At 51.8% G+C, this 102,071-nt stretch overlaps 2 protein-coding genes across 10 annotated transcripts; one reads left to right on the top strand and one right to left on the bottom strand.

The window, feature by feature from the left end:
- The first annotated feature begins 1,439 nt into the window (after window positions 1-1,439).
- PEX11G (peroxisomal biogenesis factor 11 gamma) lies at window positions 1,440-19,192 on the top strand. Of its 7 annotated transcripts, none has more exons than XM_002828545.6 (5): window positions 1,440-1,544; window positions 4,538-4,726; window positions 8,341-8,519; window positions 12,180-12,242; window positions 13,279-15,279. In XM_002828545.6, exons 1-5 carry the CDS (start codon window positions 1,485-1,487, stop codon window positions 13,511-13,513), a joined length of 726 nt encoding a protein of 241 aa, XP_002828591.2. In that variant the 5' UTR covers window positions 1,440-1,484; the 3' UTR covers window positions 13,514-15,279. The 7 variants fall into 7 exon arrangements, with proteins under 7 accessions (XP_002828591.2, XP_054395462.1, XP_054395461.1 ...); XM_054539486.2 differs by lacking the exon at window positions 13,279-15,279 and adding an exon at window positions 16,976-19,192 and having other exon boundaries at window positions 1,444-1,544; XM_054539490.2 differs by having other exon boundaries at window positions 1,444-1,544; window positions 13,462-15,279.
- On the bottom strand, window positions 17,729-92,346 carry LOC100454400 (rho guanine nucleotide exchange factor 18). Of its 3 annotated transcripts, none has more exons than XM_024237614.3 (21): window positions 92,216-92,346; window positions 49,152-49,290; window positions 47,868-47,980; window positions 47,581-47,721; window positions 45,207-45,457; window positions 42,503-42,628; window positions 39,025-39,142; window positions 36,521-36,769; window positions 33,799-33,875; window positions 31,510-31,688; window positions 30,236-30,327; window positions 27,891-28,073; window positions 26,278-26,415; window positions 25,543-25,673; window positions 23,263-23,319; window positions 23,125-23,172; window positions 22,559-23,029; window positions 21,150-21,456; window positions 20,229-20,354; window positions 19,924-20,113; window positions 17,729-19,698 (listed from the first exon to the last, which is right to left on the bottom strand). In XM_024237614.3, the coding sequence occupies exons 2-20, from the start codon at window positions 49,217-49,219 to the stop codon at window positions 19,941-19,943; spliced, it is 3,048 nt and encodes a 1,015-aa protein (XP_024093382.1). In that variant the 5' UTR covers window positions 49,220-49,290; window positions 92,216-92,346; the 3' UTR covers window positions 17,729-19,698; window positions 19,924-19,940. The 3 variants fall into 3 exon arrangements, with proteins under 3 accessions (XP_024093382.1, XP_024093383.1, XP_024093381.2); XM_024237615.3 differs by having other exon boundaries at window positions 49,152-49,445; window positions 92,216-92,338; XM_024237613.3 differs by lacking the exon at window positions 92,216-92,346 and having other exon boundaries at window positions 49,152-49,546.
- Window positions 92,347-102,071: the final 9,725 nt, after the last annotated feature.

Below are 102,071 nucleotides of genomic sequence, written 5' to 3'. Positions count from 1 at the left end.
AAGCTCAGGCACAAGAATCGCTTGAACCAGGGAAGCGGAGGCTGCAGTGAGCAGAGATGGCGCTACTGCACTCTAGCTTTGGGGACAGAGCAAGACTCCGTCTCAAAAAAAAAGAAAAAAAAAAAAAAGACGTCTCCAGACAAGAGTCTAAAGGTGTCCCTGGTGATCAATCTTTGTCCTTCCTGGTAGAGAGGGGAGGAGGGCACCTTTGTACATTTAGGTCCTGCTTTGAGGCAAATCAGGGAAGCACAGAGAGCTTTTCCGGTATCAGCTCCATTGATCTTAGCTCAAAATAATCCTACACTAAGGTCGCATATTTCAGAGTGGCATGTGCTGGTCTACGAGGGTCTCTTCGGGTTGATAAAAATACTCCGAAACTAGCAAGGGGTGATGGTTGTATAACATGTGCATGTACTAAATGTCACTGAATTGTGCATTTTTATTTTTTATTTATGTTATTTTATTTTATTTTTTGAGACAGAGTCTCGCTCTCTCTCCCAGGGTGGAGTGCAATGGCGTGATCTCGGCTCACTGCAGCCTCTGCCTCCCAGGTTCAAGCGATTCTCCCGCCTCAGCCTCCCGAGTAGCTGGGATTACAGGCGCCTGCCATCATGCCTGGCTATATTTTTTGTACATTCGTAGAGACGGGGTTTCACCATCTTGGCCAGGCTGGTCTCGAACTCCTGACCTCAGGTGATCCTCCCAAAGTGCTGGGATTACAGGAGTGAGCTATTGTGCTCGGCCAAGAATTATGCATTTTTAAATGGTTAATTTCATCTTGTGCCAATTTTACCTCAATAACAAAAACGGGTGAAAAATGGTATTTGACTTTTTTTTTTTCACGAGATGATACAAGAATATTGCACAAAATTTAACAGCTACAAAATGGCATAAAGGTGAAAATGTAATATCTTCCTCAATCACCCGGGTTACCCTTTCTGGAGCAAGTCCAGTTACAATTCTTGTGTATTCTAGAACAATTCTTAACGTCCAAAGATAACGTCTTTCCTTAACGTCGAAAGATGCCTTGTTGTGATATTACAGCAGTCATTCCTGCTCACTACAGGCAAGCACACAGTGCAGAAAAGGTGAAGCACAAAAACTAAAAAGGAAAATCTCTCCTTGAACCATTGCGAACAGGTTGGTGGTTTTGCTTGGAATATTTTTGGAGCGTGTGGGTAGTTGGTTAAACTTAGAAATATATTTTTTTGTACGTGGGTAGTTGGCCAAACGGCCGTGGGGCAGAATGCAGCAAACTCCGAGGATCATCCAGGGTCTGCAGGCCTGGAGAGCACACACATGTCGGCCCCATCTCTGCAAACTCTGTCCCTCCCCTACAGCGGACAAAAAGCCGGTCAAGGGACAAAGGCCTGTGGCCGCGCCTGCGCGCAAGCCTTTGGGGGGTGGGGGCGCTCCCGGGTCCCCGGCCTGGCCCCGCCCCCTGGCGCGGCGCGCCGACGTCGCGGTGACGTCACGGAGTTGCCATGGCGTCGCTGAGCGGCTTGGCGTCGGCGCTGGAGTCCTACAGGGGCCGGGACCGCCTGGTGAGGCAGGGGCGGACCAGGGGCGGACCAGGGCCGGAGGTCCTAGAGTTTGGCCCAAGCTCAGAGACGGGGAAACAGGCCAGAGAGGGGACGGGGTCGCCCAGGATACTCCGTCGCAGAGGCCCTGTCCGAGCTAGGCTCAAATGCGGTGCCCTAGCATTGGACATTTATGTATTTATTTATTTTGGCTGGAGTGCGGTGGTGCGATCTCTGCTCACTGCAGCCTCCGCTTCCCGGGTTCAAGCGATTCTCCTGCCTCAGCCCCCCCGAGTAGCTGGGACTACAGGCGCCCGCCACCACGCCCTGCTAATTTTTTGTATTTTTAGTAGAGACGGGGTTTCATCATGTTAGCCAGGATGGTCTCGATCTCCTGGCCTCAAGCGATCCACCTGCCTCGGCCTCCCAAAGTGCTGAGATTACAGGCGTGAGCCACCGCGTCTGGCCAGCGTTGGACATTTAGATCGTTTCTGCCAACCCAACCTGTCTGGACATTGACACACTGGCCAGATTCCCGTGTCTGGACGTTTTGGATCCGACCAGGCCACTGAAATCAGTCCCTGCGTTGTCCTGAACAATCTCGTGTTGGGATTTGGGATGTTGCAGGGCTCCCCTGTGGCTGGACATTCACTTCCAACCAGATTCCCTATAGTTGGGCATTTAGGTTGTTTTAGCCAACCTAGACCAAAGAAAACGCCATGGCCTGGGCCCTGCCATGCCTAAGCAGTGATGGGTTCCAACAAAACCCCAGTTGGTCATTTAGATTGTCTCTGCCAACCCAGCCTGGCTGGACGTTTACACACCAAACAGATTCCCATGTTTGGACATTTAGGATCTGACCAGGCCACTGTAGTTGGTCCCTGGGTTGTCCCAAACAATCTCATGTGGCGATTTAGGATATTGCAAGACTCTCCCTATGGCTGGACAGTTTTTAGTTCCAATCAAGTCCCATATGGTTGAGCATTTAGGTTATGCCATCCATGCCCCTGAGTCTGGACTCTTAGCTTGTCCCCACCAGTCTCTTATAGGTAGACATTTAGGTTGTACCAGGGGGTGTACTGGTGGCTAGGCATTTAGATTCCATTCAAATATCTTATGATTGGGGGGGTGGGTTAACAAATCCCCCCTGAGTTGAACATTCAGATTGCAGTGTTTTGCCATTATAATGGGGCTGGAAAGGAATTACAAGTAAAAATAAATAAAGCAACAGGAACAAGCAATTTCTGAAAAGCAGGTAAAATAAAGATATAAGGGAGGCCGGGTGTGGTGGTTCACGCCTGTAATTCTAGCACTTTGGGAGGTGGAGGTGGGTGGATTGTCTGAGCTCAGGAGTTTGAGACCAGCCTGGGCAACGTGATGAAACCCCATCTCTACTAAAATACAAAAATTAGCCGGGTGTGGTGGTGCGTGCCTGTAGTCCCAGCTACTTGGGAGGCTGAGGCGGGAGAATTGCTTGAACCTGGGAGGCAGAGGTTGCAGTGAGCTCACACCTTTGCACTCGAGCCTGGGGAGCAGAGCGAGACTCTGTCTCCAAAAAAAAAAAAGATATAAGAGTAGTGAAGACGACCTATTTCACAAGGCTCCACATCACCTACTGAGTAGGTTCTTTCTCTCTAAAGTAATTCTACCAAATTATCCTGTTGTTCACTGGGTTGAGGCCTGATCACCTGCACCCACCATTGAGCACAGCCAAAGGCTTTGGTCCAGGCAGGTAGATGTAAATATACACTTTAGCTGGGGCTTCCTGCCACCTGGGAAAAGAAGGACCCGGGAGGTGGGAAGTAAGGAGCTTTGTTTTCTTTGTTCCTGTCACATCTGTCCCCAAAGGCTGTGCCCTTCAGTTACATCAATGATGTCATGTTTCTTCATTTGTCCCACCTCCAAGTATGTTTTTAAACTTTCAGCTTTTTTTTTCTTTTTTCTTTTTTTTTTTTTTTAGACAGGGTCTCGCTCTGTTGCCCAGGCTGGAGTGCAGTAGCACGATTATAGCTCACTACAGTCTGGAACTCCTGGGCTCAAGTGATCCTCCAGCATCAGCCTCCCAAGTAGCCACCATGCCCTGTTAACTTAAAAAAATTTTTGGCAGCCAGGCACGGTGGCTTACGCCTGTAATCCCAGCACTTTGGGAGGCCAAGGCGGGTGGATCATGAGGTCAGGAGATCGAGACCATCCTGGCTAAAATGGTGAAACTCCGTCTCTACTAAAAATACAAAAAATTAGGTGGGCTTGGTGGCGGGTGCCTGTAGTCCCAGCTACTCGGGAGGCTGAGGCAGGAGAATGGCATGAACCCAGGAGGCGGAGCTTGCAGTGAGCCGAGATCGCGCCACTGCACTCCAGCCTGGGTGACAGAGCGAGACTCCGTCTCAAAAAAAAAAAAAAAAATTGGTAGAAACAGGGTCTTGCTATGTTGCCCAGGCTGGTCTCAAACTCCTGGTCTGAAGGCATCCTCTCAAAGTGCTGGGGTCTCTCAAAGTGCCTCGGTCTCTCAAAGTGCTGGGGTTACAGGCATGAGCCACTGTGCCGCACCTAAACTTTCAGCTTTTACTGTCACTTTGTAGATTTAGAATCTTCCAAACCCTTGGGTCAGGCACGGTGGCTCATGCCTGTAATCCCAGCACTTTGAGAGACCGAGGCAGGTGGGAGGCTAAGGCAGGTGGATCACTGAGGTTATGAGTTTGAGACCAGCCTAGCCAACCTGGTGAAACCCTGTCTCTACAAAAAATATAAAAATTAGCGGGGTATGGTGGTGGGCGCCTGTAATCCCAGCTACTGGGGAGGCTGAGGCACAAGAATCGCTTGAACATGGGAGATGGAGGCTGCAGTGAGCCGAGATCATGCCACTGCACTCCAGTCTGGATGACAGAGTGAGACTCTTTCAAAAAAAAAAAGAATCTTCCACACTCTCAATCCAGCGGGGCCCGGGGCCAGGTGTGGGGGGATGCAGCTCAGTTCTGCAGAACAGGAGGGCCACGCTGACTGCTTCTGCTTTCCCACAGATCCGAGTGCTGGGGTACTGCTGCCAGCTGGTTGGTGGGGTTCTGGTTGAACAGGGTCCCGCCAAGTCCGAAGTGGGAACACGTCTGTTGGTGGTGTCCACCCAACTCAGCCACTGCAGGACCATCTTGCGACTCTTTGATGACCTGGCCATGTTTGTCTACACTAAGCAATACGGCCTAGGGGCACAGGTAACAGAGTTTGTGGGGCTCTAGGGAGTAGGGCGCGGACCTGAGTGGACATTTTTAAAAAAAATTTTTTGGCCCCTCAGGGTGGCTCATGCCTGTAATCCCAGCAGTTTGTGAGGCCAAGGCAGGCGGATCATGAGGTCAAGAGTTCGAGACCAGCCAGGCCAACATGGTAAAACCCTGTCTCGGCTGGGCGCGGTGGCTCACGCCTGTAATCCCAGCACTTTGGGAGGCCGAGGCGGGCGGATCACGAGGTCAGGAGATTGAGACCGTCCTGGCTAACACAGTGAAACCCCGTCTCTACTAAAAATGCAAAAAAATTAGCCAGGTGTGGTTGTAGGCGCCTGTAGTCCCAGCTACTCGGGAGGCTGAGGCAGGAGAATGGCCTGAACCTGGGAGGCGGAGCTTGCAGTGAGCTGAGATCGCGCCACTGCACTCCAGCCTGGGCGACAGAGCCAGACTCCGTCTAAAAAAAAAAAAACCCCGTCTCTACTGATAATACAAAAATTAGCCGGGCATGGTGGCGCACGCCTGTAGTTCCAGCTACTTGGGAGGCTGAGGCAGGAGAATCGCTTGAACCTGGGAGGTGGAGGTTGCCGTGAGCCGAGATTGTGCCACTGCACTCCAGCCTGGGCAATGGAGCGAGACTCCATCTCAAACAATACAAAAAAAATAATTTTTTTTTAGAGACAGGGTCTTGCTCTGTCATCCAGGCTGGAGTGCAGTGGAGTGATCATAGCTCACTGCAGCCTTGAACTCCTAGGCTCAAGTGGTCCTCCCACCTTAGCCTCCCTGAGTGCTGGGATGACAGGCGTGAGCTACCATGAGCATTTTATAGTCTTGTCCCAAAGTGCTCCCTGCGTGGGTAGTTGATTACTTTTAAAAATTTCACTTTCTTCTTTGAGAGGATCAGATGTTCTCATTTTGATTTAAATTTTTAAAAATAGCAAACGTTCACACGTTCCAAAGGAGGATATAATTTTAAAAAACCTCCCTCTTTCCTGATCTTCCAGGCCTCCAATTTTTCCCCACAGAGGCAGCCACTGTGGTCAGCTTCTTTTTTTTTTTGAGACAAGGTCTCACTCTGTCACCCAGGCTGGAGTGCAGTGGCGTGATCTCGGCTCACTGCAACCTCTACCTCCGGGATTCAAATGATTTTTCTGCCTCAGCCCCTCACGTAGCTAGGATTACAGGCACCCCCCACCATGCCTGGCTAATTTTTGTATTTTTAGTAGAGATGGGGTTTTGTCATGTTGGCCAGGCTGGTCTCGAACTCCTGACCTCAAGTGATCCACCTGCCTCAGCCTCCCAAACTGCTGGGATTACAGGTGTGTGCCACCGTGCCCGGCCCTGTGGTCAGCTTCTTGTGTCTCCTTTGTGAGATTTCCTGTACTTGCATAGGCAAATACATATGGTTTACATAAACAGTGCTTTTTTCACTTAACAGTACAGCTTAGGCATCATTTCTTTATCTTTCTTTTTTTTGGAGACAGGGTCTCACTCTGTCACTCAGCCTAGAGTACAGTGGCGTGATCATGGCTCACTGCAGCCTTGACTTCCCGGGCTCAGGTGATCCTCCTACCTCAGCCTCCGGAATAGCTGGGACTACAGGTGCACCACCACACCTGGTTAATCTTTTGTATCTTTTGTAGAGACAGGGTTTTGCCATGTTGCCCAGGCTGGCCTTGAACTCCTGGGCTCAAGTGTTCCACCTGCCCCGCCTCCCAAAGTGCTAGGATGACAGGCGTGAGCCACCGCGCCCGGCCACAGATCATTTCTTATCAGTCTAGAAAGAGCTGCGTTCTCAGGACCACATAGTGCTCTGCTATGCAGCTTCGGATTTATTTAATCGGCCTCTGGTTGACGCACAGGGCAATGATTTCTAAGGTTTTGCTATTGCGACAGTGCTGCAGAGAGTAGCCTTGTCCCTGCGGCGTCCCACAGGCGTGCCAGCCTATCTAGAGGGCCATGCTGCCCCTCACGGGATGGCTGCGTGGGCCAGCCTCTCAGCGTCATGCCCCTCCCTGGGCTGCCCTGTCTGTTCTCTCTGTCCTCCCAGGGATCACCTCTCTGAGCCACTTGCTACTCAGATGCACCCCGCCCGGAAATCCCAACCCCACCGTGTTCAGCACCACGTGTCCTCTGCCTGATCATCCTACATCATGAGTGTTGCTCTGGGCTGCCTTCCTGTTTTGACACCTATAGCATCCTCCTCCTCCGTGTCTGATTAGGACAATGCTCTGGTGCATCCCTGAGACCCCTCCTTCCTCTATCCCCTCTGTGGAAGAGCCCTCAGGCAAGGGGTGGAGGCCCTTGCACCTCGAGTGTCCCTTGGCCAGAACAAGAGCCCCTTTTGTTGGGTTCCCAGTTTATATGTCTGCGTTCCTCCCTGCCCTGGTGAGCCTCTGCCCCTCCGCAGAGTCTAGCCTGGACCCTGCCCCTTCTCAGGAAATCCAGGCGGAATGAGCACATTGGGGCGGGGTCCGCCATCCTCAGGGAGGTGGGCAGTGTGCCAGGACGCGCTAGGCAGATGAGGGAAGCTGGAGTGAGGTTCAGAGCCCGGAGGTAGGATCATGACTAGCCAGAAAGGAGAGCAGCATCTGGAATCAGCGGTGGGGGCGGGGAGGAGCTGCCTGGGAAGTCAGAGAGGAGGGGAAGGGTGTGGCAGGTAACAAGGACGATGAAGGTAGGGGGGCGGGGCTCCGATGGGGCGGGATCCCGACGGGCGGGGTCCAAAGGAGGTGGGGTCCCAAGGGGGCGGGCCCCCCGCTTGGCTGCGGGTCTCCAGTCCCAGAAACCAGGCTTCAGCGCTGGTTTCTACAGCTTCAACTGGTCCTGCCTCGCTGGCTCTAGGCGGTGTAATTAAGAACTTGGGGCAGAGGGTATGGGCACCGTGCAGGACCGAGAGCCCGCGTGCGCATTGCAATTTGAGGGCCTGGAGGACCATCCCTGCCGGAACTGGGGGCCAGCGGCTTTCCCTGAGAGCCTCAGAGTGGCGGTCTGTAACTTGCTCGGGGTTGAGGGAGGCCACGAGCCTTGCCGTACTGTGCCTGGCGCGTGGTCAGCAGTGGGCGTGCGGTGGCCCAAGGGTTGGCACACCATCTCAGCCTGGTCAGGGTTCCCTGCGGGCCACCTCTCATGCTCCCTGCATAGAGTCTGGCATCGGAGGTCCTCGCCTGTGCAGGAACTGGAAGCCTTTGGGAAGGAAGGCTCTGACACAGGCCTCCCAACTTGGCCGTACCTGGGAATCCCCTGGGAATGTGAAAATTCCCTGTGAAAATTCTCGGTACTGGGGCCTGCCCCAGGCTGAGTGAGGCAGAATCCTCACGGCTGGCACTGGGCATGGGGTTTTTGAAGCTCCGCAGAGGATTGCACTGCACAGCTGCGTTAAGAGCCTCCCTCCAAGGGGCACTGAGCACCGTGCTGCCGAGACACGGAAATCAGGCCTGTGCGGGGACCCCAGCCCTAGAACCTTTCTCCTGCAGGGCCTGCCGGGCCTGGACATGGCCCAGGGACTGGGGTCAGGAAATAGCTGTCTGCCACCTGGCATGGCTACGGTGCTAAAATGGGCAGTGGGTAAGTCTGACTCTAGGCCCCCTCTGCTTCTGGTCCTGCAGGAGGAGGACGCCTTTGTCCGCTGGGTCTCCGTCCTAGGGAACCTGGCCGACCAGCTCTATTACCCCTGTGAGCACGTCGCCTGGGCGGCTGATGCCCGGGTCCTCCACGTGGACTCTTCCCGGTGGTGGACGCTGAGTACAACCTTGTGGGCCCTCTCTCTGCTCCTGGGGGTTGCCAGGTAAGTGGCATGGGCCAGAAGGGAGCACCCAAGGTCCCTGGGCGGGGCCTCCTTAGCAAAGCGGCAGCAGCCCCAGCAACAGCACAGGCTTCAGACTGAGATGGGGTCTTTGCCTTTTAGAGTTTTCCTTGGAGGTTTTGTTGTTTCTTCCTTTTGTGGGTATATTTGTTCAGAATAACTGTCGGAACAAATTACCACAACTCTGTAGTGCTGGGCAACAGAAACTTATTATCTTAGGATTCTGAAGGCTGGAAGTCGGAACACTCCCTGGGCTAGTGTCAGCAGGCGCTGATGCCTTCTGGAGGCCCCAGGGGGAGGTCCGTTTCCTTGGATTTTCCAGCTTCTAGAGGCCACCCACATTCCTTGGCTCATGGTCCCGTCCTTCATCTTCCAAGCATGACCTCTGCTTTCAGGGTCACACCTCCTTCCCTCACCCTCATTCTCCTTCCTCCTTCCTATAAGGACCCCTGTGATGACATGGGGACCACCTGGATGATCCAGGGTAATACCCCATCTCAAGATCCTTAGCTTAGGTTGGGCGTGGTGGCTTATGCCTGTAATCCCAGCACTTTGGGAGGCCAAGGCGGGTGGATCTCTTGAGTCCAGGAGTTCTAGACCAGCCTGGCCAACATGGTGAAACCCCGTCTCTACTAAAAATACAAAAAATTAGCTGGGCTTGGTGGTGCACACTTGTAATCCCAGCTACTAGGGAGGCTGAGGGGCAGGAGGATTGCTTGAATTTGGGGAGGTGGAGGTTGCAGTGAGCCGAGATCACACCCCTGCACTCCAGCCTTGCGACAGAGCAAGATTCCGTGTCAAGAAAAGAAAAAATCCTTAGCTTAATCCCATCGGCAAAGCCTCCTTTGCCTTGGAGGTGAACATGTTCACAGGTTCAGGACATGGACATTTTAGGACGGGCCGTGACTCTGCTGAGCACACTCAGAAAGAAGAAGTAACTCCAGGGCCTGTGACAAGCAGCCAGCGGAGTGGCCTTTACCCGGGTCCCTGAGTCTTGCTGGCGTTGCTGTCAGCTGACACCCCGGAGAAAACAGCAGTTTCCTGACTAGCTCTCTGCCTCCAAAAAACCATACAGTTTCTAGAACTTTCCAGTAATGGTTTCCTCCCAAACATTTTCCTCTTTGCAAATGTGCTGAGTCAGAATCCCCTGCCCCTGAAAACACCAGGAGGAGCTGGGCCCCCTGGTCTCCATGTTTCAGTGGCCGTGAAGGGCTCTTAGATCGCTGGGGTGAGGTGCAGCTGCCCCCAGCCTCGGGGCAGGCTGTGTCCTTTTTCTGGGGGAAGCTTTGCTTGTCCCTGGTCAAGGCTCTGACTCTCAGTAGTTCTTGTTTTCCCCCCAACACAGATGTCCTAATTACATGCTTACCGTAGACAATCTGGAAAATAGATAAACCTCAGAGTAGAAGATTCGAATTACCCACAATCCAACCCAGAGACTCCCACTGTTCAAGCTTCGGTGGTTCTTTTCCAGCTTTGACCTAATACGCTGCCTACGCGTTTTGACTGTCTCAAAAGGGTCATGTTTCATGGCCATTGCCCCTGGAGGCAGCGGTGTCTGTCTGTGGTGCTGGCCTTCCCTGTGTGCTGGGAGACCCGGGGGAGGGTGTCTGGGCCTGGCCTGGATGTTCCTGGGGCTCTGGTCAGAGGGGGGCCTTGGCTCACAGCCTCTCTTCCTCCACCTTCCTCTGGGTGCCTCGTGACCTCTGGTTTGTATTTCAGGGGCAGCCTTGGTTCCTTTGTTTTTTGCTTAAATAAACTTTTTTGTTGTTTGTTTTTTTGAGACAGGCTGAAGAGCAGTGGCTCAATCTTGACCCACTGCAACCTCCGCCCCTTGGGCTCAAACAGTGCTCCCACCTCAGCCTTCTGAGTGGCTGGGACCACAGGCTGTGCCACCACATCTGGCTAATTTTTGTAAATTTTTTTTTGTAGAGACGTGGTTTTGCCATGTTGCCCAGCCTGGTCTCCAACTCCTGGGCTCAGGTGATCCACTTGCCTTGGCCTCCCAAAGTGCTGGGATTATAGGCGTGAGCCACCACGCCCGGCCCAGACTTTATTTTTTTAGAGCAGTTTTAGGCTGACAGCAAAATTGAGCATAACGTTCAGAGAGCTCCCATATACCCCCACACACAGCCTCCCTGACTACTGGCGCCATCCCCATGGTGCATTTGTTACAACTGATGTCCCTCCATGGATCCATCATCACCCCAAGTGAATAGCTCACGTTAGGGTTCACGCTAGGTTTTGGGCATCCTATGGGTTTGGACACTGACACGTGTCCTCCCTTGCAGAATCAAATGGAATTGTTTCACGGCCATCAAAGTCCTCTGTGCCCCGCCTGCTGTGGCATTCTCATTTCGGGCACGTGGTTTTTCATCATTTCTCTGGGTTTGCAGCAAGCAGGGGGAGTGGGTGGAGAGCATTCCATGTGTGCTCATCACGACCAGACATCTGCCCTAAGGCCCAGGGCTGCCGGAGCATCAGCCAGGAGGTTGCTAAATGGAGATGCCTGGGTCCGGTGCCCAGGGCTTCTTTTTCTTGAGACACAGTCTTCCTCTGTCGCCCAGGCTGGAGTGCAGTGGTGCGATCTTGGCTCACTGCAACCTCCGCCTCCTGGGGTCAAGTGATTCTCCTGCCTCAGCCTCTCAAGTAGCTGGGATTACAGGCGCCTGCCACCACCCCCAGCTAATTTTTGTATTTTTAGTAGAGACAGGGTTTCACCATGTTGGCCAGGCTAGTCTCGAACTCCTGACCTCAGGTGATCTGCCCGTCTTGGCCTCCCAAAGTGCTGGGATTACAGGTGTGAGCCACCACGCCTGGCCTAGAGTTTCTGATTCTGTGGGTCTGGGGAGCCCAGGAATCAGTGTTTTGCCCTAGTCCCCCAGGAGGCTCCCACCTGCTGTGCCACTGGCGCTACCCTGCATCCTGCACCCTGGGTACCCAGTGGCCAGAGGAGATGTGACCAGGCCCTGCCCATTCTGTCACAGTCACAACCCGGCATGCCCCACGGCTGAGGCTGGAGAGTGCAGGTGCCTGATGGACCGGCCCAGGTGGGTGCCATGCATGGCTGCAGAGTCCGCTGGGAGCAGAGGCTGCCCACTGGGTAGCCCCTTCCTCAGCCTGCAGATGCCAGCCCTGGGGGCCCAAGGGATCATCCAGACAGGTCCAGCCAATGTCCAGGGTGTGTGTGCAGGGGGTACTGGCATGGCACTGATTTGGACCTTTCCACACAGAGCAGGCAAGGCAGCTGAGGCCCGGAGGGGAAACGGCGTCCCCACGCCTGTCCAACTGCGGGCCTCTTGGCATCCTCTTCTGTCTAGGACTCCTTGCCAGGCTGTGAACACCTCACGGGGCTTGATGTTCCTTTGAGCACTTGCCAGTGGTTTGCAGAGGCTGGCCCAGGCCCTGGATGGCCATGTCAGAAGTGCAGGACGACGTCCCGGGTGGGACAGGGCCGTGTTAGAGATGAGTCCCTGGGAGCTTGAGGCACAGCCGGGAGGGCGTGGGACTGTGGGGGCAGGGAGAGGGCAGGCCATTTATCTGAGATGCAGCACCCATCCCAGACTGTATGTCCGGGGCCAGCGTTGTGGAGCTAACCCTCCTGCTTCCCCCCATGGCATCCTCCCTCGGGCTCTGGTGCCGCAGGTCCCTGTGGATGCTGCTGAAACTGAGACAGAGGCTGCGGAGCCCCATGGCGCCCTTCACCAGGTAGGAGCTCGTGATCACCCAGCAGGGAGGCCCACTCTCTCCAGCAAGCGTGGGATCCCTCCAGCAGGCGTGGGATCCCTCCAGCAGGCATGGGATCCCTCCAGCAGGCGTGGGATCCCTTCAGCAGGCGTGGGATCCCTCCAGCAGGCGTGGGATCCCTCCAGCAGGCGTGGGATCCCTCCAGCAGGCGTGGGATCCTCCAGCAGGCGTGGGATCCCGGCTCGCAGCCACCCCTGTGCAGGCCTGTGCTGGGGTCTGTTGTGCTCAGGTCATGGGGGTCTCACCGCAGCCTCTGGTGGGTGGTGGTACCTTTTACAGATGGAGAAACTGAGGCTTGCTTGAGCGGGGACTCCAGGGCTGAGCCTTCATGGCTGCGCCCCCAGCAGGAGAGAATGATCAGTTTCCCGAAGGCCATAGCCATCGTTACCGTTGCTTTTTCTTTTTCTTTTTTGAGACAGGGTCTTGCTCTGTCGCCCAGGCTGGAGCACAGTGGTGCCATCTCGGCTCACTGCAACCTCTGCCTCCCAGGCTCAACTGATCCTCCTTCCTCAGCTTCCCGAGTAGCTGGGACTACAGGCATGTGCCACCACGCCTGGCTAATTTTGTTATTTATTTTTTGGTGGAGATGGGGTCTTGCCACATTGGCCAGGCTTATCATCACTGTGTCATCCTGATAAAGAAAGGCCGGGCAGGCACAGGCCACGCTCCTGGGGTTCCCCCTTCCCTCCACACCTCCCAAAGTGCATTTGTGCTTTCTGTTTTTCACAAGGAATCCCCATCTCTGGGTGTTCAGGACGAGGAGTGAGGCGTGGATTTGAGGACTTGGACCCGGGTCCCTGCCCTGTTCGTGCTTGGGTCGGTGGGGGGTGATGCGGACTCAGTCTCTATGGACGGTCAGGGAGGCCCCTCGGCCCTGCCAGCTCCTCCCACTCACAGGCAGGGGCTCAGGGCTGCCAGGCCACACAGGACATTCAGGGGCTTGGGAAGGGCAGGCAGGTGTGAGCGTGAGTGTGAGCGGCCCCTCTCTGCCCCACAGCCCGCTGCCCCGGGGCAAGCGGAGGGCCATGGAGGCGCAGATGCAGTCGGAGGCGCTGTCACTTCTCAGCAACCTGGCCGACCTGGCCAACGCCGTGCACTGGCTGCCCCGGGGCGTGCTGTGGGCCGGCCGCTTCCCGCCGTGGCTGGTGGGCCTCATGGGCACCATCTCCTCGATCCTCAGCATGTACCAGGCGGCCCAGGCTGGCGGCCAGGCCGAGGCCACTACCCCCTGACGCTACCAGAAGAGCACGGGGACACAGCCAGAGCCCACGGAGGGCCCTTCCCGCAAAGCAGAAGCCACCAGGGCAGGGGCCGGGGCTCTCATGGAGCTGCCTGTGGTGAAATCCGTGGGCAGGCTGGGTGGAGGGACTGATGCGAGGTCCCCCAGGCCTCAGCCTGGAGCTCCCGAGCCGTGACAGTTTTCAGGAGCCATGGAGGGCTTCAGCAGCACCTCCTGCCTGCCAGCTGGCGTCTTGTATCCAAATCAAGATGAGGAAGAGGGAGCCCATCGTGCCTTGAGAAAGCTGCAACGGGAATCAATTAAACATTGTGGTGCTGGCGCCTGGCTCAGGGGTGAAGGTTATTACACTGGTGGCTCCTGGCCCCTTACCCTCCACAGGACGGAACCAAAGTTGGAAACCACACTACCCCAGCCCACCTTCAGGAATGCCGTCAGCCCGGTGGGTCCTCTCCATCTTTGAGCAACCGTTGCCCACGGACCCCAAGTGGCCTCCAGCCATTGAGGGCTGTTCTCTACTCCCCAGAGTCCTGGGCACACGGGCCAGAGGTGCCACCTCTCATCAGGCCGCCTGAGGGCGTGGCCTCATGCCACCGTGCTGCAGATGCAGGGCCACTGTGAGCATTTGAAGGGCTCCAGGCTGAGACTGGGCAACACACACTGGCATCGCTGAAGACACTTGGGGCTTCCACCTCAGCCAATGTGTGGTGGGATGGGAGGAGGGTACTTCTTAGTCTGCTGGCTGAAAATGACCCTTCAGAGTCTGTGCACATGTGGCCTCTGGCAGACATTGTTGCACAGCCTGGCCCAGGAACACACAACAGCCAGTGTGTGTGCCCTTGGGCCTCCTGTGATAGCAATTGCACTGCCTTGATTTTTATCTTTTTGACACAGGATCTCTGTCACCCAGGCTGGAGTGCAGTGGTACGATCATAGCCTCACTGCAGCCTTGAACTCCTGGGCTCAAGGGATCCTCCTATCTCAGCCTCCCGAATAGCAGGAACTACAGGCCGTTTATCACCAAACCCAGCTAATTTTTAAACTTTTTGTAGAGACAGGGTCTCGCCCAGGCTGGTCTTGAACTCCTGGCTTCAAGTGATCTGCCTGCCTCGGCCTCCCAGAGTACATTTGTGGTTTGTTTTGTTTTTACAAGGAAGATACCAGGTGGCTCTGAGCAGCTGGGAGGCCGGGGACTGCTCAGGGTCACACGGGTGCAGGAGACCCCATCTGTGGGGGCTCCTTCTGCCCAGGACTCATGAGTGGGCCAGGCTTGGTGGGTTTCCCCCTTCTCTCCCTTGTCGGGGGTGCAGGCCTGTCCTGGCCCTCAGCAGAGGCCTCCTTCCCAGCCCCTAGCGGCACCTGCATGATTAGGGCATCTCATTATCTACCTGGAGACCCAACTACTTACCAGCTCATACCTGTGGGGCCCTTGGAGCAGCACCTCTGTGTGGGGAAGCCACATGACCACCTGGTCACGGGTGCCAGGAGGAAAAGCAAGCCACCTTCAGGGATACAGCCTGGGCTGGGAAGGCCTTGGACACTGACCATGTGGAGCCCAGGCACAGAGCAGACAGGTCGGATGCTTCCAGAAAGGGAGGCCGCTCTCCCACTCTCTCAGCTGGTCCAGTGGGTGTGTGTGTGTGTGTGTGTGTGTTGAAACAGTTTTATTGAAATGTAATGTGTGTGTGTGTGTGTGTGTGTGTGTGTGTGTTGAAACAGTTTTATTGAAATATAATTCACATATAAAATTTATCCACAGAAGGGGGACAGTTCAGTGGCTTTTAGTACATTCACAGTCGTGCAAGCAGAGCCACAATCAACCTTAGAACATTCCATCACCCCAGAGAGAAACCTCACACCCCTCAGCTGTTACCCACCCGCAGCCCCCAGGCTTGGTGACCACTACTCTGTCCCTGAGTTGCCCATTCTGGTCCAGTGGTTCTCAACCTTTTAGGGGCTGGAAACAGACCCCTTTGTGAACCTTAAAGACTATGGGCCCTCTTTTTTGAGACAGAGTCACTCTGTCGCCCAGGCTGGAGTGCAGTGGCGCGATCTTGGCTCACTGCAACCTCCGCCTCCTGGGTTCAAGCAGTTCTCTGCCTCAGCCTCCTGAGTAGTTGGGACTACAGGCGTGTGCAACCATGCCTGGCTAATTTTGTATTTTTAGTAGAAACGGGGTTTCACCATGTTGCCCAGGCTGGTCTTGAACTCCTGGGCTCAAGTGATTCACCCGCTTCGGCCTCCCAAAGTGCTGGGATTACAGGCGTGGGCCACCGTGCCCAGCCACTACAGGCCCTCTTTGCAGAACATCTCATTTTAGGGTGCCTCCAAGCCCCCCAGGGCCCGTAAGATGTGCTGAGGAAGGCTGGGGGCATCCCAGGGGAGAGGTCAGCTAGGCAAAGGTCAGAGGATGGCTGGGGTTGGGTAGAGCAAATCAGAGGATGGGGGGACACACACACAGACACACACACTCCAATGTCCACCATCAGGAGAATAGCTACTGGCCAGTTTTATGTTGTGTACATTTGACCACAATGAAGAAAAAATAGACCAGGCCTGGTGGCTCACGCCTGTAATCCCAGCACTTTGGGAGGCCGAGACAGGTGGATCACCTGAGGTCAGGAGTTCAAGACCAGCCTGGTCAACATGGTGAAACACCATCTCTTCAAAAATGCAAAAATTAGCCAGGCATGATGGTGGGCGCCTGTAATTCCAGCTACTCGGGAGGCTGAGGCAGGACAATCACTTGAACCCGGGTGGCGGAGGTTGCAGTGAGTCAAGATAGCGTGCCACTGCACTCCAACCTGGGTGACAGAGCAAGACTCCATGTCAAAAAAATATATATATATATAATAAATTAATTTCATCCTTTTTTTCTTTTTTTTTTTTTGAGACGAAGTCTCACTCTTGTCCCTCAGGCTGGAGTGCAATGGTACAATCTCGGCTCACTGCAACCTCCGCCTCCGGGTTCAACCGATTCTCTTGCCTCAGCCCCCAGAGTAGCTGGGATTACAGGCGTTTGCCACCACGCCCGGCTGATTTTTGTGTTTTTAGTAGAGACGGGGTTTCACCATGTTAGCCAGGATGGTCTCGATCTCCTGACCTCGTGATCTGCCCGCCTTGGCCTCCCAAAGTGCTGGGATTACAGGCGTGAGCCACCACGCCCGGCCAACCTGGCTAATTTTTAAATTTTTTTGTGAAGGGGTTTCACTATGTTGCCCAGGCTGGTCTCGAACTCCTGGGCTCAAGCGATCCTCCTGCCTCAGCCCCCGCCTCCCCAAAATGCTGGGATTACAGGGATGAGCCACTGTGCCCGGCCCTCCTTTTACTTTTTTAATATGGCTACTAAAAATGAAAAATCCCACACGTGGCCTGCATCATCTCCCTGGCGGACAGTGCTGCCCGAGAGTTCCCTTTCTGCGCTTCCTAGTGACCTAGTGATCGACTTTACACCTAGGCCCCTCGTGACGGGAAACCCTCTGTTGAAACAGCAGTGTCCTCGCCTCACTGGACTGGGACTCAGACCAGGTGGAAATGATGATTTCACACTCACAGCCAAGCTGCCTCTCACACCAGATGGAGGAACTGAAAGTTACACCCTTTGCGGTTATTTTGGATTAAAAGCAAAAAGATTTTTGTGGAGGCGCCACAAAAGCCTGAAGTGTACCCAGTGGGCAGGACCCTCCACAGGCACCTCCACGCCCCACTCCTGCCCCGTGCCCATAATCCCAGCACTTTGGGAGGCTGAGGCGGGCGGATCACTTGAGGTCAGGAGTTCGAGAACAGCCTCGCCAACATGGTGAAAGCCCATGTCTACTAAAAAAATACAAAAATTAGCTGGGCGTGGTGGTGGGCACCTGTAATCCCAGCTACTCAGGAGGCTGAGGCAGGAGAAGTGCTTGAACCCGGGAGGCAGAGGTTGCAGTGAGCTGAGATCCTGCCACTGGTCTCCGGCCTAGGCGACAGAGCGAGACTCCGTCTCAAACAAACAAACAAACCAAAAAAACAGAAACAAACAAAAAAAAACCCCAGCAACTCCTGGGGACTGGACCTGAAGGGGTCTTCAGAGTGTTAAGCAGGACACGGAGGGCAGGGGGGCGAGCTGAGGTGCAGGAGCCATGGGGAGCCCCCACCAGAACCCGCTACGCCTGCAGTGACATTTGGGCAGAAGAAAATCCTCAAACAAAACCTCCAAGAACATGCACACCAGTCACCGCTCATCTTGGACACGTTTATTGCTAGAATCAGGTCTTAAGTTCTAAAACGGGTCAGAAATATCCCGCGGTGAGGAAATGTAATCATTGTAAAAATAATTAGCAGGTGACTAAGATCACGATCACAACTGACAAAGATGTGTGCAGATCCCACGAAAATACGAACATTTGCTCGACTGTCAACTTTACAAATAAAATCGGGCTCCAACCCAGGAGTGGCCGAGGGGCACTGGCGAAGGAAGGGCTGTCGGCGCCGCCGCCCGATGCCTAGCACTACTGAGACCCCTCAGCCATGTGGTGGGGACGCGGGGTTCCCACCGCGTGGCCGAGCAGAAATTCCTTGAACTTCTCCCCCATCCAGGGAATTGTGGCATCTCGGAGGGCTGGACTGGCGCACGCCGGCTCAGGAGGGTGCCAGGGTCTGGGAATGTTCTCTCCACAACAGAACAGGAATGTACAGTCAGCTTTTGTAAAGTGCTCCGATACTCAGTACAAAAATACAAAACACTGATGATAAACATGGGATCTGACGGGGGGGCGGACAGCGTCGCTGATGGCCAAGGACCAGGCTGGGCAGAGTTGCGGTCGTCAGAGGGGCCAGGAGCCTGGGGACACCTGGCCACTCACTGTGTTCTCAGGACCTTGTCACCGATGGGCTGTATGGCTGTGGGGCTCTGGTTCTCGGTTGGCACCAGCTCCTGCCCTGCCCCCAGCTCCTGCCCCACCCCCCCTCCTGAGCCCACAGCACCCAGTGGGCGCCTCTGCCCAGGGGAGCACTTCCTGATGGAGTTTCTCCTCCCCTGTGCCCGTCTGTCCCCGAGTGGCGGGAATGTCCCCATTCACTGTATTCAGCGTCACAGGAGTGCCTCTGCCAGCGCAGTGGGAGAACGGCTGAATCGCCCCGGGATCTGCGGTTCCCAGGACCCTGGGTTCGGGTGAAGGACTTGGCCCTGGCAGGGGCTCACGTGTACCCCACTGGGAACAAGGACGATCAGCCAGGACCCAGTCCTGCCACCAATGCTTGGGGTGCAGAACAAGGCTTGACATGTGCCCTTTCTCCACCGGAGCCAGATCATGGATGGATCTCACCACCCTGGGATGTCCCAGCACCTTTGACACTACCCAACACCTCCTTCCTCCACTCCTCCAGGGGAGGGACCATGAGCTACAACAGCTCACTACAAGCGAGGGGCCCGCACAGCGGCCACTTGTCCACTTGCTGCAACGTCTCTAGGTGCTTCCTCTGCATGCCCTGGGACACGGCGCTCTCGACAGTCTGTGATGTGTCAGCCCCCGCCTGGAAGGCGGGACGCCAGCCCCGGGAGCTCATTTCCCGGGGGCTGAGGACCCTGCGCCTGGGGTGTGTACCCGCCCTGGCTGAAGCTAGAGGCCCGGTCCCCCAGACAGGCTGAGCGTGTGAACAGCAACGGGTGCCCTCGGGAAGCAGAGTTTGGGAAACAGCTGGTTTCAAAACCAATGCCAAGTAAAAAGGGGCAAAGGTCAACCCCTTTCACAATGGGCTTCCAAACCCATAGAACCTGACTGGAGGGCCACTGATGCACTGACGTTCCCTCAGTGGGCCCTGCCCCCTGGCCCTCTCTGCCCATGCCCCTGTGCCTGGCTCATTCCCTGGCGCTGAGGTTCATGGTGAACCTGCGTGGGGCTCTGTTTGGGAAGTGGATTCTGCCTGATTCTGGGGACAGATGCTGCCAACGCCACCTGGCCCCTCCTGGTGCCCTAACCCTTGGCTCCACTGTCTCGCGGCGGCTGTGGAGCGTGGCCCCGGCCGGCAGCTCCTTCTCAAAGCAAGGTCTGTTCTGTCCTCAGCTCCGTGCAGAGCCGGCACCGTTCCTCACTGCCTCGGAAAAACAGCTTGGAGTTGATCTCCCCGCCACCTGGATGGGGTGCTATGATTTCAGACAGCTCCCTGGTTTAGTTCTGGCTCAACTTTCCATTAAAAACTTTCCTTTTTGAAAAAAAAAAAAAAAAAGAGATTCAGAAAGTGACCCAGGCACCACCGCTAATCCTACAGAAACAGCTGCGAGGCCCAGAGCACCGACAGGCCGGCCCCTGCCAGGCGGTCATCAGTGGTTTGCTAGGGAAGAGGAGGGGACAGCTGGGTGGACATGGTGACCCCATGGGGGTCCCCAGAAAGCAGGAAGGGTAGGCAGGGCAGGGAGGGGCCTTGCACCTTGAGTCATGGCCCTTTTAGAAGAAGATGACGTCTTCTTTGCTGGCGTCCTCCTTGGCGCTGAGTGGTGTGGCTGGCAGTGGCGAGGGAGCTGGGGGCCCGGGCAGGAGGGCTGTGCCCCCGGCCTTGAGAGAGAAGCCCTCGGAGGGGCTGTCAGCTGGCGGTGGGCTTGGGGTGGGGAAACCAGGGTCTGGAACAGAGAGAGGGTTCAGACTGAGCAGTTGCCGGGTGGTGCCGCAGCTGCCAAGTGGTGCCGCAGCCCCGCTGCCCTGGGACTGGGCTCATGTCAGGGGGTGGGGGCTCACCTGGTGGGGGCGCAGGGCTGTGTCTGCTGGGCAGGATAGGGCTCAGCGAGCGGCGGTTCCGTGAGGTGCTCTCATCTTTCCCCATGAGCTTGTTGAGCAGCAGCTGCTGCTTCAGGTCGAAGGACACTGGAAGAGAAGGTGCTTGGGCCAGCTCCAGGCTGGCCAGCTGTCCCCACCCCCCAGGGCAGCCTCCGAGAGCAGAGGGGCCTGGCCACCCCCACCTGACACTTCCCACGGGCAGCCTGGATCCCATGACCTGAGCTGCTCAGACACTAAGCCCCAGATTCAGGGAGAACGGCCCCAACCTCGCTGCGGAAGGACCTGCAGAGTCACCCGGCATCTGGAGAGGAGGCCGAGCCTCCTGTGGAAATAGCACAGGCCCTAGTGACCACAGGACACACCCTTAATCTTCAGAGAACATCCCAGAACATCCCTGGTTGTCCCCCAGGGAGGCGTCCCCCAGAGGAGCAGGGCTGGCTCTCGTGCCAGAGGAGCCCCTGGGCATCCTCCGTGGAAACACTGGGGCTGCTCTGGGCTCCGTGTCCCGCTCTATGGAACGGCTCTGTGGAACCGGGACGATGAGCAGAGGCGCCTGCACCTGTCCCTGTCCCGGCTGTGCTGATCCCAGGTGGCCAGGGATCTCTGCCTTCTTGCCCATGTTCCTTTCTAAGGCTCCTGGTCCCCATCCCACTGTTTTGAGGGTTGAGGTGGGGAAGACACAGGGTGGATCATCTCAGTTTTGGGCTGGAGACCAAACACAGCCCTGTGTGGGGTGGCCTCAGCCACGATGCCAGCTGTGCCTTCTGGTTTTCCTCTCCAGAGGATGGCACAGGTGTCCCGAATTTCCTGGCTCCCAGTGAGCCCCTAGAGCCTGACCAGTTGCACCTTCCAGGCCCAGGCGAAGGGGCAGGGCCGGCTCACCTGAGCTCTCCCAGCGCTGAGAGCCCCTGCTCTTGCCGCCCTTGTCCTTGCCACCCTTGGTGGAGGCCGCCAGCTTGGTGGGGATCTGCTGCTGCACGGCCGCCTGCCTCTGGAACTGGTTGGTGGCGCTGAGCAGCTGAATGGGCACATCGCTCTTGGCCAGCCGGCTCTCGGTGGGGGCGCTGTCCCGGCGAGCCACCTCGGGGCGCTCTGCATACTCTGGCCCCACGCCGGACAGCAGCATGCTCACCCGAGGCCCCTCCAGCCCTTCCCCGTTGAAGCTGGGAGGGTGGCTTGGGGGCTGGGCCTGGGGGGACAACAGCAGATACATCCAATGCAAGGTTCCTGCTGTGTGGCCTCTGGAGAGCCCCCAAGGGTTGTGCACAGGAGACCCTCAACCTCGCCTGTTCTGGACAGAGCCAGGTGCAGCCTGAAGGAGCTGCCAGTCATTGCCTGTCCCCAACCCCTGCTAAATGTGCATACTTGTGGTGACACTCAGTGGCACCCATACTGTCACACACTCATACACAAACATCTCACATACTTGTGTCCACATCTGTTCACAGAACCCATGGTTTATAGATTTGTTTTCAGAGACACGGTCTTGCGCTGTCACCCAGGCTAGAGTGCAGTGGCACAATCATAGCTCTTGAGCCTCTTGGGCTCAAATGATCCTCCTGCCTCAGCCTCCCAAGTAGCTAGGATTACAGGTATGTGCCACCATGCCCTGCTAATTTTTGTATTTTTTTTTTTTTTTTAGAGACGAGGTCTCACTCCGTGGCCCAGGCTGGTCTCAAATACCTAGCCTCAAGCAATCCTCCGGCCTCAGCCTCCCGAGTAGCTAGGGTGCACACCATGGCACCCAGCTTCGTTTTTTTTTTTTTTTTTTTTTGAGACAGGGTCTCATTCTGTTGCCCAGGCTGGAGTGCAGTGGCGTGATCACGGCTCATGGCAACCTCATTCTCCCGGGCTCAAGTGATCCTCCCACCTCAGCATTCCAAGTAGTGGGGACCACAGATGCATGCCACCATGCCTAGCTCATTTTTGTATTTTTTTGTAGAGATGGAGTTTCGCCATGTTACCTAGGCTGGCCTGGAACTCCTGCGCTCAAGCAATCCGCCCGCCTTCACCACCCAAAGTGCTGGGATTACAGGAGTGCATTTTTTTTTTAAGAAGTTTCTAACATTTATGGAATGTTTTGAGCAACAGCGTTCTGTTAAGCATTTAGCCAGCTCTGAGAAAGGTTCTGCATTGCGGCATGAGCTGTTAATGCAAGGGTATCTCGTGCCGTTTGCTCTTACACTCCTGCACGCATGCACCCGCGAACCCTGTTACCTGCATGCACTCGTGCAAATGCACGTGCAAACCGGTCACCCCACACCTGCGCACACTGGCTGCTGCGCGCTCACCTCGGCCAGTGTGTCGGGCGGCAGCGCGCCTGGCGCGGTGTTCTGCTTCTTGAGGCGGCGCAGCAGCTCCAGGCGCTCCCGCTCGCGCTCCACGGCACGCTGGGCCTCGCGCAGCCGCTCCAGGTCGTGTTGGTAGGCCTGGCGCTGGCGCTCCAGCTCGGCCCGCTCCTGCTCCAGCCGCTCGCGTAGCTGCCGCGCCTCGCCCTCGCGCTCCTGCAGCCGCACGCCCGCACGCTCCAGCTCCTGTTGCTGCCACTGGCGCTCGCGCTCCCAGCGCTGCTGCTCCTGCCGCAGCTGGCTCTGCAGCTTCTCCACGGCCGCGCGCTCCTCCCGCTGCTTCTCGAAGTTGCGTTGCCGCTCCTGCTCCAGCAGCAGGTTCCCACGTGTCGACTGCAGCCGGAACAGCTTCTCGCGCTCCTGGATGGCAGCCCGCTGCGTCTCCACATAACTGTCCTGGTGGGTGATTACCGCCTGCAGAGGGCCAGGGCCAGGCGGGTGAGAGCCGCACCCGCGCCCCAGCCAACCAGGAAAGGGCACGCGTGGCCGGCCCCGCCCCGCCCCTGTACCTGAAGGTTCAGGAGCAGCTGGGACAGTGTCTGGATCCGCTGGACAAGCTGCGTAGAGGAGAGGGAGATTGATGCTGGTTATCCGGCTGAGGCCACATGCGCAAGGCCCTGGGAAGATGGAGACCCGCGGGCGCCTACCTCCGACTCCAGGACGGTGGGCAGACGGAGATCAGATTCCGTGCCTCGCGCCTCCACCTGGGAAGAGGACACCGTCAAACCAGAGAGAGCGGCTCAAGACCCATCCGACTAGACCCAAGCCTGCTTCTTCTTCTTCATCTTCTTTTTTTTCTTACTTTTTTTTTTTGAGACGGAATTCTGCTCTTGTTGCCTAAGCTGGAGTATAGTGGAGCAATCTCGGCTCACTGCACTCTCCAGCTCCTGGGTTCAAGCAATTCTCCTGCTTCAACCTCCCGAGTAATTGGGATTATAAGCTCGAGCCTCCACGCCTGGCTAATTTTGTGTATTTTTAGCAGAGACGGGGTTTCACCATGTTAGCCAGGCTGGTCTCAAACTCCTGACCTCAGGTGATCCGCCCGCCTTGGCCTCCCAAAGTGCTGGGATTACAGGCATGAGCCACCATGCCCGGTTTCTTCTTCTTCTTTTTTTTTTTTTTGAGACAGGGTCTTGCTCTAGAGTGTAGTGGCCTGATCCTCTCACCTCGGCCTCCTGAGTAGCTGGGACTACAGGTGCGCACCACCAGGATCAGCTATTTTTAATTTTTTTTTTTTTGAGATGGAGTTTTGCTCTTTGCCCAGGCTGGAGTGCAATGGCACGATCGATCTCGGCTCACTGAAACCACCACCTCCCTGGTTCAAGTGATTCTCCTGCCTCAGCCTCCCAAATAGCTGGGATTACTCCAGTGTGCCACCACGCCCAGCTAATTTTGTATTTTTAGTAGAGGCGGGGCTTCACCATGTTAGTCAGGCTGGTCTCGAATTCCTGACCTCAGGTGATCCACCTGCCTTGGCTTCCCACAGTGCTGGGATTACAGGCGTGAGCCACCACGCCTAGCAGCTATTTTTAACTTTTTTGAAACAAAGTCTTGCTCGGTCGCCCAGGCTGGAGTGCAGTGGCGCAGTCTCGGCTCACTGCAACCTCCACCTCCTGGGTTCAAGCGATTCTCCCACCTTAGCCTCCTGAGTAGCTGGGATTACAGGTATCTACCACCATGCCCAGCTAATTTTTATATTTTTAGTAGAGATAGGGTTTCACCATGTTGGCCAGGCTGGTCTCAAACCCTGGACTCAAGTGATCCAACCGAGTCGGCCTCCTGAAGTGCTGGGATTATAGGCATGAGCCACTGCACCCAGCCAAAGGATCAGCTATTTTAAAAATATTTTGTCGACATGTGGTCTTGCTATGTTGCCCAGGCTGGTCTCAAACTCGTGGCCTCAAGTGATCCTCCCAAGGCCAGGTATGGCGGCCTTACCTGTAATCCCAACACTTTGGGAGGCCAAGGCAGGAGGACTGCTTGAGCCCAGGAGTTGGAAACCAGCCTGGGCAACATAGTGAGACCCTGTATCTATAAAAATTTAAAAAATTAGTCAGGTGTGGGGGCGTGCACCTGTAGTCTCAGCTACTTGGGAGGCTGAGGTGGGAGGATTGTTTGAGCCTAGGAGTTAGAGGCTGCGTGAGCTGTGATCACGCCACTGCCCTCCAGCCTGGGTGACAGAGTGAGACCTTGTCTCCAAAAAAAAAAAAAAAAAAAAAAAAAGTGATCCTCCCATCTCGGTCTCCCAAAACACTGGGATTATGGGTGTGAGGCACTGCACCTGGCCCCTGCTTATTATTGAAAATACATCCCTTAGTGTGGATAACAGGAAGGACCCAGGACCGGGTCATGACTGGGAACACAGTCCCTGCTGGTCATCTGACTTGTGCAAATCTCGGTGTTTGGCTGGGGCCACCTGGAGGTAGAGTGGGCTTGGCTATAAGGCCTGTGTGCCAGCTCTGGCCACAGGGGCAAGTCCAAGCCTCAGAGCTGACCAGAGGCAGCTGGCATTGGCCTCTGACCCCTAACCTGGGCAGGGCTGAGTAGGCACTTGGCCTTCTGATTCAAAGGCAAAGGAACAGCCGGGGAGATCTGGCATCTGGTAGGCGCCACCACATCTGCTCCGGCTGAAAGCTGGTGGTCCCTGTAGGGGGTTACTCGCCTGTTGATGAAGCCATGGTGAGTGCCCTGAGCCTGTCCCCTCCCCAGCCTTCCTCTTGGGGACCTCTTGCTTTTCCCGGGAGGCTGCAGGAAGAAATCACCTGCCAGCGCGTTAATCTGGGCTGAGATACTGTTATTCACCACAAAATGAACAACGCTTGTCGATGCTGATAAGACTAAAACTGGACAACCCCAGCAGAAGCTGCTCACACGCATGAATCCTTATGATGACTCAGACTGTACCGAGCAAATGGATATCCACGTACCACCTGCGGCGATTCCTCGGAGCTCCCAGGAATGTCACTGTCACTGAGCTTCAAGTCCAGGCTGTTTGGGGGGCCTCGCCAGTCTCGGGGCCTGGGGTCGGTGCTGCTGACTTTCTTCTTGAAACTGCCATCTGAGAACCCCAAGCCAGGGGCGTGAGGATGCTGCCATCCCATGGGGAAGGGGAAGCTTCCCAGTCCACCCCTAGCCCCTGCCCAGGTAGGAAACCCAGGCTGGGCCCGAATGGTGGCATCTGCAGCACAGATGCCTGCTGGAGAGGGGCGGGCTGGTCTGGGTGCTGCTATCACAACACAACCAACAATGTCTGGAGGGTTTCAGAAGGTTCCAGAAAACCGGCTGGGCGCAGTGGCTCATGCCTGCAATCCCAGCACTTTCGGAGGCTGAGGTGCGCGGATCACCTGAGGTCAGGAGTTCGAGACCAGCCTGGCCAACGTGGCAAAGCCCCATCTCTACTAAAAATACAAAAAGTAGCTGGGTGTGGTGGTGTGTGCTTGTAGTCCCAGCTACTTGGGAGGCTGAGGCGGGAGAATCGCTTGAACCTGAGAGGCGGAGGTTGCAGAGAGCCGAGATTGTACCACTGCACTCCAGCCCGGGCGACAGAGCGAGACTCTGTCTCAACAACAACAAAAAAGAAGGTTCCAGGAAACCCTACACAAGCTAATGTGCATCCTGAGGGGTGGTGCTGGGGGCAGGAGGGGAGACGGCCCCACTCTTACCCTTGGTGGGGCTGTTTGTGCAGTCGTAGCCCGCGAAGGTCTCAGCCCTCCTGGGCGGGCCTGTGGAGCTGCCTCTGTCTTCCGCCTGGCCGTTGGCGCTGCCCAGCCGCCTGCAGATCAGGCTCTGGATGCCCTCGACTGTGGAAGGAAGGGGACAGGAGGCACGGGTCGCCCTGCGGAAGTGTGCTGGGGGAATATGGAGTGATGGGGCAGCGAGACTGGGGTGGATGGAGGGACTCACTGGGGTGGTGACCGCCTGCCCCCCACTGTCTGCCATGGGATTTCAGCCCCACTGTCCCTGTGCACACCCTTACTTTAGGTATGACCACCAGGACAGGCCAATCCACGTCTAAGTGGGAGGACAGGGCTGTGGGGCAGCCATGGGGAGGGCGGGTACAGGCTCCTGCAGGTCCTTCCACCAGGCCGCCCCGGGCCAGGGGCTGGCGAATGCTGGATGTGGCCCTGCCCAGGGCCAGCAGGAAACACTTGGTGTGTTATATGACAATGACCATACACTGATTGTGTGACAATGGCCATACGGGAGAGTGACCTTGTGGGGAAGGGCTGTCCACAGAAAGCCCTCTAGGACCAACAGGCCGTGGCCAGGCACAGAGGTGGGGACAAGAACATTCCAGCCCAAGGTGCGGGATATGAGAGTGTCCCCATGGGGCCAAGAACAATGGCCGTTGGAGCCGGGTGGAAGGATGTCAGTGGGGCTGGAGGGAGAAAGACTGACCCCCGTCTCTGCCTTCTTATTCTGCGGAAAGGCTCTGGAAGGCAGGGGCTGCGTTGGCTTCCCTCACTGTTGAAAGAGCAGATTGAGGCAGGGCGCGGTGGCTCACGCCTACAATCCCAGCACCTTGGGAGGCAGAGGAGAGTGGATCATCTGAGGTCAGGAGTTCGAGACCAGCCTGGCCAACATGGTGAAACCCAATCTCTACTAAAAATACAAAAATTAGCTGGGTGTGGTGGCGGGTGCCTGTAATCCCAGCTACCCAGGAGGCTGAGGCAGGAGAATCACTTGAACCCAGGAGGTGGAGGTTGCAGTGAGCCGAGATCACGCCACTGCACTCTAGCCTGGGTGACAAAGCGAGACTCCATGTCAAAAAGAAAAAAAGAAAAAAAGAAAGGGCAGACTGGGCGCTGACTGCCTGCCCAAGCGGCCAGCCCAGGGGCCTGGCGGCTGTGTTGGAGCTGTGCTGGGGACCCACTGAGGGAGTGTGCGTGTGTTTTTCTGGGGATATCACCAAGGACCCACCTCCCAGGAAGAAGAGGAACCTCTGGTGGGTAGAGAACCAGTCTCAGTCAACTTCAGATCCTCCCCACGGCCCGGCTTACAGCCGCTGCATGCAGGGAGCATCAGAGCGGTTGTTGGATGAGGAGAAAGTGCTTTATGTCTACAAGGAGGGGTTTGGCCTAGATTATGTCTAAGGCCCTTCTGGCTCTGGCAGGCACCAGTGGGGGGTCAGTGCTGCTCCTGGGTCCCCCCAGATAGAAGCCTGTCCTGGACAGGGTGCCGTGTCGGCCACAATGAGCCGTGAGCCTGGCCTGGGGTCCCCTGAGGAGCCCACCCAGGCAAGACTGCACCCTTGAGGTGTGGGCAGCCAACTTACTCTCGCTCATGGCCGACTGGAGAATTAGCCCCCCCTGCAGGGTCTCGGATGGGTCCCCTCCACGGAATAGGCCTCGGGGCTGGGGCAGGTCTTCGAGGCCGCCCATCTCGGCCATCTCCAGGTAGATCTGCTGTTTCTCCAGGAGGCTCTGCGCGATCAGCTGGTCTTTCATGCTCAACCGCTCTGCAGAGTGATGGTGGAGGTGGCAGTCAGCCGGGTCGGCCTTCCCTGGAATTGTCTGAGCCCCAGGGACTGGCCTAAGGATGAGGACTCCCGCTGGCCCTGCCCTGAGGTAGGCTGCCCCCTTGTGTCCTACATTCCTGGGAGGTAGGGGAGGGCATGGCCTTGTCCTCTGATTATTTTCCCCCTCGTTGTAGAAATCAGGTGAGCTGTGGTGGCTCAGGCCCGCGATCCCAGTACTTAGGGAGGCCAAGGTAGGAGGACTCTTGCGGCCTGGAGTTCGAGACCAGCCTGGGCAACGTAATGAGACTGTCTCTACAAATAAAAAATTAGCTGGTTGTGGTGGTGCATGCCTGGGAAATGAGGCAGGAGGATCGCTTGAGCCCAGGAGTTCAAGGCTGCAGTGAGCTATGACTGCACTACTGCACTCTAGCCTGGCCAACAAAGCAAGATCCTGTCTCTAAAAGAAATAAAATAAAATCAAACATAGTAGGGTGTGAATGAGGACTGTATCAGGCCCATTTATTAGTCTGGGACCAACTTAGAGCCTTAGAAAACTGAATTTTCTGTCCTCCCTTTCTTTCTTTCCTTCCTTCTTCTTTTGAGAAGGAGTCTCGCTCTGTCGCCCAGGCTGGAATGCAGTGGCATGATCTCGGCTCACTGCAACCACCACCTCTCGGGTTCAAGTGATTCTCCTGCCTCAGCCTCCCGAGTAGCTGGGACTACAGGCATGCACCACCATGCCTGGCTAATTTTTTGTATTTTTAGTAGAAACGGGGTTTTGCCGTCTTGGCTAGGCTGGTCTCAAAATCCTGATCTCAAGTGATCCACCCGCTTCAGCCTCCCAAAGTGCTGGGATTACAGGTGTGAGCCACCGCACTCAGCCTAATTTTTAAATTTTTTGTAGAGACGGGGTTTCGCCATGTTGTCCAGTCTGGTCTCAAACTCTTGGCTTCCAGTGATCCATCTGCCTCAGCCTCCCAAAGTGCTGGGATTACAGGCATGAGCCACCATACCAGGCCACTTATTGTTTTAGTATTATCCAATTTAGAAATGAATAATATAGGGCCGGGAGTGGTGGCTCACACCTGTAATCCCAGCACTTTGGGAGGCCGAGGCAGGCAGATCACGAGGTCAAGAGATCGAGACCATCCTGGTCAACATGGTGAAACCCCATCTCTACTAAAAACACAAAAATTAGTGGGGCGTGGTGGCGCACGCCTGTAGTCCCAGCTACTCGGGAGGCTGAGGCAGGAGAATCCCTTGGACCTGAGAGGCAGAGCTTGTAGCAAGCCGAGATCACACCACTGCACTCCAGCCTGGCGACAGAGCGAGGCTCCGTTTAAAAAAAAAAAAGATAAAATAAAAAAAAATACAGACAGTGAAAGGGAAGAAGGTAGCTTACTACAGGCTACAGGGTACCAGGAATTGTTCTTGACAAAGTGCTCACTGAATGTGGATGAACCTTAACATCACACCCAGCGAGAGAAGCCAGACCCAAAAGGCCGTGCGGTGTGTGACTCCATTTATGTGGCATGTCCAGGACAGGCCAATCCACAGGGACAGGAAGTAGATTCCTGCTGCCAGGGTTGGGGCATGGGGTGGGGAGTGACTGTTAAGGGGGATGGGGCTTCTTTCTGGGGTGGTGGAATGTTCTAAAGTTAACATGATTCTGGCTGCATAATTGGAAATGCACTAAAATGCCACTGAACCCAATGTTTGGGAGGGTGAGTGGTATGGTGTGTGAATTACATCTCAATAGTGTAATTAAACAAACAGGGAGGAGGAAGCTCTGGAAGGAGGCTGTGGGGGCCCTGTGCTATTCCTTCGTATGGGACTGGGATGCCCTGTCGAGCTCCTGGCTGCACGAGGATGGGGTGGTGGCGGCATGTGTGGCTGTGCGGTCGGCTCTGGAAGGGGCTCAGGGCCCCTGAGCTCTCCTCCCTCCCTCTCCCACATACCCCTGAAGGGCTAAGTGACCTCTGGAGATCGCTATGTCATGGCACAGCCCCGTTCTAATGCTTCACAGAGCTGCAGGACATGGCACAGCCCACGGGAAAACACCGGGTCACCTGGGGGGCAGTTCGCCCTCTGTGGCCAGTCCTGATGGGGGGCCCAGGGCTCACCATACAAGGGGTGTGCCCACAACGCCGTCTCCCCCTCACCTTGAAAGTCCTGGAGTCTTGTGGCGCGGGCCTCAACCACCTTCCTTTCCTCTTCGGGCAGGCTGAAGGGCCCCTCCTCCTCATCAGGACAGCTGCAGGGAGGGGAGTCGGGTGGGTAACTGCGCTTCCCAGGCAGGCCGGCCTCTGGCACAGACACTGGTTCTGCAGAACCAGCCGCCATGACCGTCTCTGACTTTGGGAGTGATTTAGCTCGTTCGTGGTGCAGGAGGACGAGGAGGAGAAGAGAGAGCCACTGACATTCATCCGGCCCCAAAGCGCCAGGGCATAACCAGGAAGAGGCTTTATGAGCCTGCCTGTGACTTGGAGGAGGAGTCCAGGGGACCTGCCAGGTGCAGGTGGGTGGCTGCAAGCCCCACAGAGCTACAGCTACTGTGGATGGGGGAGTCTGAACCAGGCTAAGGCACCAGGAATCCTCCAGGAATCAAGAGAGGGAGTGGATGGGCATGGTGGCTCACGCCTGTAATCCCAACACTTTGGGAGGCCAAGGCAGGAGGATGGCTTGAGGCCAGGAGTTCAAGATCAGCCTGGGCAACACAGTGAGGCCCCATCTCTACAAAAATTAAAAATCTAGCTGGGTGTGGTGGTGTGTGCCTGTAGTTCCAGCTACTTGGGAGGCCCAGGGGGTACGATGGCTTGAGCCCAGGAGTTTGGGTTGCAGTAAGCTATGACTGTGCCAGCACACTCCAGCCTGGGTGACAGAGCAAGACTCTAAAACACAAAACAAAACAAAATAGGCTGGGCGCAGTGGCTCATGCCTGTAATCCCAGCCACTCGGGAGGCTGAGGCAGGAGAATTGCTTGAACCTGGGAGGCGGAGGCTGCAGTGAGCCGAGATTGCATCACCGCACTCCAGCCTGGGTGACAAAGCAAGACTCTGTCTCAAAAAAATAAAAAATAAAGAGAGGGAGGGGAAGCCAGCTGGTTCTGGGCCCTGAGGGGTGCTCAGCCCAAGGAGGAAGGACAAGATGCCATGCCCTGCTCCAACAAATCTGGCCCTAGAATGCAGAAAGCCCGCCATGGCAGGTGCAGTGGCCCACGCACGCAGAAAGGCCCAGGTTACAGCTGCCTTTCCAGGCCCGTTGGCCTCAACATCCAACAGGTTGAGTCATCAGAAGGAGCTGGAATGGCGTCATGGGTCCCAAGCTGGGATGAGGGAGTTCAAGGTCATAGCCGATGGCCAATCGTCGAAGCCAAGGGTGGACCAATCAGCGGAAGGAACGCAGCGGGTGGGGAGACCCTCCAGGCCCTCCTCACCTCTCCACAGCCCTTCGGATGTGGGCCATCCAGGCGTTCCTGTCCTCTTTGGAGCTCGTGTAGATTTCATACATCTCCGGCCCCTGCAAGGAGGCGCTGATCAGAAACATCGCTTTCTCCTCGTTGGCCACTTCCCTCACGATGAGCTTTTGTAACGAGATGACGGGTGGCTTTGAGTCCTGCATGGGTAGAGGGCATTGGGGAGGTCACCCTTCACCCAACCGCACCCAAACAGCAGCGAGGTCAAGGGCCTGGTGAGGGGAACTAAGAGTGGGGGTCACGCTCCTCGTTTCTTTTCAAACAATTCAGAGCGGAAATATTTTGCCATCTGGGGGAGAAAAAGACACTATTGCAATGAAATCCTAGAATCCTTTTTTTTTTTTTTTTACTATCTTGGAGGCCAGGTCTTGCTCTGTCACCCAGGCTGTAGTGCAGTGGTGCAATCATTGCTCCCTGCAGCCTTGACCATTGCTCCCTGCAGCCTTGACCTCCTGGGCTCAAGTGATCCTCCCACCTCAGCCTCCTGAGTAACTGGGATTATAGGCACGTGCCGCCAGGCCCAGCTAATTTCTGTATTTTTTGTAGAGGTGGGATCTCACTATGTTGCCCAGGCTGGTCTTGAACTCCTAGGCTCAAGTGATCCTCCTACCTCGGCCTCCCAAAGTGCTGAGATGACAGGAGTGAGCCATCTTGCTCCTTAGTATCCCGATAATGTGTCAATTTCATCAGCTTAAAAATTTTTAAAAAATAGTCAGCAATGCACATACACACGACAAAGCTCAAAAGATACAACAGTATGTAGTATATAACAACAAATAAACCCATCTCTGTCTTGTGCCTCAGGCCACCCAGAGCCACCAGTATTTCTAGTCTGTCACGCATCCTTAAAGAGACAATGCTTCCACAGACCAGCAAAATGCACATTTTAACTGGCTAGAGTGGGCTACACTGTGTTCCCCACAAATTCATATGAAGTCCTGACCCCCAGTACTTCGGAATGTGGCTGTCTTTGGAGATGGGGCCTTTAAAGAGGTGATTAAGGTCCGGGTGTGGTGGCTCACTCCTGTAATCCCAGCACTTTGGGAGGCTGAGGCATGCAGATCACTTAAGGTCAGGAGTTCAAGACCAGCCTGGCCAACATGGTGAAGCCCCGTCTCTACTAAAAATACAAAAAGTAGCTGGGTGTGGCGGCGGGAACCTGTAATCCCAGCTACTCAGGAGGCTGAGGCAAGAGAATCACTTGAACTCGGGAGGTGGAGGTTGCAGTGAGTCGAGATTGTGTCATTGCACACTCCAGCCTGGGTGACAGAGCGAGACTCTGTCTCAAAAAAAGAAAAAAAAAGAGAGAGAGATGATTATGGCAAAATGAGATCATATGGGCGCGGGCCCAAATCCAATCTGACTGGCATCCTTCTAACAAGAGGAGATTAGCACAGAGGCACACACAGAGGGATGGCCACTCGAGGACACAGAGAACAGACGAGCAGATGGCTGTCTACAAGGGGCCTCAGAAGAAACCAACCCTGCTGATAACTTCATCTTGGACTTTCAGCCCGCAGAAACGTGAGACAATAAATTCATGTGGTCTAAACCACCCAGTCCATGGTACTTTGTTTACAGCAGCCTCAGCAAACAAATACACTGGTTAAGAACACACCAGCAGCTGGGTGCGGTGGTGCACGACTGTAATCCCATGACTTTGGGAGGCCAAGGCAGGAGGATCACTTGAGGTTAGGAGATGGAGACCAGCCTGGCCAACGTGGTGAAACGCCGTCTCTACTAAAAATACAAAAAATTAGCCAGGCATGGTGACGGGCGCCTGTAATCCCAGCTACGTGGGCCTAGGAAACTCACAGGTGTACCTTCCATGGGCAGTTTCAGCCAACCTCCCAACAAGGTCACAGCAAGCAGGGCCCTTCATCTGTTTTTTTGTTTGTTTGTTTGTTTGTTTTGAGACAGAGTCTCGCTCTGTTGCCCAGGCTGGAGAGCAGCGGCGCAATCTCGCTGGAGAGCAGTGGCACAATCTCAGCTCACTGCAACCTTCGCCTCCTGGGTTCAGGTGATTATCCTGCCTCAGCCTCCTGAGTAGCTGGGACTACAGACATGGGCCACCATGCCCGGCTAATTTTTGTATTTTTAGTAGAGGTGAGGTTTCACCATGTTGGCCAGGCTGGACTTCAACTCCTGAGCTCAAGTGATCCGCCCACCTCGGCCTCCCAAAGTGCTGGGATTATAGACGTGAGCCACAGCACCCAGCCAACCCTTCGTCTGAAGAGACAGGATACATACCACAGAAGCAAAGACGTATTTCTGATCTTTTTCTTGTAGCAGCAAAAGTACGTCGGTCAGCAGGACGGCCAGGACATCTGGGAAAACAGCATGGAAGGAGGCATCTTAAAGGTCCCATGGCCAGGAGGTCTTGCTGGCCACTCCCGCGGATGCCACCTCCCAGGAAGGTGTAAGCAGCGTGATGCTTCTGCCTGGGCCCAGAAGTTTCCTTTCTGCCTTGCCTGCACGCCCCCGTCACCTTTCCAGGTCTCAACCTTCAGCACCAATGAGCAGCTGGAGCCTCCTCTAAGTCCCTTCTGTGTCCAGAGCTCAAACCAGGGCTCCCGCCCGTTCAGGCCACTGTGCCCGGCAGTTCTCTTTGCTGTAACAACACCTGCTGGGTCTGACCTTTGAGAGTCTGATATGGTTTGGCAGCGTCCCCACCCACATCTCATCTTGAATTCCCACGTGCTGTAAGAGGGACCTGGTGAGAGGTAATTGAATCATGGGGGCAGATCTTTTCCATGCCATTCTCATGATAGTGAATGAGTCTCACAAGAGCTGACAGTTTATAAGGGGGGATTTCCCTGCACAAGCTCCCTCTCTCTTTGCCTGCTGCCATCCATGTAAGACGTGACTTGCTCCTCCTGCCTTCTGCCATGATTGTGAGGCCTTCCCCCACAGGTGGAACTGTTTAAGTCCATTAAACCTCTTTCTTTGGTAAGTTGCCCAGTCTCAGGTGTGTCTTTATCAGCAGCATGAACACGGACTAATACAGCATCTCTCCCTCTGATGTCTCAGATGTGAACGGAGCTCTCTGTTCTCCCTGCTCCTGGGTCACCAGGACCCAAGCCACTGCAGCGATGCAGGCCAGGGGTGGTCTCAGTCCCCTCGTGCCCCTCAGTCCCCCTCGGTGCCTTGTCCCTGTATGAACATCTTGTGCTGTAAGGCTTCCTGCACATAGATGCAAATCCTGAGCTGCATTTCAAGGGCAATGCCACTTTTGGGGAGCTGCTTCCAACACCCCTGTCTAAGTCAGATACGCTTTTGCTAATTCTCTCACACTGCAGCGTGCTGGCTTCCTTAAAGCATCTGCTGGACTTCTAACTAGTTTTTCCGTTTGTTTGCTTGTTTCTCTCTTTCAGCCCCAGTGACTGATGCCTTAAAAGGCTAGGCGCCAGGTCTTGCCCGGTGGGGTGTATTCCCAGCAGCCAACTCGGTGCCTGGCAGGCAGAAGGCGCTAAACCTGTCTGCGAAATACACGCCTACTCAAATGATGAGTGGGCAAATGCTGTCATTTGGCCACCTCAATGACTCCCTCAAGACCCTTAAAGATGCTGATGTGAATAGATAGCTTGGGATGTTTCTAGAGGCTCCAAAAATGAACAGGAAACCCAGGGATGAATCCTGAGCGCTCTCTGGTCTGAACTGCAACATGGGTCTTGAAAGTAGGGCTTGGAGCACACCCTGGGCAGCGAGTGGGATGCTTGGGGACACTGATCAGCAGTCCTGGGAGTATTCTCTACCCACATGGGGGCCTCTCAGTGGCTGGGCCCATGGCAGGCAGGCTGGCCCATGACTGCCCAGATGGGCAGCTGAGCGTGTTCGGAATTCTGGGCCGAAACCTGGGGTGTCACGATGTGTCACCAATGCCCTGGGTATCCATTTGGAAGTCAATGACTCAGCATGCCCTCCTGATTTGTACTGCACCCTTCCAAAGACCAGAGGAGGAGGATGGTGATACGACCACCTCTTTTATGCTACACCCCAGCTGCCTCGCTCATCCTGACTCAGCTCATAACCTCCCTTCAGCCATGAAGTAGCCAGACTTCAGTGGCTCTGTGTCAGTTGACACCCACCAAACCAAGATTGTGCCCAATGATCCAAGAGGGCACCCACTGATCCGAGATGATGCCACCACTCCCAAGACCATGCCACCAGTCCGAGATGGCACCCACCAATCAACATGGTGGCCACTGATCCAAGAGTGAGCCCACTGATCAAGATGATGCCACCACTCCAGGATGATGCTCAGTGATCCAAGATGGTACTCACTGATCCAGGATGATGTCACTACTTCCAAGACTATGCCACCGATCCAAGATGGCACCCACTGATCTAAGATGGTGCCATCATTCCTAAGAGTGTGCCACCAATCCAAAATGGCACCCACCAACTCAAATGGTGCCCACTGATTCAAGAGGGCACCCAAGATGGTGCCACTGATCCAAGATGGTACTACCATTCCCAAGACCATGCCACCAATCCAAGATGGCACCCACCACTCCAAGAGGGTGTGCACAACTCCCAAGATGGTGCCACTGATCCAAGATGGCACCAGCCAATCCAATATGGTGCCACCACTCCAAGATGGTGCTGCTAATCCAATATGGCACCCACCAATCCAAGATGATGCCCACTGATCCAAGATGGCACCCATCACTCTAAGAGGGCACCCACAACTCCCAAGATGGTGCTACCAACCCAAGATAGCACCTACCAAGCCAATATAGTGCCACCAATCCAACATGGCACCCACCAATAAAAAATGGCAACCAACACTCCAAAATGGTACCCACTGATACAGGATAGTGCCACCAATCAAGAGAGTACCCACCAATCCAAGATGATGACCACCTCTCCAAGATGGTGCCACTAATCTAAGACAGTGCCCACAACTCCAAGACAGTGCCCACTGATCCAAGATGGCACCCACTAGAGGTGGCCAGGGGCAGGCCTTTACCTTTCAAGCGCCCTGATGTGGTCTTCCAGCATAGCATGCCCTCCAGGTGGAGCTGCCGCTGAAGCATGTCTTCCTTGCGGAAGGTAAGCCCGTTCTTGAGTTTGCTGGAGGACTTCAGGTCCATCTTCCCTGCGATCTCCCTGAGGCGCTGGCCCTTCTCATACTCGCTGACCTTGGCGTCCACTTGTGAGATGATATCTCTGATGAGGTTCAAGGCCTGGGTCAGGTCTTCATAGTCCTCAGTGCCAGCTGCCACACATAGCAGAGTTAGCATCTTTCTTTCCCACTTTAACACAACAGAAGTGGACACACTCACTATGTATGGACATGTGGGCTCTATGAGGTGTGTGGACACACTCACTATGTATGGACATGTGGGCTCTATGAGGTGTGTGGACACACTCACTATGTATGGGTGTGTGGGATCTATGAGGTGTGTTCTCCAAGGCCACCACTCAGAAGACCCTCAAGATCACTTCCCAACTGTAATCTCCTGAGATGCAAATAGTTCTCCAAAATAAATGCAACATGTCAGAGTTTAGTGTTTTTTGCGGGGGAGTGGAGGGGAACGGAGTCTGGCTCTGTTACCCAGGCTGGAGTACAATGGCGTAATCTCAGCTCACTGCAACCTGTCTCCCAGGTTCAAGCGATTCTCCTGCCTCAGTCTCCCGAGTAGCTGGGATTCAGGCACCCGCCACCATGCCCAGCTACTTTTTTTTGCTATTTTTAGTAGAGACAGGGTTTCTCTATGTTGGCCAGGCTGGTCTCAAACTCCTGACCTCAAGTGATCCGCCTGCCTTGGCCTCCTAAAGTGCTGGGATTACAGGTATAAGCCACCACGCCTGGCCCAGAGTTTAGTTTTTACCTAGGTAGAGCGTCTATCGAATGCAGAAGCTAAGGTGCAATTCAAGTGGCAAAACTGCCATGACTAGCTCTGCCGTCTACTGCTTGGTAAACAAACTCTCCTCTGTCCCAATCCCTTCATAAAAGACTCCCAGCTGGGCGCGGTGGCTCATGCCTGTAATCCCAGCACTCTGGGAGGCTGAGGCGGGCAGATCACCTGAGGTCAGGAGTTCAAGACCAGCCTGGCCAACATGGAGAAACCTCGTCTCTACTAAAAATATAAAAATTAGCCGGGCGTGGTGGCACATGCCTGTAATCCCAGCTACTTGGGAGGCTGAGGCAGGAGAATCACTTGAACCCGGGAGGCAGAGGTTGCAGTGAGCTAAGATCATCCCACTGCACTCTAGCCTGGGCAATAAGAGTGTCTTATTGCTGTCTTAAAATAAATAAATAAATTAATTAATTAATTAAAAAAAATAAAAAGACTCCCTCCACCTCCTGTTGTGACTGGGATCTGGCTCCTCCTACTCCAAGGATGTGGCTTTTATAGCGGGGAAGCTTGTTTATCCTCTCACAGCCTGAATTCACTGGGGAAGCAAGAGCTGTGGTCAGCATGGCCCTGGCTCCCAGAACTCCCGGCTGGACTGCCTGCCCTTCTCTGCCTCCCTGGCTCCAGACACATCCCTTGCTCAGCCCTGGTCATGTGACACAGAGGCCATCTCTGGGTCTGTTTGAACCACCAGGGCACCATCTCCATGCATTCATCCTTTCCACAGACACTGACACTGAGGGCCTGCGGTGGCCCAGCCTGTGCTAGGGGCTGGGGGAAACAGTTGGCAAATAAGACTGGCTCCTGCTTTCCTGGTGCTGACCACCCCATCTTTCTTGTATCAAAAACCCCAGGCCAGACTCGGGACAGCACAGTGGCTCACGCCTGTAATCCCAGCACTTTGGGAGGCCAAAGTGGGCGGATCATTTGAGGCCAGGAGTTTAAGACCAGCCTGATCAACATGGTGAATCCCCATCTCTACTACAAATATCAAAATTAGCTAGGTGTGGTGGCTGGTGCCTGTAGTCCCAGCTACTCGGGAGGCTGAGGCAGGAGAATTGCTTGAACCTGGGAAGCGGAGGTTGCAGTGAGCTGAGATCGTGCCTCTGCACTCCAGCCTGAGGAACAGAGCAAGACTGTCTCAAAACAAAACAAAACAAACAAAAAAACCCAGGCCAGATGTGATGGCTCATGCCTGTGATCCCAGCACTTTGGAGAGACCGAGGTGGGAGGATCACTTGAACCCAGGAGTTCTAGACCAGCCTGGGCAACACAGCGAGACCCCATCTCTACAAAAAAAAAAAATAATAATAACTGCTTGTAGTGGCGTATGCCTGTAGTCCTAGGTGCTTGGGAGGCTGAGGTAGGAGGATAACTTGAGCCCTGGAGTTGGAGGCTGCAATGAGCTATGATTTCACCACTACACTCCAGCCTGGGCAACAGGGTGAGACTCTGTCTCTTAAAAAAAAAAAAAAAAAGGAACCCCAGCACCCAGCAAAGTGGATTTCAAAGGGAATTTATCCAGTTTGCTGCTCAAATAGGGAGTGGGTACACGGAGAGAGCCCCGTGCTGCAGCAGCACGGGCAGGCGGGGCAGTGGGGAGAAGGCCTACCTTCCGTGTTCTGGATGATGCGCTCCACCAGCACTGGGTATTTGGTTATGCGTTGCGTAACCAGGAGAATGCACTCCTGCACGCCAAGCCGCCGCACAATGGCGAAGTTGCCAATTTTCTAGGAAACAGAAAGCAAGATCCTGCATTAACGTCTTGGAAACGGACAGCAAGATCCCGCATTAACGTCTCGGAAACGGACAGCAAGATCCCGCATTAACATCTCGGAAACGGACAGCAAGATCCCGCATTAACATCTCGGAAACGGACAGCAAGATCCGCATTAACATCTCGGAAACGGACAGCAAGATCCTGCATTAACATCTCTGAAACGGACAGCAAGATCCCGCATTAACATCTCGGAAACGGACAGCAACATCCCGCATTAACATCACGGAAACGGACAGCAAGATCCTGCATTAACATCGCGGAAATGGAAAGCAAGATCCCGTATTAACATCTCGGAAATGGAAAGCAAGATCCCGTATTAACATCTCAGAAATGGAAACAGAAAGCAAGATCCCATATTAACATCTCGGAAATGGACAGCAAGAGCCTGTATTAACATCTCAGAAACAGAAAGCGAGATCCCACATTAACAGCTCGGAAATGGACAGCAAGATCCCGTATTAACATCTCGGAAACGGACAGCAAGATCCTGCATTAACATCTCGGCTCCTGCCCAATTCGTCAACAATCGGCTGCCAAGGCTGGGGGCTCCTTCCTTTCTCAGCTCACCAGGACCTTTCCTTTGCCACTTTGGAGGAGATAGACACGAGATACCTGAAAGCAGGGATCACCTGCTGTATACACAAAGGCCACCAAAGGCCAGATGTGGTTGTTCGTGCCTGTAATCTCAGCATTTTGGGAGGCCAAGGTAGGAGGAACGCTTGAGACCAGGAGTTTGAGACAAGCCTGGGCAACACGGCAAGACGTCATCTCTACAAAAAATGAAAATATTAGCTGGGCATGGTGGCACACTCCTGTAGTCCCAGCTACTCAGGAAGCAGAGACAGGAGGTTTTGCTTGAGCCCAGGAGTTTGAGGCTGCAGTGAGCCATGATTCTTCCACTGCACTCCAGCCTGGGCGACAGAGCAAGACCCTGACTCTAAAAAAATGAAAGAAATGAGAACCAGCCAGTTGGTTGTTATGGAAATCATCTGTCAAGCTGTCCACACACACGATGTCAACATGAACACACACCCCCTAACCCATGACTCCTGGAACCCCCCAGAACTAGAGTGGGCATGTGCCTTTTGAATGGGTCCCTGGGTGTGATCTCAGCTCACTGCAACCTCCGCCTCCCGAGTTTAAGCGATTCTCCTGTCTCAGCCTCCGAGTAGCTGGGATTACAGGTGTGCGCCACCACACCTGGCTAATTTTTGTAGTTAGTAGAGATGAGGTTTCGCCATATTCCCCAGGCTGGTCTCAAACTCCTAGGCTCAAGTAATCCGCCCGCCTTGGCCTCCCCAAAAGTGCTGGGATTCCAAGCGTGAGCCACTGCGCCCAGCCTGGACGCTTTCTGATGCTCACCTCTGGCTAAGAACCAAAAGGGGTCACCTGACACTCTCTCGGGAGCATAGCACATTTTCTGCTTGTTTGCTCCCGCTGCTCTTGTATGCATTTTAGGGATGCTAGCATTTGCAAAGAGCCACTAAAGAGGCCCAGAGCTGCTGTGGGATTTGCAAGAGTCCATGGACAGAGGTTATATTGGAATCCCCCTCCTGGCTTCGAGGAACTGCAGCTCCAAAACGATCCTCTCCCTTTCCCACCTACCTATAATGCAATGAAGTTTAAATGCATGTCACTCCTAACTTTGGACCACTGGGTGTAGAATGCCACTGCAGAACCAAGTCCTAGCCAGGCCACAGGTGATGCAGCTCTTGTGGAATCAGCAGTGTTAGGGCCTCTAAAGAGGTAAATGTTGATAGAACCAACTAGCCATCATCCAAGTGTGGTTTCTAGGACGCGGGAGGTTGGGTCTCCCTTGACTTGGCTGACTCCGGCTGGGCTTCAAGCACCTACCCACGCTCACACAAAGGAGGAAGGAAGATCATTCTACATGCTCCAGGGACGAACACAGACCAGCAAAGGGACAAACGTTTGGAGTAACCCTCCTTTTTTTATTTTGTATTTTTTTGAGATGGAGTTTTGCTCTTGTTGCCCAGGCTGGAGTGCAGTGGTGTGATCTCAGCTCACTGCAACTTCTGCCTCCCAGGTTCAAGTGATTCTCCTGCTTCAGCCTCCCGAGTAGGTGGGATTACAGGAGTGTGTTACCACGCCTGGCTAATTTTTTTGTATTTTTAGTAAAGACGGGGTTTCACCATGTTGGGCAGGCTGGTATCGAACTCCTGACCTCAGGTGATCTTCCCGCCTTGGCCTCCCAAAGTTACAGGGATTATAGGTGTGAGCCACCGTGCCCAGCTGGAGTAACCCTCCTTAAGACAGACGGCAGCCCCAAGGCAAAACAGGCCAGCTCTGGAGGGCCAGTTCCTGGGGCAGGGCAGCCCCTTCAAACGATCCTTTGTGTCATCCAAACAGTGATGACACAAAGTGATGGTCAGCAGGTCCCATGCTGAGGGCTGCAGGGGTCTCTCAGGGGCCCCTGTGGCCTGGCAAGGAACAAAGTCTAGATATGCTTTCTTTGATTGATTTTGTTAATATGTGTGTGTGTATATATATGTATTTTATATAATAGAGATGGGATCTTGCTATATTGCCCAGGCTGGTCTTAAACTCCTGGGCTCAACTGATTTTCCCTCCTTAGCTGCTGGAGTAGCTGGGGTTACAGGTGTGCACCATCATGCCTGGCTAATTTTTAAATTTTTTGTAGAGACAGGATCTTGCTATGTTGCCCAGGCTGGTCTTGAACTACTGGCCTCAAGCGATCCTCCTGCCCTGGCCTCCCGAAGTGCTGGATTTACAGGTGTGAGGCATTGCATCTGGCCTGCTTTATTTTACATCTCAAGATTCTACGTAAGATTTCACTGATGTGTTCTGAATGGGGTTGTAGTTAAAACCCAAACCAAACCTTGAAAATCACTGCTACATAACAGATGCCTTATAATTCCCAAGTCCCAAGACTCTACAATTCTGTGGAAAAACCCCACAGTGAAGAATGTAAGTTTTTTTTTGTTTGTTTTGTTTTTGTTTTTTTGAGACAGATTCTTGCTCTGTTGCCAGGCTGGAGTGCAGTGGCAGTGGCATGATCTTGGCTCACTGTAACGTTCGCTTCCTGGGTTCAAGCAATTCCTCTGCCTCAGCCTCCCAAATAGCTGGGATTACAGGTGTGTGCCACCATGCCCGGCTAATTTTTTGTATTTTAATAGAGATGGGGTTTCACCATGTTGGCCAGGATGGTCTCGATCTCCTGACCTCATGATCCGCCCGCCTTAGTCTCCCAAAGTGCTGGGATTACAGGCGTGAGCTACTGCGCCTGGCCAGAATATAAGTTTTTGATTAAAAAAAAATTTGTTTTTACCTTGATCAAGTTCTGAAATTTCTTGTTTTGCTGAAGCAGCAACTTGTAATGACTAACAGCTTCATTGTGGCCACTACAAAACACACCGTACTTTTCTTTCATTCTCTCCCCATTTTCACCTGAAAACTGATAAAAGAATGGAAATGTTAATTAAACACGAAAACTGCCAAAGTATATTTTCATCTAATTCGTCTGAGTCTGCTAAAATAAATATTAGATTTATTTGCAATTCCATTTTCTTTCTTTCTTTTTTTTTCTGAGACAGCATCTCGCTCCGTGGCTCAGGCTGAAGTGCAATGGCGCGATCTTGGCTCACTGCAACCTCCGCCTCCTGGGTTCAAACAATGCTCCTGCTGTAGCCTCCCGAGTAGCTGGGATTACAGGTGCCGCCACCACGCCCAGCTAATTTTTTTTAGACAGAGTCTCACTCTGTTACCCAGGCTGGAGTGCAGTGGCGTGATCTTGGCTCATTGCAACCTCCACCTCCCGGGGTCAAGCGATTCTCCTGCCTCAGCCTCCTGAGTAGCTGAGATTACAGGTGCACGCCACCATGCCTGGCTAATTTTTGTATTTTTAGTAGAGACCAGGTTTCACCATGTCGGTCAGGCTGGTCTCGAACTCTTGACCTCTTGATCCACCCACCTCAGCTTCCCAAAGTGCTGGGATTATAGGCGTGAGCCACAGCGCCTGGCCAGCCAAAGTATATTTTCATCTAATTCGTCTGACTCTGCTAAAATAAATATTAGATTTATTTGCAATTCCATTTTCTTTCTTTTATTTTTTTTAGAGACAGCATCTTGCTCTGTGGCTCAGGCTGGAATGCAGTGGTGCAATCTCGGCTCACTGCAACCTCTGCCTTCCGGGTTTGAGCAATTCTCCTGCCACAGCCTCCTGAGTAGTTGGGATTACAGGTGCCGCCACCACACCTGGCTAACCTGACCACGTTGGTCAGGCTGGCCTTGAACTCATAACCTCAAGTGATCCACCCCCCTCAGCCTCCCAAAGTGTTGGGGTTAGAGGTGTGAACCACAGCACCCAGCTGCAGTTCCATTTTCTAATATGTCCTCAAACAGAGAAATGCTTCAGTTTGGGGTGTCTACTCGCAAGGTGTCATAAAGGTAAAATAAAAAAACCTTCTGCTTTGGGGCTTTGCTACATCACAGATGCTGTAAAACTTCCTAAGAGCTGAGAAAAAAAGTAAATTTCAGCCGAAGGACGTTAGAAACATAAAAAGCAAGCCAGGCACAGTGGCTCACACACGTAATCCCAGCAGTTTGGGAGACTGAGGCAGGCGGATCACCTGAGGTCAAGAGTTCGAGACCAGCCTGGCCAACATGGTGAAACCCTGTCTCTACTAAAAATACAAAAAAAATTAGCCAGGTGTGGTGGCAGGCGCCTGTCATCCCAGCTACTCGGGAGGCTGAGGCATGAGAATTGCTTGAACCTGGGAGGTGCAGGTTGCAGTGAGCCGACATTGCGCCACTGCACTCCAGCCTGGGCGACAAAGCGAGACTTCGTCTCAAAAAAAGAAACATAAAAAGCAAAAGGAATGTTCTTCTAATTAGCTGGCCCAAGATGCTTCGAGCAAATAGTCTGAGGTCACATGAGGGGCACAGCTCCCCTGGGTAAATCTTGGCCTAGGGTGATCATTTGGGGTTAATACCATTACCACGGATGGTGCTGGTTCACAGGTATGCTTTCTCCCGCCCCCGAGATGGGGTCTTGCTCTGCTGCCCAGGCTGGAGGGCAGTGGCATGATCATAGCTCATTGCAGCCTTGACCTCCCAAGCTCAAGTGATCCTCCCACCTCAGCCTCCTGAGTAGCTGGGACTACAGCTATACACCACCACAGCTGGCTAATTTATTTTCATGTTTTGTAGATACGGGGTCTTGCTATGTTGCCCAGGCTGGTCTGGAACTCCTGGACTCAAGCAATTCACCTGCTTGGCCTCCCAAAGTGCTGGGATTACAGGTGTGGGCCACTGCACTCAGTCAACAGGTATGCTTTGAACGGTTGAAAGCATAAGTGATTTGAACCAAAAAACAAAAACCAACCAACCAAATAAGAGCACAGAAGAACGTAACATTGATTAGTGTTCAGCCAGGGACACTGGCTAATTTAGGTCTCTGTGTTTCTAGAATATGAACTGCAGGCATCGCTGTAAGGGGCCCAGAACTGTGTGTCCTCAGGGGCCACTCTCGTTTTATTATTGAAAGGAACAGGTTGGCACAATGGCTCATGCCTGTGATCCCTGCACTTTGGGATGCCGAGGCAGGGGGATTGCTTAAGCCAGGAATTTGAGACTAGCCTGGGCAACAAAGCAAGATCCCAACTCTTCAAAAAATAAAAAATTAGCCAGGCATGGTGTTCCTTGGAGTCCCAGCTACGTGGAAGGCTGAGGCAGGAGGATCACTTGAGCTCAGGAGTTCAAGACCAGCCTGGGCCATAGAGTGAGACCTCATCTCTACAAAAAATAAAATTTAGCCGGGTATGGTGGCGCATAGCTGTAGTCCCAGCTACTTGGGAGGCTGAGGTGGGAGGATCACCTGAGCCTGAGAGGTTGAGGCTGCATTGAGCTGTGACTGCACCACTGCACTCCAGCCTGGGCAACACAGCAAGACCCTATCTCAGAAAAAAAGAAGAAAGGAACAGAGACAAGGCAGAGGCTTTGAAGACTGTTGAGATGAACACGGCTGCACCCACCTGCTGAACCAGGAGGTCACCGATTTTCTGGATGACATAATTCCGGTCGCTGCCCTCCTCCAGGGACTCCTGGCGGCGTTCCTTGAGCCGAGCGAGGAAGTGGCTGTGCGTCTCCAGCAGGTCGTCAGCGCATGGGAAGAGGCGGCCAATGGCCTTGCTGCTGAACTGCAGCTCCTCCTGCAGGGCCCTGGAGTACACCTTCAGCATGATCTTGAGCGTCCGCACGTGGTGCACCTCCGTCTGCATCAGCTCTGCAGGGACACAGATGGCAGGACTTAGCCATGCTGGCTCCATGACCCCGCTGGGCAGTCGCGGGTGCTGCCTGCCCTTCACGTGCTGAACTGGCTTCTGACAGTTGTCTGAATAAGACCTTGCGCCTTTGGGATCTTTCTTACTTCCAGGGTATCCAGGGTTTAGAGTACTGCGGGGGGTCACAGCCTGAAGGAGCAGGGGAAGGAGAGAGCCCTGGGCCTCCCCATCACAGGAGGGTTTTGCGCCCACTATCAACCCAACGGACGACATTTTAAGTCCGTGTTTTTTTTTTTTTTCTTTGAGATGGAGTCTTGCTCTGTTGCCCAGGCTGGAGTGCAGTGGCACAATCTCAGCTCACTGTAACCTCCGCCTCCTGGGTTCAAGCGATTCTCCTGCCTCGGCCTCCTGAGTAGCTGGGATTACAGGTGCGTACCACCATGCCCTGCTATCAGGTCTGTTTTTAGGAAGAAGAGTGTTCTGAGGAACACTCTTGTGGCTGTTAAAACTCATACATCACATCTGTGTGTGTCCCTGACCAGACCTAGACTGCAATGAACAAGATGTTTGCGTCCCCCAAAATTCGTATGTCGAAATTCGAACCCCCAAGGTGATAGTATCAGGAGGTGATACACCCTTGGAAGGTGATGAGGTCCTAAGGAGAGAGAACCTCACGGGGGCTGGTGCCCTTAGGAAAAGGACCTGAGGGCCAAGGGTGGTGGCTCATGCCTGTAATCCCAGCACTCTGGGAGGCCGAGGTGAGCAGATCACTTGGGGTCAGGAGTTCGAGACTAGCCTGGCCAACACAGTGAAACCTTGTCTCTACCAAAAAATAAAAAAATTAGCCAGGCATGGCCGGGCACAGTGGCTGACGCCTGTAATCCTAGCATTTTGAGAGGCCAAGGTGGGCGGATCACGAGGCCAGGAGTCCGAGACTAGCCTGACCAACATGGTGAAACACCGCCTCTACTAAAAATACAAAAATTAGCTGGGCGTGGCAGTGGGCACCTGTAATCCCAGCTATTCGAGAGGCTGAGGCAGGAGAATTGCTTGAATCCGGGAGATGGAGGTGGGCCAAGATGGAACCACTGCACTCCAGCCTGGGCGACAGAGTAAGACTCTGTCTCAAAAAAAAAAAAAAAAAAAAAAAATTAGCTGGGCATGGTGGCAGGCACCATCATCTCAGCTACTCGGGAGGCTGAGGCAGGACAATTGCTTGAACCTGGGAGGCAGAGGTTGCAGTGAGCTGAGACTGCATCATTGCATCCAGCCTGGGTGACAGAGTGAGATCCTGTCTCAAAAAAAAAAAAAAAAAGGACCTGAGAAAGACCATGAAGACCTTGTGAGGACACAGCCAGATGCCACCATCAGGAAGCCAGGAAATGGGGCCTCCATAGACACTAAGTCTGCCGCCGCCTTGATCTTAGACGTCCCAGCCTCTAGAACTGTGAGCAATAAACTTCCGTGGCTTCTAAGCTACCCTGTGTATGGTGTTCTATGAGAGCCGCCTATACAGGCTAAGACAGCCACCAACAACGGAAGAAGCAGCCAGACCTGAGCATTCAGCCAGACACGTCCACAGGGACGTATTCTAACAAAATCCTCTCCGACAGTCTCTTCCCTGGCATGGGAGGCAGGGCTGCACCAAAAGAGGAGAGAGAAAGACAGAGAAAGACAAAGAGAGGCCAAGCACTGTCGCTCACGCCTATAATCCCAATACTTTGGGAGGCCCAGGCAGGTGGGTCACTTGAGCTCAGGAGATTGAGACCAGCCTGGGCAACATGGTGAGACCCCCGTCTCTACAGAAAATAAAAAAATTCACCAGGTGTAGTGGCCCATGCCTGTGGTCCCAGCTAGTAGGGAGGCTGAGGTGGGAGGATTGCTTGAGCCCAGGTCGAGGCTGCAGTGAGCTCTGATTGTCCCACTGTACTCCAGCCTGGGCAATAGAGAGAGACTCTGTCTCAAAAAAGAAAAAAAAGAAAGAGAGAAAGAGAACAAAAGAGAGAAGGAAAGAGAGAAAGAAAGAGAGAAAGACAAAGATAAGGAAGGAAGGGAGGGAGGAAGGGAGGGAGCAGAGAAGAGAGTGGAGGGCTGGTGTGGTGGCACAGGGCTGTGGACTCCTCACCGTAAAGGACATCTTGTCTTTTCACCACCTCCCTCTTTTGCTTCTTGGCATAGGCTGGATCCACAGCGAGGCTCCAGGACTCAGCTTCAAACTCGTGGCCGTCTGAGTCAATCTCACTCCTCAGTGAGGCGGCGTAGGGATCTGAGGGAAGAGCGAGGTGTGGCTGCTGGGGGCCCAGAGCCACGCCACCCCAATTCCCTCCGGTAGACATGCAGACACGAGCCCCAGCTCTTCCCAGGAGAGACAGGAACTGTGTGGCAGCCGCGAGAGAGCGGAGATGACCATACCTTCTACAAAAATGGACTCAGTGTTCGGAGATGTAAGGGACAGAGAGTCATCAGCTGTCTGCTTAAATTTTAAAAATGCAGAATCGGCTTCATCCATCTCTCTTGTGATTGGTCTGAGTGCAAACAATAAAAACAATTGTTTTAGAAAAGTGAATTAAACACACACGACCTCATGCAACAAAGGCACATTGGTGACTCCATCCGACTCCATACTCTCTGAGAACTCTCCACATTTTCACAGAAGCCTCAACTTTGTCTACAGATCATTTTTAAAAATTGGGAGATTTGCCAGGTGCGGTGTCTCATGCCTGTAATCCCAGACTTTGGGAGGCTGAAGCCAGGCGGATCACCCAAGGTCAGGAGTTCGAGACCAGCTCGCCCAACATGGCAAAATCCATGCTAAAAATACAAAAATTAGCCGGGCGTGGTGGCAGGTGCCTGTAATCCCGGCTACTTGGGAGGCTGAGGCAGGGGAATCACTTGAATCTGGGAGGTGGAGGTTGCAGTGAGTCGAGATTGTGCCACTGAACTCCAGCCTGGGCAACAGAGTGAGACTCTGTCTAAAGAAAAAAAAAAAAAAAAAGAGTGGTCGGGGAGGGGAGATAGGGGAGATTATCTGTCAATGTCACATCAGGATTTCTTCCACAGTAACTTCCTTTAATGTTTAGTTACGTTCTAACGGGGTGTGGATTGCAGCTTCCTTGATAGACCACCGGAGCCCACTGGGGGCCCCTGGGATTCTGTCTACCAGGAGTTCAGTGGAAATGGTTTCATCGTCAAGGTGGGAGGGCAGTCCTTACTCAGAGGAAAATGATAATCTATTCCCTTTCCCACGAACTCATGGAATAGTCACCACAAACATATCAGCTTCTAGCATCACTTTCTACCCGGACACCGCTGCAGGCATTATCAAGGGAACCACTTTGAAGTCCTATAAAACGAGGTAAGGCACAGATAATGGGACGCCGCCTCCACACACACCCAGCAGGACTTTGAGCATCGCCTTGAGTAAGTAAGGAGCCCGGCCTAAGGAGCAAGTCCAAGGATCCCTCGAGGGCACTAAGCAAACTGGCTCCACCAGCGGCCGAATACAACCCGGGACGCATCGTTTTTGCAAAAAAGGAGTGGATCCTGGAAGCAAGCGTTAATGGGAATTTCTCTGCTTAGCACGGGGGCTGTGGATTCACACAGATCTAAGTCGGGGTCTCCCTCTGGAGAGACTATCAACAGCTCCCCGGGGAATGCCACCAACCACCCGAGGGCACAGAGGGGACCCCGGCTTACCCGAGTTGCGTCCCAGGGCCAGCCGGGCTCGGTGTTGGCTGGGGACCCCCTTTCTGAGAGACCGTCATACCGACATTCCTGGACAGGGCCGGGCTGCCATCGGACAGGAGGGTGCCCCGGGGGTGCTCCTTGAGCGAGGCTGTGACAGAGGCAAGGACAGAGTTGGTGCTGAGAAAGTGGGTCGGGTAGCGGAGGTCGCCGGCGCGGAAGCCCCGCTCCGACTGAGGCCGCAGCACGGACAGGATCTTGGAGGTCAGCAGCTCGTTATCCAAGAAGACGTTCTCGCTCCATTTCCTGGGGAAAGAGCCATAAAAAGACAGCTCGGGGCGGCCGGGGAGCGCGGCGTGCCTGTCCCCGCTTTTGGAGTGCGCATTCCCCATGTTCGCGCCCGGGGCTCCGGGACCCGGCGCGGCGCCAGGCTGGGCTGTGCCGTTTTTATGCCTCGGTGGGATCCTTCTAGAAAACAGAGCTGCGTCTTCCCTTGCTGTATTGGCTGAAGCAGCGGGTCTGGAGGGCAGGATATTGGTCCCCACTGTGACCATTTACTGTGGAAATTGCAGTATTTGCTGCTTCGATAGAATAAAACAGAAAAAAATAAAAACCCTCTAGGCTCTCTCCCTTGGTCTTTGCAGGGTGTAAAAAGCAAGTGAGCTGTTTGAGTTTGCTGTAAATAGTCTAAGATCATGAAACTGTGAGCCTGGCGTGCTTCATGCCAAAACCTCGCACATGATGATAATTAATCTGAGATCAGATGTTAGGGTGACTCCAAGACCCAGAGATGGCAGGGCATGGTGTTTAGCCGCCCCCGGTCATCAGCACTCGAATAGAATTCTATCATCGCGGTGGACGCGAGGCTCCAATTCTGTTCCATACGGTGATTATAAACCAACCCAACATCAACAGGGGCCGCAAACGGCTGTCTACACCCATCTGTTCATTAATTTAAGGGTTCAGATCACAGGATACATGTGTCCGCTGACAAGCTCACCTACTCATGGAAAGATGCAACTTTTTAAATTAATTATTATTATTTTTAGAGACAGTCTCACTCTAGCTCAGGCTGGAGTGCAGTGGCCGACCATAGCTCACAGCAGCCTTAAACTCCTAGGTTCAAGCAATCCTTCTGCCTCAGTCTCCTGAGTAGCTGGGACTACAGGTGTGCTGTATAATTTAAAAATATTTTCTTGTAGAGAGATGGGGGGGGGGGTCTCACTATGTTGCTCAGGCTGGTCTTGAACTCCTGGCTTCAAGCGGTCCTCCTACTTTGGGCCTCCCAAGATGCAACTCTTAATAAAGCTCAACTATGGCTGCGTGCGGTGGCTCACGCCTGTAATCTCAGCACTTTGGGAGGCCGAGGTGGGTGGATCACAAGGTCAGGAGTTCAAGACCAGCCTGGCCAGGAAAACCCCGTCTCTACTAAAAAAAAAAAAAAAAAAAAAAAAAAAAAAAAAAAAAAATTAGAAAGGCGTGGTGGCAGATGCCTGTAATCTCAGCTACTTGGGAGGCTGAGGCACAGAATCGCTTGAATCCGGGAGTCGGAGTTTGCAGTGAGCGGAGATTGTGCCACTGCACTCCAGCCTGGGCGACAGAGTGAGACTCCGCCTCAAAAATAAATAAATAATAAATAAAACTCAACTATCATTCATTAGGTTCAGTTTTCCCCTCCTATTTGACAAGCATAGTTGAGATGGGCTACTTGGCTAGTTTACTCTTACATTTTATAAAATTGTATCTTAAAGCTTTGCCCAGGTAAGGACAAAGAGCAGCATTAAAAAGAAATCTGGCAGCCGGGCACAGTGGCTCATGCCTGTAATCCCAGCACTCTGGGAGGCCGAGGCGCGCGGATCACCTGAGGTCGGGAGTTCGAGACCAGCCTGGCCAACATGGAGAAACCCCGTCTCTACTAAAAATACAAAATTAGCCGGGCGTGGTGGCACATGCCTGTAAAACCAGCTACTAAGGAGGCTGAGGCAGGAGAATCGCTTGAACCCGGGAGGCGGAGGTTGCGGTGAGCCGAGACCGCACCATTGCACTCCAGCCTGGGCAACAAGAGCGAAACTGTCTCCAAAAAAAAAAAAAAAAAAAAAAAAAAAAAAAAAAAAAAAGAAATCTGGGCCAGACATGGTGGCTCACGCCTGTAATCCTAGCACTTTGGGAGGTAGAGGTGGAAGGATCGCTTGAGGCCAGGAGTTCAAAACCAGCCTGGGAAACATAGCAAGACCCCGTCTCTACACAAAATAAAAAATTAGCTGAGCACAGTGGCGCATGCCTGTAGTCTCAGCTACTTGGGAGGTTGAGGCAGTAGGATTGCTTGAGCCCAGGAGTTCAAGGCTGCAGTGAGCTATGATTGCGCCACTGCACTCCAGCCTGGGTGACAGAGCGGCACCTTCTTGAAGAGGAGAGGAGAGGAGAGGGGAGGAGAGGAGAGGAGAGGGGAGGGGAGGAGAGGGGAAGAGAGGGGAGGGGAGGGGAGAAGAGAAGACGGGAGGGGAGGGGAGGGGAGAGGAGAGAAATAGAAATCTGATCTGTCAGGTCAGGTGCAGTGGCTCATGCCTGTAATCCCAGCACTTTGGAAGGCTGACGCGGGTGGATCACCTGAGGTCAGGATTTCGAGACCAGCCTGACCAACATGATGAAATCCCATCTCTACTAAAAATACAAAATTAGCTGGGCATGGTGGCGGGCACCTGTAATCCCAGCTACTCGGGAGGCTGAGGCAGGAGAATCGCTTGAACCCGGGAGGCAGAGGTTGCCGTGAGCTGACATCATGCTACCGCACTCCAGCCTGGACAACAAAGTGAGACTCCATCTGACCAAAAAAAAAAAAAAAAAAAGAAATCTGATCTGTCCCGTGGCCTCCTGGCTCCTAGGTCCCGACACACCATTGGCTTGTCTGTTACAGGAAGAGAGCAGCTAGAAGTCTCTTTCTTGGGAACATGGAGTTATAAACCATGGGGTGGGCAGAGCTTGCCCTAGGGAAAACGTACTCGCAGCAGCTCTCCTGGGAGAGGATTCAGCATTCTCTGAGCAACTTTTTTTTTTTTCTTGAGACGGATTTCCGCTTTTGTTGCCCAGGCTGGAGTGCAATGGTGAGATCTCGGCTCACCGCAACCTCTGCCTCCCGGGTTCAAGCGATTCTCCTGCCTCAGCCTCCCGAGTAGCTGGGATTACAGGCATGTGCCACCACACCTGGCTAATTTTGTATTTTTAGTAGAGACGGAGCTTCTCCATGTTGGTCAGGCTGGTCTCGAACTCGCGACCTCAGGTGATCCACCCGCCTCGGCCTCCCAAAGTGCCGGGATTACAGGCTTGAGCCACCGTAGCAGGCCTCTGAGCAACTTTTAATTTAGCTGTAAATTGAAGGTGATTGTTAATGTGCAGGTGGGTATGTGTTAGAGATTTTCTGGCAGAAGAGTCAAGAATTCTTGCCAATTAAGACATCAGTCACTAAGCTGTGTAACAGCACATTGCACATATACTCAGTAGCTGTTCATTCTTTCCACAGCCCAGCACAGCAAGGATGACATTTGTTCAGTGGCCAGAAACATTCTGATGTCATAATACATGACTAACAATTACTATTGTTATAGGAGACAAAGCAGTTGAAGATGTCACTCACAAAGCAACACATATGTAAAAAAACAGGAATCCTAAACCAAAGGCGACACGGTCCAGGACAGGCATTTCCTGCCATTTCTGTACAACACTCAACTCCACCCAGGCGATTATGACCTAAACGTACAAATATGGTGCAAATCCCGAGATATATCCTTTGCCCAGCAGCATCCTGGCATGGCTGACAGATAGATGGTTGCTTGTGGACTGAGGTCTTGACTGAAATCAGATTAATTCTGCTCTAATACAATAGTCCATAGAAGAAAAAGTCACTAAAATAGCATCTGGCTGGGTGTTGTGGCTCACACCTGTAATCCCAGCACTTTGGGAGGCTGAGGGGGGGGTAGATCATTTGAGGTCAGGAGTTCAAAACCAGCCGGGCCAACATTGTGAAAACCTGTCTCTACTAAAAATACAAAAATTAGCTTGGCAGTGGTGGTGCACACCTGTAATCACAGCTACTCAGGAGGCTGAGGCAGGAGAATTGCTTGAGCCTGGGAGGCAGAGGTTGTGGTAAGCCGAGATCATGCCACTGCACTCCAGCCTGGGCAGCAGAGTGAGAGCCTGTCTCAAAAAAAACCAAAACCAAAACCAAACAAAAAACAGCATGTAAGCAATGCCAATTCCCAAAATCAAGTTGATGGCAGAAAAAAAAAAAAAAAAAAAAAGAAAGAAAGAAAGAAGAAATGCTAATTCCAAAGAATTTTAATAAACTATTGGTAGTGCTAAATTTACGAGAATAGATGTAAATCTTCCTTTGATTATTTAGAAGACACTGAAGTTTTCACATGTTGGGGTCATGACCAGGGACAGCAGGTTAGAGACCAGCCCGGGCAACATAGTGAGATCTCGTCTCTTAAAAAACAATAATAAAAAATTAGGCAGGCATGTTGGTGTGTGCCAGTAGTCCCAGCTACCTGGGAGGCTGAGGTGGGAAAATCACTTGAGCCCTGGGGTTCAGGGCTGTGGTGAGGTATGATTGCCACACTGCACTGCAGCCTGGGTGACAGAGCAAGACTCTGAAAAAGAATGAAATAAAATGAAATAGAATAAGAGGTGGATAGTCATAAATTGAGTCTTCCTGGAACACGTGCGGCCACTGAAATAGCTGATGGGTCAAGACATGAGTCAGTGGCCCTGCCACAGACCCACTGTATTGATTATGTCCTGTTATTCCGTATTTGTGATGCTCTGACATCTTGGGGCTTTGCTGACCATGGACGCACAGCCCCTCCCAGGGCTGGCCAGTTTCTAGAGACAGTAAAGGGTCTGCAGCTAACGCAGAGCTCAGACCCCCGGTTGCCTCCTTTATGGGGCTCTCACACTCCTGGCCACGGTCCCGCTGCCCTCATTACTCAGGGCCCCGTCCTGAGCCTGCTCACCCTGCCTGGCCCGTTTGTTCCCCGGGAAACCACAATGAAAACTCCTGTCCATATTTTCCCCTCTGTCCCTCGACCGACCCTGGTGCTTCCCCGTGTGGCCCCTGTGTGGTGTGCACTGCCTCCTGCTTCCAGAGGACTGTGAATATAAACTTCTTCCTTTCTGACGGTCATTTCTGGGTCTGTGAGTCTCACCATACCGGGTTAAGACAAATCCTGGGTACCCTAAAACACCAGCTGCCCAGGGGCCAGAGGTCTGCTTGCCAGGGACGGGAGAGCCTCAGATCTTCTGATGCCATTTTTTTTTTTTTTGAGATGGAGTCTTGCTCTGTTGCCCAGGCTGGAAAGCAGTGGGGGTGATCTCAGCTCACTGCAACCTCCACCTCCTGGGTTCAAGTGATTCTCCTGCCTCAGCCTCCCGAGTAGCTGGGATTACAGGCGCCTGCCACCATGCCCAGCTAATTTTTGTATTTTTAGTAGACGGGGTTTCGCCACATTGGCTAGGCTGGTCTCGAACTCTTGACCTCAGGTGATCCGCCCACCTTGGCCTCCCAAAGGGCTGGGATTACAGGTGTGAACCACTGTGCCTGGCCTATGGTGTTTCTTTTTGGGGTTCTAAGATCCATTGCAGTGACTCTGTGAATATACTGAAAGCCCCTGGGTTGTACTCTTAAATGGGTGCATTGTATGGTCTGTGAATTATGTCTCAATAAACCTGCTCAACCAACAAACTCACACCTGTGATGGACAGGCTTCTTTCTGTGGGAGGAGAGCAAGACATTTGATTTGCAGTTCAACATATGGTGGGAATTAGTCGCTCTGCTCTTGGCTCTGAGAGAGACAGGGATACATATTTATCTCCTGCTACGGTTTTTCCGACAGCAGACGGCCATGGTGCTTGGGGTTCAGCTTGTGCTGTCCAGCACTTTCTGTGCAGCTGCAAAAGCCAGAGTCTAATTAGCGCCTCCTGCCCACTGCTGAGAGGTGTGATCGATTAGCGAGCACCTGGCCCGCTGTGGCCACTGTATGCTGCAGAGCTCTTTCTGCAAGGGGACCTGGAGGATGGATGGAAAGAAGGGAATGGTGAAAATCAAAACAGTTCTGACCTGAGGGGGGAAAAAATAAATACCCTATTCTCAGCAACAAACACAGACAGTGGCCTATCCTCAGGGTGATTTTTAAAAGTTGGTTTTGTCTTGGTTTCGTGAATTCAAGAGTAGTCTCTGGCCAGGCACGGTGGCTCACGCCTGTAATCCCAGCACTTTGGAAGGCTGAGGTGGGAGGATCGCTTGAGGCTAGGTGTTCGAGGCCAGCCTGGGCAACATAGACCCTGTCTCTACAAATTTTTTGTTTTTTAAAAAAACACTAAAACAAGAGCAATCTCTGAGCAAGTTAGATGACAAAGCTTTCATAACAGGTGTCAGGATCCCACCTGCATTACTTTACTGGGACAAAAGACTCCATACTTTTTTCTTCTTCTTTCTTTCTTTCTTTTTTTTTTTTTTTTTTTTTTAATGAGACAGATCTCACTCTGTCGCCCAGGTTAGAGTGCAGTGGCGTGATGTCGGCTCACTGCAACCTCTGCCACCCAGGTTCAAGTGATTCTCCTGCCTCAGCCCCCCGAGTAGCTGGAATTACAGGTGCCTGCCACCACACCTGGCTATTTTTGTATTTTTAGTAGAGAGAGGGTTTCTCCATGTTGGCCAAGCTGGTCTCAAACTCCTGGCCTCAAGTGATTTGCCTGCTTCGGCCTTCCACCAAAGTGTTGGGATTACAGGCCTGAGCCACCGCACCCAGCCTAAGACCCCAGACTTTTTCTAGTGCCGCTGTGCTTCCTTTGTAACTCAGTCTCTCATAAATCCTCTAAGCCACAGGCTTTGTCCTCTGACAGCCAAGCACACTCCTTATTAGGTCTTACAGGAACAAGACTCACCAAAAATTACATGAAAACGGCTGAGTAGTTATTAGCCTGTTCAAAGTAATATTCAAGAAAACCTGATACTTTTTTTTTTTTTGGGAGATGGAGTCTTGCTCTGTCACCTAGGCTGGAATGCAGTGGCACGATCTTGGCTCAATGCAACCTCCGCCTCCCTGCAGTGGTGCAATCTTGGCTCACTGCAACCCCGCCTCCCGGGTTCAAGCGATTCTCCTGCCTCAGCCTCCCGAGTAGCTGGGACTACAGGTGTGTCCAACCACGCCCAGCTAATTTTTGTAATTTTAGTAGAGACGGGGTTTTGCCATGTTGGCCAGGCTGGTCTCAAACTCCTGACCTCAGGTGATCCACCCGCCTTGGCCTCCAAAAGTGCTGGGATTACAGGTGTGAGCCACCGCGCCCGGGCTGCCTTCTTTTTTTTTAAAGAGAGACACAGTCTCGCTCCATCACCCAGGCTAGAGTGCAGTGGCATGATCATAGCTCACTGAAGCCTCCAATTCCTCGGCTCAAGGGATCCTCCAGCCTCAGCCTCCTGAGTACCTGGGATTACAGGTGTGTGACACCATGCCCAGCTAATTTAAATTTTTTCTGTAGCAACGGGGGTCTCATTATGTTGCCCAGGCTGGTCTTGAATACCTAGCCTCAAGTGATCCTCCCGCTTCGGCTTCCCAAAGTGCTGGGATTATAGGCATGAGCCACTGTACCCGGCCCTGATATGACATATTAAGTGACCGTCTTAATTGGTTTCAAACTGTCTTTTATATATAATCTAGAGGCACACTGACTTCTAGAAATGCCAATTTGTAAGCAAGAATTGCCTATCCTAAATTGCAGATTCCTATATAGCCTCTCACCTGTAAAGGGACCCCAAACATCTTTTGAAGGCAGCTGGGCCCTGGTCCATAAGTTTCCACAGTTTTCTGCAAAGGACTATTCAAGAAACATACGGGGCTGGGAGTGGTGGCTCAAGTCTGTAATCTGAGTACTTTGGGAGGCTGAGGCAGGAGGATCCCTTGAGCCCAGCAGGTCGAGACTGCAGTGAGCTATGATGGCACCACTGTATTCCAGCCTGGGCGATGTAGTGAGACCCTGTCTCTGAAAAAAACAGAAACAAAAAGAAAGAAACAAGTGAACCAGACAAGCACCTCGGTTTCAAGGCCTGGTCTCAGAAATAATAGCTCCTTTTCTCACACTTAGGGAGGTTTTCTGTCCCCACCCATCCTTCTGTTATTTGTTTCAGCCAAGACTTTTCTTTTAGGCTGAGACTGCAACCTGGCTCTAGAGAGTTCTAGCAAGCACTGGCTTACCCGCGAGTGTTCGAGAGACAATTAAAGAAAATCTGATGCCAGATGAAGTTTTCAGTTCACAGTTCCTGCCTTTTCGGCCACCTGGGAATAGACTAAATCGATGAGAAGATGACTTCATTGATTTCTCTTTCTTGCCTCATTTTGATGTTACACAAGCAAGATAGTATTAAAAAGAATAAAAAGGTAGAAGGAAGAAAAAAACCCCTTCATCCCACACCTCAGGGGACAAAGAAAAATTTAAAAAGACATCTTGCAGCTTAGAAGGTAAGTATGACTCAGAATATTCTTCCCAAACCTGGTACTATCCAAAAACAAAAAACAAAACGAAAAGCCTCCTTCCCCAAACTACATGTCAAACCCCCAAAATACCATTTTTAAAAAAATGTAATTCGTAGCAACAGATACTATTTATTGAGTGCTTCTTGCATTCCAGGCTGTGTCCTGAGGACTTAATATTTCTTTCTTTTTTTTTTTTTTTTGAGATGAAGTCTCGCTCTGTCGCCCAGGCTGGAGGTGCAGTGGCATGATCTTGACTCGCTGCAACCTCCACCTCCTGGGTTCAAGCGATTCTCCTGCCTCAGCCTCCTGAGAAGCTGGGATTACGGCTGCCCGCATCCATGCCCAGCTAATTTTTATATTTTTAGTAGAGTCGGGGTTTCACCATGTTGGCCAGGCTGGTTTCGAATGCCTGACCTCAAGTGATCCGCCCACCTCGGCCTCTCAAAGTGCCAACATTACAGGGGTGAGCCACTGCGCCCGGCCTCACTTAATATTTCTTAAGTCCTGCAGTCCTCACAATGACTCAACAGTAGGTACTACTGTTATTTTATCTTTTCATGTTTTGAAACAGGGTCTCACTCTGTCGCTCTGGCTATAGTGCACAGGCACAATCACGACTCACTGCAGCCTCAACCTCCTTGTCTCGAGTGATCCTCCCACCTCAGCCTCCCGAGTAGCTGGGACCATAGGTGTGTGCTATCACACCTGGCTAATTTAGAGATGGGATCTGGCTATGTTGCAGAGGCTGGTCTCGAACTCCTGGACTCAAGTGATGCTCTTGCCTTGGCCTCCCAAAGTGCTTGAGTTCATTTTTGTTATGAAGTATAACATTTAGGTTGAGGATGGTTGGTGTATTTATTTATTGTCTATGGATGTGGGCATTATTGTTCTATTTTATTTATTTATTTATTTGAAGGCAGGGTCTTGCTCTGTCACCCAGGCTGGAGTACAGTGGCACAGACATAGCTTACTGCAGTTATGAATTCCTGGGCTCAAGCAGTCCTCTGGCCTCAGCTTCCCAAGTGGCTGGGACTATAGGCGCATACCACCATGCCCAGCTAATTTTTTAGATATTTTTGTAGAGACAGGGTCTCCCTATGTTACCAAGACTGATCTCGAACTCCAGGCTTTAGCCATCCTCCCACCTCAGCCTCCCAAAGTGCTGGGATTACAGGCAACACCATGCCTGGCCTGTGTTAATTTTGGGAGCTGTATATTTGGGTACAGTGGCTCATGCCTATAATTCCAGCACTTTGCGGGGCTGAGGCGGGAGGATCACTTAAGGTCAAGAGTTTGAGGCCAGCCTGGCCAACATGGTGAGAATTCATCTCTCCAAAAAAAAAAAAAATTAGCCAGGCATGGTAGTGTATGCCTGTAGTCCTGAGTACCTGGGAGGCTGAGGCAGAAGGATCACGCGAGCCTGGGACCTCGAGGCTGCAGTGAGCCATGATCATGCCACTGCACTCCAGCCTGGGTGACAGAGCCGGCCTTCATTTCTTTTAAAGAAAAAAAAAAAATGACAGGGAAGTATCTCAAAAGTTAAATCCACCAAGTGCAACGTGGGAGGCTGAGCTGGATTCTGGAGCAGAAAAATCGGTGAAATTTGGATAAAGCCTGGGAGTTTAGTCACCAGTTATTAATGTGCGGGAAAACTGGGTGTGGGGTGCCATGAATATTCTCTTTTCTATCTAAGCAACTTTTCTGTAAATTGAAAATTATTCCCAAGCAATAGGTTCCTTAAAAAAAAAAAAAAAAAGGGATATTGAGGCACAAGTCAATTAAAAAAAAAAAGTACTTCCAGGATGCACTGAGGCTTGTTAAACACAGCAGTTTTTGGTAAGGCATATGCATGGGGGCGCTCTGACTTAAGAAAGAACCAGAACTCACTGGCCAGGAGACAGCACCCTCTCCGTGGCATGCATGCCACTGCCCTCTGGGCCCCTCCTGTGGGATCTTCTAGAGCCTTCTCTTATGGTATGGGCCCTCCCTCTGTGCCAGGGACATAAGCCCCAGCTTGGGGCACCTGTGGGATGATGACTTCTCTTGTACCCTGAAATCCAATCGGCCACAGTCCTGCCTTCTGCCTGTTTATTTTTATTCATTTATTTATTTATTTATTTTTGAGATGGAGTCTCACTCTGTTGCCCAGGCTGGAGTGCAGTGGTGTGATCTCAGCTCACTGCAACCTCCGCCTCCCAGGTTCAAGCAATTCTCCCGCCTCAGCCTCCTGAGTAGCTGGGATTACAGGTGCCTGCCACCACACCTAGGTAATTTTGGTATTTTTAGTAGAGATGAGGTTTCACCACGTTGGCCAAGCTGGTCTCAAAAGCCTGACCTGAAATGATCCGCTCGCCTTGGCCTCCCAAAGTGCTGGGATTACAGGCATGAGCCGCCACACCTGGCCTTCTGTTTAACAGGCTTTGGGGATGCCCCCTGGTCACTTAGCCCAGGCCGAGATCGCTGTGGGTGGCTGCCCATCCAGACTCACTCATTCTCATCCTGCCCCATCAGGGTCCAGACCCTCCCCGGCCTCACCTCTTGCCACATTTTGTACCCTGCACCCCAACTATGCTGACATGCCATACCAGGGAGCCTCAGAGCCCCCGGCCCCTCAGCTCAAGGCGTCTCCTTTATCTGGCCAGCTGTGGGGCCAGGTCAGAGTCCTTCTGCATGGCACGCCCCTGCCCTCGGGCCCCGTGGCCTAGGCCTCCAGGCTTCCTTTACAGCTCACCACACTCCTGACTTGATTGCACAGCCTCGCTGCACCTCGACCTCGCTGGGAGCAAGGGTCAGGTGCTGTTCATCTGCAGGCACTGGCGTCACATCAGATCTACGCGCTCAGCCCGTTGCGGCACGAGCACACAGCCGTGTAGGCTACCATGGCCCTGTGGCTAAGGGTGCAGTCGGGGAGGGCGGGAGGCACAGTGACGAGAGAGATCAGGGAGGGTCCCCAAAGGTGCGACCTGCAGGGGCCCAGGGTAATCTCCTTCTCGGCCATTTCACTTTCGTTTTTTTCGACACAGTTTCACTCTGTTGGCCAGGCTGGAGTGCAGTGGCGTGGTCATAGCTCGCTGCAGCCTCCAACTCCTGGGCTCAAGTGATCCTCCTGCCTCAGCCTCCTGAACCATTAAAGACAACAGCCACCTTCAGGGCCATTATCTTTGGTGGGATTTTAAGTTCTACTTAAAAAAAAAAAAAAATCTCTTTGGAAGGCCAAGGTGGGAAGATCATTTGAGGCCAGGAGTTCGAGGCTGCAGTGAGCTATGATCGCACCACTGCACTCCAGCCTGGGAGAGAAGTAAGAGTCCATTTCAGAAGAAAGAAAATCTCCATGCAACAGGCCATGGGCTCACCAGGCTCTGCTGGAAGGTGAAGGAAGGCCACAGCCAGGAAGCAAGTGGGCACCCGGCCCGACAGATGGGAACACAAACTACCTCGCAAAGCCAAGGGTTACTCACAAGAAAATCGAGTTAAAAACTGCCTGAAAAAATGCATTTTAAGCACTGCTATTTCTTAAGTGGAATTGTATGACTCTTCGACTTAGCTACCACTCACCCCCATTCAGTTTCACATAAACATGAAAATCCTTACACATTCTCAACATGACCGCAGGAATTAACTGTTGAGCTACTTTCTGGTTTTATCATCTTATTCTTCTTACTGTTTATTTAAGTTCTGTACATGTTTGCCCAGAGGTTTGACCTGTTACACACTCTTATTCTATTCCTTTAAAAGAGAGGTGATTTTCATTTTTTTCTTTTTTGAGACAGAGTCTCACCCTGTCATCCAGGCTGGAGTGCAGTGGTGCGATCTTGGCTCACTGCAGACTCTGCCTCCCAGATTCAAGCAATGCTTGTGCTTCAGCCTCCCAAGTAGCTGGGATTACAGGCATGTGCCACCACACCTGGCTAATTTTTGTATTTTTAGTAGAGACACGGTTTCACCATATTTCCCAGGCTGGTCTTGAGCTCCTGAGCTCAAGCAATCTGCCTGCCCCAGCCTCCCAAAGTGCTGGGATTACAGGCGTGAGCCACCGTGCCTGGCCTTCTTTTTTTTTTTAGAGACAGGGTCTCCCTCTCTCATCCAGGTTGGAGTGCAGTGGTGTGATCACAGCTCACTGCAGCCTTGACCTCTGGGGCTCCAGTGATCCTCCCACCTCAACCTCCCAAATAGCTGGAACTACAGGCAGGCACTCCCATGCTCGGCTGATTTTTGTATTTTCTGTAGAGATAGGGTCTTGCTATGTTGCCCAGGCAGATCTTGAACTCTTTCCTGCGCTCAGGCAATCCTCCCACCTCGGCCTCCCAAAGTGCTGGGATTACAGGCGAGAGCCACCATGCCTGGCCAAGACAGCCCTTTTTTTCTGGACAATGCCTGGACACATGAAGCCCACAGACATCCCCCCTCCAGGGTACTGGATAGACACACCTGCCGTTGGGCCCAGCTTGCAAAAGTGAGGCAGCTGGGGCAACATTTGACCTCAGTGAGACTCATTTCTTCACTGGGGGCTCTCCAGGAGCCTGCGGTGAATTGGGCCCTAAAACATCCTGTGTGCGGCTTTCCTGGCAGGTTCTGTGACAGCAAAAAGGCCAGATGGAACCACATTCTTGCCTGCAGTGGGGGTTCTGGGTTTTCCCCACCTCGAGCTTATGAGAGGGAAAAAGGTGGCCGGGGTCATCTCTAACCCCAAAGCGCCTGACCTGGGCTCCTCCACCCCAAGAATTCAAACTTAACTTTCTCTGAGATTTAGAAGGCTCTGTAGAACCTTTCAACATGGCGAGGTGACCTATGATTTTACAATATTTGACAGCATAACTAAGAACTCAAGAGTCCACAGTGAGAAACTGCATTCTCCATGGAAACCAATCGAAGCCGCTTTTCCTCCTGGGACCAGTCTCGTCCTAAAAGTAAGAGATGCTTCACAGCACAAAACACACTTGCTGCTAGCTGGAAATATCCACATCCTAAGGCCTTTATCCTGGTGGAAGCGTTCCATTCTGAGCAAACGTTCTCTCAGCCAGGGCAGCGGCATTTCTGTGACACAGGAAAATACTACGTGATTTTGCATAAGGGGAAAACTGAGGTGGAGGTGGGAAAGGCAGGCAGAGAGCTAGATTCTGGTGCCCAAATCACTAGATGTCGATTAGGTGTCTGGTATACTACCTAAGAGTAAATTCTCATCATTCTTTGGTGCCTTTTTTTTTTTTAAGACGGAGTCTCACTCTGTCGCCCAGGCTGGAGTGTGGTGGCGCAATCTCAGCTCACTGCAACCTCTGCCTCCCAGGTTCAAGCAATTATCCTGCTTCAGCCTCCCGAGTAGCCGGGACGACAGGCACGTTCCACCACGCCCGGCTAATTTTTGTATTTTTAGTAGAGACGGGTTTCATCATGTTGGCCAGGCTGGTCTCAAACTCCTGACCTCAGATGATCCACCCGCCTCAGCCTCCCAAAGTGTTGGGATTACAGGCATGAGCCACCGCGCCCAGCTTATTCTTTGGTGCTTTTTTTCTTGAGACAGGGTCTTGCTCTGTTAACCAGGCTGGAGTGCAGTGGTGCAGTCATGGCTCACCGCAGTCTCCAACTGCTAGGCTCTAGTAATCCTCCTGCCTCAGCCTCCCAAGTAGCTGGGACTATAGGCATGTGCCACCAAGCCCGGCTAATTTCCTATTTTCTTATTTTATTTTTTATTGAGACAGGGTCTCGCTCTGTTGCCCAGGCTGGAGTGCAGTGGTGCATTCATAGGCCACTGTAGCCTTGAACTCCTGAGTTCAAGCGATCCTCCTGCCTCTCAGCCTCCTGAGTAGCTGGGACTACGGGCACACCACCATGGCTGGCTAATTTTTATGTTTTTTGTAGAGACAGGGTGTTGCTATGTTGCCCAGGCTGGTCTTGAACTTCCAACCTCAAGTGATTCTCCCGCCTTGGTCTCCCAAAGTGCTGAGATTACAGGCATGAGCCACTGTGCCCGGCGTCTCATCATTCTTAATAAGCTTTTTTTTTTTGAGACGGAGTTTCACTGTCACCCAGGCTGGAGTGCAGTGGCGCCATCTCGGCTCACTGCAATCTCCACCTCCCAGGTTCAAGCGATTTTCCTACCTCAGCCTCCTGAGTAGCTGGGATTACAGGCACCCACCACCACGCCTGGCTAATTTTTGCATTTTTAGTAGAGATGGGGTTTCATCATGTTGGCCAGGCTGGTCTCAAACTCCTGACCTCGTGATCCGCCTGCCTCGCCCTCTCGAATTGCTGGGATTACAGGCATGAACCACTGTGCCCAGCCCATTCTTAATAAGCTTTAACTTCAAAAGTTTTTTTTTTGTGGAGGAGTAGGGGGAGACCCCCACCTTTTTTCCATTGATATAGAAGGCATTTCTCTAAATGTGTAAGACCAAGCCAGAGCCCTACTGTTGTTTAATGAAGATAAGAACTAAGGTAAACTGCTATAGGTGAGTCACCTTAGGGGCATTAGACAAAAAAAAAAAGGGAACAAAGTGGAACATTCTTGGGCATAAAACCAGTTGGCTGCATGTTACAGGCTTAAAAAAGTACAAATGTGGTACAAACTCTTCATCTGCAAAGATTCCTGGCTGATAAGAAATGGCTCTCAGGAAATACTGATAAGGGCTCATGAAGAAATATCACCTATAGCACTGTTACCTGAATTTGAACCTTTTTTTTTTTTTTTTTTGGTCAGAGACGCAGTCTCGCTCTGTTACCAGGTTGGAGTGCAGTGGTGTGATCTCAGCTCACTGCAACCTCTGCCTCCCAGGTTCCAGCGATTCTCCTGCCTCAGCCACCCAAGTAGCTGGGATTACAGGTACCCGCCACCGTGCCTGGCAAATTTTTGTATTTTTAGTAGAGATGAGGTTTCACCATGTTGGCCAGGATGGTCCCGATCTCCTGACCTCGTGATCCTCCCGCCTCAGCCTCCCAAAGTGCTGGGATTACAGGCATGAGCCACCGCGCCCAGTCTAAATTTGAGCCTTCTTAATGAATAGTACAAGAGTGAACTAAAATTTAAAATTAAATTAAAATCGACCAGCACTCTTACCATCACTTACAAATGTCTCTGTGCCCCCATCTTTACTGACATGGGTGTACATGTTCAGTTATAGTTGCAGGGAACACACGAATATTTCTCATTGCTATGGACTTTGTAAGTATCGCTTTAATCGTTTCCCTGCTGTTAGACATTGGAGGCATTCCAATTTCACACATGAGTCTCCGTGAGACAAGATTTTGGACGCAAAGGTTACAAATCCTTTCTGATTTTTAGACTTGCATTACCAAATTGCTTTTCCCAAGGACTTTGCTGATAAGTGTAACCTTGCAAGAAAATCTAGCTCAAGAAAGAAACTCCGGCCTGGGGTGGTGGCTCATGCTTGTAATCCCAGCACTTTGGGAGGCTGAGGCAGGCGGATCACCTGAGGTCGGGAGTTCGAGACCAGCCTGACCAACATGGAGAAACTCCGTCTCTACTAAATATACAAAATTAGCCAGGCGTGGTGGTGGGTGCCTGTAATCCCAGCTACTCGGGAGGCTGAGGCAGGAGAATCGCTTGAACCTGGCAGGTGGAGGTTGCGGTGAGCCGAGATCACACCATTTCACTCCAGCCTGGGCAAAAACAGCAAAACTCCATCTCAAAAATAAATAAATAAGTTAATAACATAAAAACCTCAAAGTGGATGGCCACCATTTTTGATGCCACCCCAAATCAATAGTGTGTCGGTTTTCACATGGCTTGCTTCTATGAGACCCACTTCTGGATTCACTTCTACTAGATCTACTAGAACACATGGCTCGCTTCTATTAACACTAGATCCACTTCCTGTTTCCTTTCCCAAGTGTGGAGGTGGGGGCTGTAGAATTAGGGGTATCTTGATACATGACATTTGTCTTCCAAAACACAGGCTTTGGCATCAGGTAGAACACGAGTTTGAATCTTATTCTGCCACGTGCTTTTTTTTTTTTGAGATAGAGTCTCTCGCTCTGTCACCCAGGCTAGAGTGCAGTGGCACAATCTCGGCTCATTGCAACCTCTGCCTCCTGGGTTGGTTCAAGTGATTCTCGTGCCTCAGCCTCCCGAGTAGCTGGGATTACGGCCATGCATCACCAAGCCCGGCTAATTTTTTCTATTTGTAGCAGAGAAGGAGTTTCACTGTGTTGGCCAGGCTGGTCTCAAACTCCTGGCCTCAAGTGATCTGCTCGCCTCGGCCTCCCAAAGTGCTGCCACGTGCTTTTACTACCTTTTTGATCACGGCCAATTAATGACCTGGTTCCCCTGAGATTGTTCAGTCATCTGTGCAGAAGCAATAAACGACATCCAACTCACAGGACTGTTGGGACAATTCAAGGGGGAAATAAACTTCAAGAATCTGAGAACAGAGCAAGGGGCCAACTGTTAGCTCCCTCACGCGCAACCCAAATACTCAAACAGCTAACTGAAGATAGATCGGACAACATTTCCCTGAACGCAGACTGGACCATGCAAATGGGCTCAGTAATAATCCATGAAACCCCAGCACTCTGGAATGAGGAGGAACTGGGGCTTAGCTCCTTCCGGCTGTTAATCCCTGTGCTGTCCAGACAGTCACTGATGACCCATGAACCACGTTTCCAAAGAAAAATTATTTACACATCTGTTTAGAAAAGTTAAAACAGCCTGGTGGGGTGGCTTATGACTGTAATCCCAGCACTTTGGGAGGCCAAGATGGGCGGATCACTTGAGATCAAGAAGTTTGAGACCAGCCTGGCCTACATGGTGAAACCCCATCTCTGCTAAAAATACAAAAATTAGCTGGGTGTGGTGGTGTGCGCCTGTAATCCCAGCTACTTGGGGGGGCTGAGGCAGGAGAATTGCTTGAATCCGGGAGGCGGAGACTGCAGTGAGCCGAGATCGTACCACTGCACTCCAGCCTGGGTGACAGAGTGAGACTCCATCTCAAAAAAAAAAAAAAAAAGAAAAGAAAAGTTAGAACACATTTTGTTGTGGGACTGATGATGCAGTGTTTGAGAGGAGATCTCCAGTCCAGAGGAGCCCAGGTGATCCAGGAGGTGGTGTGTTAGCAAAGGATGATGGGATCGCCAATAGTGGGAGCTGGGGTGGCCTGAGGAGGAAGGTGAGTCATTCTGCCTGGAGGCAGATCATGGGATCCTTTGCACTGGGTTTTGAGGGATGAATAGGAGGTCATTAGAAGAAAGAAGGATGAGGGAAGGTCATTCCAGGAGAGGACAGTGGGCAAGGGCAGAGGCATTAACAGGGGGAATGATGGCATATTGTGGGGAAGGTGGTTTACAGGACAGGAGGCTGGGGTGGGGGGGGCATGGGTGGGAGCTGGACAGGCAGGGAGTGCTAGAAGAGTGTGGCCAGAGATGAAGATTAAAAGGCAGGCTGGGCAGGGCATGTGTGGCGTTTTACATGCTGCCCTACGGCACTCTTCCAGAATAGGAGCCAGAGGAAGGTTTTAGGCAGGGAGAGGCATGATTAGACCTGCATTACAGAGGTAACCAGTGACAGGAGAGGCAAATGATGAGATGGGGACAGAGATGACACAGGCAGGGAACCAGTTTGGCAGACTGAGTGCGAGGTGACAAAGCCCTTAAGGAAGGCAGAGGGTGAAAAGTTGGGACAGGAGGTCAGAGGCAGAACCAGTGGGGCTTGGTGCCCGGGTAACACAGGCGCGGATGGAGGAGGCCAGGATGACGAAGATGTGTGGTATGGGCCACTGAGGTGGGACCTGGAAGAAGGAAGGGAGAAGGGGACAGAGGTGGGAAAAAGAACAACAGCTCTCCCAGCAGACACGGTCAGTCTGAAATGCCACCCAGGACCCTCTGCTCAGAAGTCTTGAAGGCTGTTGAGACGTGCGTGGAGTCAGGGCAATCATCAAGGCTGGGGAGATCTATTTATTTATTTTTGAGGCAGAGTGTCACTCTCTTGCCCAGTCTGGAGTGCAGTGGCACCATCTCAGCTCACTGCAGCCTCTGCCTCCTGGGTTCAAGTGATCCTCCTGTCCCAACCTCCCAAGTAGCTGGGATTACAGGCGTGCACCACCATGCCTGGCTAATTTTTGTATTTTTAGTAGAGAGGGGTTTTCACCATGTTTGGCCAGCCTGGTCTTGAACTCCTGACCTCAGGTAATCTGCCTGCCTTGGCCTCCCAAAGTGCTGGGATTACAGGTGTGAGCCACTGCAACCGGCCAAAGCTGGGGATATCTATTTGGGAGCAGTCCATGTGCAGAAACAGAAAAGAAGAGGAGGGTACAGTTGTCCGGCATATGGGAAAAGTCGGCCCTCTGAATCTGTGGGTTTTCATCCTGAGAACACTGTATTTTTGATCTGCTTTGGTTGCAGAAGCAGAACCTGTGGCTGCAGAGGGCCGACTGTATTGACTGAAAAAATTCTGTGTGTAACTGGACTCACGCAACTGAAACCCGTGCTGTTCAAGGGTCGACTGCAGTCAAAGACATAATCCTGAGGAACGGGATTTGGAGGCTGAAGTGGGCAGATCGCTTGAGCCCAGGAGTTTGAGACCAGCCTGGACAACACAGTGGGACCACATCCCTACAAAAAATACAAAAATTAGCTGGGTGTGGTGTCACACGCCTGTAGACCCAGCTACTCGGGAGGCTGAGGTGGAAGGGCCACTTGAGCCCGGAAGGTGGAGGCTGCAGTGAGTCATCACTGCACCACTGCCCTCCAGCCTGGACGACGGAGCAAGACTGTTTCAAAACAAAAACAAAAAAACAAAAACCAGTTTTGAACAGAGCTGTCCGCCATCCATCCCACGTGAACCAGCACAGCAGATAGTCTTAAGACTCTTAGGTTTGAGAGGCTCACCCCGTAACGCCTCCTCTCCACGACAGGTGTGACTCAGGGCAGGGCCACCTGCCCTCTGCAGCCGTCTGCCTGCAAACTGTGCTTACCCAGAGCCATTACTGTTTGTTCCCAGGGCTGTGTGCGCCATCGCTACCTGCCATCAAAGTTATGCACTTGATCGACAAAGTGCCACCTAAACTCATGAACCCATGGGTGCAAAAGAGTTGAGTGTTTCTACGAAACAGTCAAATGCTTTGGAAAAAACTGAAAAGCAAGTCACTTAAAAACAAGCAAAACAGGCTGGGTGCGGGGCTCACGCCTGGAATCCCAGCACTTTGGGAGGCCGAGGTGGGCGGATCACCTGAGGCTGGGAGTTCGAGAGCAGCCTGGGCAACGTGGTGAAACCCCGTCTCTACTAGAAATATAAAAATTAGCTGAATGTGATGGCACACACCTGTAGTCCCAGCTACTCAGGAGGCTGAGGCAGGAGAATCGCTTGAACCGGTAGGTGGAGGTTGCAGATTGTGCCACTGCACTCCAGCCAGGGCAACAAAGCAAGACTCTGTCTCAAAATAATAATAATTGCTCAGCTGGGCGTGGTGGCATACACCTGTAGCCCCAGTCCCACCTGTACTTAGGAGGCTGCAGCAGGAGGATCACTTGATCCCAGGAGTTCAAGACCAGCCTGGACAATACAGGAAGACCCAATCTCTAAAATATATAGAGCTGGCCTTTTTTGATTAGTTGCCAATCTCTGAGAGCTCAGCTGGCCTGAGGCTGTCATCAGGGCTTAGTGTGAGTGTGGGGGCTGAGTGTGGGGGCACCTGGGGTGCAGGGGCCGAGTGTGGGTGTGGAGGCCGAGTGTGGGCGCACCTGGGTATGAGGGCCGAGTGTGAGTACACCTGGGGTACAGAGGCCGAGTGTGGGTGTATCTGCAGTACAGAGCCCAAGTGTGGGTGCTCCTGCGGTGCACCCTCCAGGCAGCTTCCTATGGTGGAGGGTGTGTATTCAAAACACAGATGCAGAAGAGGTAAGGGCCACCTGCATGGGCTCAGGGTTCAGAAGTCTGTCCTGGGGAAAAGTGCCCTGCCTGACACCTTCCCGAGTGACTGCGACATGCCCTATGCAACTCAGTGCTCGAGACGGCAGGTCTGGAGTGTGTGGGAGAATCCTCCGTGAGGTTCAGGCTAGGGTGGCCCGATGGAGTAAAGGAAACCCTTCAAGAGAAAAGGGTTTTGAGGGAGGGTGGGTTTGAGGGCAAGACTAGGGTGGTGCCTGTCCTGCAGCAGGCAAGGGTAGGGAGAGAGGGGTCCTTCTGAGACAGGCTGGAGGCTGGGAGTTCCCTTCACGGTGGGATGAGTTGCCCAGGCTGTGGTGAAGGAGCTGCAGGTACACCTGGGGTGTGGGGACTAAGTGTGGGTACATCTGGGTTGTAGGGGCTGAGTGTGGGGGCACCTGGGGTGCAGGGGGCAAGTGTGGGTGCATCCGGGGTGTGGGGGCCAAGTGTGGGCACACCCAGGGTGCGGGGGCCGAGTGTGGGCACACCTGAAGTGCAGGGGCCGAGTGTGGGCGCACCCAGGGTGCAGAGGCTGAGTGTGGGCACACCTGGGGTGCAGGGGCCAAGTGGGGTACATCAGGGTACACAGACCGAGTGTGGGTACATCGGGGTACAGAGGCCAAGTGTGGGTACATCTGGGGTACAGAGGCCGAGTGTGGGTACATCTGGGGTACAGAGGCCGAGTGTGGGTACATCTGGGGTATGGGGGCCGAGTGTGGGTGCACCTGGGGTGAGGGGCCTGATGGGGGCTGGAGAGCAGACACACCTGCAATGCAGAAATGAAGGGAGAGGCGCTTCCATTCCCTGGTGCTTACTGAACAGGTGCCAGGTGGACTAGCAGATGTCTGAAATAAAAGACTCTCAAGGAAACAAGTATTTGTGGAAACTCAAAAGAGCCATCAATGAGTGCCACCTTCACCTCCTCTCCTCCCTCTCTCCCCCCTTGAATCCACACTGATGACTCCATCAGCCACACGTGCCGGGGCAGAGAGGGCAGGTGTGCTAGGAACAGACATTGCAGCCACGCTGCCCGGGCTCAAACCCCCACCTCCGAGATCCAGAGCCAGGGACCTAACTGCACCCTGCCTCCGTTTCCCCCATCTGTAGGATGGGGATAATCGTAGTGCCCGTTGGCTGGGCACAGTGGCTCACACCTGTAATCCCAGCACTTTGGGAGGCTGAGGTGGCAAGAAGGTGACAGAGTGGGAGGAATGCTTGAGCCCAGGAGTTTGAGACCAGTCTGGGCAACATAGCAAAAGCACATTTCTACAAAAAATAAAAAATTAGTCAAGCATGGTGCACGCCTGTGTTCCCAGTTACTCGGGGGGCTGAGGCAGGAGGATCGCTTGCGCCCAGGAGTTCTAGGCTGCAGTGAGCTGTGATTGTGCCACTGCACTCCAGCTGGGGTGACAGTGAGATCCTGCCTTAAAACAAAACAAAACAAAAAAACCTCACAAACACAAAAAACCAGTAATGCCCTCTCTGGGGGTTGGCTGTGATAGAGAACATTCTGGAATGTTGTCTGACACAAAGCAAATACTTTCCTTGACTATTTGTACTACCGTTCACTTCCTCCGTAGCTGCTGGAATGATTCTACTAACAACCAAGTCAGGCATGTCCCTCCTCTGCTCAAAGCCCTGCCATGGCTCCCACCTTCCCCAGGAACCCATCTTTACTGTGACCTGCAAGAGCGGTCGGCAAACTCTGGCCCCAGGGCCAAATCCATCACCTCCTTTGGTAGAGCAAAAATATGCACCAGAGACCTTATGCTGCCCACAAAACCCAAGGTATGTACCATCTGGTCTCTTACAGAGAGTCCAGGACCTCTGGCCCCACCCAGGCCATCTCCTCACCAGCTACCACCCGCCTTCACTCTCCCACTCTCCTGGGCCACCTGGCTCCACCCACCCCGGCCTCCTCCAAACATGTCACCACCCCACTGGGCCCCTGTGGCTGCTGCTCCTTCTGCCTGTCCCCATCTTCTTTTTCATTTTATTTTTATTGAGACCGAGTCTCGCTCTGTCACCCAGGCTGGAGTACAATGGTGCGATCTCAGCTCACTATAACTTCTGCCTCCTGGTTTCAGGTGATTGTCATGCCTCAGTCTCCCAAATAGCTGGGATTACAGGTGCGTGCCACTCGTCTGGCTGATTTTTGTATTTTTAGTAGAGATGGGGTTTTGCCATGTTGGCCAGGCTGCTCTCCAACTCCTCACTTCAAGTGATCTGCCCGCCTCGGTCTCCCAAAGTACTAGGATTACAGATGTGAGCCACTGTGCTGGGCCAACTTTTATTTTTAAATATATAATTTTGAAATAGAGACAGGGTCTTGCTGTGCTGCCCAGGCTGGTCTCGAACTCCTGGCTTCAAGCAGTCCTCCTCCCTCTGCCTCCCAAAGTGCTAGAATTACAGGTGGTAAGCCATCTTGTCTGACCTGCCCACCTTTTCAGTGAAGCCCCAGGGGCCACCTTGTTTAAAATATCATCCAGGCCAGGTGTAGTGGTTCACACCTGTAATCCCAGCAGTTTGGTTGGCTGAGTCGGGTGGATCAGTTGAGATCAGGAGTTCGAGACCAGCCTGACCAACATAGTGAAACCCCGTCTCTACCACAAATACAAAAATTACGCAGGTGTGGTGGTGCGTGACTGTAATCCCAGCTAATTGGGAGGCTGAGGCAGGAGAATCGCTTGAACGTGGGAGGCAAAGGCTGCAGTGAGCCGAGATGGCGCCGCTGCACTCCAGCCTGGGCAACAGCGTGAGACTCCATCTCAAAAAACAACAACAACAACAACAACAACAAAAACAGCTGGGCATGGTGGCTCACGCCTGTAATTCCAACACTTTGGGAGGCTGAGGCGAGCGGATCATGAGATCAGGAGATTGAGACCATCCTGGCTAACACAGTGAAACCCCGTCTCTACTTAAAAATACAAAAAATTAGCTGGGTGTGGTGGCGGGCACCTGTAGTCCCAGCTACTCGGGAGGCTGAGGCAGGAGAATGGCGTGAACCCGGGAGGCAGAGTTTGCAGTGAGCCAAGATCGTGCCACTGCATTCCAGCCTTGGCGGCAGAGCAAGACTCTGTCTCAAAAAAAAAAAAAAAAACAAAAAACAACCCAAATAAAATATCATCCACCCCAAAATACACACACACACACACACACACACACACACACACACAAAAAAACACACACACATATGAATTTTCTCCGTGAGGCACAGCACAGCCTCCTTGCACTCAGGGGCACTTGCTGGCACTTCAGCATTACATTTGAAGGTCATTTTATTTTCTAAAAATTTTATTATTATATTGTTATTTTAAAGATGAGGTCTCTGTTGCCCAGGCTGGAGTGCAGTGGCGCAATTGTAGCTCACTGCAGCCTCGAACTCCTGGGCTCAAGGAATCAAGGGATCCTCCTGTCTCAGCCTCCCAAGTAGCTGAGACCACAGGTGTGCGACACCATGCCTGGTTAATTAAAAAAAATTTTTTTTTCGAGATAGGGTCTTGCTATGTTGCCCAGGCTGGCTGGTCTCAAACTCCTGGGCTCAACTAATCCTCCTGCCTAGGCCTCCCAGTATGCTGAGATTATAGGCATGAGCCTCCTCGCCCAGCTAGGGGTCATTTTCAACATTAACATCACCAACAAGAAGCACACAAATGCGAAAACCGTGGCACTCCACAGACCTTAAACAGGGCATGTGTTTACAGCGTGAGAGGCTGAACGAGAAGGCGGAGTGTTGCCTCGCTCAGCCTCAGCTGGGAACGTGTGTGGGAACTCCAAGTTTTCTCCACTCTGCACCAATATGAATGGATTCGTTTTGCGGTTACAGAGAAATTTTAGCAAGCGGGTGAAAATTAAACAAAGAATTACCATCCGATGCAGCAATTCTACTCCTGGGTATATCTTCAAAAGAGTAAACACTGACTCCGAAAACAAATCCCGAGGCTCAACTGTAGTTTTGTTTATTTAGAAGGGAAACTCCAGGAGCTGCGGGTCTCTGTGGTCATGGCTGGCACGAGGCCTGTCACGTGGTGGGTGGGTGCTTAACAAATACGCCCTTCAGGGAGGGAGGGAGAGGACGTCTGGGAGGGACCTGGTCTGTACTGGTCAGAGAAAGGAAAGGGCAGGGTGGAGGGAATGTCTTATTCCAGGAGGTTCTGCTGTGGGCCTTGGGGGCCCTCGGAGAGTCACTTTGTCATTGAACCTGAAGCCATGGAAAGGTTTATGTGGAGGAGTGGATGAGCTCTGCTTCTAGAAACGATGGCTGCAGTGTGGGGAGCAGGGCACACTGGAAGGGGTTGCTGGTGGACGCAGGGGGACCTGGACCTTCAGGGAGGGTGGAGAGTGGCAGAGAGGGGCAGTGCAGCGGCCATGAGTTGGGGGGCAGAGTGGTGAGCTCGGCAGCAGGCAGCCGCTGGCACAGGGGTGTGGCGCTCAGGAGGGCGCTCTAAGCAAGGGATGGAAATTTGGGCCTAAGGTGCTACCTGAAGCCCGGGAGAACCCAGGAGCACCCAGGAGCAGGGCTAGGGAGGTGGTTTAATGGAGCTGCCTGGAGATTCAATGGGATAAGGGATGGAACTAAGGTCCTTGGGTCCAGCTTTGTTGAAAGCAGTCTTGGGAGCAGAATAGCTGAATGGCATGAGTGGTTTTTCTTTTGGGGGAGGGGAGAACACAGTTGTATCATAATCACTGGCTCAAACTAGTATTATTTAATTTATTTATTTACTTATTTATTTTGAGATGGAATTTTACTCTGTGGCCCAGGCTGGAGTGCAGTGGCAAGATCTCGGGTCACTGCAACCTCTTCTTTCCGGGTTCAAATGATCCTCTTGCCTCAGCCACCCAAGTAGCTGGGATTACAGGCACCCGCCCCCACGCCCGGCTAATTTTTGTATTTGTATTGTTTTTGGTTTTTTCTTTTTTTTTGAGACGGAGTCTCGCAGTCGCCGGGCTGGAGTGCAATGGCGCGATCTCGGCTCACTGCAACCTCCACCTCCCAGGTTCAAGCGATTCTCCTGCCTCAGCCTCCAGAGTAGCTGGGATCACAGGCACGCACCACCATGCCCAGCTAATTTTTGTATTTTTAGTAGAGACGGGGTTTCACCATCTTGGCCAGGATGGTGTCGATCTCTTGACCTTGTGATACACCTGCCTCGGCTTCCCAAAGTACTGGGATTATAGGCGTGAACCACCGTGCCCAGCCTAATTTTTGTATTTTTAGTAGAGATGGGGTTCACCATGTTGGCTAGGCTGGTCTCGAACTCCTGACCCAGGTGATCCACCCGCCTTGGCCTCCCAAAGTGCTGGGATTACAGGCATCAGCCACTGCGCCTGGTCCTCAAACTAGTATTATTATGACTTTTTAAAAAAATGATCGACTGAAACCCCGAAGTTGTTTCCTCACAAGCTGTCACGAGGTTCTATTTCCCCATCCTCTACTTATATGGTTGCTTATCTAGACTAACGATTCTCTACCAGGGGCGATTCTTGCTCCCAGGGTCATTTGGCAGAGTCTGGAGACATTTTTGGTTGCTATGGGAGTGAGGGGGGAAGAGGGGTGCTCCTGGCATCTGGTGGGTGGAGGCCAGGGATGCTGCTCAGCACCCTGCAGTGCCCAGATAGGTCCCATCCCAAAGAATGATCCGGCCCCAAATGCCTACAGTATCTAGGCTGGGAAACCCTGATTTAGACCCATGCGCAGGAATCTAAGCATCCCAGTACTCACTGTCACCTGGTGATTAAAGCCACCCCTCTAGCTGTCTGTCATCTCCTGCTTTGATAAGTAAGCTTTCTACATCTTTATCTTCCCAAATTACAAGTTAAATGACTGACCGAGACACAGCAGAGGACAGAACCGTGGGTGGCTTCCTACTAAGTTAACATCAGCCCATTAATTAACAGCTTTGTGAACTTCCATCCACCGATGAGCATGGCTAAAAGATGATTACCTCATGACCATCTTGTTTGTTTGTTTATTTTTTGGAGAAAAGAGTCTCGGCTGGAGTATAGTGGTGTAATCATAGCTCACTGCAGCCCCAAACTCCTGGGGCTTAAGTAATCCTTCTCCCTCTCTCCCAAGTAGCTGGAACTACAAGTGCACACCACCACGGCTAATTAAAAAAGATTTTTTTTTGCCGGGCGCAGTGGCTCACGCCTGTAATCCCAGCACTTTGGGAGGCCGAGGTGGGCGGATCACGAGGTCAGGAGATCGAGACCATCCTGGTTAAACACGGTGAAACCCCGTGTCTACTAAAAATGCAAAAAATTAGCCGGGCGTGGTGGCGGGCGCCTGTAGTCCCAGCTACTTGGGAGGCTGAGGCAGGAGAATGGCGTGAACCCAGGAGGTGGAGCTTGCAGTGAGCCGAGATCGTGCCACTGCACTCCAGTCTGGGCAACAGAGCAAGACTCTGTCTCAAAAAAAAAGCTTTTTGTTTTTTGGTGTTTTTTTTTTGGTAGAGACAGTCTCGCCATGTTGCCCAGGCTGATTTTGAACTCCTGGGCTCAATCGATCCTCCTGCCTTGGCCTCCCACAGTGTTGGGATTGCAGGCACGAGCCACCATACCCAGCCCATAACTATCTTAATATCTCTGCGTGCTTCTGATCCTGCCCCCAAAAATATGGTGTGGGACGTGGTTAGATGCTTTCTATTTCCATGTGTTTGATCCTGTTTCGCTGGCTGAAATGCCAAAGGTCACGGGAACCTGTGACTTGCTTTCCAGTTCTTGCAAGATCCTATAGTGTCAGATGCAACTAGTAAGGGGACTCCTCCAACTCAACAATAAAAAACAAATACTCCCATTCACAAATGGGCAAAGGATGTGAACAGACATGCCCCCAAAGAAGAGACACAAATGACCAGTAAGCACACGAAAAGACGCTCAACATCAGCAGTCACCAGGGAAACGCAAAGCAAAGCCACCCACTTCACACCCACTAAGATGGTATAATTTATTTTATTTACTTTTTTTTTTTTTTTTTTTTGAGACAGAGTCTTGCTCTGTCACCCAGGCTCCAGTGCAGTGGCTCCATCTCAGTTCACTGCAACCTCCGCCTCCTGGGTTCAAGTGATTCTCCTGCCTCAGCCTCCTGAGTAGCTGGGATTACAGGCGCCCGCCACCACACCCGGCTACTTTATGTATTTTTAGTAGAGAACGGCGTTTCGCCATGTTGGCCAGGCTGGTCTGGAACTCCTGACCTCAGGTGATCTGCCCGCCTTGGCCTCCCAAAGTGCTGGGATTACAGGCTGAACCACCGTTCCCGGCCTAAAATGGTATAATTTTAAAAATGGAAAATTACATGTCTTGGTAAGAAGGCAGAGAAATCAGGACCCTCATACACTGCTGGTAGGAAGGTAAAATGGGGCAGCTGCTATGGAAGACAGCTTGGTGGTTTCTAAAAAAGTCTAGCATAGGCTGGGTGTGGTAGCTCATGCCTGTAATCCCAGCACTTTGGAAGGCCGAGGAGGCCGGAATACGAAGTCAGGAGTTCGAGACCAGCCTGACCAACACTAAAAATACAAAAATTAGCCAGGTGTGGTGGCACGCCCCTGTAATCCCAGCTACTTGGGAGGCTGAGGCAGGAGAATCGCTTGAACCTGGGAGGCGGAGGTTGCAGTGAGCCAAGATCACGCCATTGCACTGCAGCCTGGGTGACAGAGCGAGACTCCATCTCAAAAAAAAAAAAAAGAAACCAAACAAAAAAACACAAAACATGGAAATAAGTGTGTATGTATAGATGAATGGATAAACAAAACATGACACACGCACACACATTGTAATACTATTCGGCCTTAAGAAGGAAGTTCTGCACACAGATGGACCTTGAGGACACTATGCTCAGTGAAATAAGCCAGTCACAAAAGAATACATCGTATGTGACTCCACTTCTAGGAGGTCCCTAGAGTTGTCAGATTCATAGAGACACGAAGTAGAATGGTAGGTGCCAAGGGCTGGGGAGGGGGATGGAGAGTGAGTGTTTTATGAGAATAGAGTTGCAGCTTGGGAAGAGGAGAAAGTTGTAGAGATGGATGGTGGTGATGGTGGCATCAGCAATGTGAATGTGCTTAATGCCACCAACCTGTGCACTTAAAGAATGATTTTTTAAAAAAAAGATGCCACTTGGCTGGGCGCGGTGGCTGACACCTGTAATCCCAGCACTTTGGGAGGCCGAGGCGGGCAGACCACTTGAGGTCAGGAGTTCAAGACCAGCCTGGCCAACATGGTGAAAGCCTGTGTCTACTAAAAATACAAAACTTAGCTGGACATGGTGGTGTGCACCTGTAATCCCATCTACTCGGGAGGCTGAGGCAGGAGAACTGCTTGAACCTGGGAGGTGGAGGGTACAGGGAGCTGAGATCACACCACTGCCCTCCAGCCTGGGCAACAGGGCAAGACTCTGTCAAGAAAAGAAACAGAAAAGAAAAGGGAAGGGGAGGGGAGAGGAGGGGAGGGGAGGGAAAGGGGAAGGGGAAGGGGAAGGGGAAGGGGAAGAGGTAGGGGAAAGGAACAGGAAGAAAAGAAGGGAGGAAAGAGAGAAGCTTGGTGTGCAATTTCATTTTTAACATATCTGACAAAAGAAAGTGCCTAAGGCCAGGTCTCAGGCGGAGAGGCCCTGCGCTGCCCAGGCTTGTTCTGAGATCCTCTGCTTCCTTTTGTGCAAATTTCACACTATTTTCTGGTATCAGGATGGAGGGACCTTCAATATCACCCATAGATATTGCAGATGCTGAAAAAGCATCTGCCTTGTGAGTATTTCTCTTGACACTGGGTACAGGCCAGATGCTGAAGTATAAGAGGTCCCAGCAAAACAGTTCCACCCCTTGAGGCCTTCTCAGGAAGGGCAGTGTTTGGCATCTTTTAAACAATTATGTTAATTCTATTGACTGGGCAGAAATCAAAATAACAAGGGTGAAAAACTTTTTTTTTTTTTTTTGAGATGGAGTCTCACGCTGCTGCCCAGGCTGGAGTGCAATAGCACAATCTCAGATCACTGCAACCTCTGCTTCTCAGGTTCAAGCGATTCTCGTGCCTCAGCCTCCCAAGTAACTGGGATTATAGGTGCACGCCACCACACCCAGCTAATTTTTGTATTTTTAGTAGAGATGGGGTTTTACCGTGTTGGCCAGGCTGGTCTTGAACTCCTGACCTCAGATGATCTGCCAGCCTCAGCCTCCCAAAGTGCTGGGATTACAGGTGTGAACCACTATGCCCAGCCCCTGAAAAACATTTTGATGAAAAGAAAACTGATTCTGAAAAGATTAATTCAGGTCTAGTTACATAGCTGAAATCTTCCAGAAAGCTGGAAGATTTATATACATATTTATATGTATACATATGTGTATACATATATATTTCAAGCCAACAATTTCAATGTGGGAAATAAACAGCAAATAAATGTCAGCAGAGGTGGCTCTAAGAAGGGCAGAGGAAACCAAACACCTGAGAGAGGCCGGGGGTTTTTCTTTCAGCAGATCAAAAGCAATCAGTCACAGGCGGAAGGCAGGGCAGAAAAACAGGTGTGCAGAATGCCAGAAAAAAACCTGTTTGCCTTCAATGGGTGGGGAAATTATTCAAGGGCACTGCATTTCTGGAAAAAGGGAACTGAAATGATGTCAGGGCAGGTGAACCTTAGAAAAACCCTTCACAGGCTGGGCATGATGGCTCACGCCTGTAATCCCAGCACTTTGGGAGGCCGCGGCGGGTGGATCACGAGGTCAGGAGTTCAAGACCAGCCTGGCCAACATGGTAAAACCCCATCTCTACCAAAAAAAAAAATACAAAAAAATTAGCCGGGTGCGGTGGCAGGCACCTGTAATCCCAGCTACTTGGGAGGCTGAGGCAGGAGAATCGCTTGAACTTGGAGGACGGAGGGTGCAGTAAGTAAGCTGAGATTGTACCACTGCACTCCAGCCTAGGCGACAGACTGAGACTCCATCTCAAAAAAAAAAAAAAGAAAGAAAAACCCTTCACAGGCCAGGTGCGATGGCTCATACCTGTAATCCCAGCACTCTGGGAGGCCAAGGTGGGCCCCAGCTCAAGTGTGAGGTCAGGTGTTTGAGACTAGCCTGGCCAACATGGTGAAACCCCGTGTTTACTAAAAAATACAAAAATACAAAAATTAGCTGGAGGTGGTGGCAGGCGCCTGTAATCCCAGCTACTCGGGAGGCCGAGGCAGGAGAATAGCTTGAACTCAGGAGGGGGAGGTTACAGTGAGCCAATATTGTACCACTGCACTCCAGCACTCCAGCTTGGAGCTTGGGTGATGGACTGGCCTCATCTCATCTCAAAAAAAAAAAAAAAAAAAAAGAAGAAGACCCTTCACAGGGAGTTTCCAAGTTTCCAATCTAATCCAAACTCTCACAGAGGCCAGTCTTTCCATAGCATGGACTGGGACTGCCACAGGTCTTTTTTTTTTGTTTTTTTTAAGAAACAGGGTCTCGCTCTTGCCCAGGCTGGAATGCAATGGTACAATCACAGCTCACTGCAGTCTCGAACTCCTGGACTCAAGCGATCTTCCTGCCTCAGCCTCCCAAGTAGCTGGGACTACGGGTGCACACTACCTACCTGTAGTCACCACGCGTGGCTAAATTTATCTATTTCTTTTTGTAGAGATGGGGTCTCACTATGTTGCCCAGGCTGGTCTTGAACTCCTGGGTTCAAGTGATCCTCCCGCTTTAGCCTCCCAAAGTGTGAGATTACAGGCGTGAGCCACTGCACTCAGCGGGTCTTGTTGTTTTAATGTGGGGGGGACTCAAACTCTATGTTGAACACCTCCAGGCTTAACTATTTTTTTTTTTTTTTGAGACGGAGTCTTGCCTTGTCGCCCAGGCTGGAGTGCAGTGGCACCATCTCCACACACTGCAAGCTCTGCCTCCCGGGTTCACGCCATTCTCCTGCCTCCCAAGTAGCTGGGACTACAGGCGCCCGCCACCACGCCCGGCTAAATTTTGTATTTTTTTTTAGGAGAGACGGGGTTTCACCGTGTTAGCCAGGATGGTCTCGATCTCCTGACCTCGTGATCCGCCCGCCTCGGCCTCCCAAAGTGCTGGGATCACAGGCGTGATCCGCTGTGCCAGGTGGCTATAACTATTAATGTAAGTCAGCAACCAGCTCCTACACTAGGAAAATTCCAGAACCTTGCAAAGACCTTCATTAGCATTCCTTTTAGAACTGCAACAGTGTGAGCTTGAATATTATTTTAACATATCCTGTGTCTCAAGGTCAGCTCGTAAGCTAGGTGCAGGGGTAGGCAGCTGGTACAGCTTTGTTTTTTGCCCTCTCTGAATCTATAAAACTTTTGTGTTTGATGGAGGTGGTATTTGAATTCAGGGGAAGGAACAGATTATATGGAGTATAGGCACACGGCCAGACATTTGATGGACTGTAATATCAGATTCCTACTCATACTTTTTGGCAAATTATAGTCACAGAGAATTCAGATTTAGAAACTTTTCAAAAAGAATCTGGAGGCCAGGTGTGGTGGCTCACGCTTGTAATCCCAGCACTTTGGGAGGCCGAGGTGGGTGGATCACTTGAGGTCAGGGGTTCGAGACCATCCTGGCCAACATGGTGAAACCCCGTCTCTACTAAAAATACAAAAATTAGCCAAGTGTGGTGGCACACGCCTGTAACCCCAGCTACCTGGGAGGCTGAGGCACAAGAATCGCTTGAACCCAAGCGGACGGTGGAGGTTGCAGTGAGCCGAGATAGCGCCACTGCACTCCAGCCTGGGAGACAAGAGTGAGACTCCGTCTCAATAACAACAACAAAAAAAAGAATCTGGAGTTCTCCCGAAGACCTCCTCTTTCCTCTCTGCAATTAACTGGTTCTAAAGAGTGAGACCTTCTACATTTACTTCAACTTCAAAATATTGGAAAATCACTGTGTTGTAAAGAGCCTAAGAAATGAGTGCCAATAGCTTGTAAACTTGTTCTAGGCTGGGAATGGTGGCTCACACCTGGAATCCCAGTGTTTTGGGAGGCTGAGGCAGGAGGATCCCTTGAGCCCAAGAGTTTAATACCAGCCTGCGCAATATGGCAAAACCCCATCTCTACAAAATAGCATTTAAAAAAACCCACAATTAGCCAGGCGTGGTAGTGCATGCCTGTGGTCCCAGCTACTCAGGAGGCTGAAGAGGGAGGATTGCTTGAGCCTGGCAGGTAGAGGTTGCAGTGAGCTATGATCGCACCACTGCACTCCAGCCTGGGCAACAGAGCAAGACCCTGTTTCAAAAACTAAAACTAAAACAAAACAAATTTGTTGTTTACAAATCAATAGAAATAGGAGGTTCCTGAAGTAGGCTGAACAGTGTGCCACCAAAATTCATGTGGACTTCTTTGGAAAAAGAGCCTGGGGCAGAGGTCGTTAGTTAAGGATCTTGGGATGAAATTTCGATTTAGGGTGGGCCCTAGAGCCTATGACTGGTGTGTAGAGAAAGGAGAGGGAGATTTAGAGACACAGATACAGAGTGGAAACACACACACAGGTGAAGGCCACGTGACCACCGAGGGTGTGGAATGACGTGGCTACAAGCTGAGGAATCCCTGGGGCCACCTTTTAGAAGTTGGAAGAGGTCGCTGGGCGCGGTGGCTCACGCCTGTAATCCCAGCACTTTGGGAGGCCGAGGCGGGCAGATTGCCTGAGGTCAGGAGTTTGAGACCAGCCTGATTGACATGGTGAAACCTCGTCTCTACTAAAAATACAAAAAAAAAGCTTGGCATAGTGGCGGGCACCTATAATCCCAGTTAGTGGGGAGGCTGAGGCAGGAGAATCTCTTAAACTCAGTAGACAAGAGGTTGCAGTGAGCCAAGATCATGCCATTACACTCCAGCCTGGGTGAGTGAGACTCCATCTCAAAAAAATAAAAATAAAGCACCCGAGTCTGTCGCACACAATAAAGGTGAGTTCGGTTTGGTAGCACTTTGCATCCTATTGTTGTACGTGTGCCCACTGGATCACGGTATAGAATGTTCTGTTTTTGGTCAAAGCAAAATGCACCCATCTTAAGGAGCTACAAGAGAGTCCCAGAGGCCCGTCTTCAGGCCCAACCATCAGGCGAACCTTCCAGACCAACAGAGAGCTACCCTCATGCTAAAATACTCCAGGACTGGGATGTTCAGGTCGGATTAGCTCCACGATCTATCTAAAAGGCCTTTTAATAGAGACATGGCAAAACCCCGTCTCTACTAAAAATACAAAAATTAGCCGGGTGTGGTGGTGGGCGCCTGTAATCCCAGTTACTGGGGAGACTGAGGCAGGAGAATCGCTTGAACCTGGGAGACGGAGGTTGCAGTGAGCCGAGATTGAGCCACTGCCCTCCAGCCTGGGTGACAGAGCGAGACTCCATCTCAAAAATAAAAAAAATAAAAAAATAAAAAGAGAGAGATCCTCCTGCCTCAGCCTCGCAGAGCGGGTTTGCTTTGGGTTTCTACCTAACTGTGTTTCTCCTTTTTGTGACTTGACAACTGTTGTCCAGATCAGTTGGTATTTACAGGACAACAGAGAACGCAGCCCAAGAAGCCCCTCGAGCATCTAACTGGCTCCCTGGAGCCAGGACAGGGAAGGGATCAACAAGGAACACACAAGGTCAGGTCAACTCAGTGAAACGGCCCCAGGGCAGCCCGTACCTGCCTCTGGCAAGGTGCTCCTTACTATTCCTTCACATTTCTTCTTACAGATTACAAATAACTAGGCCAGGTGCAGCGGCTCACACCTATAATCCCAGCACTCTGTGAGGCTGAGGCAGGAGGATCTCTTTTTTTTTTTTTTGATATGGAGTCTCGCTCTGTCGCCCAGGCCGAAGGGCACTGGCCCAATCTCAGCTGACTGCAACCTCCACCACCTCCCAGGTTCAAGTGATTCTCCTGCCTCAGCCTCATCAGTAGCTGGGATTACAGCCACCAGCCACCATGCCTGGCTAATTTTTGTATTTTTAGTAGAGATGAGGTTTTGCCATGTTGGCCAGGCAGGTCTTGAACTCCCAACCTCAGGTGATCCGCCTGCCTTGGCCTCCCAAAGTGCTGGGATTACAGGTGTGAGTCATTGAGCCCAGCAGGAGGATCTCTTGAGCCCAGGAGTTCAAGACCAGCCTGGGCAACACGGCGAGGCTTCATCTCTACACAAAATAAAAAATTAGCCGGGCACGGTGGCGCACACCTGTAGTGCCAGCTACTTAGGAGGACAGAGCAGGAGGATTGCTTGCGCCCAGGAAGTCAAGGCTTCAGTGAGCTGTGATGCCTCTATCCTGGGCAACAGAGCAAGACCATCTCAAAAAAAAAAAAAAAAAAAGAAAGAAAGAAAGAAAAAGCTAAGTTTAGGCAACAACATAAATTAAGCTTGCAACCGTTATGCTAAGTAAAAGAAGTCACATTAATACGTCAAGTATACTGTAAGATTCCACTGATATGAAAAGTCTAGAATAGACAGATCTAGAGACAGAAAGTAGGGTCATGGCTGCTGGGGGCTGGGAGGATGGGGGAATGGGCAGTGAAAGCTACGGGTGTGAGCTTTTCTTGTGGGTGATGACAATGTTCTGAAATTATAGTAGTGACAGCTGCACCACTTTGTGAACATAGTAAAAATCACTGATTTGGCCGGGTGTAGTGGGCTCGTGCCTGTAATCCCACCACTTTGGGAGGCCAAGGTGGGCGGATCGCTTGAGGTCAAGAGTTCGAGACCAGCCTGGCCAACATGGTGAAACCCTATCTCTACTAAAAATACAAAAACTAGCCGGGTGTGGTGGCCTGCACCTGTAGCCCCAGCTACTTGGGAGGCTGAGGCAGGAGAATCGCTTGAACCCGGGAGGCGGAGGTTACAGTGAGCCGAGATCGCGCCACTGTACTCCAGCCTGGGTGACAGAGTCAGACTCTGTCTCGGAAAAAACAAAACAAACACATTGAGTTGTACACTGTAAAAGGGTGAGTTTTGTGGTATGTGAATCACATTATCCCAATTTTAAATTTACTATAATATAATATAAATTGTGATAATATAATTATCTTGGCCAGCAGCAGCTGGTCAAGAGGGCTTTCTGGGTCATGCCTGGGCTATACCTGCTCCGAGGCTCTCATCTTGTCACACTGGATGGCACAGACACACTTTGTAACCTTCTCCTACGTGGTCCTACATGGCAGGGACCAGTACATGGGCACACTGACATCTCCTGGGCATTAGGCAATCTATTAACCTGGCCCCACACCACTTACGGTGCAAGCTGGTCCCCTTTCCTTCAGGGTTCTCTTAGCTTTACCCCCCAGTCTTCCTGCTACTCAGTCTCAAACCATTCCTTAAAATTCTGTCCCACTGCCACTGTGCTTCCAGTTCTTATCCCATCTCTTCTTCTCTTTGTAACTGCTTTATTGAGAAAGAATTATCATACCACACAGTTCACCCTTTGAAAGCGTCCAATTCAATGGTTCTTAGTATGTTCACAGAGTTCTGCATCTATCATCACAATCTATTTTATTTATTTATTTATTTAATTTTTTGAGACAGAGTCTCGCTCAGTTGCCCAGGCTGAAGTGCAGTGGCAGGATCTCGGCTCACTGCAACCTCCGTCTCTGGGGTTCAGGCAATTCTCATGCCTCAGCCTCCCGAGGAGCTGGGTCTACAGGCACGCACCACCACACCTGGCTAATTTTTGTATTTTTAGTAGAGACTGGGCTTCACCATGTTGGCCAGGCTCGTCTCGAACTCCTGACGTTGTGATCTGCCCGTCTTGGCCTCCCAAAGTGCTGGGATTACAGGCATGAGCCACTGCGCCCAGCCTACAGTCAATTTTAGAATGCCTTCATCACCTCAAAAAGAAACCCCATTACCTTGGCCATCACTCCCCGCTCCACTACCCCCAGCCTGTGGCAACCACTAATCCACTTTCTGTCCTTGTGGATTTGCCTGTTGTATGCATTTCACATAAATGGAATCATACAGCAGGTGGCCTTTGGGGACTGGCATCTTTCACTGAGCAAGTTTTTTCCAGGTTCATCTGTGTATCAGAACTTCTTTTTCATGGCCAAGTAATATTCCACAGTATGGCGGGACCACATTTTATGTATTCATTACTCAGCTGATGGACATTTAGGTTGTCTCTGCTTTCTGGCTACTTGGAATAATGCTACTATGAACATTCCTCTGCAAGTTTTTGTGTAGACCTATGTTTTCATTTGCCTTAGGAATCTACAGAGGAACAGAATTGCTGGGTCCTATGTTAACTCAAGGTTTAAGCTTTTGAGGAAATGCCTGTTTCCCAAGGCAGCTACACCAACCTATATTCCCACCAGCAGTGTATGAGGGTCCCAATTTTGCCATCTTCCCATCTCTCTTAGGGACGGACACAATGGCTCATGCCTATAATCCCAGCATTTTGGGAAGCCAAGGCAGGCAGATTGCTTGAGTTCAGGAGTTCAAGATCAGCCTGGGCAACATGGTAAGACCCCTGTCTCTCCAAAAAATAAAAAAAATTAGCCAGGCGTGATGGCGTGTGCCTGTGGTTCCAGCTATTTGGGAGGCTGAGGTGGGAGGATCACTTGAGCCCAGGAGGTTGAGGCTGCAGTGGGCTATGATTGTGACACTGCACTCCAGCCTGGGCGACAGGGCAAGACCCTGACTCAAAACCAAAACAAACAAAACCTCATTGGTTAGCAGCCCCCAAGTGGACATCACAAAGGGTCACACGGACCCACCATTGGCCACCACACCCTGGCATTGTCAGCGCTACAGAGTTGACCCCTTGCTGCCTCCAGTGTCCAAGGATGCTGAAATCCTTTGCTCTACATTCTATCTGGTCCATCACTATCCATTTCACCCCTGTAAGGGAACTACTGAGTCCGGTAATCCCTATTGTGGATAACTTCCCAACTTACTATTGTTTCTAAATTCAATTTCGCTCTTCAAATGAGACGTCAGCAAATTAGAGGTATCCATACACAGAGTGTAACTGGGATGTCCCTGTATGCAAGATGATGCTACATTCCTGCCAAGTAATCTGACATGGTCCTCCCCTCCTTCCACCCACACTGCAATGACAGAGCACCTGCTCAGGACTCCCTCTTTTCATTTATAAATATTTATTTATTTATTTAGAGATAGGGTCTTGCTCTGTTGCCAAGGCTGGAGTGCAGTGGTGTGATCACAGCTCTCTGCAGCCTTGACCTCCCAGGCTCAAGCAATCTTCCCATCTCAGCCTCCCAAGTAGCTGGGGCCACAGGTGTGAGCCATCACACCTGGCCAATTTTTCAATTTTTTGTGGAGATAGGATTCTTGCTACGCTATCCAGGCTGGTCTTGAACTCCTGGCCTCAAGTAGTCCTCCTGCCTCAGCCTTCCAAAGTATTGGGATTACAGGTGTGGGCTGCTGTGCCCGGCCAATTTTCGTTTTCATTTTTGAGCTGAGACTTTCTCCAGACCAACTCCCTCTTTTCACTTTCTCTCCTCCTGAAACCCACCCATAAGAATGATGAACTGAGCCAGGTATGGTGGCTGATGCTTGTAGTCCCAGCTATTCAGGAGGCTAAGGCAGGAGGAACATTTTAACCCAGGAGTTTGCATTTAGCCTGGACAACACAGCAAGACCCTAACTGTTTTTTTTTTTTAAATAATAAGATGTCCTGGAATTAAATACTGATGACTGTTGCTTAACTCTGTGAATATACTAAAACACACCAAATGGCACACTTTTAAAAGGTGAATTTTATGCTGTGCTAATTATATTTCAATAAAGCTGCTACATTAAAAAAGTGACATGAATTAAAAATGTAACCATCCACCATCCACAATGTGTTAAATGTGTACTGTTAGTGAAACCTTTAGAATATATATTTTTTCAATATATGACCACAAATCAGTGTATGAAGCCGGGCATGGTGACTCACATCTATAATACCAACACTTTGGGAGACAAAGGTAGGAGGATCGCTTGAGCCCATGAGTTTGACACCAGCCTGGGCAACCCTATCTCTAACACACACACAAAAATACAAAAATTAATTGGGCGCGGTGGTACGCACCTATAGTCCTAGCTCCTTGGGAGGCTGAAGTGGGAGGATTGCTGGAGCCTAGGAGGTCGAGGCTGTAGTGAGCTGTGATCGCACCACTGCTCTCCAGCCCAGGTGATAAGAGCGAAACTCTGTCTCAAAAAAAAAATAAATAAATAAAAAAATGCTGGGCGCGGTGGCTCACACCTGTAATCCCAGCACTCTGGGAGGCCGAGGTGGGCGGATCATGAGGTCAGGAGATCGAGACCATCCTGGCTAACATGGTGAAATCCCATCTCTACTAAAAATACAAAAAATTAGTTGGGTGTGGTGGCGGGCACCTGTAGTCCCAGCTACTCCGGAGGCTGAGGCAGGAGAATGGTGTGAACCCGGGAGGCGGAGCTTGCAGTGAGCCGAGATCACGCCACTGCACTCCAGCCTGGGGGACAGAGCAAAACTGTCTCAAAAAAAAAAAAAAAGAAAAAAAAAGGAATAAAAAACATTAGTGTATCTACTGCTTTGAACATATTGAACATAACCAGACTAGAACTCTATACTCCGTTGAAACCATGAATCTATCTCTGACAAAAGCAGAGAAGAAAGCAAACTTAATTTAGTTCACATACAACTTAATTTGCATCACAAAAATGAGAAAAACTGCTGTCACCGAACACTCTCGGAGGACATTATTTTACCCAGTTTCCCTCCCTCATCCAGTAGCCACAATCCTCCTCCAAAAAAATTCCTCCAGGCAGCTGCGGGGCTTCCACTGGTGCTGTTTTGCACCTAGAAAGAGGGTTTTCAAAACACAGTAGTTCTTGACCATCTCAGGGGGAAGGTAAAGTTTACCTAACAAATAACAAAGAAACAGCGATTGGCTGGACTTCATATAAGGTCTCTGGGCTTTTAAATGATTTTCAGAGAGGTGGTAGCAAAAATGTTTTGTAAGTCATAGAGTTTGAAGAGATGGAAACATGACCCAGGATGAGTGAGAATGAGGGAGATCTTGACACACAATCTGAACTATGTTAAACATGTGCTAGGTAAACACCCAGGGAGGCACGGCCAGTCACCAGGGCCCTGGGCCACAAAGGGCAATGGCCTTGAAGCCGTAATTGCTACTGTGTGACAAGAATGAAAATTATACCACAGCTACGCCAGAAACAATGCATGTGCCACTTCCCCTTTCAAAGTGGGGACATTCTCAAGTCGATTTAAGCAAGAAAGAGAGACAGAACCAAAGAATCTCTTTTCTTTCTTTCTTTTTTTTTTTTCTTTTGAGACAGAGTCTAGCTCTGTTGCCCAGGCTGGAGTGCAATGGCGCGATCTCGGCTCACTGCAACCTCTGCCTCCCAGGTTCGAGCGATTCTCCTGCCTCAGCCTCCCAAGTAGCTGGAATTACAGGCGCACGCCACCACCCCCAGCTAATTTTTGTATTTTTTCGTAGAGATGGGGTTTCACCCTGTTGGCCAGGCTGGTCTCGAACTCCTGCCCTCTCTGCCCACCTCGACCTCCCAAGGTGTTGGGATTACAGGTGTGAGCCATGGTGCCCAGTCTCTTTCCTGCTTCTCTAAGGTATGCCATTTAAAAATGAAATATGACCGGGCGTGGTGGCTCATGCCTGTAATCCCAGCTCTCTTGGAGGCCAAGGAGGGGATATCACCTGAGGTCAGGAGTTCGACATCAGCCCCCGCCTCTACTAAAAATACAAAAAATTAGCTGGGCGTGGCGGCACACGCCTGTAATCCCAGCTACTTGGGAGGCTGAGGCGAAATTGCTCAAACTTGGGAGGCGGAGGTTGTAGTGAGCCAAGATCACACCACTGCACTCCAGCCTGGGCGCCAGAGTGAGACCATCTCAAAAAAAAAAAAGAAAAAAGAAAAAGGAAACACACTTTGAAGTATATACACACAATGGCATGGTTAAATCTAGCTTAGTAACAAATGCAGCACTTCGCATAGCTCTCATTTTTGTGGTGAGAGTACTTAACATCCACTCCTCTTGCATTTCCAAGAATATGTCATGTTGTACATGATAAATACATGCACTGTTATCTGTCAGTTAAAAAAACAAAAACAAAAACCACAGGCTGTGGCAGCTCACGCCTGTAATCCTAGCACTTTGGGAGGCTGAGGTGGGAGGATCACCTGAGTCCAGGACTTCAAGACCAGCCTGGGCAACATAGCTAGATGCCACAAAATTTTTTTTTTTTGAGAAACAGTCTTGTTCTGTCGCCCAGGCTGGAGTGCAGTGGTGCAATCTCGGCTCACTGCAACCTCCACCTCCTGGGTTCACGCCATTCTCCTGCCTCAGCCTCCTGACTAGCTGAGACTACAGGCGCACGCCACCATGCCCGGCTAATTTTTTGTATTTTTAGTAGAGCCGGGGTTTCACCGTGTTAGCCAGGATGGTCTCAATCTCCTGACCTCGTGATCTGCCCGCCTCAGCCTCCCAAAGTGCTGGGATTACAGGTGTGAGCCACCGCACCCGGCCCAAAAAATTTTTAAAAACTAGCCAGACATGGAGGCACATGCCTGTAGTCCCAGCTACTTGGGAGTTTGTGGCAGGAGGATTATTTGAGCCCAGGAGTTCGAGGCTGTAGTGAGCTATGATTATGCTATTGCACTCCAGTCTGGGCAACAGAGTGAGACCCTGTCTCTAAAAAGAAAAAAAAAATTTTTAAGTAAAATCACATACTAATTTCAGAAGAAAACAAAAATGAAATAAGCTATACAAAACCAAAACAAAGTAACGTTTACAAAAATGAAATGTATTATGCCTGCCAGCTGTTTGCTCTTTTTTGCTCTAGACCAAACACACCTTCATTTTTTTTTTTTCTCTCAGAAAGGCTTGTTGACCTACAGAAATAGCAAACTACTGATAAAGCGTAAACCCTGACTCAGTCCAAACAACATCCGAGATGCTCAAATTTTCCAAACTCTTTATAATTTGGAATGTTAACCCAAACATCCAAGCCTGGAAGCATTCGCATATGCAAAGGGTGTATAACACTGATGGAAAGTTTGCCATATGTCAGACACTTCTGTGATGCATCTTACACAGATTACCTCACAGAAACCCCAACTAACCCTTATTCCCAATTTAAAGATGGGAAGAGGGAAACTTAGTGAAGTTACACGGCTAACAGGTGGTGGAACTGGGACCAGAACCCAGCTGCCCAGCTGGGATCTGAGCTCAAGCCTGCGCTCCTGACACGTTTTTTCTTTCTTTTTTTTTTTTTTTTTTTTTTTTAAGACAGAGTCTTGCTCTGTCGCCGGCTGGAGTGCAGTGGCCCGATTGTGTCTCACTGCAACTTCCACCTCCCAAGTTCAAGTGATTCCCCTGCCTCAGCCTCCAGAGTAGCTGGGACTACAGGCGCCAGCCACCATGCCCGGCTAATTTAGTATTTTAGTAGAGATGCGGTTTCACCATGTTGGCCAGGATGGTCTTAATCTCCTGACCTCGTGATCCACCCGCCTTGGCCTCCCAAAGTGCTGGGATTACAGGCTTGAGCCACCGCGCCCGGCCGCTCCTGACACTTCTTACAGCTGGAGGATTAATCATTCACTCAGACACCTGCAAAACTCATCCCTTGGCCACTGGGCTGTCTATACTGTCCTGAACTCTCTCTCTGGTCAATGGGAAGAGAACGGGGCCCTTGAAAGCTACTGGCTGGAGCTTCACCTCCGCGAAAACAAGGCAAAGGGGGAAAAGTTGTGTTGGCCGCTTCGCTTCCGTGGTAAAACTTTAAGAATGTTTTTTAACCCTGTGGTCCAGGCTTTAATCTCAACAGAGCAAGAGATAAGGGGCAGATAGCTGCAGCAAAACACTCAAGTGATAGTCGAATTAACGCAGGAACAGAAAACCAAATACCGCACTTTCCCACTTGTAAGAGGAGCTAAACCTTGGGTACTCAAGGACACAAAGAAGGCAACAGAAACTGGGCTCTACTAGAGCGGGGAGGGAAGGAGGAGGTCAAGGGTTGAAACACTATTGGGTACTATGCTCAGTACCTGGGTGACGAGATCAGTCACACCCCAAACCTCAGCATCACGCAATATATCCAGGTAACAAACCTGTATATGTACCCCCTCAATCTAAAATAAAAGTTGAAATTTAAAAACGTAAAACAAAACGAAACATACAAGGACCAGGGGAAAGCTTCTCGTTCCCGTCCGCAATGAAAGCACCGAGTTCTTATACAAGAAACTAAAATCCATGGCACAGATAGTTCTCACGGTTTTGCACCCAAACTCTCCCTGCTAGGGAGGGCTGTCTGCTCCGGGGTGTGAGGGTTCTCCCGGGAGGCCTGAAATACGACGGTGCTGGGTATTGTGGTGGGTTCCATTCCACCCCTGGTCCTGCCCCGGGCGCTCCTGAACGAGGAGCAGAGGCTGGGGCCCGAGTGACCCTTCCTCTCCTCTCCTGGAGGAGAGTAAGCTGCAGCACCCCAGGACTAGCTGGGGCTCGGACGGAGCCGGCGGGCATCGTCTGCACCTCTGCACCCTGCAATCGCCGCCTAGAGCCTCCATGCATTGAAGGAGCAGCCTGCACCCCAGCACCCGTTCGCCTGCCTGGAAAAGTCCCCCAGTAGCCGGTGGAAGGCCTGAGGCAGCCCTGGGGGTCCCGCGCCCCAGGCCACCCCCTGAAGAGAACGAAGGCCCCCTTCTGAGCCCCGTTTTCCTCGGGACCGCCCCGCCGCCGTCCTCACCTCGGACCGATCGCCCGCAGGCCGCTCTCCGCCAGCTCCTCTGCCACTCTCGCAGCCGCCTCCGACGCCTCCGCCCAGCCTACGCGGATCCACAGTAGCTAGCAGCTGGGAGCCGGAAGTGGGAAGCCGCGCGAAGACAGTAGCGCATGCGCGATCCCGCCTCGGAGGCGGGGCAGAGGGCGTGACCCGGAAGGAGGCGTGCCCTCGAGGGCGGGGCGCTCCCGGGGACCTGGGTTTGCTGCTCCCCGAGCCGTGGGCAGGGGGCGTCGGCTCGGCCTTGAGAGGGGCGCGGGCACCTAAGTGGGAGGGTGCTCACGGCGAGGGTGAGGGCGACTTTTGAGGGGCGGGTCAGCGGGGTTGGGGGGCTTTTTGAAGGAGATCAATGCGAGCCTGGCTGTCAGTAGGGCCGGGGGCTCTGAGGGGACAGCTGGGTTGCAGGGATCCAGAGGGAGAGCAGCAGGGTTAGGTGGGCGTTTTGTGGGGTTAACGGAAGCCTGGGTGATTAGCGGGGCTGGGGAGGGAGTTCTGAGGAAGACAGCGGGTTGGAGAATCTCAAGGGGGGTACAGCACAGTTAGGGGGACCCTGAGGGAGGACAGCAGGGTTGGGGGACCCAGAGGGAGGACAGCGGAGTTGGGGGACCCCGAGGGAGGATAGCGGGGTTAAGGGGACCCCAAGGGAGGACAGTGGAGCTGGGGGTGTTTTGGAAGAATCAACGGATGCCTGGAGGGGTTGTCAGTGGGCTCCTACGGGCTCGTTAGGATTGGAGGTACCTAAGAGGGGCACCCCCAGTGGTGGGGAGTCTTAGCGGGGAGAGTCCAAGAAATGGAGAGGGCAGGGTCTGTCACCTGAGAAAAAAGAAGCAGCATCAAGGAGTGGTGGGGGGATCACTTCAGCCCAGGAGTTCAGGACCACCAGTCTGGGCAACATAGCGAGACCCCATCTCTACAAAACATTTTTTAAAATGAGCAGGGCATGGAGGCGCCTGCCTGTGGTCCCAACTCCTCCAGAGGCTGAGGTGGGAGGATGACTTGAGCCTGGGAGGTCCAGGCTGCAGTGAGCTATGATCATGCCACTGCACTCCAGCCTGGGCAACAGAGCAAGACTGTCTCAAAACAACAACAAAAAAGAGGCAGCATAGACTTCAGAAAGGCGGGTCTGGGAAAAATGAATCATATACCTCTCCAGTGGTCTCAGACACCCCAACATACCAGCAGATCCCCTAAACACAGGCACCCAGGCAGGTGCCATCAGATACCCAAAACAGGCTTCCAGGTAACCCCCAAATATGTCAGACACTCCACATAGGTCCAGCAGATACCCCCAAACACATACTAGATAACCCTAATACAGATGCTGTCAGATGCCCTCAAACAGGTGCTGAGAGTCTGAAACACATACCATACCCTCCCCCATCCACTTCCACACAGGTGCTATTTGGCAGATGTGGATAGGCCAGATGTTTCCCCCAGCACCAGCACCTCTCAGTTGCCATCAGACACCCCAGTCTTGAGGCTGCCTGTCTAATCCAAGTCCCCCCACAGGGGAGGCAGTTGAACAGTAACCAGGAGTCGAGCAGAGCAGCTCTCACCAAGGTTGGCTGGTCAGCCAGGCCCAGAAGATCTCCCCGTGGCCAGGCAAGACGGCTCATGCCTGTAATCGTAACACTTTGGGAGTCCAAGGAGGGAGGATCACTTGAGTCCAGGAGCTTTGAGATCAGCCTGGGAAACCTCGCATGACCCAGTCTCTGTTTTAGAAAAAAAGATTTCCCCAAACCCAATCACTTCAAAACATGCACAATATGTTGTTGAGAGTCCCCAGTTCAGAAGTTGGAGGGTCGTGCCCCCAGAGGGACTAGCCTTCAGTTCAAGTCCAACCTTCGTGGTCCAGAGGAAGGGAGCATGTTCAGGGAATTGGATGTCCCAGAAATGCAAGACGTAATTCACCAGGCACCCTACTGCAGCTGAGGTCAGAAACCCTAACACGGGTGTTTATGAGGGCTCAATGGATGGGCAGCTGTTCCTTCTCTGAGTAGCTGTGGCTTTTGGACTTAGGGGCATGAACCTTATTTTTTCTTTTTTTCTTTTTCCTTTTTTTTTTTTTTTTTTTGAGACAGGATCTCACTCTGTCACTCAGGCTGGAAGTGCAGTGGCACAATCATAGCTCATTGCAGCTTCCATTTCCTGGGCTCAAGTCATCCTCCCACCTCAGCCTCCCGAGTAGCTGGGACCACAGGCACGCACCACCACGTCTGGCTAATTTTTTTGTAGAGACAGGGTTTCACCATGTTGCCTAGGTTGGTCTCGAACTCCTGAGCTCAAGTGATCTGCCCGCCTGGGCCTCCTATGATGCCGGGACTGTAGGCGTGAGCCATCATGCCTGGCCTTTGAACCTTATTTCTTTCTTTTTCTTTTTCTCTCTTTCTTTTTTTTATTTATTTCTTGAGACAGAGTCTCACTCTGTCACCCAGGCTGCAGTGCAGTGGCACCATCTCGGCTCACTGCAGCCTCCACCTCCTGGGTTCAAGTGATCCTCCTGCCTCAGCCTCTCGAGTGCTGGAATTACAGGTATGCACCACCAAGCCTGGCTAATTTTTGTGTGTGTGTTTTTTTAGTAGAGTCAGGGTTTCACCATGTTGGCCAGACTGGTCTTGAACTCCTGACCTTAAGTGATCCTCCCACCCCGGCCTCCCAAGGTGCTGGGATTATAGGCATGAGCCACTGGGTCTGGCCATGAACCTTATTTCTATAGCTATCTTGGTTATAGGAACCTTCAGGTGGACACAGCCCTCCCCTAAACATAGAAACCAACTTTCTCAGAGACAATTAGGAAGGAGAAACGTCTCCCATCTTTCTTTTATCCATCCAATCATTCTGCATTTATGAGTCTTTTTTTTTTTTTTGAGACGGAGTCTCACTCTGTTGCCCAGGCTGGAGTGCAGCGGGGCGATCTTGGCTCACTGCAAACTCTGCCTCCCAGGTTGAAGCAATTCTCCTGCCTCAGCCGCCCGAGCAGCTGGGATTACAGGCGCCCGCCACCACACCTGGCTAATTTTTGTATTTTTTGTAGAGATGGGGTTTTACCATGTTGGCCAGGCTGGTCTTGAACTCCTGATCTTAGGTGATCTGCCTGCCTCAGCCTCCCAAAGTGCTGGGATTACAGGCGTGAGCCACCACACCCGGCCTCATTTATGAGTCTTTAGCATGGGCCAAGGGCTCTAAGAGCTAAGGAGATGCAAGGAGCTTAGGCCCAGAGCAGGGTTTTCTCAGTCTTGGCACCTTTGACAATTAGGGCTGGATAGTTCTCGGTGGTGGTGGCAGGGGTGGTCTCCTATGCATTGGAGGGTGTTGAGCAGCATCCCTGGTCTCTACCTTCTAGATGCCAGTGGCTCCCCTGGTCCTGAAAAAAATGCCTCCAGATGTTTCCTTGGCTGATAGCAACTGGCCTAAGAGACATTCAGACACTTATCCAGCCTAATTCTGACTTCCTGGAGGAAGTGGGCCTGGACTTTGTCTTAAAAGGATGAGTAAGAGTTAGGTGGGAGAGGGAGTTCCAGGAACAGCGCTGGATGACCAAGGCACAGCGTATGTGTATGATGTGTGTGAACATCCATGAGACTTCAGGGTGGCTGGGCCGTGGAGTCTGGAGAACCCGAGTAGTGGGAGAGAAGCGTGGAGGGATAGGTGGGGCCAAATCATAAATAGCCTCAAAGGTCAAGTCCAGGAACAGGACTGTCTGGCATGGTGTCCGTTCTCTGAAAAGCATCCCAACTTTATCATGGAGACCCACCTTCTCTAATTACCTGGAGTGTGACTCATTCTCTGTTCTGTTTGTTTAACTTACTGTGAGGCTGTTTCCTCCATGGGACAGACTGTCACGTCTGGCTTTGAATACCTTTAAAAGCAGGTAGGCCTGTGGGGAGTTATACCTTGGGAGGACCTTTCTCAGCCTGCTGAGAATGAGACATGGGTGTTCTGGCCCCTGCATGCCTCCTGACACAGGTGGGGAGGGGTTTGTGGTCAGAGAACGGGGTTAGGGTCTGTGATTTATTTTTTTATTTTTATTTTATTTATTTATTTTTTTGAGACAGAGTCTCACTCTGTCAACGGGCTGGAGTACAGCCGTGTGATCTCAGCTCACTGCAACCTCTGCTTCCCGGGTTCAAGTGATTCTCCTGCCTCAGTCTCCCGAGTAGCTGGGACTACAGGCGCACACCACCACACCCAGCTAATTTTTGTATTTTTAGTAGAGACGGGGTTTCACCGTGTTGGCCAGGATGGTCTTGATCTCCTGACCTCGTGATCTTCCCTCCTCAGCCTCCCAAAGTGCTAGGATTATAGGTGTGAGCCACCACACCTGGCTGGGTCTGTGATTTATTATTATTTTTATTTGTTTTTGCAGCTTTGCAGAGGCAAGCGTCTATGATTTAAATGCTAGCTTTGCCTCTTACTGGCTGAAAGACTTTAGATGACAATAACAAAAAATGAAGAGGATGATGATGATGATGATACAAGATGCCATTGCCCGTATGTACCAGACATCATGCTAAGTGAGTGCTACCCACATCATTTTTCTTTCTTTTCTTTTCTTTTTTTTTTGATACAGAGTCTCGCTCTGTCGCCCAGGCTGGAGTGCAGTGGCGCAATCTCGGCTCGCTGCAACCTCCACCTCTTGGGTTCAAGGGATCCTCCCACCTCAGCCTCCTGAGTAGCTGCAATTACAGGCATGTGCCACCATGCCCCGCTAATTGTTTTGTGTTTTTAATGGAGATGGGGTCTCACCATGTTGGCCAGGCTGGTCTCAAACTCCTGACCTCAAGTGATCCTCCCACCTTGGTCTCACAAAGTGCTGGGATTATAGGCATGAGCCACCACGCTCAGCCTTTACCCACATTATTTCTTTTTTTCTTTTTAGGAACAGGGTCTTGCTCTGTGGCACAGGCTAGAGGGCAGTGGCAGATCATAGCTAACTGTAGCTTTAAACACCTGGGCTCAAGCAATGCTCCCACCTCAGCCTCCTGAGTAGCTAGGATTATAGGCCAGTGCCACCACACTTGGCTAACTTTTAAACATTTTTTTTGTAGAGACGAGGGTCTCACTATATTGCCCAGACTCCTGAACTCAAGGGATCCTCCTGCCTCAGCCTCCCAAAGCGCTGAGATTACAGGCGTGAGCTTCCGCACCCAGCCCCACATCATTTCTTTCACACAAACTCAAATCTTTCTTGACCTCAAACGGTTGTCCTGCACATCAAAATCAAATGATGTCTCCAGGAGAAAAAGCTTAATTCCCACCACTCTGAGAGTGGGCTGGATGTCATGACTTGTGGGCAGATCGCTTGAAGTCAGGAGTTCGAGACCAGCCTGGCCAACATGGTGAAACCCCGTCTCTACTAAAAATACAAAAAATTAGCCAGGCATGGAGGCATGCATCTGTAATCCCAGCTACTCGGGAGGCTGAGACAGGAGAATAGCTTGAACCCAGGAGGTGGAGGTTGCAGTGAGTCGAGATTGTGCCACTGCACTCCAGCCTGGGCGACAGAGCAAGGCTCTGTCTCAAAAAATAAATAAGTAAATAATAAAAATAAATAAATAAATAAATAAAGATAATGTAGGGTGGATGCAGTGGCTCACACCTGTAATCCCAGCACTTTGGGAGGCTGAGGTGGGTGGATCGCTTGAACCCAGGGGTTCAAGACCAGCTTGGGCAACATGATGAAACCCTGTTTCTACAAAAAAAAAAAAAAATATATATATATATATATATATCCTGGTATGATGGCATGCGCCTCTAGTCCCAGCTACTTGGGAGGCTGGGGTGGGAGGATTGCTTGAGCCTGGGAGGCGGAGGTTGCAGTGAACCAAGATCGTGCCACTGCACTCCAGCCTGGGCAACAGAGCGAGACTCTGTCTCAAAAAAAAAAAAAAAAAATTAGCCAGATGTGGTGGTACGAGACTGTAGTCCCTGCTACTCGGGAGGCTGAAGTGGGAGGATCTCTTGAGCCCAAGAAGTTGAGGCTGCAGTAAGCTGTGATTGTGCCACTGCACTCCAGCCTGGGCAACAGAGTGAGACTCTGTCTCAAAAAAATTAAAAATAACATGAGGAGAAGCTGGGGAGGAGGGCTTAAAGGGACTCTCTCTGCTTTCTTTGTACTTTCTTGTAATATAAAATTAAAAGTATATTTTTTAAAAATCAAAGGGCAGGCCAGGCGCGGTGGCTCACGCCTGTAATCCTAGCATTTTGGAAAGCTGAGGGGGGTGGATCACCTGAGGTCAGGAGTTTGAGACCAGCCTGGCCAACATGGTGAAACCCCATCTCTACTAAAAATACAAAAATTAGCTGGGCGTGGTGGCGCATGCCTGCAATCCCAGCTACTCAGGAGGCTGAGGCAGGAGAATGGCTTGAACCTGGGAGGCGGAGGTTGCAGTGAGCTGGGATGGTGCCAACTGCTCTCCAGCCTGGGTGACAGAGCAAAACTCCATCTGAAAATAAATAAATAAAAATAAAAGGGCATCATATGCCAATGGATTGGTGATCGGGGGCTCAGGCTGTGAGTTCAAACCCTGACTTGAGCAAAAACTTAACTTCTTTGGGACTCGGTTCCCTCATCTGTGAAAAAGAGAAAGTGCTAGTGTCTACAGAGTTACAAAGCTGAACGAGGAAATCCGTTTAGAGCACTTACAGACCAGGCTCGGTAGTTCATACCAGTAATCCCAGCACTTTGGGAGGCATAGGTGGGAGGATCACCTGAGGGCAGGAGTTCCAGACCAGCCTGGACAATATAGCAAGGCCCTGTCTCTGTTTTAAAAAAATCTACATAAAAACAAAATAAAGCACTTACAGTGTTTGGGATAGTGTAAGTGCACCGTATGGTAATGCTAACCATTGTTATTATTTGTGCAAAGTCTTCTGTGATTATAAAGTGACATTCAGGAAATTAGACGCTGTTGGAACTCTCATTGCTCAAGGTCATTTTTGTAAGGGGTTTATTGATTTGCAGGACATGATAAGCCACTAGCCTTGCTTGCTACCAGATAACCTCATTCAGGGGTTGGCAAACTTACTTTGTAATGCTGCAAACGCAACTCTGCCAACCAAAAATGTAGCTTGAGCCAGGCACGGTGGCTCATGCCTATAATCCAAGCACTTTGGGGGGCTGAGGTGGGTGTATCACTTGAGGTCAGGAGTTTGAGACCAGCCTGGCCAACATGGTGAAACCCCGTCTCTACTAAAAAAAATTAGCCAGGCATGGTGGCAGGTAACTGTAATCCCAGCCACTCGGGAGGCTAAGGTGTGAGAATCGCTTGAACCTGGGAGGCCGAGGCTCCAGTGAGCCGACATCACGCCACTGCACTCCAGCTTGGGCGACAGAGCGAGATTCTGTCTCAGAACAAAACAAAACAAAAAACAAAGATGTAGCTTGGGAACAACCGAAGGTGATACATAAATGAACAGGTGAGCTGTCCTGCCACAAAACCTTATTTGCAGACTGTAAAATGCAAATTTCATAGAACAGTTGTGTGTCACCAAATATTTGTTTTCAACCATTTACAAATGTAAAAAACCCACACCATTCTTAGCTTTCAGCATATACAAACAAACAAAAAACTCAAAAAACAAAAAACAGCGCTGGGCGCAGTGGCTCACGCCTATAATCCCAGCACTTTGGGAGGCTGAGGCGGGCGGATCACGAGGTCAGGAGATAGAGATTATCCTGGTTAACATGGTGAAACCCTGTCTCTACTAAAAATACAAAAAATTAGCCGGGTGTGGTGGCGGGCGCCTGTAGTCCCAGCTACTCAGAAGGCTGAGGCAGGAGAATGGCATGAACCAGGAAGGCGGAGCTTGCAGTGAGCCAAGATCGCGCCACTGCGCTCCAGCCTGGGCGACAGAGTGAGAATCCGTCTCAAAACAAAACAACAACAACAAAAAAAACAGGTGATGGACTGCAGTTTGCCAGTCCCTGACTTAAAAAATTGTTGCCAAACTTTTCCAAGGTCACATGTTCTGTTTGGAGATCTGATGAAAACCCTAGCTGCTCTGCTCCTCCAGAAAAATGCAGAGACACAGCAGATGTGGCATACAACTTCAGGGGGACTGAAAGCTCATAAGGAGGTGCTGGACGCTGTCCCGCCCAGATCCCCAGCTGGAAGGCAGGAATTATCTTTGCAGTACCCCAAGTGGAGAAGGGATCTGAAGCAGCGATGGGAACTTCCAGGCTCACACAGGGGCCACTGAAGCCTGTCTGCCCTGAGAAGAGTCTAGGTGGAGGCGGGATTTGCAGACAGCAAGCTCAGCTATCGAGTGACAAGTGACAGGGTCCTCTGAGCAATGGCTCAGATGGGGGCAGGCATGCACATTTGTGTGACCTGCAGCAGGTTCCGACAGACCTCTCCTACCTCCACTTCAAGCACACTGGCCTTTCTGCTACCCGGGGCACATTCCTGCCCTGGGACCTTTCCACCTACGACCTGGAATACTCTTCCCTACATATCCACAGGGCCCTTTTCCCACCTCCTCCACATCTGGATTCCAATGTCACCAATTCGAAGAGGCTATCCCTGGACACTTGAGGGAGAGCCGTGATCCTCACCTGGGGGTGACTGCATTCCTACCCTGCCACTAGAGGACACGCAGCAACTTGGTCATCATAGCTAGAGGTGCTCCTGCCACCAAGAGGGTGAAGGCGATGGATGCTTTTCAACCTCCTCCCAGGCACAGGGCGGCCCCACACCACAGCCCCAAATGTCAGTAGTGCTGAGGTTGACACACTCTGTAATCACTCTGTCTCCTTTTCTAACTTCATGTTTTTCTTTTGTCTTTTTTTTTTTTTTTTTTTTTTTTTTTTGAGACAGAGTCTCACTCTCGCCCAGGCTGGAGTGCAGTGGTGCAATCTCAGCTCATTGCAATCTCCACCTCCCAGGCTCAAGCAATCCTCCCACTTCAGCCTCCAGAGTAGCTGGGACTACAGGTATGTACCACCATGCCCAGCTATTTTTTTTTTTTTTTTTTTTTTTTTGAGATGGAGTTTTGCTCTTGTTGCCCAGGCTGGAGTGCAGTGGTGCGATCTTGGCTCACTGCAACCTTCGCCTCCCGGGTTCAAGCGATTCTCCTGCCTCAGCCTCCCAAGTAGCTGGGATTACAGGCATGTGTCACTATGCCCGGCAAATTTTTGTATTTTTAGTAGATATGGGGTTTCACCGTGTTGACCAGGCTGGTCTTGAACTCCTGACCTCAAGTGATCCGCCTGCCTCGGCCTCCCAAAGTGCTGGGATTATAGGCGTGAGCCACTGCACCCGGCCGGGAAACACTTTTGATTGTTCCAACTGGAGGGAGTGGGGGTTGCTATTGGCATTGAGTGGGTCTAAAGGTCAAAGATGCCAGTCAGCATCCTGCAATGCATAGGAGGGGCCCCCATGATAGAAAATGATTGGGTCCCAAATAGGTCAATAGTGTTGAGTCTGTGAAACCTGCTTGCCAGCAGCAATGAGCAAACTAATGGTTCTTGTTAAAATCAGATTCTGTTTCAGTCCATCTGGGATGAGACCTGGGATTTGGCATTAAAAGTTCCCAATTGGGTCAGGTGCAGTGGTTCATACCTGTAATCCCAGCACTTTGGGAGGCTGAGGTGGGAAGATCACTTGAGCTGGGGATTTCAAGACCAGCCTGGGCAACATGGAGAAACCCCGTCTCTACAAAAAATTAGCCAGGTATTTGTGGCACGTGCCTGTAGTCCCAGCTACTTGGGAGGCTGAGGTGGGAGGATCAGTTAAGCCTGGGAGGCAGAGGTTGCAGTAAGCTGAGATTGCACCACTGCACTCCAGCCTGGTGACAGAGCCAGACCCTATCTTAAGGAAAA

Source organism: Pongo abelii, chromosome 20, assembly GCF_028885655.2.
Source record: "Pongo abelii isolate AG06213 chromosome 20, NHGRI_mPonAbe1-v2.0_pri, whole genome shotgun sequence".
In the NCBI taxonomy this organism is placed as follows: domain Eukaryota; kingdom Metazoa; phylum Chordata; class Mammalia; order Primates; family Hominidae; genus Pongo; species Pongo abelii.
The sequence above is the reverse complement of the archived record's forward strand: the minus strand, read 5'-3'. Positions and strand labels throughout refer to the sequence as shown.

Excerpts from the sequence above, each read along its gene's own strand:
- LOC100454400 (XM_024237613.3), bottom strand. The coding sequence starts at position 49,531 with ATGGGGAATGCGCACTCCAAAAGCGGGGACAGGCACGCCGCGCTCCCC. Across the intron at positions 36,770-39,024 it reads CATCATCCAGAACACGGAAG|CTGGCACTGAGGACTATGAA; the intron begins GTAGGCCTTCTC and ends TATGTGTGGCAG. Across the intron at positions 30,328-31,509 it reads ATCCGAAGGGCTGTGGAGAG|CTGTCCTGATGAGGAGGAGG; the intron begins GTGAGGAGGGCC and ends CCCTCCCTGCAG.
- PEX11G (XM_054539486.2), top strand. The coding sequence starts at position 1,485 with ATGGCGTCGCTGAGCGGCTTGGCGTCGGCGCTGGAGTCCTACAGGGGC. Across the intron at positions 1,545-4,537 it reads ACAGGGGCCGGGACCGCCTG|ATCCGAGTGCTGGGGTACTG; the intron begins GTGAGGCAGGGG and ends GCTTTCCCACAG. Across the intron at positions 12,243-16,975 it reads CCCATGGCGCCCTTCACCAG|GCCCCTCGTGACGGGAAACC; the intron begins GTAGGAGCTCGT and ends CTTTACACCTAG.